The 135805-nt window shown below is 37.1% G+C and overlaps 7 protein-coding genes and 1 long non-coding RNA gene across 10 annotated transcripts in view; 1 reads left to right on the plus strand and 7 right to left on the minus strand.

Annotated features, from left to right (window-relative positions):
- The first annotated feature begins 15011 nt into the window (after window positions 1-15011).
- On the plus strand, window positions 15012-22346 carry bcl6aa (BCL6A transcription repressor a). Its single transcript, XM_084128204.1, has 9 exons — window positions 15012-15146; window positions 18052-18223; window positions 18317-18538; window positions 18662-19633; window positions 19956-20137; window positions 20223-20390; window positions 20480-20610; window positions 20689-20826; window positions 20920-22346. Exons 1-9 carry the CDS (start codon window positions 15116-15118, stop codon window positions 21061-21063), a joined length of 2160 nt encoding a protein of 719 aa, XP_083984330.1. The 5' UTR covers window positions 15012-15115; the 3' UTR covers window positions 21064-22346.
- A 54-nt stretch (window positions 22347-22400) lies between these two features.
- On the minus strand, window positions 22401-24551 carry LOC311092800. The gene is made up of 5 exons (XR_014608306.1): window positions 24484-24551; window positions 24058-24102; window positions 23883-23948; window positions 23413-23801; window positions 22401-23287 (listed from the first exon to the last, which is right to left on the minus strand). It is a non-coding gene; the product is annotated as an uncharacterized lncRNA (long non-coding RNA).
- A 1522-nt stretch (window positions 24552-26073) lies between these two features.
- Window positions 26074-27667, minus strand: smx5. Its single transcript, XM_084129893.1, has 5 exons — window positions 27584-27667; window positions 27029-27096; window positions 26895-26925; window positions 26748-26807; window positions 26074-26513 (listed from the first exon to the last, which is right to left on the minus strand). The coding sequence occupies exons 1-5, from the start codon at window positions 27584-27586 to the stop codon at window positions 26388-26390; spliced, it is 288 nt and encodes a 95-aa protein (XP_083986019.1). The 5' UTR covers window positions 27587-27667; the 3' UTR covers window positions 26074-26387.
- A 2104-nt stretch (window positions 27668-29771) lies between these two features.
- On the minus strand, window positions 29772-47422 carry inpp5d (inositol polyphosphate-5-phosphatase D). Its single transcript, XM_084128760.1, has 27 exons — window positions 46854-47422; window positions 46253-46316; window positions 44010-44151; window positions 42210-42375; window positions 41876-42016; window positions 41659-41749; window positions 41198-41275; window positions 40316-40393; window positions 39570-39693; window positions 39044-39150; window positions 38785-38887; window positions 37766-37962; window positions 37467-37584; window positions 37260-37356; window positions 36992-37130; window positions 35863-35971; window positions 34549-34637; window positions 34351-34432; window positions 34173-34262; window positions 33938-34048; window positions 33742-33821; window positions 33559-33646; window positions 32980-33126; window positions 32789-32852; window positions 32406-32609; window positions 31125-31561; window positions 29772-30144 (listed from the first exon to the last, which is right to left on the minus strand). The coding sequence occupies exons 1-27, from the start codon at window positions 46991-46993 to the stop codon at window positions 30095-30097; spliced, it is 3336 nt and encodes a 1111-aa protein (XP_083984886.1). The 5' UTR covers window positions 46994-47422; the 3' UTR covers window positions 29772-30094.
- Window positions 47423-48949: 1527 nt separating this feature from the next.
- On the minus strand, window positions 48950-55365 carry gpr17 (G protein-coupled receptor 17). Its single transcript, XM_084127643.1, has 2 exons — window positions 55173-55365; window positions 48950-50824 (listed from the first exon to the last, which is right to left on the minus strand). The coding sequence occupies exon 2, from the start codon at window positions 50814-50816 to the stop codon at window positions 49797-49799; it is 1020 nt and encodes a 339-aa protein (XP_083983769.1). The 5' UTR covers window positions 50817-50824; window positions 55173-55365; the 3' UTR covers window positions 48950-49796.
- Window positions 55366-56356: 991 nt separating this feature from the next.
- myo7ba (myosin VIIBa) lies at window positions 56357-84094 on the minus strand. Its single transcript, XM_084128570.1, has 46 exons — window positions 83997-84094; window positions 83757-83903; window positions 83124-83308; window positions 81539-81660; window positions 81305-81447; window positions 81073-81186; window positions 80112-80265; window positions 79963-80039; window positions 79755-79874; window positions 78909-79051; window positions 78045-78255; window positions 77726-77861; window positions 77464-77627; window positions 77080-77220; window positions 76833-76991; window positions 75809-75898; window positions 75640-75734; window positions 75477-75561; window positions 75175-75393; window positions 74883-75092; window positions 73609-73818; window positions 73299-73466; window positions 72757-73053; window positions 71870-72027; window positions 71656-71782; window positions 71396-71515; window positions 70540-70713; window positions 70209-70436; window positions 68235-68402; window positions 68026-68143; window positions 67334-67460; window positions 67031-67185; window positions 66735-66916; window positions 65511-65629; window positions 65266-65420; window positions 62816-62969; window positions 61041-61196; window positions 60230-60335; window positions 58804-58917; window positions 58493-58580; window positions 58259-58368; window positions 57556-57741; window positions 57329-57445; window positions 57159-57242; window positions 56869-56988; window positions 56357-56775 (listed from the first exon to the last, which is right to left on the minus strand). The coding sequence occupies exons 2-46, from the start codon at window positions 83865-83867 to the stop codon at window positions 56686-56688; spliced, it is 6510 nt and encodes a 2169-aa protein (XP_083984696.1). The 5' UTR covers window positions 83868-83903; window positions 83997-84094; the 3' UTR covers window positions 56357-56685.
- Window positions 84095-87838: 3744 nt separating this feature from the next.
- sap130a (Sin3A-associated protein a) lies at window positions 87839-113693 on the minus strand. 2 transcript variants are annotated; one of them, XM_084129852.1, is made up of 21 exons: window positions 113585-113693; window positions 112663-112773; window positions 110339-110610; window positions 106299-106463; window positions 106075-106195; window positions 104989-105113; window positions 103637-103761; window positions 103394-103529; window positions 103121-103211; window positions 102938-103039; window positions 101264-101405; window positions 100872-100990; window positions 100494-100778; window positions 99838-100015; window positions 99512-99610; window positions 94004-94359; window positions 92750-92992; window positions 90521-90646; window positions 90266-90369; window positions 89997-90110; window positions 87839-88876 (listed from the first exon to the last, which is right to left on the minus strand). In XM_084129852.1, exons 2-21 carry the CDS (start codon window positions 112757-112759, stop codon window positions 88718-88720), a joined length of 3159 nt encoding a protein of 1052 aa, XP_083985978.1. In that variant the 5' UTR covers window positions 112760-112773; window positions 113585-113693; the 3' UTR covers window positions 87839-88717. The 2 variants fall into 2 exon arrangements, with proteins under 2 accessions (XP_083985978.1, XP_083985979.1); XM_084129853.1 differs by lacking the exon at window positions 99512-99610.
- Window positions 113694-130928: 17235 nt separating this feature from the next.
- The window catches only part of amotl2a (angiomotin like 2a), a 9150-nt gene continuing 4273 nt past the window's right edge, over window positions 130929-135805 (minus strand). For both annotated transcript variants that reach the window (XM_084128024.1, XM_084128025.1), the window contains exons 6-11: window positions 134575-134870; window positions 134288-134487; window positions 134080-134181; window positions 133797-133963; window positions 133135-133308; window positions 130929-132809 (exon numbers count right to left, since the gene is read on the minus strand). In XM_084128024.1, coding sequence (XP_083984150.1) covers window positions 132739-132809; window positions 133135-133308; window positions 133797-133963; window positions 134080-134181; window positions 134288-134487; window positions 134575-134870 — 1010 coding nt within the window. In that variant the 3' untranslated portion in view covers window positions 130929-132738. The remainder of the gene's footprint in view (window positions 132810-133134; window positions 133309-133796; window positions 133964-134079; window positions 134182-134287; window positions 134488-134574; window positions 134871-135805) is intronic.

Consider the following 135805-nt stretch of genomic DNA (forward strand, 5'->3'; position numbering starts at 1 on the left):
TAATGCAAAAATCACAGTGCATTATGGCCATATATCAGCACGGCTGTGATTCAGCCATAGGCATGACCCAGCTAACATTAAAGTTTTGCTAATTTTCATATTAAGTTATGAAAATGTTATTTCTGAATGTTCTCTGAACGCTCAAAACGTCCACTTTTTTTGTTTGAAAAAAGTTTTTCCTCGATTATGCAAACATTAAGGAAACTTTCCATTTTACCATTTTGCAAACATGAACTTTACTTTTGAATGTTCTTTGAACATTCTGAAACAAGTAGTACATTTTCAAAATTGATAGATGAACAGAAAAAAAATTAGCCCTGTTTTGGGCTAATGAATTCACAAAATCAGCATGAGGAACTTTTTCTCACAGGAAACTCCTGATTACACAGATTCCTATCCAGCTTATTTTATAGTGGAAGTAAGCAATCTTCTGTACGAGACGTCCGATTCATATAATAACTGAATGTAAATAACTAAGTATTACAACATATTTGCACTACAAACCAGTGTTTATGAATACGGTAATAAATTTAAATTATATGATAAAAAAAAAATGTAAGGGTGACTAAAAATAAGATGGACTGAAATGACTGGATTTCGACCATGAAATTTCATGTGACCACTTTGTGACCGCTCTCTCGCTCTTTTTTATTTATTTATTTATTTATTTGCTTTTAAACAACAGTTCAGTAAACAAGAACACTCTAAAAAAATGATATGATCAGCAAGTCAGCAACTTTATTACAGTACTTTAACTCATCAAAATATTTTAAGCAATTTAAAAAATTTTATGTTATACAAAATTCAATTTGATTTTTTAATAGTTTAATATTATTTAAGTTGAAATGACTTTCAACAACAAACCAAGTTGATTATATTAAAAAATTTAAGGCAGCAATTGAACTTACGTTTTTAGGTTTTTACAGTTAAGTATTTTTTTACAGTTAAGTTAATATTGAGCAACTTACATTTTAGACACAATATTGCTAAACGAAATGGTTGAGTTAATGACCAACACCACTCTTCCCATAATGACCATAGATGCTTGCCATAGCAGCAAACATGCCGAAAGAGCACAGCTTTACAGTGTGACATTGACTCTGGCTGATCTGTTTGCTGTAAACATTAGCAGGGCAGTTTAAGGGAGCTGGAGTCATATCCAGCGCAAGTGAGTGTTTATGGGTGGCTGGTTTCATACGCAATCTGAAAGCTGGCAGAACAAAATACATATGTTAATGCCATCTGGACCTCCAGTAGCTGCACTAAAACGGAAGAACAGTATGTTCATTCAACCCTAACTCACTAAGTTCAGATCACTAACATGACTAGAGTTTCATAAAATCACCCTCATATTGATAAGATGACATTTGGGATTTAAGGGCAGTGCACTAATTTTTAATTCACACATACAGAACACTAACCCAAAAACCAAAAGCTTTCTAGATCTTCTCTAACATGATCATACATGATTAGGTGCTTTGAAACTTCTCAGTCAACGACCTGGTTTCACAGACAGGGCTTAGATTAAACCAGGATTAGGCCTTAGTTCAATTTGGTTCATTTAAGCAGCTTTTATAAATATGCCTTAGAAAAAAACATTGCTGTGTGAATCTTGAGACCAAACAATGGCAGTGACATATTTTAAGATATCTTAGTGCAAGTTGCTTTCAGTTAAAACAGCTCAAACATGCTTTTTATTCTGGGACTATTGTCTGTGAAACCAGGGAAACATGTCTAATATTGAAGTTCTTCATGAGGTTGGAAATGAAAGCTACACTACCATATTACCAGAAAGCTGGTATTACAACTTATTCCAGCAGAGATATGTGAGGTTACCTGGCAACATAGAATGCATGCCCTCTGTTTCACATCTAAAATCTGATCATGTGTCTTACGAAAGTGATACCCTTATACAATAATAACAATAATCTAATCGTTTTTACAGTTCAAGCTGTCGTAAAACTTTGACATGCGAAAAATGATCCACCGTAGATTTTCCACTTGAGCACACTTAAAAATAAATGTTAAAATATGTATTTTTGCAGGGATTTTGTAACTCACCCAACAAAATATACTTCTGCAAATCATACCCCAAAATCCCATGTAAATTGATATGTTATTAAAAATTTCTGGAAATACATGTTTATCTACCTCTTGGGTTTTTAGAATTGGTCAAAGTTGGAGACCATCCAAATAAAATCAGGTTTTAGAGGGGCTGATTTCTGGGACTGGGCGGAATTGCTTTCATCCACGCCAAAAGCCCCTGCATCCATGTTATCATGGATTACACTCCATTTGCTCCCTCTGATGGATAGAGGGAGAGAGCCAAAAATAGGCAGCACAGAACCACACCCCTCCACAGGCCTAATGGATATTCCACTGAGGCATTTCGGACAGATTGGATTTCCTGATATCCTGACTTCTGTGATTTAAGAAATGTTTGAGCAAACCGAAGTCTACACTTTAACCACAAGTAAGCTATGAAAAAAAAAAAAAACCGCCAGTGATGTAGAATAAAGAGATTTGGTGCATTAACAGGCAGGCAATGGTCGGAGATTTGAACTGATAGATGAATGAAAACATATATTAAAAGCTTTAAATAACTAACGGTTACTTTATCTTACCTTCCATATAAGACACTGCTCTCTGCATGCTACTAATTTTAGAATTACTGAAATGAATTATGGTAACCATGCATATATATATATATATATATATATATATACATATATATATATATTAGGGCTGTGAAAAGATTAATCGCGATTAATCGCATCCAAATTAAAAGTTTGTGTTTACATAATATATGTGTGTGTACTGTGTATAATTATTTTGTATATATAAATACACACACATGCATGTATATATTTAAGTAATATTTGCATACATATACTGTATATATTTATATATAATTTATATTATATAGAAATATAATTTTTTATATATAAATAACACATTTTTCTTAAATATATACATGCATGTGTGTGTATTTATATATACAAATTTAATTATACACAGTACACACACATATATTATTTAAACACAAACTTTTATTTTGGATGCGATTAATCGCGATTAATCTTTTCACAGCCCTAATATATATATAATAGCAGAGAATTCAGTATTATCATGACCATCTGAATGATTACAAATATATATATATATAAAATCATAAGGCTCTAATTTGAGCATGTACCTTTAGAATAGCTGCAAAAGGAAATATCATGAATAAGATCTCTTTAATATCTCAATAATTCAATCTCATAGAAAGTCAGAGGTTTCAGAATGATTGTGCAGAATGATTCTTATCAGATTCTTCAAGCCAAAATTTTCTTTCCATGTACAGTAAATGTTATAACCACCGGCTGCAGTACGTAAAAGTTATCTTGTTTGCGCTTCTTTTTATTTTAAGAGAAACATCAGACAAAGTTGGTACTTAAATGGCGCATAATTGAGATCTCCATGAACTCCTCTGGATGAGCTCCAACCATGTAGCATTTTTATTCCCAGTAGCAGCAAGTTCCATTTACACCAAATGATAAGAAGCACTCTCTTTGGCATAAAAATGTAGTCCAACATATTTCTCCAAATCCCAATTCTACAAGAGAGCATGATATCGCAAGCGCGATTCTTAAAGGGATTAGGCCGTTTGAGAAATTAGTCTTGCGCCACACTTTAAGGCAAGGTGTGGAAGGAAGGAAATAGCACACATTAAAATGAATGGATTCAAAACATCTTCTCCCTGAGATTAACGCCTAATTAAATCTGGAGGAGTGAGAATACATAACCTTAAACCACACAAAATGTAAGCCTTCAGAAATACATAATATATTTTTAAAGGCAACAAAAACAAGCGCATCTTAAAGGAATAGTTCACTTCAAAATGAAAATTCTGTCATCATTTACTCACCCTCAAGCTGTTTCAAACCTGTATGAATTTCTTTCTTCTGCTGAACACAAAGGAAGATATTTTGAAGAATGTCGGTAACCAGACAGTTGATGTACCCCATTGACTTCCATAGTAGGAAAAAAAATGCTATTTGAAGTCAATGGGGTACATCAGCTGTCTGGTTACAGGCATTCTTCAAAATATCTTCCTTGGTGTTCAGCAGAAGAAAGAAATTCATACCGGTTTGAAACAACTTGAGGGTGAGTAAATGATGACAGAATTTTCATTTTGAAGTGAACTAATCCTTTAAAGCATGTGTTTGTGGCATTCGGATTGCGCATCTGAATGCTAAAGAGTACTGCTCTTTCTCTGATAATGATTAACCAGCTCCCTTGACACTTTAAGACAATGACAACAACAAATGGGCTGTTTCGAAAACTAGTTCATGATAGGTTTAGAGGGTGCTAAAGGGGTGGGATTATGAAAAAGGGAGTCATATTTTCACATTTTGGTGCCCTGCCTTCTAGTCCGCTCTGTGGTCTCTGAAGCACGACTAGAAATTAGAAAAGTATGAGTCATTGTTATTGCTTCAAATGGAGGCTTCAAAGGTTGAAAGTGATGTTTGTAATTGGAGGACAAAGCAGACGCTCTGAAGAATGGCTCAGTCTTAACCTACAAAGTGAACACAAATACAGAACGGGTGCATAACTTGCACCAACTGACATTTCAGAGGTCTGTTTTCACTCTTTTTTGCAATCCACCAGGTGGCGCCGGACTCAGAAAACATCCTGTACTGAGGGGAAAAACAGAAAAATTCCAAAACACTGAATTCTTTCTCTCATTCTTGTGTTCGCCCCCTTTTTTATTTCTGGCTCCTCATCAGCTCCTCCTTCCTTCACCCCATCTAGCTTTTAGGCTGCTATATATCTCTAAATTGCCCAAACTAGATGCACTGACTTTTTTCAGTTGTTTTTTGCCAGTTTATCTTCTAAATAAACGAATAGAGCCAGTGTTGGCAAGGTTAGAAGCACTACTGAATGCAAAAGAGGAAGAGAATACATCGAAACATTTGATGGCATCATGGCAACATTGTTTCAGGATGTAAGGTGATGCAGGTGACTAAACCCTTTTCCTGAAGAAGATTATGTGTAAATGCTGTAAAGACACCATGTTTACAATTTTAGAAACACACACTAACATCCTGTGCTATAACACGTTATATTCATCGCCATTCCGATCACAGAGCTAAAAACTACTCTACACTACTATGAAAAATTTCCACTTGAGTTTTGGCATACTAACCTCATAAACAAACACTCGAAAACTCTATTAGCCCTCCAAGGTGTGATGTAAACAGTTTCCTGCCTCTGTCTCTGAGTCACTAAAGATCTTTCCCCAAGTGACTGTGCTAATTTCCACGAGGACTGCTGCTTTTGTAAATGAATTTGTGGAAATTCATCTACATTTTTTCAAATCTGTGGAAAAAGATGCCAGTGCTTGAGTAAACGAACCTCACCATCACACTGTAACACACCAGCGTTTTTGCTGAAAAAGTCGAATTTCACTTGTGTTTTTTATCTTTAAAAGCATAAATGTTACACTGCTTATTCTGATGCTTTCATTCTATTTTTAACCTCATAGATATTGTAGTGTTAAAGGGTTAGTTCACCCAAAAATGACAATCCTGTCATAACTTACAAACCCTAATGTTGTTCCAAACCCGTAAGACCTTCGTTCATCTTCGGGACAGAAATTAAGATATTTTTGATGAAATCCGAGAGGTTTCTGAACCAGCCACTGGCAGCAACGTCATTGCAACTTTCAAGGCCCAGAAAGGTAAAAGACATTGTTAAAATAGTCCAAGTGACTACATTGCTTCAACCTTAATGTTATGTTAGCGTAACAGCGCAGCACTTCCAGGTTTTACATCAGAACGCCAGCTCATTATTGTCTGACGCTGTTCGCGTGAGCACCATGCGTGTGATGCTGACGCAGGAGCCGGCCAATAATGACCAATATATATAATTGATATGTGAGTGTGTGTATACATATACATACATATAACTTGCAGATTACCTCTTTTTACTGTGTAAATATTAAATCAATTCATTGTCATTGTCATGATGAATCAATAACTAAAAATTTTATAGCATGGCACGTCTTCAGCAAGTTGGTCGAGGATGCGTATGGCGTCAATGTGGCAGCTGTGTGCCATAACCCATCCCCCAACCCCCCCATGCCAGGCCTTACTTACAGACTGCATACCCACACATCTGTAATGTTACTGAGGTAGACAAAGCGGCAGTACCTCCACCACTCAACACCCCCCTCCCCTCCCCACCCCGCCTACTGCTGTTTGGGCTGTGACATCCTGTGCTGATCAGCTCACATGCAAAACCTCGAGACGACATGGCCCACGCCTCAGTCTAAATCTGATCTGCCTCATATATGTCAGCATTTGCATCTGGTGCATGAAACGAACTTACTAAATACGACTAATATAATTATTATTGTCTTTGAATATAACAAAAATATCATTGTGCCAACTTCTCATAAACTATGAGAATGTGAATGGTAAATTTGATGTGGGAAGAAAGTCGAAACATCAGATCCGACCACAGAGAGGCTGGTTTTCTCACCGCAGTTGAAGAGATGAGTATGAAGCACTGTAGGCGTTAAATACATACCAGCTTTGTCTCTTCTGGTCGAGTCTTGCTCAAATGTTAAAGAACGGCAAACGACTCAGTGTTTTCAGTCTGCAACCTCCAGACATACATCATATGAGGAAGCGAGGTTCGTCATAATAACCGGTACAATACTCCCAAGGGCAACTAAATGCTTATAAAGATTGAGGTTTGTCCCAGAGATAAAGTGTACTTGAATTATAGGCCTTGACACTTTAAATACAAATTCTTTGCTTTATTTGATTCTAAACATTTGATAATTCATCTTTCTAGGAGATGTTAATGGACCTGGTGATCAAATGTCATCCTAATACGACAAAGTTCAAATCTCACACTCTTTTTCAATATCTGTTATAAATGTCAGTTAAGTATAAGTTCACCTGAGAAGTATTTGTAATTGTGCATTATGATAGTGGCTTGTGTTGAAATTATTTGGAGAAATGTTATCAAATAACTGTAAATAGGCCATATTTACATCTTATGGAGACCAGTGCGGTTGTCATGGCTTTGTGAGCCAAGCGCGAAGTCAAACAGATACAAGAGTGAATGATAACAGTACCGACACTTCAGAGTTTCTTTCATCACAGCCAGGAATCTGCCAATCTTCTTTCGGTACAGTCAACTAAGAGCTTGGTTTACAGGTTATATACATTTTTACAACTTGGATTATGAAAATGTATTAAAATGTATACTTGTAACATAATTCCAATAATAGTAAAATATACCAAAATAACTACCTGCATCATTGAGCATAGCGCAGAGGGCATTAAATGATTGTACAACAGCACATTCATTCAAAGAGATACTATATTCTAATCACACTTTACATCAGTGTCACAACTCTAAACTCACAATATTACTCATATTTCAGCATATCATGTTGCAACAATAAAGTATATATTACTTTATAAATTACTATATATATACAGTATACAGTATATATATATATAGTAATTTATGAAAAAAAATTCAGTAATTTTTACATGCGTATATACATACATACACATTTATACATATATTTATACATATAGGCTATATATATATATATATATACACATGAATAACCCCCCCGCAGCAGACCTATACAGGTGGAGCTGGGGAAGGTGGAGGGTTTCTGTAGCGCACTGCAGACTGCTAACAGCAACACTACCGCACTACCGTTATTTGTTTGAATGTTGAGCCACAGCTCATTGGCCGCTGATGCAACAACAACCAGTCAGCTGTGCTATGTAGATGGCGATGCGATCGCTACCAAATGAGTTTAAGGACCTATCAGCCTGCGCTAGAGTTTCATGCCAGAACTTGGTATATATGCACACACATATGTGTGTGTGTGTGTGTGTGTTTGTGCATATTAATGTGTAAAGTAATGTGTTATATAAAGTAGAGTGTGATACCAGTAAGAACTAAGCCTTAAATTGCTGATCTTAAAAAGTGGTTGTCCATGTGACATGTCTTCTATTCTCTATGGAAATTTAGAAAAGAAAAGGCTTCCTTTAGAATTTTTATTCACAACCCAAAAGCAGTCTTTTTATATTAAAGAACTAAGAGGACCTCAGTGCACTTGCTAACAGCGGATCCGCACCGTGTTACAGCTCCGTTGCATCATTCCTCTGATGAACACGGTTGGCTCAAGACTTCGCTGACAATGAAGGCTGAAGCTGGCAAAAAAAATGAAAAAAACAAAAAAGTTGCTATCAGATGGGGGTAAAAATTTGCCGCTCATGTAGAAAAGACTGTGGGGCAGTTTCCGGCGCTCAGACTAATGTTAATGGGCAGCACATCGTGCCTATTCAGCATCATACGGTAGTTGTTTTACAACTTGTAAGTAAAAGTTGGAGCAGAACAGACGGGCACTGCTAGTAACACTGATTACTGTTCAAACTGACTGGAATAGTGACACAAGTCTCTCATATTGTAATCTCTTACCATCACTAGCTCATTTCCCTTTCTAACACAAACTGAAATCACTCACATAGTGGCCTGGGAACAACCCAATGATGTCACCCTAACAATGTGTCTTTCGTGCCTGTTGCTCAGTAGGTGCAAACCGTTCATTTACCAAAGAGTATTGATCAAGGCTCCCCTACCTAATCCAGCTTTTTTAAGTGGGTCATTTATTTTTGTGTGGAATTCGTTGGCTAAAAGTTTGCCAAGGTTTTGCAGTAATTATCTCATGCGCATGTGGTTGGGCACTGCAGGGGGCCATGCTAAATTACACATTTCTCTACAAACTCCTGGATGATTTTACGGCCGTGCGTTATGCAAAACCACATCGGAGAGCCTTAAACAACCCTCCAGTGGATTGAAATAAAGTTGACGCTGCTCTTTGTTTTGAAGCTCAACATGCTCTTTGTTTGGCAGTGCTGAATCGGTGGTTGTTGTGAAGGAGGGCCTTAACTATTTAAGAGACTTTCCCCTGTTGGATCACGGACACCTGGGGTGTTTTTAGTGGGGCGCCGGATCCAGATGGGTGGATATCCGTGTGATTCCATTAAGGAAGAGATTTTTTTTTTTTTATGTGAAGGTTGAAAAAAAGTATCCAAGTGATGCTGTAAATAATTACCAACATAAATTGGCAGAAAACCTCAAATCCCCTTCCTCAGTTCAAGGTGAAAGCTATTTTTCATAACTATACACTAAAATAATGGGTCAATGGCATGCTTATTTTTCATTATAACTATTAATTTATTCATGAACACATAAAAATGCATTTTATACATACAATTATTGATGTCTGTATTAAAAAAAAAAAACATTTTGGGGGGCTTATTAAAAATGGTTTATTAAAAATGTAATTCTTGAAAAGAAAATCTTAAGTTGTCACAGTTGTGTTTCTGTCTGAGCCTTGTTTTCATTAGTCACATGTCTTCCTTTGTTCTGTTTTCCCCCCACTCCTTTGTATCCATGGTTACTGTCATCATCAGTTCAGTTTTGTCACCTGTTTAGTCATCATCGTCATTTGTATCACCTGTGTTCTGTTAATCGGTGTTCATCTGTGTTTGTATTTAAGTTCCATCTGTTCAGTCAGTCTTTGTCCGATCTACGTTGTATTATGTGTGTGAGAACCCTCTGCTCGTCTTCTATGTACCAGTTTGATTTATGTTGTGAGTAAAGTTTGCATTGGAACTTTTGACTCTTCTTCTGCCTGCACCACAAGTAGTTTGGCATAATCTTTTAAAAAATAATATTTTAACAAAACTGTTTCAATGCTAAATGACATAATAAAAATAATAAAAAAAACATGTCCGACAAAGCAAAGTCATATGGTCAGACCAAAAGGAAACATATCCATATCATGACCGTGAGTCGATAATTTGACTTTAAGGTAAGTTTAGGTTGTAAAATGTCATGTGGTGTAACTCACAAAAACTTATAATTAATCATGATGTTTGTTAAAAGTAGTATAAGCTTTACTGAAATGAATGATTTGTAAAATAAAAATGTGTAATATTGAAAATAAGATGGTGAATATGCTATGACTTTTGGTAACACCACGTGACATTTTTAGGTCGGTAAATTATGAATGTTTTCATAAACTATATGAAACCAACATGAATACAAAGAGTGAACAAGATTAAAAATGTCATCATGGACAGAACAATATTCTATACCCTTAAGTGCTTGACATCAGCTATAGTCATAGAATGAACCTTTGCTAAATCTGACCCGTTGTGAGAACAGCTTCATGTCAGAAAGAAATCTATCAAGACAAGTTTGTCTCAAGTATTCCTATTCCATCTACAACAATTATATGTTCTCTAAACTAACACACTTGAATCAAAGCTGGTAAAATATATTAGTGGGTCAGAAAAATCAATTTATTACGTTGATTCAATTTTCTCCTCAGGCCAAAATAACAAAGTAGGTCAATCAGTGTTAAACTGAGGAAAGTAAATGACTTCTGCCTCTTCACAACACTAAATGCTTTTTATGTGGGTTGTTGTTGAAATTAAATTTTACATTGTGGGCTGTCACGAGAAGGTCAAATATATTCATGCTTTCGCTTTATGCTTCTATTATGACTGCCTAGGTATGATCTTCACGTATAGAGGCGTACTTCAAGTATAGAGGCGTTCCATCTTGTGTGTTCCACCTCTGTTCTAAAAAAAATCATCCCACACAATCCGGGGTACAACTAGCCAAGGTAGCACAGAGGCAAAACTATTTTTGGAACATGTTTTCCTGTCTTGTAAAATTCAACAATAGTGACACATTTCTTTCAGGGGTAATTACGAGGTAAACATTTCATCTCAGATTCTTTTGAGATGGCTTAAATATTACTGTATATTAATGAGCAAAATTTAGTGAACGTTACATGTTGCAAGAGTAAAAGCACATTGATGATCATTTGCACACATTTCAATATTCTTTGTGTGTGAGTATATATATAAATCCATCTCTCTCTGAGTATTATTGTATAACATATATTACTTGTATATGTATATTAGGTGAAGATTCATAGTGGAATGAAGTCCAAACTTTTTAATAGACCTTGTTTTGAAACAAAACTCCAAGAGTAAGAAAGGAAAACTAAATGTCAGGTTCTGTCACTTTTTCACTTTCTTGATTTGATCTCCATCTCACTACTTTGCGAGATCTTCTTCCTTTGAGTCACGCTATGGTGTCACAAGAGTTCAGCTGTTTTTGAGAAGAAAAAAAAAATCTGTTGACGTTCCACCATTTCACGTAGCCAATGAGTGCAATGCTGACACTCTTGCTATTCAGCTAAATGACAACAACAAAAAAACAACACACTCACAATTACATCAAATGCTTTGCTATGCAAAGCATGAGTCAAGACTAATGAAACCCAAAAAGATAAATAGCAGGAAGAACGATAAGTACAAACCTGAACTTCTTCACTTCGGGTCATTTACAGTTTGATTTGTTTACAAAAAGAGCATACCCTAGTATATATATTTTTAAGTACAGAAATTTTTTATTATTATTAAATATATTTATTATACATGTTCTGCACTGATGCATAAATTTATAAGGAGTGTATATAAACGGCATACATGAATGTGCATAGGCCTAAGAAACAGGTAAACAACAATCACAAAAATTAGGTTTTAAAAAGTCAGATTGTATCAATAAAATCAAATAATAAATAAGTTAATATCCAGAACTTGATGCATAATGTGTGTGTTGGTCTTCATGACAATCATTAAGCCTGTAAAATCAGGGTTTTTTCTTTCTGACTTATAATCAGCAGAATATTACGCAATATTATGGCTGCAAAAAGTACGGAAACACCAACTAAATCCAGACCAAAGCATTTGATCTGTTAGGGGGGAAACATGTGCACTGATATTCTTCCTTTTTCCACCACAGCCCAACAGATGCTCCTTCTGTGTCAGGGTATAAATGGCTCAAGGGAGAACGGACCAGCTCCCCCCAGCTGGAGCCACAAACGGAGTTACCCAGGTGAGCACGTCAGAAAGTCAAATCACTCAGCAGTCAACGCTTCAAACCAAAAAGTAAATTCAAAGTGAATTAAGTAATCAAGATTTAAGAAATCCAGTTAGTAAGTGGCTTAATTTGTTATTCCCATCATCCTTTTTACAACAGTATTTGGTTATGCACTTTGAAACTTCTACTTATTGCATTTCCCTACTATTTCCCTTTAAAATTAACTACTTTATACACACACACAAAAAAAAACAGATGTTCCTGATGACATTTCTCTTGACTGCTCAAGCTTAAAACTACAGGTGAGAGTTGTGTAAAAAGTAGTAGGTCAGATTTGTCCAGTTACATTTAGCTTTACGTAAGTATGAGAACAAATGTGATTATGGCACATTGAACTCCTTCTACATTCACTATTCAGCTCATATTTTCTGATTATGCATTCACATCTCAGTAGATTGATGCCCACACATGTACATGCCACAAAAGAACTAGTAAGCAAATCAAAGTCTTGACATCAATATTTAGAAAGATATATATAAATATATTTTATTATTATTTTCTTCGTCATTATGGATCTACATGAATTCCACAAATTTACAATACACAGAAGCAACAAATATAGACCATATGGTTATTATAAACACTTTGTAGAAAAGAAATCAATGTGGACCAAGAAAGGGGTTTTAAAAGTATATAACTAGTTCTAAGCAGTTAATGCTGATAGTTTTTCCACAGTAACAATTTAGCAAGCAATCTTCATCATGACTCTAATGTAAACTCATGATGATACACCATGAAGCAAGAAAGGACATCATCTCAAAACATACTCCCTGTGCTGTGCAGCAAACAGGCCTGAAATGTAAAAATGTCAAGAGCAAAACAGATTCCAAGACTACGAGCCAGCCAAAATTTACAACCTAGCGGTAAAGTTCCTTGCATTCCAGAGTCTGTTATATATAGCCTATATTAAATACTAATATAATTAATTGCAGTGTCCATAACAAAGTGAGATTATAAACTGCCCCAGGGAATATTCACATATTAAGTTCATGTTGTTGAACAGTATTGCTCAGCACTTTAACTTATGATAATAAATCACCTGAAAACCAGAATATGTCTAATAAATTACAGACGATAGCCTATAGGCTAGGCTATTTGCTCAAATATAGGCTAATGTTAAAAATGAGTGCTAAAAACAGAACATTAAGTATTTATTTCTCACACAAACATCGAAGTTTGTGCTCTCTATGCCAGAGTTAGCTGAACTTAGATCTGACGCTGCTTATCCATTATATCCGATGGGTCAAATTAACTATTTTTTTTTTATCAGGTAGCCTACTCTAAATTTTAAATGATATAGGGATACTGCAGAAACTACCGCTGTACCTGAAAGTGAGAACTCAGGGAACTTCACATAGACACTTTTCGAGTGTTTTCTGCAAGTTGGATGAACAACACGACGCCTGATGTGCGTTTGTACCAGCATTGACTGTACGCGTTTAGTGAAGAAAAAAAAACGGGAGACATGCTTGCAAAATACCAAAACAGACATGCCGTCTCCTTATGCTTAATGACAGACGATTCTTTAAAAAAAACACCTTCTTACCAGATGACAGAATAAACCATGTCCATATAATAGCATTAATAATAATAACTAACTGTAAAAAATATATATATATTGTTTATATATATATATATACTAAATGCATTCTTTAAAATGTGTGGCCTAAAGGCTTTAATGAAAGGAGGCCTGAGGTTAATCGGTGATCAGGAGCTGTCATTTCGGTCTTTGCAGCTTAATTTCAGTGGACGTGTTCAGGTTACCAGTTTATAGAAGTTTCGACACTTTAGAACAGTAGTTCACAATTGTATTCAACTTTTGCTCAGAACATAATTAAGTACAACGGAATACCGTAATAAAAATAAATTGGACAAACCACGATTAGCCTACGTATCGTGAAGCAAAAATAACATCATATTCGTGGGCATAAACAACAAGTGTTTGTACGAACTGTTGTTTTTGTGTGCTTCTGTCTTCTCTCGTGGCGGATATGGATACTTTACCAGTAGAGAATGCGGCATCAAATAGTATAGAAAGCGCGGCTCCAAAAGCATGGCTCAGTAATGCCGAGTTGTGCGAAAGAATGAGATTAATTCATCAGTCAGTTGCCTGGCATCTTCACGAGACAAGCGCTCGCGCAAAGTGCAGTAAGGTTCGCCGCCAACTGACCATTAAATAACTAATACTGCACAATTCCGAAACAAAGTGTCTTTAACAAATATTTATCTATATTCCTCTGAAGCACAACCACTTAAACACATTTATCGACGTCATATGCCAAATAACCGTTACTAAGGGTATACGTTAGTTCGTCAGTAGCATATCGCTTATAAACAGACAAACCACGACGAGAACAAAGCAGTTAGAGTCAAAGTTTACATTTTCTAACAAATTAACGGCATTCCAGTTAAGCCAGCATTCAAGCACAATGTCTCAATGTTCATATAGTATATAATCCCGGTCAAACAAACCCTTGTGCACACTGGCCAGCAGGTCCACAGATTTGAAGAGGTAACATAATAGGAAAACGATATCACTTAGAGAGAGAAAATAACACAATAAATCATAATTAAAAAAAACTGTGTCCGTGTGAATAAGCAATCCAGATATGTTCTGTAAAGACTAGGTTATGGCCGTGGGTTTAATACAGGGAAAGGCAACGAACGGACACTTTGCTTATGTCATGGAATAGTAAATTAGTTCTGAGTATTTTGAGGCTGGGCTAAAGAGACAACGTACGTAAGCCACTTTCTCTGGCCACGTGACCGTCTCTGTCTGGACGCGTCCATCAGAAAGGAAGAATTAAACATTGAATGCAACTATTTTTCTCAATCGTAACGGAAATATGATTCTTTCATTTACATTTTAAACATCGAATTTAGAAACACTGTAGTTTATTACTGAAGTGCAATAGTATGAAATTCAATTATTGACGATAACTAAAGAAATACCAACTTAAAGCAAAATCTTACACACCCCTGTCCTCTAAAAATGGTATGGTCGCCAGCTCAAATTCCGAGAATTGAGCTCTCCTGATTCTTAGAACTGGGGTTCTTAGAAGTGGTGATGCAAGAAGTTTCTAGGAAAGCACTACCAGGTGATTTTTTTACATTCTTTTCCTTCTGGCGCGCTGTTGCCATTACTCACACATGTTCATTAGGCTGTTTTATTGGATTTTATGGTTAAATGTTTATCTCGGCTGATTTGAAGGTGTTTTTGTGGACAGTTTCTAGAGCGGAGTGTTTATGTAGTGGGTCTGTCTGGTGAAAATGCTTTTGACAGTTCAGGTCGTCCTGCATGAACAGAACCACACTGCTCTGTCAGTCCTCACTGCGGAACATTGGGGTCGTAAATAGGACTTGCAGCAGAGGGTTGAACATTTAGACGCGGTACGCGTTTTTTTTTTTTTTTTTTTTTTTGCCCAAGCGACTGCTTACAAAGTTGACTAAATAGCACATGGGGGTTAAGATAATACAGTAGAGATTGTGCACTGCGTGGTTAAACACAAAGATAAAAGCGTTAACGAAGACATCCGACGATTTCACTCCTTTTTCTCGGCGCATGTTTTAAAAGTAGTTTGCACTCACGCTCGCTCTTTCTCTTGACGTCTTGGTTTTGTTGTCCTGTGCCAAAACCTGTAAACATTGTGTTTTCAGTGTGTGTATGCTGGTATAAATCACATCCTAAGCTTAGATATGGTTTCTGATCAGTTGTAATGTGAGGTCTGTGATCAGTTGTTGGGGCTATTTGCTCATTACTGTCATCACTGATATTGCTATTATTTTTTTCTTTTCTTTTTTTTTTCCTAAAGTGCACAAGCGATCAATATAGATTTAAAAAGTAGCAGAGACTTTTGAATTGTTATTTGTTATCGTGTTTTAATAATCCGTCAGTGTTTGGCGGTAGAGATGCAGTAGAAAAGTTTGCATCGTTCGGTTCGCTGTCACTTTGTAGCAGCACGAGCATAACAGACCTGCACAAGTTTCTCTCTTGTCATGTTTTTTTTCTTTGTATACATTTGTGATTTATCACCAGTGTGTTGTGCGTTTCATTTTAAAGTAAGTTGTAATGTTCTCGTCAGAAATGCAACAAAATAGAAAGATGTAGAGATGTATATGGATAATAAGACCGGTTTAAAAAGAAATCGACTATATTTAAAGTGGTCACAAAGTGCTGGTTGACATTGAGCAGTGGCTTATAAATCTTGCCGCTGTTTGTGTGTTTTGGATTGGGCTCTATTCCTGGAGTGAGCACATTTATTGGCGTTACATTGAGTAAAAGTGTTAAATAAGATTTAATACTTAAGAAGATCTAAACAGAGTAAGAATGCGAGATATGCGAGAGCTCAATTAACCACGAGCGCGTGCGCTCTGCCATACGACACTTCTCTGTGTTCGTGAGAAGTTGACGTTCTGTTTATACGTTCTTAGTGATTTAAGACAGTTAAGTGCATGCGAAATTGCCAAATATGACTTGATATGCGAGTCGCAGGTGTTGTCGTTTAGTGCCGCTGAACTTCAAAACGGTCACTGGGTGACATCTCGTGGACGCAAAACTTCGGATTTCTTAAACAACAAAAGTAAAAGTAGTTCACAATCAGAGTGGCTACAAAAGTTCTGGTCTATAGAATCTATTTTCATAAACGTTGTAAAGAGCTTATGTATTGAGGTGTTGTGGTTTCTGTGTGTAATTGTTATTTGTTTTACTAGTGGTTAAAATCCATATCCCTTTCCCGGTCATGGGTGTTTTGCCTCCTCACACAAGAGCATTACAGCTGCTTTGGCATCATGACAGCGCGCGGTCTGGGATATTGATATTATGTAGGCTCAAATGGAAACGTAATCTCTAATACTGAATGTTCAACATGTGAGAAATGTTCGCCTAACTATTTAAAGGCGTCCAGTGAAACTATAATTGTGTCAAGGCGCCAGATGTGACTGGGAGAACCGTCTGAGGTGATGCGTTCAATGTCTGAACGTTGGACAGCAGAATGTGTTGTCTCAAAATGAATCTATTAAAAAAATAAACTCTTCTACAGTATTAACATCATTCTTTGTTTTGTGTTTGTTGTCTATTCCACTTTGTCTGTTATTACACCCATTCCTCAATAGTGAAGTGCATCGGTTCACAGTGTTGTAATAAACAACCTAATTTTCCCATGACTCATTCGAGTTTATTCTCCTCCACATAAAGTCTTTAAAATCGCAGGGAAAGAAGCTATTTTCTTCAGAAGGCAAAAGCTGTGTAAATGCACACTTCAGTGAACTAGGGACATATCAAGATAAATATGCATTTTCCGAGAAAGTGAAAACTTGATTAAGGTTCCTATAAATGTGGTCAGATAAAAGATAATTTTAGGTAGGAAGAAAAACGATTCTCAGACGTGACAAAACCACTGCACGTGGATGGACGTCAGATCTCTAACTAAATATTTTCATCATTTGTCGCCACCTACCGGAGAAAGAGAGAGAACTATAAATGTAATTGATTTTCAGATTAAAGGGATAGTTCACCCAAAAATTATAAGTCTGTCATCATTTACTCATCCTCGTGTTATTCCAAACCCTAATGGCTCACTTTCTTCAATGGAACACAAAAGGAGTTGTCAGGCAGAATGACAGCCTCAGTCACCATTCACTTTCATTGTATGCAAAAAAAGTTGCAATCAAAGTGAATGGCGACTGAGGCTGTCATTCTCCATAACGTCTCCTTTTGTGTTCCTTTGTCAGAGGAAAAGCAGAGGAGGTACACATTGACAATTATTTTTTTTTTTTTTTGATGCATAACATGATTAAAGCTATATTCTTAATAGATGTTTTGACATGCCTCCCTAAAAAAAGCAAAGAACAACAGCAATGCCTTTGTTTCTAAAGTTTCTAACAGCTAATATAAGCTTTAAAAGATTCCTGTGATGTTGGAATAATACCCAACTTTTCTGATTTTAGCACGTCGTTCAGTGAGCACCGATTACATCATTCATGGTTCATTGTGTTTCCCAACAGATCTCGAAAAAATGGCTTGTGCAGCCGACAGCTGCATCCAATTCACGCGTCATGCAAGTGATGTCCTTCTCAACCTGAACCGACTGCGCAGCAGAGATATCCTCACAGATGTCACAATTCTGGTCAACAGACAACAGTTTCGAGCACACAAAACGGTCCTTATGGCATGCAGGTGCATTTGAAGGCTATTTGTATTTCTGTTACATGCTTGCCTATGGTGGCAATATGTTAAAGTGTGACTAAAACTAAAATAATTTCTTCACAGTGGGCTCTTTTACTCAATCTTTACTGATTCACACAAATGTAACCTGAACGCCATCAGTCTGGACCCAAAAGTTGACCCAGAGGGTTTCGCAATCCTTCTGGAGTTTATGTACACTTCACGTCTCGCACTGAAGGAAAGCCTCATCATGGCCATCATGAACACAGCCATCTACTTGCAGATGGACCATGTTGTTGACACCTGCCACAGATTCATCAAGTCCAGGTATGTTTTGCTTTGTTCATAAATGACCCCTTAGTGCTTAAAAGTACAGAATGCTAAATGGAATGTTAAATAGTTTTTTGAGAGAAAACCAAGGTCTTTAATTTGCTCAATATTCCCATGCAGTGACTCCTCCATCAAACTTCCCAGAGAGGACTTTCTGGTCAGCCCCCTGCTTTTACCTCAAGACGTTCACAGTTACAGACCCCACGAGGTGATGGATAACGTTTCTGGGCGGGCAGCGACTTTCAGAGATGGGAGACCCTATGGCGTCTGCATGTTTAACGGGGTCAATGCTCCCAACAACTCATACCTGTACAGCCAGTTTCCCATGCAAGGTTTCCCCTTTCCTCTTTGCAAGCTTACAGACACCAAGAACACTTTCTCAGACTTCTCAAAGGGAGGCATCATCCATCACAAACACTGCTCTCCGGTCGACGGTAACAACACTGTGCTGGCCGACTTCACCCGCAGCGCCACCGTCGGGAGCTCAAGCTCCGCTTGCCACGCAGGCTCATACTCCTCAAGGGAGCTGGGAAGAGATGCGGAAATGAAGCAGGAGACCTTGGAGGGAGTGGTTCATTCGATCGGGATGAGCTCCAGGAAACATGGCTTTACCAGTCTGGCCCAAGAGCAGCAGAGGGAGACTGGGAAAGAGCAGAGTTCCCTGGCAGAGGAACATTTGAGCCACCAACACTACTCCATGGGCATATCCTCCAATGGACGCAAAACCTTGATGAGCAGCCCCCAGAGCCCCCTCAAATCAGACTGCCAGCCCAATTCCCCAACAGAGTCGAGCAGCAGCAAAAACGCCGCCCTCGCACAGGCCTCGCAACCTCCAACCTCTCAAGGTACACAAGACCCTAAAGCTCGCAACTGGAAGAAGTACAAGTTCATTGTGCTCAATCAAAGCTCCAAGGAGGAGGAGACCAATCCTCGTGACCCTGGAATGCACTCCCCACCGAGGCCGGGCTTGTCTGCTTTCCTTCACCACGTTGACTCTGAACATCCCGACTCGAAGACAACGACAAAAATTAGCGAGCAAGGCGAAGACTTCACTGTGCCTCAGGCCAGTCGCCTGAACAACATCATCAACAGGTGAGTTTTTCCGAAGGAAATCTGAAACTCTTTAAGGTTTAAGGTGTCATCCTGTAGTATGTGTACAGAAACAGACTAGAAGATCTCGTTTCCTAATGCAGTAAAGTTTAGAACTGCCGGTTTGTGAGTATTTTGTGAAACTGTTCTCCACCCACCACCTCCACAAAGCCAGATTGAATTTTTCTTCATCCATTCCAATCCTCTTAAAGCACACAGAGGATTTACCTCTTAGCAGGAATGTGTGAAATTCATTCAGTATCCTATAAAAATTTGAGTGAATTCCTCTGCATAAAGACCTAAAATGTGGTTTTCTCCTCATCAGAACTCTGGAGGGATCACAGAGGAACAGCGACAGCCACTCTTCTCTCTATATGAGCCATTTAAAATGCTCGTCTTGCGGCTCCCAGTCTCCACAGCACTCTGACATCTGTCCCAACACGTCGGCCTCACGTCTGGCCGAGGAGATGTCTGAGATGCACTCTGAGTACTCTGATTCCAGCTGTGGTAAGAAACTCTTCAAAATGGTTTCCTAAGAACCTGTTTGTGTCTTCCAAAACCAACCTAAAACCATTACTCCTTTGCCTCACAGAAAATGGAACCTACTTCTGTAATGAATGTGACTCCAAGTTTGCAGAGGAGGAAGCCTTGAAACGCCACACGCTTCAGGTCCACAGCGACAAGCCATACAAATGTGACCGTTGCCAAGCAGCATTCCGCTACAAGGGAAACCTTGCCAGTCATAAAACAGTTCACACCGGTAAAAATAAACAGCTGCTGCTGCTACAAATGTAATTTTGGCTTTGACGTTTGATGTTTTGCTTAACCTCCTTTTCATTTGCGTTGCAGGAGAGAAACCATATAGATGCAATATCTGCGGAGCTCAGTTCAACAGACCAGCAAACCTCAAAACCCACACACGGATTCACTCAGGAGAAAAGCCATACAAGTGTGAGACATGCGGCGCTAGATTTGTGCAGGTGAGTGCTTCGAGTTAATCAATTGTAGAGACAGAGAAAAAGAGATTTGAAAGAATAACGTAACTTTTTTTTGCACAGGTTGCTCACCTTCGGGCTCACGTTCTGATTCATACCGGAGAGAAGCCATATCCATGTGAGATCTGTGGCACTCGTTTCCGCCATTTGCAGACACTGAAAAGCCACCTGCGAATACACACAGGAGAAAAGCCCTATCATGTAAGAATACGTACAGCCATATCACAACTAGATCTATAAAGTGCAAAAGCATTCATTCTCGTCCTAAATTCTGTTCTTGCATTTGTTTTTCAGTGTGAGAAATGCAACTTGCATTTTCGCCACAAGAGTCAGCTGCGGTTACACCTCCGGCAGAAGCATGGCGCGATCACCAACACCAAAATCCAATATCGCATGTCCTCGACAGACCTACCGACTGACTTGACGAAGGCATGCTGAGCAGGCACTTTGGGGCAGACCTGACCATGGCATTATATGACCTGACTTGTACAATCATTCAAAATTTTAGTGCCACACTGTGTTAATCGGACAAGAAGAAAAAAAAAACTGGCATGAAATGCCAGTCTAAACGGGTTTCCTCTACATTTGAACATAGAACAACAATATGATCTCTTGTAGTCACTTTATTGTTTATATTTACATATGAATATATATTAATGTTGGGATTGTTTTTACAATTTGAGTTTTAAAAAGCTTTATTTTGTTGGAAGAAGGATGGAATGTAAAACATTTAAATCTGGTTTTTGAAAATACAGTATTTTCTAATGAAAAAAAACAACAACATACTTTTCTGAAGGTATTGGGGATTTTGATCGAGGTTGGAATATTTTAAGTCTAACACATTTCTCGCAAAGCAAAGAATTGTGTGTCTATAGATTTTTATATATAAATGTACAGGTTACACTATGTTGGAACAACCTCTGACTTGTAAGAGGATCTCCTAACTGTGACTATAGCATTGAATATCTTACTTGGTTTTTGTCGTGTACTTTTGAGAATGATGGCTGCTCTCTCAAATGGAAAACATGCATGAGGTGGGTTGCCACTGATAAACTTTTATTATGTAGGAAACTGCATAAATATTGTGACAAAGTGTAATTACTTTACATCAAGATTGCTCTCTGCTGGCAGAGCCGGTCTGGAATTACATGATAACATATGCATTCAAAAGTAATAATAATGATAATAATAAAAAAAAAGAAAAAAAAAAGGTACCGCTATGTTATGATCAAGGAGATATTTTGCTTCAGATGTATTTGTATAGAAACGTGACTTTTTATTTCTTTTGGCAAGTGAAGGTTTACAGTTTTGTTGTTGTTCTAGAAGCTACATTAAAAGGTTATACTATTGTCTTTATTTTCTTTTTGTCTGTGTATACACTGTGTACTCAAGGTGCCTTTCTCAATGGTGTCTGAATTTCTTTTCATTCAGCCCAGCTCTACTAAGGTACAACTGAAGGGCAACATGTTTTTTTTTTGAGTGTGTAGACATGCAAGAATGTGTGACAGAAGGACGCTGTGACTGCGTGTGTGTGCATGTGTGCTTTATAAATGCTTTTCACACACTTTAAGAAAAAAAAATGCAAATCATTGCGTGAGCTATACATCTTCAGGACTTGTTTTGGGATTGGGCTTTTTTAAATAATAAAAAAAATGCATTAAGCTTATTGTAAAATATAGATGTATGAATGTAAAATAAAAGTATTGGATTTCTATGTCTAACACTTGTGTATAGCCTATTTATTTCATATTCAAGGCAACATGAAAGTGAAAGACAACGAAGACCTTTGTCAGGGTCATTTTTTAACACCAAGTTTCAAGTGCATTCACCATTTTCTTGACAATTTAATCATCTAACATTTCCCTATATATATATATATATATATTCATATATTTTTAAAAGCTTAGCATTATGGGAATGCTTGCATGCTACAACAAAGACCGAATTGTTAGAGAGTCGAGACAATAAGCAGGGAACCAAATCACCACAAGCTTGGGGTAGTGAAAAAGCAACACTGGAAGCTCTACACCTCTGTAGTATCAATTCCTTTTCCAGGACTAGAGTACTATGAAAGAATGAACTAACCCCAGTAGGAGTGAAACACTACAAAACAGTTGGGCTACAGAGTTTGTTTTTACCACAGACATTTGCTTTAGGTTACACCAGTACTGATTCACAGACACAGTCAACAGGTGACAAACAGCTCCATCTAAAACACCACAACCAGATATACACCACTTCAACATGCTGAGATGTATATAAAACATCAACCAAAATGATTTTTTGACTCCACAACTAATGCTCAGACCTATAAAGTACACATCATAGAGCACTACATACTGCATAGCATCATACAGATCATACAATGCAAGTCTACAACATAGTCATTATGAGAAATTGGGGCGAGGGATCAGAAAACTATCCATTACAAACCAAAGGTATTAGATCCTCTTGTGTTACTCTGGAAGAGGTCTGAGATTCTTTTGCTTCCTTCTTAAAAACCAATAAAACAAAAAAGCAACAATATAGCCCAGAATGCAACGCATGCACGTTTTTTCTACCATGGTGGGGAATTTCCATTGACTTCTGTAATTTTTATACTGAGTAAATACCTTTATACTTAACGAAACCTCTGTGCCCCCAAAAAAGAACATCTAATAAACTATCATTGTTTTTAATACCAGGTTAATCATATTCTCTATCAACTAATCCAACTCAACCCCAAAACATAAATCTAGCGAGGTCACTAGTTACCATTCAATAGTTTTCACTACATTTTTAAAGGACATGTTGAATGGTGAGGAGTCGGACACTTTGGCCCTCACAAATAGTCAAGCCTTTACAAACACATTAAACTGAATTTTGTCAAACCTGATTTACAACAAGCGATAGAGGGATCTCTCACTAACAGAATTTGAAGTAGCTTGGCTATTCTGGGTCTGCATTAATAAGCACAAGAACAGAACACAAATATTTACTTTATTTACAACAGTTTCCGATTAGCTGAAGTCATTTTTAAAAACTGAACTTTCACCTGCAACTTTATTCACAGGTGAATGCACAACCATGCACTGATGCAAAGCTCACGCTGCTTCTTCTAGCTCAAAATCATGAACAAGAGTGTCATTGAGGTTCTCGGGGCCAAGTATCCAGTGATTTTTCTTCTGAGTAGAAATCTAAAAAACACAGAATTCAAAAACTGATCACTTACACACACACACAAACGTAACTAAAAACCCTTTTCTATACAATCCTACCTTTTCTTCAAGCAGCTCTTGGAGTATAGAGTTTAGAGCAGAACCTTTACCAATGCGATCGTCCATCTAAATGACAAAACAATATCGTGAAAAAATAAATTGGTCAGTTATCGTTCTTAAAACTTTTTTAATCGTTGCATAATTGATGACTTCCTAGGTCCTTCTCTCAACTTACTTTGCTGTGGTGCCGCTCAGAGCAACACTCCTCCATGTGGTTCTCCTAAAAACACAGATGAACACCACTTGAACTTGTCTGGAATTCTTTCAGTATGAAATCCATACAATTCCCAATTCATGACTTCAGTGATTCATTGTGCTTGTAATATGCCATGTAGTAAAAGTAATAAATCTCTGCGATAAACACAGACAGGAAATTGACAAATTTATCGTAAAAAAAAAATCGACTACTTATTATTCACACTTAAAAGCTGTTTCAAAACGTAGGCCTATGTTGTGGAAATCATGGGAGCGTTCTGAATCAGCTGAGCTCGAAATTAATCGGAAGGCGCCAATTATGAAGTATAGCCTAATACTTAGAGATGACACAAGGTATTGAAATAACCATAAACAATTTTATGGAAAGGATGAAAATCACACCTACCATTCTGTATCTGTGTAATTTAAGAGTAGCCTAACCCGCGAACGTGTCAGCAAGGCCTAAAATGGAAAATTAACAAACGGCTGGTAGCAATTTCTCTTGGTTCACACGGTTCAACCAAATTAACAAATTTCAAGTTCATTCATTGGTGAGCTAATTAACAAATACTTCGGCACTCATGAAACGGATATTGTGACCGTTTATATACTGTCTATGATTGTGACGTACATCTGAGTGAGAAACGGCTACTTGGGCAAGAAAAAAAATGTAGGGCGGGATTTGATGTAAACCATCGGGAATTGTAATAGTTTTTGCTGCTATATCGTGTGAGTGACAGGATGTTCGGCCTTCGCGCCATGGAACACGTCACTCACTGGAAGTGGGAAGGGAAGTTATTTTAATTCAAGATTGTTCCTTTTGTGGTGCTGAAGACGAATATATATTTCATCTTGTCTGGGAATGCACATATACATGTCTGTTTTGGAAGGATTTCTGTATCCTTGTACGCACATTTTCATCACAGAGTTTTTCTTTGTTATATCTAGGCTATGTTTTATTTGGTCAGCACATCTTTGATAAAGATGTAAAGGACCAATATTTTTTTGATAAACTTATTTATTCTTCTAGCGAAATTTGTCTTACACAAATGTAAATTCCAGGGTGCTAAGCCCTACTTTTTAATTTTAAGTAAGGAACTTAAATCGTACCTGGACACTCCATACATCCATCAACTCCTAAAGCCCTTAAAACTGTCTACTGTGTCATTTGTATTATATTTTCCTGATTTCGTAACCTGTAATTGTACTCTCAATTGTATTTACCCCTGGCATTGATTATGTAGGCTATGTTCTTAGCAAAAAAAAAAATTCAAGATTACCAGTACATGCATTTAAATAAATAAATAATGATGTGCACTGGTAAATCATTACAATAAATACTGCAATATTCCATAAAATAATTGATCCAATAGTGACTTTACTTATAACACTTGCAGTGATAGACTGCTAACATAGTCTTAATTTGAAACTGTTTAAATATCAATATTCCCAAAATCTTGAGATTAGTACTTCACCATACAATAAATGTCATACTTGAAAGGTTTAAAATGAAACAACACACTGCTATAGCCAAATGCTGTAATATATTTTTCCTTACTTGTATGTACAGTACATGATGATTAACAGATTTAGGTAGAAACTATTTAATAGTAAGAAATGTCATAATTAAGAGAATTTTTCTGTAGCCTATCTCATCCACTGACCCACCCCGAAGTATTTGCAGGGACTTCATTTGAAAACAATGGGTGTAAAATAAGTTGCACAGTAATACATATGAATAAATAATCATTTGAATAAATTATTCAACAATAAATCTTATGACTTGTGATGATGCCAAAAGACTTAGCTTCTCGACATTTTAAATAGCTAAAGATATTTACACCACAGAGAGGAAAAATAAGTACAAAAACCTATGCAGCCCAAATTATCCATATTCAACAAATCAAATAGAATCGTACCTTAACCAGTATATCAACATTTAATGCTGTGCAAAAGTTTGCCAATGGCTGAACTAAAAAGAAACAACAACACAAGCTTTTTCATCAAAAAGAAAGCGATGAAAGAAAATACTTTATTACTGTATCAGTAGGCCTGAAAAACAAAGAATTTAGATGCAGTACAGAACCTTTTTAACATACATTAAAAGGCATACAACCACTAACTGAAAAAATGTCACACCCTCTCAACAATGGGCCTCATGACTAAAGAGGTAAAAAGGAAAATTACAACAACAAACTTTACATAAAGTTTCAGGTAAAAAAAAAAAAAAAGATAATTTAACCTACAAAACTCCACAGATGATGCGTGTGAACAGTCCAACAAAACAACCTTTTCTCAAATGGAAACGCATTATTGTTTCTGTTGCATAGCTTCTTTGCGTGCAGCATCCTGTAGAAGCTGTGTGTCCACTTCATCCGCAGGAAGCTGTACATACCGCACCACCGATCCACGGATAAAGCAGTTCTTCACCGACAACTAAAACAATACAAAATATTAGAGTCATTTCTATAGATGGAGTTCTCCTAAGAGTGTTCATCAGTTGAGCACCTGCTCAAGATCAGGTTCCTGAGCTTCCAGGCACAGAACAGATTTCTACCATATAATTACTTCTCTTTACAATCTATTGACTGATTATGTGGTTTAAATATTGTGCACACCCACACAACACTTCCTAATCTATAACAAACAACACACTTGACAAGTTCTCACCATGTGCGGATATTTCTCCGGATCAGTGACACTGATATCTGTCAGTTTGATGTTCAAATACTGTGAAGGGAGAACAAGTTTAATTTTAAAATCGAAATTCACACAACATTTGCTTAGATTTCAACAAAGCAGGGTTTGCTGCCATACCTGATCAACTGAGTGTAATGTTCCACATATGCTGCAAAGTTGAAAATCAGAATGTAATGAGTTTCCACACACATTACACTGTGTGCACATATTATACTTTAAAAGTATGACACGCATAAAAAGAAAGTGCCTACCTCAAGTCATTCTTGAGCTCCACCACAACATCTTTGCCGACCAAGGACTTGAAGAACGAGTAGAAGAGCTGAGGAATGAAATGTTTGAATGTTACATTATGTTCTCACATGAAGAACAAGAATTGATTACACGATATTAAAATGTAATTAAACCTGTGAAATATAACGTTACTGTCAGACAATGAGAGAAGTCATTAAATTGCAAACACTGAAAGCAAATTTCACTAGCTACAAATAATCGAACATTATTCGACCACATAAAATATAAAGACATACATTAATGTAAAAATATCAGAGTAAATCATAGTTGCTTCTAATAGGGATTTAATTAAAAGAATAATAATAATTTGATTGAGACAGGACAGGTTTATTAGGCTATCCAGAGAGCTAGCCGTTAGCAGGCTGCGGTGATTATTAATTGGTCGCCAACGCTGGTGAACCGTAAACAATAAAACATGTTACATATTGCAAAAGGATTTATTTGGTCTATGCAAAAATTATATACGTTTTAAAGGTAATAATCAATGTATGTTATTGCTAAATAACAACACTTACCATTTTCACGCGGTTTTGTGCTTCTGGTCACTGACGTCATCAAAAAGCTGCCGTTTTTTTCTCTTCGTGCTTCTATTGGCTAGAAGAATTCAGACGTAATGGTCCCATTGGTGGAGAGATTTTGCGTCTTCTTTACGCATCTTGGTAAATCCCTCACAAACACCGAATAATAAATTGTCTAATTATTAAAGAAGCTTAAAGATGCTTGTTATTTTTAAATAAAATATTTTATAATAAAATTAAATAAATGCCAGAAGATAAACTTTTACTTTACCTACACGGCTTGCTAACATACATCATAAGAGAATCTCTAGCAATTCCCCTCTATCACCAGCAGATGGAGGCACAGACTATAGATAGAATTTATGTCAGGGTCCCATTCTCTTCTATGAGTCATTCCACGAAACCGGTATTTTTGGATTTTTTACTTATATGTATTACTTTTCTGAACACCCCACAACATTAATTACATATTTAACTTCCAGAAAAACATATTTTCCCACCTCAGGCATCAAATCCCTATTATTATTGGTAATTATTTTAAGATATGGGCGCTATTACTTCAAACCTGTTATGGACACTATGGGAGCTCTCTGAATATGATTATAAAATATATTTGTAATGAAATCAACATTCATATAACAATCATATGTCCCTCACACTAATTCAGTAATTGTAAATGTAAAATTTACATATAATTTTACACTTACGCTATACTAAATCCTGAAATGGGCACTTTTTGTGACAGCAACCTCATAATTTTTTTCTCAAAGATGTGGCTTAACTTCAGAATTTGAACTAAAATCAGTATTCTTATGATTGCTCTGAACATTTCTGACTAAGTTCAGCAAACACTAAATTACTTATTCATAAACTTAAAAAAATAATTAATAAAAATGTAGGTGTGACGGGGTTGAGACTAAGGTAACAGCGTTGAAGATGGTAACGGGGTTGAAGAGACAAATACAGCTTAACATATACATAGTTGTTTTTTACTCAAATTCACTGTAAGATTTTCAATGATCACTGTATTTCATTATGTAACCAAGAAAAACAACAGATATAAATTGCAATTGCAACTCAGTTTTATTAACCCGACTGCAGGAAAAACAATAATAACTCAGAATACATTAGAACATTATAAACTGACTAAATAGGTAATCAAAATAAAACATATTACTTGTGTGCTTTTTTGATGTGTTTGTGTGCGTGTGCGAACGTGTTTTTGTGTGTTTTTTTGCATGTGTGCACGCTTCGTGGCAAAAAAGTAACGGGGTTGTGATTTTTTTGCTTGAAAATGGCCACTGCTCTACATGTAGTGAATAACAGGAGAGCACATGGCATTCATGGTATTAAGAAATCATGTATATTGTTGAAATAACAAAGATAATTTTCACATGTAATAGATTTATATCTTTATTTAATGTAACAGGGTTGAGTCATTGAGCTTGACAACCACAATATCACAATTCTAAATAAGTTATAGTTATAAAAGAAGGTGGTAACTTGCCTGTGTCTGCACACAATGTTGTTCAGAAGACTTCTATGATGTTAATTCCTGTTATTGATGTCACATAAGGATCTGTTCATTAGTTTTATGGGGAGAATGGTTTGTGTAACGGGGTTGAGGGATTACTGAGGGACAGAACTAAATAATGTGATTTTAATGAATAATCATGAATTTACTTACAAAAAAGCACAGATAGATAGATATTCATGGGAATGGCAAAATGTATGGACTTTTTTCTAATTATATTATTCATATTCCAAGTACACTTTCATAGAAGGCCATGAGGGACATGACAAAATAGGTTGTGTCAACTGAAACAACAAGATAATTTGTAATATAAAGATAATATGTATGTAATTATTTTTAAACTTTATTAAAGGAGACATTTCAATTGATACAAAAAGCTTTTAAGCATAGATTTTGGTGACCCAATAGGTAAAATACACAGGTCAGAGGGACTCAAATCATACCGGTTTCGTGGAATGACTCCTATATTGAACTGTTCCTCGTTATTGATCAAACTAGGTAAGCGCTGCACTTATGATATGGACTCTGCAATGCCATATAGCCTACTGTAAAACAAGTTACACTGCTTGATTTCCTAAGAACAACTATTGGTGGCCTAAATATTAAAACTCAGTCATTTAAAGTGTGTTTCCAGACCACAAAAAAAGCCAGTAACTGTACAACACTTGGTTTTATTAGAAGATTACAACTTTCTCCTTTTAATAAAATATTTTAAGCAATATGAAATGTTGAAACACAGGTTGATGGAAAGATTGCAATATTTATGACTATATGCAGTAACATTCAAACTGTTAAACATTCATAATCATTTTAAAATCAATATCCAAGTTCCTTTTATTGTTTATGCACTTATTAATTTGAGTACTCAGACATTAATAAGCTTATGGCTTTTGTCCAGTACAGAGTCTAAAGTATGAGATATGAAGATCACACCAGCGCTGAAAGGTCTATTGCCATGGCATACCAATAGAAAATCATTTTAAAGGCCGTCCCATCTTCAGAGGTTGCGACGACTCATGGTGCACTGAGGACAGATGTTGCAAATGAAAAAGAAGGGAAAGTTAATTAAATAAATGTTGAATAATTAAATATATTACAATTACATAAACCATAAATAAATGCTTTGTAGTATCAAATATCTCATTCTTAATCTAAGCTTTGTATTAGTTACACTACCAGCCAAAAGTTTAGAATAATTCAGATTTTTTATGTTTTTGAAATAAGTCTCTACTAAAGCTGGATATATTTGATCAAAAATACAGTAAAAACAGTTATATTAATATTATTACACAAAAATATTATTAATATTATTAAACAAAAAATATCAAGCAGCACAGCTGTTTTCAACACTGATAATAATAATAAATGTTTCCTGAGCATCAAATCTACATATTAGAATGATTTCTGAAGGATCATGTGCCACTGAAGACTGAAGTAATGATGCTGAAAATTCAGCATTCAGGAAAATTCAGGAATAAATTACATTTTAAGATATACTCAAATAGAAAAAAGTTCTTTAAGATTGTAATAATATTTCATAATATTACTGCTCGTACCATGGGCATCGCTAGACCCCATTTCAAGGGGTGGCCTTCTATCGCTTGTCAACAATAAATGCGTGTCAACACTTCTATACTTTAGGTAAAGACAATTCATATCCATTTATATCAAAAATAGTATTTAAAAAAGTATCAAAATATGGACACTTTTTTTTTTTTTTATGGTGTCACGTGCCCCAGTACTGATGAAAGTCTAGAAACGCCTCTGGTTTGCACTGTATTTTTGATCATATAAATGCAGCCTTGGTAGTTCTTTCAAAAAACATTACAAATAGTGTTATCATGATTATTTTTTAGCCTAATGGGTTGGGTTAGATCCCATTATAATCGCTGGAGCTGTCTACATGCACCCCTTAAAATACGCTTGAAGGATGAAGGATGAGATAGAGAGCCCTGATCTACAGTCTTCCGCAAGGAAGGAATGTGGAGCATATAGTTATCATACCATCTTTGGGTTGGCCTGGTCTGGTTTGCGGTCGTATCTTGGATGGGAGCTCTGAGCTGTCTCTGTAGTCTCTAGGCTTTGGTTGAAGCTCTTGTGGCTGACCAGAGCGAGACTTCACAGGAACCGGAGGTCTGTTGGGCCCAGTCATGCCCCCTTCAGAGCGAGAAGGCACCACAGGCTTCTTGGTGACGATCTGGGATTGTAGACCGCTGCTCATGGTGTTTGTGGCTGAGGATAAGTGAGGTTTGGTTTCCGAACAAGTGAAGGAGCGATAGCGAGGGGTCGGAACAGGGGCCTGACGGTCAGCGTCAAGGTCTGTTTTGGGGAAGGAGAAGTGAGGATCTGGAGGAGAGAGATGGTCTTTCCCCACTCGTGATCCACTCATTGAGCCATAAAGGGGATTGTCGAACATCTCTGGAGGTTGTCCATCCTCAGATCTGTAGCCAAAAACAAATACGCAAAATTTGATTTAGTATATTAATCTGGAATCACTTTAAGAGATGCAACCTGTCAGGTTTGCATGTAACAAGAAGTGTTCGTCTGTACACAGTTTTCAAAAATAATATTTTAAATAACAACATTCCAAACAGAAAACATTTATTTAGATGTCACAAAAATATTAGGAATGCACCATAAAAATATAAATATATATGATGGCTGACAAACCAATAATTAAAATGTTAAAGATGTTAAAATTCTACACTAAAACCTAAATGCTAAAAGTGAATTTAGGCATCACACCATAACATAATATACAATATGAAAACCTGATTCATTCTGAGATGTTTTTAAACTAATAGTTATTAACTTTGAGTGTTACATGACAGCAAAAATGGTCTAAATGTAAAGAAGGGGAAATGATCATGCACAAGTATCCAACATCAACTGACTGATAAATTAAAAACTCGAATTTGCCAGATAACCTTTGACTAAATCAAAGACCTTTGTCAGATGACATGACGGATTTATTGATGAGATAAAGGAGATAAAAATGTGAGGTCACACTTTAATTTAGGGTCCAATTCTCAAAATTAACTATGAACTACAACTTTTGCCTCAATAAAGTCCAATTACACCTTATTAATAGTTGTGAGGAGTTATTAAGTTTAGGTATTGGGTGGAATTAAGGGATGTAGAATATGGTCATGTAGAATAAGGCATTAAAATGTGCTTTATAAGTACTAATAAACAGCCAAGTAACATGCATGCTAATAAGCAACTAGTTAATAGTGAGAATTGGACCCTAAACTAAAATGTTACCTAATGTCAAAATATACTTACATAGGGGTTGATGTCTTTGTAGTTGGGCTGGATGTAGCATGGTCATAACTAGACTTTTTTGGGGAGAGATTGCCATGCGTCATGTCCTTTGATGTTCTAGGGGACATAATGTTGCTGGCGCCCCTGTCTGCCTGGTTATTGCTCTTGTAGCCTACACCCATATAACTGGGGTTACTTATATCAGAGGCGAGGACTGAAGAAGATCTGTCAAAGAATGTCAAAGTTATATATTTGTACAAAAATAACCTAATCTAATTTTTGTAAAGAATTGTGAATAAGAAAATATGACGTCATTTTGAAAAAGTAATTCAATAATAACATAACACTTTGGATATAAACATCTGCTAAATAAATAGCAAAGAGGGAAGATGCGAATATTTTACATTTTGGTACTATCTCCTGATTTCCCTTTACCAGCTCCTGGGTCATCTCCGACTTTAATGAAATCTGGAATAAAGAAAAATAATCTTAAGGAAAGGAACATAGCCTCGATACTCAGGAAGGAAAGCATTACATCACGATCGTGGACCGGTTGTGTCAGGCATTGCTGTACAGAAACACATTGTGCACTCACCATACAGCTTCTCTGCCTGTTTTCCTTCAGATTTAGGGAGTTGAATGCCACCTGTTAGATGGCCTGTGTGCTCTCCATGATGAGTGAGTTCGATAGAGAACTCAGTGTAAGAGCTTTCAGCAGAACGCAGAGCAACGCAGCCCTCGCCTACAGACAGAGCGCAGCGTTATTGTGTTTGAATGCATACGACTATTCCAATACTAATCAGAATATGGTCTTATTCTGATTATGTAAGCATCATGTGCACACATGCTATAACCAGATAAAGTCAATATTCAAGTTTTTAGAAATCCAATTCCCATATGCCATCATGTTCATCAGAGTCAATATTCGGAATATTCACCATGACTGAACTATCTTATTAACATACAACATTTATTCAGTTTATTTGGAATATGCTGATTTCATGTTTACAGGAATATCCCAATAGTCGTGGTGCATGTTAAACATAGTTTTCTTAATAAACTATGAACTTTAAAAATGAAATCAGAAAATGATGTGCTTGCAAGTTACCAAGCCAGCTAAAATTCCGAGCATGTGAGTACCAGTAAACTTTCACACATTTTAGGTAACCCTTACCATATGACTCATCACAATCTGTAGATTTAACGCAGATGAGGATGTGCTGATCAAGGAGGTATTCTGGGTCTGCAATGATGGGCGTGAGCTGCAAAGCGATTTCACAAAGATAATGTAAACGTGATGGCTGAGCTTTCAGTGTATAATGTTTTTTTTAAAAACATTTATCAATAGAGTTTTTACCTCAACTTGTCCCCCAAATCGTACTTTTATTGAGCCCTCTGTGTTCTCTTGGTTTTCTCCTTCAGGACTCTTCACAAACTCTAGAAAATGAATAGGAAGTATTTTTAAGTGATCTTACAAAGAAAAAGGTGTGGGATTCAAATGATTTGTGATCATTTAAGACATAAGAGAAAGTAAAAAGGCTATAGCTCCTCACTCTCCAAGCAGCTTGAGTGATACTCAATGAAGAACTTGGTCTTGGATTTAGTCAAAAGTTTAGCCACACAGTTCATGATCTTTATAGCACCCTGAGCATCCGTTGACAGATCTGTAAAGAGCAAATGAGTTCATAAACAGTGCATTAGCACAACGCACAAGACAGCTGGCTGGGATGCAAAGTTTCTCTATTAAAATGGGGTTGTTGCAATAGTGAAATATTTACAACATCATACCATTTTTTGAGACAAACTGAGAAGTCACACCAACATCAAATGTGGCAAATACAGGGGAATGGTCACTTGTCATGATATCATTGGTGCATCCTAAAAAAATCAAAGAGAAATATTGGTTAATGTAGTGATGTCTTTCATCCGCATTATACAACCTCCATTTTAAATACAGTGAACTAACCATATGAGTTGCAAACCACATGCACCATAGGGTAGGACTTGCGAAGCACACGATCACACCATGAAGGCAAGTTGTATTTTGTCTGTTTGTGAGATAAAATATTTATGTAAAGAGGATTTTCATCATTAAATTCAATTTTATAATATATCTGCTGCATGGTGAAGGTTGTTCAGATGTATGGTGGCTTTCACGCTATACCCCAGTGGCTTTGGCTTTAGTGTAGGCATATCTCTCCCGTGTGTCTCTCTCGAAACGATACGTGGGGGCAAATGTAATCTCCTCCTCCACTGTAAAGTAAAACATTCTATTACTCAAGAAATTTGGCATAACATACCTTGCTGACATATATATGTCTACTACGGTGCAAAAGTTTGGGGTCAGCAGGATTTTTTTGGGGGAAAAAATAATACTTAATAGTATAGTAAAAGTATGCATTAAATGGATCAAAAGAGACAGTAAAGACATTTTAAAACTATTCATTAAAGAATCCTGAAAATAATGTATCATGGTTTCCACTAAAACATATTAAGCAGCACAACTATTTTTAACATTGATAATAATAAGAAACATTTCTTAAGCATCAAATCAGCGTATTAGAATGATTTGTGATCATGTGTCACTGAAGACTGGAGTAATGATGCTGAAAATTCAGCTTTTCCATCACAGGGATAAATCATATTTTTTAGAGATAATATAATAGAAAAAAAAATATTCATTGTAAAAATATTTCTATTATTATTATTTTTTAAATAAATGCAGCCGTTTAGAGCATGAGAGACTTTTATCAAAAACATAAAAAAAAAAAAAAAAATCTTATCAACCCCGAACTTTTGAACAGTAGTATGTAGGCTATTGTATGTATTTCTTCTAAATTTAGTGTATAGTACCTTATACAGTAGTTTGATGTTAGGCTAAACCCCACTGGATATGCAAAAATGATAATACAAACTATCAAAAGAAAATCTGTTTTGGATTAAAGTTAGTAAACCTCTAGTGAACAGCCTGAGGTCCTAAAATTTCTAACTGATTCAAAGTTGAGGTGTTTGAGTTTTTGTTTTGTTTTGTTGATAATAAAATACTTAAAATACTCTCATATCCCATTCCATCTGTGTAGAGAAACTACAAGTGAGCCATTCACAAGTGGAAGTGTAAACAGTGTGGCAATTTCAACATTGCTCTATTTGTTTGAGGTCTTTTTGTAGCAATATTGTCTCAACTAAAGGGTGTTTTGGCTACGACTACCTGTTTGGAGCAGGGATGGACACTGAGTGACTTTGTAGTTGAGTAATCAGTTAGTCAAAAAATTACATTGGTGATCAAAATAATAGGTAAATTATGCACAAGGGCAACATCACCAATAATAGTTTCAAAATAACCTAAAAAATGATAACAATATTTTTATCATTCTACATGTTCCTATTCTATGGGCACAAAAGCGTATATGTTGTGGTTAGAACTGATGCTGTGTATCTGCAGTGAGTTTAGGTCAATGAAAGAAAGCTGGCTTCTCACCGTATTCTAAGAAGACCTTTTTCTCTTCCCTCTCTATGCTCAGCTGATCTTTGGCCAGCAGTTCCTGATACTGCTGCTGTTTGATCTTCATCACAATGTTCTCAGCTTCCTGCAAAGAGCAAACAACTATGCAAAGCTTCTGTCTTTTCCTGTCAGTTGATGTCAGGAGCTGCAGTACGTGGCAGCTCTTTTCTTAATAGAGGAACTGCCTGTTCATATACATGAAAGCGCTCTAAACCACAAAGTCACTTCATGCCTCAAAGTATCATAATGTGGGTAACTGATGCATAATTTGTCCGTAGACACCTTTTTCATCAACATGAAGAGTTTAAAATACATAAAAATGTCTTTAATAGATCATTTTAAACGGTTCTGCGGTGTGACAAAAGAATTCTCTCACTTCATTTGAACTCATGAAATATACATGCATAGTAACTATAAAAAAAAAAGTCATTTGTAGACATCTGTTAAATACAATTAAAATGTATTTTGTAATCAAATATGTTATAAAATTACCTCTACAGTGTTTTATTACTATTATCAGATAAAAAATAAAAGTAGTTGCTGATATGAACCATTTATTTTCTTGTGTTTGCATTTGACATGCATTAACAAATACTTAGAAACAATAATTACAAAATCTTTATGGAATTCAAACAGCTTTATTTCACCCCAGTTGCAAAACTGTACAAGTTACCTCTTTGCTATAGACCTTATGTAGCCCCGCCCCTTTTCAGCGCTGCACTCGTTGTCTTTTGACTTCCGGTCTGTATTTTCACAGCGATCTTATGTATTTATGAATGAACGGCTCGTTTTAAAATCTTCCCGGTCGACTGACATTTGTTAAGACATCTGCTTTAAACATTACAATCCTCATGATAACTTTCTTTAACTTCACATTAAATAAATCCACTTCAAAAGCTAATTACTCCTGGACAGCAATGCCATAGAAATATACAGAGCGACCGCAAAAACGGAAGTTCAAAGACAATATTCTAAAGATGGCGGTGCCCTCGTTTCTCTGGCGCATAAGGTCTATAAAGTTTCCAAATGAAAGAATTGTCATCCTTTACCTAGATGCATTTACTGGAAAAAGCATGTTTGCTGATGAACATTCATTTGAACCTACCTGTGATGGTAGGTCAACCCTATAATTCAGATCCCCCAGCCAGAAGAGGTGTGTGAAGCGATGTGTGATGTCAAAAGGATTAAGTTTCTTATCTCCCAGATTCAGAAAACGCAGAATACTGATGTAGTTCTGGTTTCGCCTAGAAAAGGTACAGTAATCAAGTTACTAAATTTGTTATTGTATTACTTATTATTATTATTATTATTCATGTGTATTTTATGTCAATGTTTCATTTGTCACACTGGCAGGTTTTTGGGTTGTGACTTACCTCAGTTTCTTTTCACTTCCTGAGGTCAGGTGACTGTTGACAAACCCAAAGGAGGTTCTATTAAACATAAAAGACACCCCCACTGCTCCTTTATTCCCTTTAAACACACATACACACATAATTAGCTTTTTTACATACAATGAAGTAGAATACAAAGCTTGCTTTGCATTTCCTATTAAATTTTTGGGGGAAAGGCTATTAACAAACCCAGAGCATTAGCTATGCCAGTCTTAACACTATCACAGAAGACGTGAGAGAAGCGGTTCTCGTGTTCCGGCTTGGCTAGAACCACAATCCGTATACTCCACAGTGTCTGAGTGGCTATCTGTTAAAAAACACATAGCTGTCATTATTTAGCTTATATGCTAGGCTATTTAACACATTCATTGTCAGGAGTAGTCATAACATAGATATGAATAAACTATTTAGAATAAACAATGAGCAGATGTTATACGCAAACCACATAAGGCACCCAAAGCCTTCTTGTTGGGTTTTGTGTCACTTACTTGTTTGAAGCTAATGTTGGTTATATCCCTAAGGGCTCCCCTAACGGTTTCTATCCAATCCTTCTCTCCCAGTGGGTCCTCCTGTGTCCCAATTACATAGATATCATGTGGGATTTGATTGGCTGTGTCATCGTGGGTTTTTCCCTGACCCTTTGACTGCAACCAGGAAGTGATGTTTTGAGGTGGATTCGCATTTCCTGAATGGACAGCACAAGTTCACTTCATCTCTAGTTAGTGCACATTTAATCTCTTATACCAAAAAACTGTACTTACAGTTATAATATAATATTAGTGAAATGAATAACCACTTATGTGCATTTAAAGAGAGCACACTTTCAAGACTGTGTAGCTAATGCCAAATTAAAGGTTTTACTTTAAAGTACGTTTTAAGTCATTTTGTTTTAATAATGCTTTGAAGTACTTAATTTGATGTCTTGACATTACTTTTGATATTACATTACAAGTTAATATATTTTAAATGTACTAAATTGCAAGTTCATTATTACAAATGTGTAATTATATACATGATATGACATAAAAAAATGACATTTAAATATATTTTAGTTTACCATAAATGCGTATCGGTACATTTGTCAGTTCACTTTAACCATATTTCAGAGACAATAGCAGTAATTATGAAATTACATATAAAAACACTCTGAAGTCCTTGAAAGTGGGTAAAGAAAACACTTAACTAATTGCAATTCATAAAAATTCTAACCATTATACAATTTCATTTAACTGTAAATGGCATGCCATTAAGTGTTTGAAAACATTACATTCAGTTCTCACTTAAGTATCTTCCTTTATATTATATTAGTATATTATTTATGTAATAAGTTTAAATATGCTAAAGTGAGATTATTAAAAAAAAAAGAAAAAAAAAGTGTACAGCACTTATATCACAATATTTGTGCTTCAGCTCCAAAAATATCTGTATTGAGGAGACCTTGAGAAGCTTTTTTGGACTAAATAAACTGAAATGTATACTATATGTTAATAGGCTAAATGCATCTTACCCATGTTCCAGGTGCCAACAAAGATGGTGATCATATCCGGCTCAGGTTTTCCTGAGTGCTTGTTCTTCATCTGCTGTAGAAGCTGGCAGAAGCCTTCTCTTTTCTGAAAATGTGTTTTGAGATACTCATTTACACACAGGAGCACATTAAAAACACACACAAAACCATGCAAACTGTATATTATTGTTCATTTATGTGACTGCCTAAAAAACGTCCATACAAAAAAATGTCCTCGCTACTGTGACAGTGGGATTTTTACCTTTGTGTCATCAAAGACATAGTCTTTGCGCTGAGTTTTTTCCTTCTCTGTCTCGACCACCAATGCTAGTCTGTTATGCATCTTCTGAGACTTCACCAACTGCAAGACTGAAAATTAAGAATTTGGCATGTTGCCATTATCTCCTAGTTAATAGGTCATTTCACACATTTTGGTAACATGGCTCTCGGGAATACTAGATTCTGATTGGTCCTGGTCCATCACAGAATTCAGAGGTCAAATATATCAAATATAATGACCACCACTGAACTGTATATTTGACTATTGTGACTGGCAACTGATGTCTCTTGAACCCAGTGTTTGATTTACATAAGAAAATAAGTTAAAGTAAACAAGATAATACACATTATCGCAACCCTTCAGGATGAAGACTGCTTTGCGTTTGGGTCCTGATAATCCTATCAAGGTTTATTTTTGCAGTGAAGGCCTGCGGAATTGTCAATATTGGAAAATCGTAATCATATTCAAATGTATATGGTTATGTAAGTGATGAAATGGTTCAGCATACTTTTATTGTGCACAAAATATTTATCCTCAGGACCATCTTTGGACTTCTTGAAGTAAAGCTTCCCGCCTTCCACATCTACTTTGAGGTACATTTTGTTTGAAATACCGAGGGAGTCGCATTTTACCTGTTAACGCAGAAAAGGACAAGTAAAATTAAGTTCAGCATTTCTGATGTGCCAAAAATAGTTATAAAGGTTATCTATGATGGCTGTGTCCACAGGCAAATGTCATCGCCTATTGCCACATAGGCAAACATAACACTAATTTGCATGTGGTTTTGGAGTGCAAAGCAGTCGCAATGAAAACCTCCATACTTTCTTTATGAGATCATTACAAGCAGGAAGAAGGTTACAGGTTATGACTTTCACTTCGGATACAGTAATCAAACAACATGAATTGATATACAGTATTTATATTTATTTATATATTTATGTACTAATCAACTAAGCAATTAAATCCTTTATTTAAAAAAAAAAAAAGGTAACACTTAAGGTCTGATTTGGTATTAAGGTAATTAGTTACTGCATTAACTAACATAACAATAAACAAACTGTTTTTACAGCATTTATTAACCTTTGTTAATGTTAGTTAATAAAACATTTTTTTAATAAATGTTGAGGTTAATATAAACTAAGATTAATAAATGCTGTAGTACTGTTCGTTAACTAATGTAGTGTGACCATTAGTGCTAACTAATGTTAAGTGTTACCAAAAATGGTATATTTATTGTTGAACTGAATTTCTTACTTCGAACATCACAGGAGGAATAAGTGACTTTCTGTGCCCTCCATCATATCCGACAAATTCAAACACAGCATTCTTGGTCTGTAAGTAAGAGGGTATGTTAGTCTACATTATCACACAGCTCTGTGGAATGCTTGATTCTGATTGGCCCGATAACAACCGCTGAAAACAGATAACACGGGCTCATCCAGGTTACTGAAGTCAGCAGCGCTATATGCTTGCTAGGAACGTTTTTTCTTTGTGGAAGTTACTGTATGTGTTTGGTGAGCTAATCAAATATTAAAACTCAGACAAATCAATATTTTTTTGTACAGTTATTTAATTATGTCATACAGTATCGTGGACTCGCTCTCTCTTGTTTCATACAAATGCAGTTGCTGCCATTTTGCAACTATTGTTTTGTACACTGTTTCATTATAAGATAACAAACAGGTACGGTTTTAATCTAAAATCTCAAAAGCTTTTAATCTTTAACAGTTTCATTTCAAATCAATATCTCTTATCCCCATAATTATTTATGTGGTGAAATGCGTGTAATAAGTGGTATGACTGTACCATATCTCTAGTTCGAACTTGCCGTGCTAGCAACTGCTCTCTCCGCGGATGCTTTGCGTTTAAAGACCTAATAAAATATTTCAACTCAGATCAATATTTCATGTCTAATTATTTACTTGTGGCAAGTATTATATTACTATGTGGCAAGTAGCCGTGTAATAAGCGGCTAATAGTAAGGAATTCGCGTCGGGGTCCTGATCACCCTGTTGGGGTTTATTCTGAGATAACAAAAGGCTGGATGTACATTATCCCTGAATTAAAGTTCCCAACTTCGCAATAAGATTTTCATTTCTATGTTTGCTGTCATCCATAAATAAAGAACAGTGTTACCTTGTCTTCTAGTGAATATATAAGCTTAGTCAGTTGCTCCAGTCTGAAAGCCACAGACTGATTTGCATCTCCAGAAAGCTGGAAAAGAGTAAAATCAACAGATATAAGTTTAAAAAAAATTGAGGGGGGAAAAAAACCTCAACATACCACTTTTTTGTACATATTATAGTCGTTTCTCATTTCTTTACTTGTCTGTAGGGGAAACAGCAAGTGTTTCAACACTTTTTTTGGTTCTAACGTCTGTAACAGTGGTTTATTGCGCAATGTGTCCCAATATTGATTGTAATATTCTAATATCTGCTACAAATAAAAACTACTTTGAAATATACTATTTAACCCCTAAATCATGTAAATCAGTAAAAAGTCAGATACAAAGAGTACTGTTGTTTCAAGCGTTTCGAGTCTTTTAACATTTTGTGCATGAAATTGAACACTTCCTGGTTTGATTCATGCTTACTGACCTGACTCCTTAGTCTCCCAGCTCCAGGAGACAGCGGTGGATCCAAAACTTTATGCAGTGCCTCAAGACTCGGAAGTGTCCGAGCAATTTCACTACGAGCAAGTAGGAATGTCAATTAATATCAATTAAATGCGCAATAAATAAAGTGTCAGTACCAAAATAGTCATATAAAGGCAATAAGGTTTCAGACTTCACACATTTTTTCAGAACAATTGTACCTGTTTAGGTTTTTGCAGATACTCTGTGTGAGCTTTTTTAAGTGGGGAAGAGTCGGGTTCCCATTCTGCACCTGTTCTGCATCCAGACACACAGATGTTCGGAAATACTCCTGAATGGACTTCTGGTGGTCCTCTGATAGACTGGATATTAAACATCAGAATCATTAGCACACCAGAACAAGGCTACTCAGAACAATGACTCTGAACTGACACAGTTTTAAGTAATCTTGCATCAGATAGAATTAAATCATAATGTATTTAACAAGAAATTGATCTTATTAAGGTAAGACAGATTAATCTAGCATTGTATTAAATTGTACTAAATAAATTGTACTTTGATATGTCCATTTGCTGCAAACGCTGGAGATAGGTGTCTGAGATGGAGGGACGGGCAAGCTCTGTTCCCCTATCGGTTCCTCTGGACGAATCACTGTGGCAGTCTTTACTTTCATTACCTGAGATATTCCTGGGTGGCAACTGAGGCGGCAAACTGATTTGTTCTGTGGAAATGGAGATTTGACCAAACAGTTTCCTTGACGTTAATGGAACCATTAACTTCAAAGCTTAGCTACATTTTATTGCTGTCACATAGTTCCCAAAATTACACTGGGGTCAAAATGCCTGAGACCACATTAAAATAATGGAGAAAAAAAAGAAAAAGAAAAATTATTTCGTTCTTTAATCTAGTGGTTCCCAAACTTTCCTGCCATGTCGCGTCACAGACAGCATCACTGATTATAATGGGTTCTATAAGCTTTTGTGTAGACATGTTGCTTTTATAGTAGTGACGTTTGAAGTAGATTCCGCTTTATGTTTACCTGGCACTGACAATCCTTTCACAAACTTGTCCATGCTTAGTGAGGAACGATGCAGCCTCATATTTTTACACATCGCCCTGCAAAACTCAATCCTGATTCTTCAATCTCGGCGTGCCATCTAGTGGTCTGTTATTCCCCGACAGCAATCACGACCACTAACATACCGTTCAAGTCCTTAAAGTCCCCCTGTTGTCAATCATTTTATCCCTTAAAACTCATCTTTGATCATCAAAATTAAATATTTAAACGTTTTTTCCTTGACAAAAAATCATCATGCCTTAAAATAGCTTGAATGTAACTCTACACCTTTGCCTCATTTCGTATACGCGGTTATATGAATATGCAAATTAGCCCCGCCCCACTCACTCACTCACACCAGCTCAGAGATATACTCGTTGGCGTGATTGGTTACAAGGTAGTTTGTGATGTCAGAAACACCAGCGATTTCAAACTGTGTTTTTGAGACTGTCTTTGGTTCACAGCAGTTTTAAGGACAAAATACTCAGCAATGGTGTTGACTTATGAATTTGCACATGGTTTGTCTTAAAGGATATTAAAAACACCACATAGACATATAAACAACATTTAAAGCTTGATTTTCATCACAGGGGGACTTTAAGGTAATAAAATATGCCAAAATAATAGGTACTATACGGTTATCCGGACCACACCTGATAGATGACCTACCCCTATCCTTTCCTACCCGTCACTGGGGTTTATGTGATGACCTACCCCAACCCAACCCCGCCCCTAAACCTACCCGTCACTGGGGTTTATGTGATGACCTACCCCAACCCCACCCCTAAACCTACCCGTCACTGGGGTAACGACCAACCAAGAGCGGTTGATAATTATTTATGCATGGTCACATGTGGTCAGGTGTGGTCCGGATAACCGTATAGTTCCAAATAAGGTACTAATAATATTTTCTGTTTAATCGTTTACTCAACCAATGTGGCAAGTAGCTCCATAATAAGCAGGATAACTTTGCAGTGGGGTCTTGCACCCTCCATATAGGTACACTTTCATTTAGCCTGGCCGTGCACCCCTTTTTATCACTCAAACTGAGTTTGGGAACCACTGCTTTAATCAAACTTTTCACTCAAATTGTTATGCTAATAATATTCTCTGTAAGAAAATAAAATACTACAATCTAATTATATAATATAATGATAGAGTTTGTAACAAAAATAAAATGAGAAAACTTCAAAACAGAAGCATTTTTCTAGTGGTTTTGCTCTCTAGGTAGGCTATGTACATTATCATGGTAAATGTGTTTCTGAAACCATGGACAAAGCTTATTGTAACTGACTTACCTGGTTCCTCCTCCGGTTCCTCCTCCTTCTCCTTCTGCACAGCATACTGAAGGTGTGTGACCAGACCCATGTTCTCTTTATAATATGCCTCCACCAGGTCTGGCAGCAGAACGAAGACCCGAATAGGCACACCCTCTGATGCCTACAAAGCAAAGTATCCAGATGAACAAGAAAAATTCTGAAGACTGCGTTCAAATGTTCAAGATGTATGGCATTTTACGATGTACAAAATCATTATTTGCATAAACATGTTCAGCACTCCCAGCAATAATCCCAGTGACTCTCTTAGTTGTTCTTCCTTTGTCCGAAACCAATTGCATTTCTTCATTTTGCATGGTTTCCTTTTAAAAAGTGCTCAGTCGGTGAAAAGTAGGGTTTATAAGCCACTTTTTCCAAAGGACTTTGGAGTATAAGCTCTTAGTCACCTGATCTGACTTACGTCTTGATGCTCAGCAAATGTTTTGACCCAATTATATGCAATTCTATACAAAGTAAGAACAAATTCTAACCAAATATTTATTTAAAAAAACCTGATGTGTATATGATGTGGAAAAGCACACGATATTCAGAAAAATTCAGCACACATACTGTATAGTGAATACAGTACTTAGTCCTCTGTCAACAACCAAAATGCCCCTAATGTTAGATCAAATTCACTATACTTTTTTAATAATTATAATTATAAGTATAATTCTTTATACTTTTGGCTATGGAGAAAATGAAGGAAAATGGCAGCATTTTTAGCATTGCGCACAAAATCATCTCAACACGTCATGCATCTTAGCGTGGCTAATCGCAAGATGTCCGACTGGCGTAATCTGGAAACAAGCGTAATCTTTGCATAAAAAACAAATTCTCGGTGGTTTAAGGTCAGCACAAACTATGAATTTCAATTGAATTTTGCAAATCTAATTAAATTAAATGGCATGAACACATTTATGAAACTTTCCATTCAAGGCGGGTGCAAGAGGAACCCTGTGGCTTGCTTAACACCCACGCTGATGGATAATTTAAAACTGAGGCTGTGCTGCAACGCAGGCTTGAAAGAGGAAGAACTGTGGTAGAGAGACATTGAAGGGCATTGTACAACAGTTTTTGGTTTAGCCCCGTCCCTTGAGTGCAGGTTACTTTGAAATGTAACGCCAAGAGAGAACAATGCAAATTATAATCAAAGGTCACCCGATTTGCTTTCATTATTTTGTTTGTCACGAGAATAATAGTTTTGTACAACTCGAATAAAACCACCAATTGGTTTTTGCAGCTGCACTGTCACGCTGGAAGACCAATGCTTGCTTTAATGCAGAGGACATAATAGATACTAGCTTGACAGACAAGACGCCCACACAACGGTCTCAGAGAGCCTTTGGCAGCTGAAGAACCAACTGTCACAAGGTCACACATTCATTAGTACAAGTACAAGATAGTAAATGGCTTGTAGGAGGCCAGATGTTCTGTGCAACTAGTCATAAAAATGGACAGTGTTTTGTCAAGTGACTAGCAGGACTATGAGCGCAACACGTAATTAGCAGATGATTGAGTATATTTGCCTCTACTTTTTGTCTCATCGTGGTTCTATTGTATTATTTTTTTTCCTTTCACTTGACCACCATTTTAGTGCAACAGGAAAATAAACAGCGTTGTAGACAGATTCAAATTATTAAAATAAATGAATAATGCATTTAGCGTGAACAAAAAATCCATGAATTTCATTACAATGGATACAAATATTGCACAATAAAGAACAAACACTTTTCTCGAGCAAAACAATTTACAGAAAAAGGTTCCGAATTACTAACCAATATATTTAATAATTAAATAAACAATATATAGTTCAAAATGGAGGTCACTGAACATGTTCCTGTTGTATAGATAATGTGACGAACTTGTGGTTCACCTGTGAAATTCAGCGGAACAATATATGAAAAGTTAGTTTCAAGGAAATCTCTAAATGTTTGCAGATGCCAATGTTTGATATTTTGTACCTAATGAATGAGATTTTACTTTTACTAAAGCGAAAAAAAAGAAGAAGAAAAAACCATTCTGGTGACTTTCGAATACTTGAAGTCACAAGCAGAAGTGTCTCGGTGTACATCTCAAAATAGTCCCCCAGCACACACAACACCTGCCTGTGCGAATATGAAAGCAGAGCCATTACAGGAAGCTTCAACCCAAAAAAACCAATGCAAAATATTCTCAACAGAGGTCAGTAACCACTGTCATTTCCAAATTTGGGATTTTCTCACCTGGACTGATAGTTTTTTGTCCTCATTTGGTAATATTCTGTAGGTATACACACAGTTCTGGTACCTGTAAAGATTGAGAAGAATAAAAACATAATGCATATTAAAACAAATTGCATGTAAAATGTCACAATTCACACATAAACAATGAAAAGTGTCATTTTGCTGAAAGCAGTAATGATGGGAAACCCCTCACCGACTTCCTTGAGTCTCAGTCAACTGTTTGTTGATAATTCAAGATACAAGAAATCATATTGGACTTATATTTCATTGCATTCACAAAGCACACTTCAATAGAACCATACATACTGAACAATTAGCAAGGAAACAGGGAAACTGAGAGTTTGCAAACAAATAGGCCTCTGTTTTGTATGATTCCAAGAATGATATACATTTTCAAAGACCATCATGTATATATATAATAAGGTTGCAGGGCCAGTGCCACAAAAACCGAGCATGTTTTATATTTATGACAGACTCAAATGTCACCTCATGCAAATTAATTGACAAACACACTGCAAATGTCACATTTAAAACGGTCATGTTTCATCTAATATTAGGGGCAACATATGTGCCCTTCCACCTGAGAGGTGGCAATACTTACAGAACACAGAGGGCATACGCTCCCTGTATGGATTCGCTGTCCCGCAGGAGGAAGCTCCCATCCTTGCCTGCTTTGGAGAGGAGGTCCTCTGCTGTGGACCGAGTGATATTGCCATGGTACCATGGCTGGTGGGAAAACATCCTTTCCAAAGACTTCTCCCTTCCTCCGTCTGGAGACACCCAGGTTATTTTGGCCCCGGCAGTTTTCAAGAGGAGATCAACATGAGGTCAGCTTTAGAGTCTCACGGTCTGCTTCATTTCGTTGTTACAACTGATAGCCGCTCCTGCTCTGTCAGGCTCTAGGCTCGCTGCTTCTCTCTCTTCCTGTTAGAGGGGCGAAAGCTGCAAAAAGGAAGCAGCCACAAACACAAGGGTGAACTTCCTCATTCTGTGCACACAGAGTCTAAAAACTCAGAGAGAGTGAGCAAGAGAGGAGGCCGAACAGAAGGCTGGTTCACACGTTCACATGGCTCCAACACCTCTTTTTTTTACCATAAAAGAGATGAAAAAGGTGTATGTGGTATTGTAGGAGCTGTCGACAGTGCGTTCTTTCATATAAGATCAATGATTAACCCTGCTAACCAAAACTACGAGGAGAACAACCCATGAAAGTGTTAATGGCCATTATGCAAAGTAGAGGAATGTAGATAAACAGTAGTGTAAAAGGCTCTTATTATGAGTTTATCTTTTTGACTAAACCACTGGTCCTGAAAGGGAAGGGACTTGTGTAGCACACTTGTAACATATTCAGTTACATTAAGGGTACTTCCCCTGTAAAATGCTGTTGTGCCCCTAAAGGCACAATATTTGCAAATCTTTTTCTGACCGTATACAGTAACTCTAGATGTATTTAAAGGGACAGTTCCTCCAAAATGAAAATTCTGACATTTCATCATATTGTTCCAAATCCTTCCTTTGGACAATAAAAGGAGACATTGGGCAAGATGTTCAAGCTGCACTTTTCCATGCAAATGCAAGATACATGAGAATAAAATGACATACGGCATCATTGACTTGCCATGTTTGAATATACATAACCTTGAATGAGGTTTGAGAACTGCATGGGGAAACAGATTATCAGTGATTAACGTCTTAAATTTGCATAGCATAAATTTGCAACGCTTCAGAAGTATAAAAGAGAGATTTTTGTTTTTGTTTTTGTTTTTGTGATCATACTGCCAGGTATTAAACTTTCTACTTCTTCTGAAAGAAAGGTTTAAAGTGAATTGATTACTGTTTTTGTTTTGTTTTGTTTTGTTTTGTTTTGTTTTGTTTTGTTTTGTTTTGTTTTGTTTTGTTTTGTTTTGTTTTGTTTTGTTTTGTTTTGTTTTGTTTTGTTTTGTTTTGTTTTGTTTCTACTTCTTTTGAAAGAAAGTTTTCAAATTAAATGTTTACTGTTTTTGTTTCTTTTTGTTTTTGTTTTGCTTTTTTGTTTTTGTTTTGTTTTGTGTTTGTGTTTTGCTTTGTTTTTGAGGATCATACTGCCAGGTTCTCTTGAGTAATCCTGAGTAATATACACTGCACACACATTACTGTCCTCTAACTCTCTTTCTCTCTCACTCAGTGAAGCTGCCTTGTTACGTTAATGGACAGGAAACCTTGCACAAATATGAGGAAAGAGAAGCAAAGGCAGAGAGACAGAAAGCGAGTCAGACACACAGAGAGAAAATAATCTGCTGACTGCTCACAGTTTGAGTCACATGATGTGAAAAGAGAACCTGAATAGTGCCACAGTCACTTCAGGCTGGTGGTTTCCATCTTGCGTCTTTCTGACATGCACACAGCTATAAAGAATGCGGTTATGTTCTACTGTCAATAAGAGCTCAGCAGTGACGGCCACAGTGTGGTGGGACAGAGCATGTGTGATGCATATACTGTAGATAAAGGACGGTTTCACAAGATTCTGCTTATTGTCATTAGCAGCTGTCACATGAGATGATATACTCACAAGTCAAGTGTTATAAAGACTAATGAGAGCTGTGTGAGATGTGACAAAGTTCTTTGTCTCTTTGGTGATAGTGGGATTTAGAATGGGGGGAGGGGAATTGTAATCACCAGATTGCATCTGATGCCTATAAAAAGAAGAATCAATAACCATTTGAGGTTACATTTATTTATATTTATTAAGTTGACTTAAATGCATTTACAAATTGATTCATGGATAGATCTTACTTGAGGAATACAGACAAATTAATGATATAAGTATAATAACCACAAAAATACAAAAAAATATATATATATACCAATTGGTTACAGTAATTAAAATCATATAAATAAGGATGCATATAACAACTTTTTTTGAACAAGTGAAAACAAAACCAGTATTTCATGCCGTCAAAGAAATCTGTAATTATATACCTTAAACATTAAAAGGTATAAGATATGAATTAACTAGTGTGAAGTGCACATTCATCTAAATAGTCTAAATAACAAATAGCTGTCAAGGAATGTAATAGTAGTATTCATTTTGACTCCTCACTGCTTTGTTACCCTTCGCACATTTTACCACAGCTTGAGAGTGTTATAACCAGAAAACCCCCCTAAGGACCGTTAAAAAAATTATTATAAGTATTGTTTGGTACCAAATATGAAATTAATTAGCGTCACACTGATTTCATTAAGAATGTGCACTAAGGAAGTGCTTACAGTTTACAAAGAACGAGTCAAAGCATATCATTAGCAAACAGGTAATATGCTAATAAAGACAACATTAATTTTTATTGAGCCTTGATGGAATCTTCTGTCAACAGTGATCTGACAACTGACTTAAACATAACAGTCACTAGAACCATCCCGAATAACTTTCACTTTAACATGTCCAAATCACGTGCTTAGTGATGCATAAGGCTGTTTGAAGTTCCTGATCTTTAATTGAGCATACACGATCAGGAAGTGTGGGCCGAATCACTTAAACTGATGAAAAATATTCATTTCAATGGTTCGCTCAGAACTCAGACTTTGCGCTCATAGAGCTCTCATGTGTACCCTTCAGGTCCCCACTTGTAGCGCCAGACCCCCCTGATTTGTCTCTGCAGAAAAGCCTGCGAACGCTTCCCCTGAACTTCTCAGCCGCAAACAGGTACACCAGTGGATCCAAAGCCCCGTTCATGCAGGTTAGAGAGGAAGTGAGACGGTTAGCCAGGGCTAGCCCTCTTTTAATTTGGCAGGATAGGTCTGGGTGTCCGTGACCCAAGATAAAGGTTGCACGGCTTAAGTGATAGGGCAAAAAGCACACTATGTAGATGAGCATGACCAGACTGATGGTGCGTAGAGCTCGGAGTTTCAACACCGGCTCCAGCCTCGAACCTTTTCGCAGACTGTGCACTATCAGCAGGTAGCAAGAAAGGGTGGCAATGAAAGGCGGCATGAAGGCTACGGCGAGGGAGATGAGAGCACGGTGTGAGGCCTTTTCTCTGTACAGCTGCAAGCATACGGTAGAGCCATTGACTTCTGCGGTCTGCTTGGTGACCAGTAGGGGCGCCATTGACACTATCACCAAAGCCCAAAGCACAAAACTGGCTATGTGAGCGTAGCGAGGGCGCCTGACCTTGAGGGAGCGTACGGCGTGCACCACAGCAAGGTATCTATCCCCTGCAACACAGGCCAGGAAGTACAAACTGGCATACATGTTGACATAAAAGAAGAAGCCTGCGAGACGGCAGGGGATTTCACCAAACGGCCAATGCCCCCCCGTTAAATGATAAGTGGCCCTGAGAGGTAAAACAAAAATGTAAAAGAGGTCAGCCACAGCGAGATGGAGCAGGAAGACATTGGCTGGAGAAGAGTTGGTTCTCTGGCGGGCGAAGATCCACAGGGCAAGGCTATTGCCGTTCAGCGCAAGAAGGAAAACTATGATGTAGTAGAATCCAAAGATCATGTTCTCCACTGTATTATCCACAGGGGGACAGCTCTCCATGGATCGATTGGGCAGCAAGGTGGGAGCTTCTGTAAGGGGGAACTCCATCTTTGTAACTGCAAAAACAGGAAAAGAAAATTTTTTGAAAAAATTATAAATTAATTTTAGTTTGAATTCACTTGTATAAAATAATCACATATGGTTTATATTTAAATGAATGAATTTAGATAAATATTAAACTGAATTATATATATTTTTTTCTTGTGTGCAATCCGAGCCAGTGTTGTCTGTTCTGTTTTAACTTGAAAAATCCTTAAAATATTATATATATATATATATATATATATAAACTGAATAAGTAAATATAATAATTTAAAATGTATTATATTAAATGATATATACTCTGCAACAAAAAAAAGAAAAGAAAAAAAAAGAAATGTCCTCCCACTTTCAACTGCTGTAAACTGTTAGTGTCAAGGACTTCTCCACAGGTGCATGTACAATAACTGTTCACAGCTCACTGAACAAGCATAAAACACATTGTTTAAACACTTCCCAATAAAATCTTATTTGTATTTATTTTAAATGATCTTTAAAGTACAGTATTCAAAAAAAGGGACTTTTTTGCTGAGTATATATACACCAGTGGTCCAAACTATTTAATTGTGACAGTAAAGATTTCTGCACTGTTACAAACCATTTTGTTTCCAAATATATTATGTTCTTTTAAACTTTCTATACATCAAAGAATCCTGGAAAACTATGACGGTTTTCACAATAATTAAGCAGTTCAACTGTTTTCAACATTGATAATAATTAGAATCAATACATCAATGCAATCTTAAGCATCAAATCAGCACATTAGAATGATTTCTGAAGAATCATGTGACACTGAAGACTGGAGTAACAACGAAAATTCGTCATTACATGAATACATTACAATTTAAAACATATATTAAAATAGAAAACAGTTATTTACTTTTTTATTAAACTTTACTACATTTTGAATCAAATAAATGCAGCCTTGGTGAAGCTCCTCTCAAAAGCATTTTGAACAATATAGTTCAAATAAGATTATTAGATAGTTCAATATAAAATATAAAATTAAATAAATCTTATTCTTATATTTACTTTAAATACATTTTATAAACTGCACCAGCGTATATAAAATATTTCTCACTATTTCTAAATAAATAAAATAAACTTTATTATTATAATTATTATTAATTTATTTATTTCTTTATCTGAGCAGCTGAGATGGTGCCTCTTATAGAGCTGCTGCCCTTGACTAACTGCCTAATCTCCATATAGAGAGCAGAAGCCATGCAAAGATTTCAACAAAAATCATCAAAAACTGAGAGATCAACAAAAATATACATGTTTGGCAAACACTTCCATCACACATCTAAATAAACCTATGGCTTTAAGCATTTCATTTTTGCTATAAGAAATGATAATGTACTAAAATCTGAGAAAAGAAAAGAGCAAGTTTACATCTGCCTTTGGTAATATGTTTCCAAACTCCCCTGTTGTCAAAACATGTTTACAAAAATGGAGGAAAGGACACAGCAGTGATGCACCAAGTAACACTTTTTATTCCAGCCGCAGTAAATATTTATCCGCCACTAATTCGAGTAGTGAGTGAGGGAGTGTTACAGCTGTCTGGCTGTTTGGCAGCACCTCAGCTATAGATATATGCGTCGTGTCTAGGAGAGGTAGTTGACTGCTCTCTGCACCTCCACACACGTTGCATGAAGGCGTTGTAGTGCATCCGGTGGCCACACTTTGTCACAACACCCCAGAGTCACTCCCAGCTATCTGCTGACCCAGCTGTCCTCATAGCATTCTTGTTTGTCGGGTGCCCAGGACAGCCTGCCTCACATTCACTGAGCAAACTCAAACAGTTGCTCTATTAATAATCAGGCCAAATGAAGCATCTGTAGGGATGAGATGAAGACCTTTTTAAGAAAGGTTCAAAGTATAGGTTACTACTTGAGCTATAGCTGACAATATGGATTTAAAAAAAAAAAAAAAACTCTTAGCGAGTTTATAATATTGCATAAGGTTGATGTTTCAATAAATTTATAGCTGAAGGATGAAGGACGTTTTTTGACAGGAACTACTTAAAAAAATTATTTCATGCATACAATGGCTTAATACACATCTTCAATGATGTTTTTCATTTCTGAATTAAAATTCATTGGGTCACAATTGGTTACACTTTATTTTAAGGTGTCACTGTTACAGTGTAATTATACATTTAAGTACTGAGTAATATTAATTAACTACATATACTTACTATAGGGTTAGGGTAGGATTAGGATTTGGTTGAGGGATAGTTAATTTACTGTTATTACTATGGCAAGTACATGTAACATAATGTAACACTGTAAAATAAAGTGTTACCTCACAATTATATTACATGGAATGATATCACAATGGATCACATTATACTACATTAATTATACTACATTCATAATCGGCCTTACAGTCATTAAGTGTGTCCCCGGCTTTAGTGCACATACATTAGGAGCAGTGAGTGGTATACACACACAAACAAACCGTGGACACACACCCGGAGCAGTGGGCAGCCATTTTTGCTCCGGCGCCCGGGAAGCGATTGGGGGTTCGGGCACCTCAGACATTTCCTGCCGGTATTTAGAATGGAACATGCAACCTTCGGATTACCAGTCTGACTCTCTAACCATTAGGCCACGACTTCCCCCAATCAAGGTCAGTGGTTTGAATTTAAAGATAATATATAAAACACAGAGTGTACATATGGAAGACATAAGGAAATTGATTACTGAAATGAAAAGAAAGATCATATTGTACTTCCACACATATTGTAGTTCCACACCTTTTGGAGTACATCTCTGGAAGATATTAAAATGTGGCTTTTTCCAGTTGTATTAAGAGCAAACAGCCTTGGTGCTAAAATCTGCTGCCAAAACATTTCACAATAACCTCTCACTGGAGTTATAATAATAGGGAAACTCTTTATCAATGTTTTCAGAACAGTACAGACAAACACAAGTGGGTGTGTACAAAGGATTGTCTCAAGATCCTGCTAAAGGAAAATGCTGCAGGATTTGTAATTGAGGGGGAGGAAATTCTCAAGTCCCAGAACATGCCAAACCCTCCAATAATTTAAACAGATAAAAGTAGAGAACTAAAAAACAAAAACAAAAAGCTGTCCTGAACTGCAGCTGGAGTCAAAAAGGTGTGATTGTGATAGAGAAATCCAGATGTTAATAGATGGCTCTGGTGGTTTTCTGGTGTGTGGTATGAAACTATACAGCGTGGACCAGGAAAAATACATTTTCTCAGAATAAAATATGAGAATTTCTAATGGAAAACTCCAAGTGCATGTCCAAGTGCTTTGTGGTTGTCTTGTATAACATGCTGCAAAACCAAAAGCTTTGCAGAACAAGGCACTTCTCCACAGGCTGCCAACAATACAAAATCACTTTTGTGTTAAAGAAATAAGTAGGGGTCAAGCTGGGGTTGCAATGTGACACTAATGCTTCTATACCATATTCACAAAAGAAGCAGAAGTAATAACAGGCATGAGGCGCACTGCAGATTAACTAAAGCTAAACTGCAGCTCAGTGTGGGGACCAACATGCTTACAGAAACTCAAAGTGAAACTCGGCTGTATGAAACCCTTCTCTTTTTTTTACAATAATACACAAATACATGAAATATGACCACGTGAAAGCAAATGCAGTACATGTCCAATTACATTTTTTATATCTGATCCCCTGAAGTGATTTTGATTGATTAATCTTGGCAAAGTAGTTTTGATTTTATCATGCAGTGCTAAAATGACCTTCCAGAGACCAATAAACTCATAAAAAAAGTCTACTATTAACATGCACATTAAGATCCTGGCATACATTTAAACAAGGGAAATGCAATGTAGTAATTCTGTAAATTAAAATTATTAAAAAAATATTTTAAAAAATACATTAAAAATAAATAGTTTAAATGGCATGCAATAGTTTAAATGGTAAACTGGGAAAACGCAATATAGTAATTATATAAAAATAGTAATAAAAAACATTCACAGTACATAAAATAAATAGTTTAAATGGCATGCATAAGCTACACTGAAATTAATTATTGTTGGTTTAACTGAAGTTAACTAAAGTAAAGTAAGTTACCTGGTTGCTTTAAAATTTTGAGTTCATTGAAACAAAAAATGTGAGTTAATGCAACAAAGGAGATTTTTTACAGTGTAGAAAACAATACAGTCATTTTATAAAATTCTTGATTTACAATTAGCTATTCTATGTAAAAAATAAATCAAAAATAAAGTACAGAATAATATAAAGTTTAAATGGCTTAAACTTTAACTAGGAAATGTCATTCTATAAAAAACATTAAGGTTTCTATAAAAAAAATTGCAGACACTGAGAAAGTATGAAGTCTATAAAAGAATGAAATGTATGAGAGACTCACCAGAGATGTTGATCCCTCAACAGCCCGTGCAGTAGTGAAGGATTTGAGGAGTTGAGGAGAGGGAGTTCTACAGCCTTGACTCTCTTACAGCTGCCTGGAAAGCAAAAGCAAACCAGCAGCTTCTGCTCAGAGGCAGTGGAGTTCAATGGAGTTGAGACTCTGCTCTCCTAAGCTGAGCTGTATTTGAGATACGATACTATGGCTCTTTTTGTGTAGCCAACAAATTTGATCACAAAAACGCAGTTTGCGATGGGAAGGCTCTAATGTGACCCTTGACCTCAGCCTTTCTTTGCAATGGTATTTTCTTCTGAGGGCCACTTGTGCGCTCCACAATAACCCGAGTCAGAAGAAGCGGCAAATTTCTACAGGGGGGAGAATAATGGCATGCCTTGGTCGCAATGTGGAGCCGTTGGGGTACCATGGTAACGGGGACTAGCATGCCTTTAGGTTAGAAACCCCCCTCCTTCAACCATATCAATAAACAGAAGATGAACTGAGCGTTTAACGGGACAGTTTATGAATAAAGACTAGAGATTATCCATTGCAGACTGTGGAAAGCCAGACAGGCGAGGCCCCTTGGAACTCGGAGAATGAGAGAGAAGAAATCTGAGCAGAAAACACAAGGGCGAGTGGGACAGAGACTAACAGACTGGGCTCCTTGTTTCTCGGGGCCCTGCTGTGGACTATTGGGGCATCATACACTGGAGCAGCAGAGGCCAGAAACAAGACCATGTGATCCTCAGACAGATGTGCAGCCCAGAGCGAACAGCAAGAGCAATAATCTGTCTTTCATTCTGGGAGATCACAGCTGTGTAGGACACACATCATCTCTTTTTCTTCTGTTTGGGCCAGTCTTCAACGATATGCTAATATAGTTCACTTTACTGAATGCGTCCATTATTTAGTCTACCAGAATAGGCTAAATAATATAGTGCCAAGTCTTAATTGGGACGTCTCCAAGCCTCATTATATGCTGCCCCTCGAGACTTTGTTGCCCTGGGGCAAAACACAGCATAACATGACTGTTAACCAGAGAAGAACTCGTCTTCTGTCAGATTCAAGAGCTGAAACAGTTTGATTTTAAACATGACAAAACAACAGGCGCAAGTAATTTCATTTTTGAACCAACACCCAGAAGACATTGGCCTCTGTGATGATGAGTAATAAACGTACAATGCTGCGAGTTACGCCTCATAGTCATTTATTTAACAATTTCACATGAAAACTTGAAATACATCAAAAACTAAGTATGATTCAAAGACCATGATTATTCATTTATATCATTAAATATTAGTGAACCAGTAAACAAACTGAAATTACACACATGTCTTCTTCACACATTCTGGCATTATATTAAGAAAAAATAGGCATATCCGTTGGCATCACACATTTTGCAAGATATAGCATATCACATTGAAAAATAAAATCAGACAAATGTTCAGTTTGATAAATTAATAACAGAGTATATATCATTGGCTACGTTTTCCATACGCTTTCCTTATGCTTGTTATCTTTAGTCAAAGTGCTGATTTCTTCTTTGTCCTTTCCTCTCATTAAGATGCATGTTGACGTAGGAAGTCAGCAGGTCGTCTATTTTATAGCCCTAAAGAACACAGAATTCTGTTATTTTGAGATCTGAAAAATGTTACTAGGCAGAACATTTCTTTGACTGAAGTAAACAACATCTGTCACTTACCAGGGAAGTTTCACACAGGATTTTGTTCCCTTTGACAAGGTTTCCTATAGTCATGTGGAAGTATGTGCTTCCACTGCACCAGTTTGCAATCTTGTTGTATGGATGCACTGCCAGAATGTCCTTGAACAGAAGAAGAATTCAATTAGTCCAACAAAATCAAAGCTGGAGACAGAGTTATGATAGATGATTCATATTTTAAGCAGACAATGCGACTTCACTTTGAAGCTTACAGTTTTACCACTCATCTGAGGTCTTACTTAAATACTTGTTTAAAAGCGTTTTGATGATACCTTTGTTTTGGGGTGAATGATAGTGACGCCCTGTTTACTGATGGCAATCCTCACAATGTCAGGGAAATTGGGCTCTGATGTTTGCTGTAATATCAAGCATCATATTATGCACAGTTTTTAAAAGCAATATTAGCAAAAAATGTATTGTGATACAGACTCAAATTGCTTACTTTCACATCAAAAAAGGCACAGCCAAATGTAGGCCATTTATAGACGATCTTTAAAAAGCCAACCATTGCCTGATCCACAGACGTGCCCGCTTGCTTATTGTACTCAGCAAAAATGTGCTGTTGAGGAATGTTTGTGTACAAGAAACACTTTAGAAACATAATATTACATATATGCTGCATTCATTCATAAACGTCAATGCTTAGAAGAGCAGTGTACTGGAACTGACCTTCTTCCATTCATCAGCAGACATGGCTTTAAGCTGGTCATTAGGCACCAGGTCTTTCAGCATCCTAGGAATCATGGGAAACTGAGTTTTATCATTGTCCACTTTCACCCTGAAGAGGAGAGCGCCGAGAGCCACCATTTCTTCTTTGGTACAACGATGATAACCTCTCAAGTATTTCGGCAACTCCTAAATAGTGTGAGAAAAAGGAGAAAATATAATATACACTGTTTTTTTCATGTTTTCAAAAGTCTCATATGCTCACCAAGACTGCATTTATTTAATCAAAAATACCATTTAAATAGTAATATTGTGAAATATTAATACAATATAATATTTCCACAGGCATTCCTCCAGTCTTGTGTCACATAATCCTTCAGAAATCATTCTAATATGCTAATTTGGTGCTCAAGAATAATTTATTATCATTATCAATGTTGAAAACAGTTGGAATGGAAACCATTACATTTTTTCACACTTGTTTAACAGCATTTATTTGAAAAACAAATCTTTTGTAACATTATAAATGTATTTACTGTTTCTTTCGATCAATTTAATGCATCCTTGCTGAATAAAAGTGTTTACAAAAATCTTATTGACCCCTAACTTTTGAATGTTATTGTACCTACGGTTACCAATATACAGTTCTTACAGGAGAGCTACATGGGAATCCATACATTATCAAGATGACACAGATTGCCAGTACCTGTGGGAAATGGAAGATCAGATCTGCCTCCACATCTCTCCCAGGGATAATGTTGAACCATAGTTTTCTCATAAAGAAAACGGTGTAAGGTACAGTCACTGGACCCCCTGCTGTTTAAAACAGTGCCAGCAATGTCAATAGTTTAGAATTCAGTGACTGACTTGTGAATAACTTGTTCTACTTAATCAATGATCTAGAAAAAACACATAATAGTTCCCACCTATTGAAACTCACCTTGATTCGCTCTCTTAGCTCTCTTGGACCAATCAGTAATCTGTCTCAGGCTGTCAAAGAAGTAGTCCGTTTCATTCAGACTCAGAACCTGACAGAAAGAGAATGGCAGAATAACATACAGAAAAAAGCATGTGTAAAAATTCTGCAATAAATTAATAAAGGAACATGGGATCATTGACCACCGTAAACAGAGGGGGACACGTGTCTTCCAATAATCAGATAGAGATTTAACAAAATGTGTTTTTAAGATTCTGAATACGAGGTTACAGCCATGGCTGTTAGTTATACATCACGGTAGCCTGGGTACAAACCTTATCAGGAGTCTTCACAAAGAGGCTGAAACCATCAGCTGAGGCCAACATGAGTTTTTTAGAAACGCTCTGGACCAGGTCTTTTATCTTGGTGTTGGTTGACACCTCAAAATTCTGTCCAGAAGGGCAAAAAAAAAAAAAAATTTCAGGGACACTGGATTGATTTAAGGAATAAGATGCATAACTTGCATTTGGCAATCATTGTAGATTTCATGTTTATTCAACTGCTATTTTTATTTTACCATTTTGAACTGTACAATAATTATTGTGGTGCAAACTAGGCTACTAACACAGAAACACACACACAAATAGACAGAGGGGTCTACTATTCATTGTGAGAGTCTTAGGCCAGATGACAGAATGGTCACTTGCCATTTTGAGCCAGTCCTGCATTGCCACTGAAAATGTAAACATTTTTAGCGCAATTTTCCAACGGACAAAATTGCGATTGTTAACTCATGATTTCTGTTCTGTCTATGCGCACCAATCTTGCACTTCTATCTCCTCCTCAACCAGACCACCTAGAGACTTCGGGTTTTCGGCATTATGTTAAGGAAGGTCTAATCTCGGGAACGCACACACACACAAAAAAAAAAAAAAAAAAAAAAAAAAAAGATTTACTATCTCTTAGTGTTGTGATCCCATGACGTCAGAAAATTGCGCTAAAACACTCACTGAGTTTTTATTACTTGTTTAATCTTGTATATCCACTTTTTATGACTTTTTATAAACTTAAACGTTGTTTTGCAACGTTTTGGTGATGTATTCCACATGATTGTCCCCAAAATAATCTTATCTATCTGGCTTACATCCATGAGGCTTTGTTGAAACTGCAAAAATGAATTGATAGTCCTGAAAGCATCAGTCAGAATGTGTTGCAAACAACAAACCAATCAGGAATGTTTTGCATTGTATGCCATTGCATAATTTCGTGCTTGTTGCAATATTTTTATAATTAAAAATAATAAAAAAAATAATACAAATTTTACTAAATAAGTGTAGCTAAATGATATATACAAATATATACAAATTATGTCTGTTCAGCATCTCTCTCTGTCCATTAACAACGAAGCTGTGAGTTTAATTACTTCAGAATAGCGATGTAACCCCCTCGTTGCTGAGAAGAAATATAATATAGCGATTCAGTAGCAAAATTATTTTATTACTAAAAGTCGCGGGGCAGCGTTGACAAGTTTCTGTGCTTCTGAATGTTTCTGTGTGTGCGCAGCGTGATCTCCACTCTATGTGTGCGAGTGACGTATGTGTGTGTGCTTCGATGAAAACAGTGCATTAATATCGAATTGTGCTTCAACTCACTTGGAACTACCTTTGCATTAAACGGTTTTATTACCTTCCAGCCAATCAGAATTGAGTATTCAGACAGACCACGATATAAATATATATATATGTTTATATGTTGTGTTACCTCTTGAGTGGCATTAGGGAACTGAATTTTGTGGAAGATCTGGGTGCTGTTCTGCTGAATTGCATCAACCTCTACCTGGTGAGGTGGAAGTTTTCTGGGCTCCATTCTAGCTCAGAAACAATGACAAATGTCGTCTTATACACAGTAAACATTTATATTATCACACCAAATCAACAATGCAGTTCTCATCATCTGTGACCCAGCTTGTGGACTCATTTCAACTATAGGGCTGCATCAGTGGACCAAATGTCTTTGAACAGTTGCAGTGGCAGATGAAGCCGCTGTAAATTCTGTACTATCCCATTACTTTCCTGGCATTTGCTCCAGTCTTCCAAACATGCTAATGAAAGGAGAGGTGTTGCTGTGCAACAGTGTGCCATTTTCAAACACCAATAATCATCAATTATCATATGTCAATTATCCATTTTGAACAAATAAGTCAGGCTTGTTTTCAAAATGCTAAACTGCCAGCATATGTTTTACAGTATAGCAGTCCAGTAATATAACACACATGCTGTTTGAGATGAGCTCCAATAGGTTATGGCTCCCAGGTAAGCCAGCCAAAGTTCAAAGAGTAAGAACAATACAAGCATTATGCTTATGAACAGTGACTTAAACATTAGCTTTTAGTGATTCTATAACTGAAGTCACATGATATGAAACTTAGGAATGTACAATCAGTTCATTTCAACTTTAAAGTCTGTTTATTCATTGAATTTCTTCTTGTTCTTCTACCCACAAAGCCATTTAATCTCATTTGTAAAGATAAAAGATTGGGTTGAAATGAAACGTGGTTAAGCATATGTCATACCTCCGAGCCCCTTGGAGTCTCTGGAGGCAGTCTGTGGCCAATTGCTCTCGTTTGCGTGTCTCAATGAAACGCTGGGCATGTTTTAGCAGAGAGTTACTGGGAGTGAAGAGACCACAGCACAGCCACAGCAGCTGCCAGCCCTGCTCCACACTGTACCTGATTCACAAACAACACTTGGACATGTTAATTCACCGTTATAATCTACCATTTATTTATTATAAATTAATATAATTATAATAATAGCATCTAAAATTCCATATTTACCTATAAATACATACATAGCATATAAATGGCAAATTACTATCTAATGTCTAGAAGTGCTTTAAAATCGGCATGAAACGAAAGTTGTGACTATCCCTATTTTGACATAATCCGAGTGAAACAGCTTCTCGAAAAATAAAAATATTGGGCGGGACTTGATTTTGTTGATCGAATTGATCAGATCCTTGCTATTGCTGTGATCTCATGTGAGTGACAGGTTGTCCCGCCCTCGCACCGGTAAATAAGTCATAAATGTAAGAGGGATGTCCGCTGCAAGAGGGATTTGAATTAATTTTGATTAAAGATTATGAGGGTACATGATGTGCATGGATAACTTCAATTGGATTTAAAATCAATACTGCAAAATTCCATAAAAAAGCAAGAAATGTCAATTTTGATTTCATAGTGATTTTAGATGTATTTAAATGAAAATGATGGAAACTATGAATCAGTTCAATGAACCTGATGCTTGTTGATTCTCATGCACAACAGACAGAGGAATTCAAATTAATTATTTGCTAATTCTAATTGCTAATAGAATTGTAATTCTAAGACTAATTCTATGCAGGACCATTTTGACTATTTAGGATTTATCTCTTACTTCCAAGGTATTATGGCAGCTAACAGGAAAGTTTACACAATTCTTTCCTGAAATGCACATTGCTTATTTAATTTCATAATGATGCACAACATTTTGGCACTTGAAACAGTGTAAATTATGATTGTTTGGTCCTGTGCTGGAAAGGAAATTGACTGGATCTCTTGGAACTTTAACTGCATCTGAATTAAATATACTGGCAATAGTTAAGCATAACCAGAAATGATGATTAGGTATGAAAAACAAAACAACATACAAAAAAACACTACTATAATTAAACCTAATTCTTGAATAATAAATTATCAAACTTAAAAAAAGAAGCTTATTAAAAAAAAATGGTTCGCTGAAGGATCTAAGTTAAAGTTTGCATACCGTAGTTTCCCCTCGCCGTTATAAAGGGCAAGTTGACTATGGTTCAACAAAAATCCCAAAAGGAAAACTGTACAGAACTATTGTGAAACTGTGTCACATTTTTGTACCAAGTTCAAAAGAGCTTATGACTTTTTTTTAAGGAATTAATATTTCAATACTTTGATTAAGCATGTATGCATTAAATGGATCAAAAGTAACAGTAAAGACTTCTGCAAAAGATTCTATTTCAAATAAATTCTGTTCTTTTGAACGTTCAATTCAGTTATTTTTGTATATCTGAAGTAATGGCTGCTGAAAATTCAGCTTTGCCGTCACAGGAATAAATAACATTGTTCAATATATTAAAACAGAAAACAGTTATTTTAAATTGCATATATATTTAGCAAGATTACTGTTTTTGATGTATTTTTGATTAAATAAATGCAGTGTTGGTGAGCACAAGAGAGTTCTTTTTTTTTTAAATCATACAAACCACAAACTTTTGAATGATAGTGTACAGGCATTCACAAGGAAAGAAATACAGTATCAACTTCTGTTTTTTTACCGGTTGTTATTGCTGGTCATTTGTTTCATGATCTGGCAGTAGATCTCGTCTCTGAGTTCCTCATTTCTTGTAGGTGGACCGAAGATCTGGTCTGTGAGTTCCAGAGGGCTCTGAATCTGTCTGGTAGGGTAGTCACCCATATACTTCAGAATAGGTGCAAACTATATCAGTCAAGGAATCAGCACACACTTAGGGTTGTATCCTTCCTGGATAACCAGGTCAGCTGGTAAGTCTTACTCATGGATCGGTGCTTATACGGTAACAATTTACTTGAAGGGGTGTGCATAAGACTGACATGACAGCTTCATAATCATGACATGACACATGGTTTTATGGATGGTTTTATGCATGTTAATGACAATTGTCATTAAGTGTCATTCACTCAATTATGTCATTTTTAATGCAAAGATGACATTGTTTGAGATGTCTTTGTTATGACAACTTGACATAAACCAATACATCATAACCTGTCATAAATATGTCATAAACATGACATAGCAGATTAATCATCAAACTTAAGAAACTACTTAGCTTTACTGGTTAACATTACATTATACACTCACCTAAAGGATTATTAGGAACACCTGTTCAATTTCTCATTAATGCAATTATCTAATCAACCAATCACATGGCAGTTGCTTCAATGCATTTAGGGGTGTGGTCCTGGTCAAGACAATCTCCTGAACTCCAAACTGAATGTCAGAATGGAAAAGAAAGGTGATTTAAGCAATTTTGAGCGTGGCATGGTTGTTGGTGCCAGACGGGCCGGTCTGAGTATTTCACAATCTGCTCAGTTACTGGGATTTTCACGCACAACCATTTCTAGGGTTTACAAAGAATGGTGTGAAAAGGGAAAAACATCCAGTATGCGGCAGTCCTGTGGGCGAAAATGCCTTGTTGATGCTAGAGGTCAGAGGAGAATGGGCCGACTGATTCAAGCTGATAGAAGAGCAACTTTGACTGAAATAACCACTCGTTACAACCGAGGTATGCAGCAAAGCATTTGTGAAGCCACAACACGCACAACCTTGAGGCGGATGGGCTACAACAGCAGAAGACCCCACCGGGTACCACTCATCTCCACTACAAATAGGAAAAAGAGGCTACAATTTGCACGAGCTCACCAAAATTGGACAGTTGAAGACTGGAAAAATGTTGCCTGGTCTGATGAGTCTCGATTTATGTTGAGACATTCAGATGGTAGAGTCAGAATTTGGCGTAAACAGAATGAGAACATGGATCCATCATGCCTTGTTACCACTGTGCAGGCTGGTGGTGGTGGTGTAATGGTGTGGGGTATGTTTTCTTGGCACACTTTAGGCCCCTTAGTGCCAATTGGGCATCGTTTAAATGCCACGGCCTACCTGAGCATTGTTTCTGACCATGTCCATCCCTTTATGACCACCATGTACCCATCCTCTGATGGCTACTTCCAGCAGGATAATGCACCATGTCACAAAGCTCGAATCATTTCAAATTGGTTTCTTGAACATGACAATGAGTTCACTGTACTAAAATGGCCCCCACAGTCACCAGATCTCAACCCAATAGAGCATCTTTGGGATGTGGTGGAACAGGAGCTTCGTGCCCTGGATGTGCATCCCACAAATCTCCATCAACTGCAAGATGCTATCCTATCAATATGGGCCAACATTTCTAAAGAATGCTTTCAGCACCTTGTTGAATCAATGTCACGTAGAATTAAGGCAGTTCTGAAGGCGAAAGGGGGTCAAACACAGTATTAGTATGGTGTTCCTAATAATCCTTTAGGTGAGTGTATTTCTGACCACTTTTTTTTCCAGTGGTACAAATTGAATTTGTCATTAAAATGTTATTAAGTATTAATACTGTCAAATTATTTTATAACTAATACTGGAATACTGGGGAAAAAAAGTGGTCAGAAATATATTCATGACACAGTTATAATGGCCTCATGAAAGCCAATGTCTAAACATGACAGTTTAATGTAATGTTAACCCATAAAGCTAAGTAGTTTCTTAAGTTTGATAATAAATCTGCTATGTCATGTTTATGACACATTTATGACAGGTTATGATGTATTGGTTTCTGTCAAGTTGTCATGACAAAGACACTGACAGGTTATGATGTATTTGTTTATGTCAAGTTGTCATAACAAAGACATCTCAAACAATGTCATCTTTGCATTAAAAATGACATAATTGAGTGAATGACACTTAATGACAATTGCCATTAACATGCATAAAACCTCCTTCATATTAATGACATGTGTCATGTCATGATTATGAAGGTGTCATGTCAGTCTTATGCACACCCCTTCAAGTAAAGTGTTACCGTTTAGGGTACTCTACATCAAAATACAATAGTTGTCATATCTTTTGGATATGTATTAGGTAAATAGTAATGTGCCAACTACTACTGTGGCAATAATCAAGGTTCATAATAACCAAAATATGTGTGGAAAAGGATATCAGTAAAGGCCTGGCAGGCCTGTGGGCTTAAATCTGGATTGCCCACTAGTCTCTTCAGCAGGGGCTGTCTGATGGGTTCTCTGGAGTTTGCCCACAGCCTCTCAGGTGGCGCATTCTTAGCGATCACTTGTCTATTCACATCCTTGATAGGCTGCCTGCGAAAATGACAGAAACAACACTGTGTTTGCTTCTGAAACACTTCAGAATGTAATGTAATATTGTGGTCAAAGAGTTGCTGCAAGTACCTGAAATATTCAACGGAGAACTCTTTGAGAGTTGAAGGAGCCACTCTTTCAGTGATGGTTCCTTTTGAAGTGTTGTCTATGATGGTCTTTCTCTGATCTGGGGACAAGCTGATCAGGCTCTAAAAAAAAGTCAGAATGCAAGGAGCTTTTAGAAATATTTGATTAGATATTATAAATAATATTAGAAATATAAACCAACATGATCAAGACATATTCCATGACCCAGACCTTCACAGATCTAAAGTACTTTTCAACTCAGTAGGAAAGCATGAAAAAAATATAGCCGCGAGCACCAATTTTCGGGGTTCAATCGCTTTCAAGGCCTTTAAGCACATGCGTAAAAAGATGTTATGTTTTATTTAGCAAGCCTGTTACCATCTCAATCATGGAAATTACCATTTACAGCCAATACAGGAAGTTTACCGTAGGAAATATATGAATTTAAAGTTTTTTAACAGTTAACAGTAATTCATTGGCCGATGGCGGACATGTTTTTTTAGATATGTCAATGTACGCATATACAAACATGTCAGCTCGGACAAAGACATGGCATGCCAATTTTCAAGTCAATCGGACTAGCGGTGAAGTAGTTATAGCCGTTTACATGTTTTGTTTCCTGTTATAGCGCCACCAAGTGGGCAGTCACCGCATCCTTTTAAAAGCGACCACAGAATGAGCTCTCACATAGGTGCGCTGAGTATGGTGAAAATATCTCATTCCGTTCACGAGTTATAGCCATTTTTAGTAAAAGTGGCTCCTCCCACTTTGAACATTTTGGCGCGCCCCTGGGACCGTGAACCGTAATTTCTATTTTTTTTTAAATAACTATTGACAATCAGACTCCAGAGAATCTTGCTGCACTGGTTCAGTTCCGATCGGGCCAAAAACCTAGGACTAGTTCGCAAAAGTTTTTAAAAAATAGTCCAAAAATTTGAGCCAAGGATTCTAACGATATAAGACACTTGAGCCTGACAGTTTAGGAGTTATGAGCCATTCCATACTTTTGACCGCTGTAGCGGCCCCAAGGCCGATCGGGGCGGGCCTTGGTGACGTTGTAGTCGGTGTGAGTACGACCAGCCCTCAAAGTTTCAAGTCTCTAAGACTTACGGTTTGGTCTGCCCGATCACTTTTAGGGGAGAATGCTGCTCCTTGGAAAATGTAACAATTACAATAGGGTTTCAGCGCTATGCGCTTGAACCCCTAAATATATATTCAAGCTCTTACCAATAGTTCATTGGTTGGCTTCGTAAGAGTTGGAAGAATCAAGACAGCATCCGCAGGGACTGCACCGATTTCTCCCGTCCGCTCATTCTTACCCTTCAACCAGCCACGGGCAGCAGAGAACTCATCATCCTGAATGAGGTAGATGAGCTCTGCCTTTTTAAAGCTGAGAAATGTTCGATCATCTTGAAAAAAAAGCCAAAGGATTTTTCATTAGACAACAACAAAGTCAAACGACAGATCATGATTAAAAAAAAAACTATTTACTGAAATGTATGCAACTTATTGTCTCTTCTGACCTTGTCTATTAACCTCCTGTAGGGTCACAGCAAATTGTGAACGTTGTATGAGGCCTGCCAGAAACATGGCTACCAGATCAGAGATGTCGACGGCCTGAATTGAATTCAGAGTGAAGTCTCCTTTCATAGTCAGCAAACACACACACTTCCTTTCTCTGGAGGCGATGAGGCAGGTGGAATTCATGGAAGGAATTACAAAGGAAAGCATCACTCATATTTATTTAATTCAAAAATATTATATTTTAAAATTGTAAATGACAACATTATACAAGCCCATCAATCATTAACTGGTGTCCAGCCCACCTAATAGCATTGACCCCAGTGAGCTCTGGGTAGGTCAGCACCAGAAGATTCTTTTCTCGCTCATCTAGACATGTTATTCCCGTTGAATTTATGGCAAGGATGAACTTGTTCTTTGGTAGAGGAGGACCTGAACATTGAAATGACACGGATCTAATCTCATTTATCAAATTATACAAAAGCTATTCTTGTGCATTAGTTGTGGAAATGGTCTAATTTGCAATGTACACTACCGTTCAAAAGTTTGAGGTTGCAAGGCTGCATAGGATTTTTTATCAAAAATACAGCAAAAACAGTAATATTATGAAATATTACCACAATTTAAAATTACATTTTTACTTGAAAATATTGTAAAATATAATGTATTCCTGTGATGTCAAAGCTGAATTTTCAGCATCATTACTCCAGTCTTCAGTGTCACATAATCATTCAGAAATTATTCTATTGATGATTTGATGCTCAAGAAACATTTCTTTTTACATCATGATCAATGTTGAAAACAGTTGTGCTGCTTAATATTTTTGTGGAAACTGTTATACATGTATAATGCAACCCTAACCCACCCGGTTTGATGAGAAAGTTCAAAAGAACAGTATTTAAGAACTGATTAATTTACTTGAAAAAAAAAAATCTTACTGACCCCAAACTTTTGAAAGCTAGTTTATGTAATACTGATCTTAGCATGCAATACATACCAGATAACTTGGCAACTTCAAAAAACTTGGAAAAGTACATGGGCCACTTTTGACGAGCATAGTCAACCACCTCTGCTTTCACTTTATCAGACTTGGTCCGAGAGTTTATGAATGGGCCCTAGTAGAAAGAGACAAATGCTTGTGACATACTAGTGGAAAGTGTCTTTTTATTATTATTTTAACATAAGCAGCATAAGAAACATCTCTACTTGCGCATGTGCTGTGTTGACCATCTGGATCCACTTGTCTTCTGACTTGGCCTCCAGTATTTTGGAGTAAATGCACTCCCTAACTACAGTCTTAGTGTTCTCCATACTGACGTCTGATCCAAACTGCACATAGAAGTGCTTTGCTGCAAGTGCAACATAGTCTTCCTCCTGATAGAAAGGTGAAATACCATGGAATGAATAACACAACATGGTCACCTCATGGGGGCCACCATGTTGAGATCATATCATCAGCAAAAAACTATTCATTGTATTCCAATAACCCGCTTTGTCAGTCACTTTCAAAAAGTTTAAAAGACACTTGATATTTAGTAATATTATCACTGACACTTGATTGAGCTGGATAATGATAAGAGCCGTAGGGCTGCTTAATAGTAGAATCAAATTTGTCTCAAAATGTTATGAACTGCAATATTATTGAACTAAAGTGAACCACACTGAACTGACTTGAGATGAAAAATTACACAATTATCTTCTGAATAGCTTAGTCGAACTGAGTTCGCTTCATAACCAATGAGCTTTGCAACATTCACACTGTTATTGAACTAAACTGAATCAACATTGAACTAAATTGAGCTGAATAATGACACTATGGTATTTTTAGAGCTGTATTACAGCTGAAATTGTTTTCATTTCATAACTGAAGAACTTTGCAACATTAATACTGTTTATTACTGTAAAGCTGATTTTAAATAATCTGTACTGTATAAAGTTCTATAGAAATAAATGTGACTTGATTTGACTTGCTCCCACTGGAATAAGTAATCATGGCTGACAGCGAATAAAACAATTCAACAATTGCATTGATTACGGAAAAACAATTGCATTTGCTTGATGCTCCATCCACACCACTAAGTGTCAGTAAATCAGCTAAGACGGCTAAGACAGCTGCCATTTTAGTCAGCACAACATAATAAAATCACGAAATGTATCTTTACAAATTGTGAGATAATTGCCAAAAAATTAGTAAATTAGTAAAAAGTATTTTTTTTTAAATTAAAGCTGCAGTCCGTAGTTTTTCCACTTTGTCGCCATCTCTGTTCGTAATCTGCAATTGCAGTTATTCGTGGAATTATCAACTTTACGTGAGATGAATCCAATGTTTTGAGGAGAATGTGCAGCTGTCAGTCACTGTGCGTTGTGGATACTGTCATTCTGAATCACAGATTCTACTTTTTGGAAGTATGACCAACATAAGAATTTTCACCGGAAAATGTCATCTGAACAAGTAAGTAACATCCACTAGTTCTGACCAACTAAGGGAAAAAAGCTTTGCAGTAAATTGCGCTGATTATATCTAACGATCGCTTATCATATCACGTCAAACGTGCAAATTATACTTTGTTCTCAAATTGTTAATGTTAACAACATCAGCATTGCATGACTACATTTAATGCCCTTTCGATATTTATCCTTGTTTTCGCATTGGCCGGTTGCAGTCTCTTTTTTCTGTAGCCACTCTGAAGTCCAAAGTCTTTTGCATTTTACAATGAGTGAATCTCCAGTTGTCACTTGTGATTGTCGTTTGAACCTTTCTGGATCTGCCATCAAATTGATAAGTTTAATTATATCAAATGCTGTGAGAAAAAGCTATAAATCTCCACCTCCAACATCCTCACACGCAATATATCCTACTAGCCGAGACTTCTTCTTTATGTGTACAGATGTGACGTAATGACGCAAAGACATGCTCAAATTTCCCGTGGAAATCCACCAGCACCACTGGAATTAAAAACATTATTACAAGCTTACAGTTTTGAATCGAGCTAAGGCAAGCAGATAGTTTTGAACACTGGCTGGTTATGTACTTGCTCAAACATTTATTTTGGATCATTTTTAACCCAAAAAAGTTACGGACTGCAGCTTTAATTAAAAATAAAGTCCAACATCAATTTGGTATTTAATGAACTAAACCACTAATATCATAACTAATACAATAAATGATCTCAAGCGCACCTTTTCACACTGGTACTCTCCATACTTCATGCCTCTGATGACCTGTCTGTAGACAAGGTCTGTGCTAACGTTATCCTGGCTGCAGTCATGCCAAGGTGTGAAGATCTCTTTACGGAAGTAGAGACGCCAGGGGGCGTGTTGCTCCTGCCCACCCTTCCTCTTCACTTCCTGCTCACACTGAGAGATGGCATCCATCACATGCTCACGACTACTACCTAGAGACCACACCTAGAAAGAGAGAGTACCAAACCATGTCTTAAATTATAATCATACTGGGTAACCATGAACAAAATCTGACTTAAACTCTTAATTCAGTCTGAGGGCTTCATACCTTGTCATATAAAGCCATATATAGTGAGAAGCCAAATGTGTCCTGAAGTTTGACCTTCTGTGAGAGCATTTGGCAGACCTCTTTAGATGTGGATGCAGAATCTACAGGCATACTGATAGTTCTGCCATCCATCAAAGTCACTGAGATGGCCATGGGTTTCTTGGACTTGGTGGCCTGTGATTGAACAGAGAGGGCTTGAATAGTAGTGTCAAAACTATAGTAGATATATATTACATTTTGCATGACTTTCTGGACCACAGGAGAATAAAGACCTAAGAGGTTTTCACACATACATCACCGAAAGCCATTATTTTTGATGAGCCGCCCATCGTCATGATGATATTCAGAAAAGTGTAACTATCTAAATAAGCAATGACTATGAGTATCATTGAAGACATTGAAGCACACATGATCCGTCTCCTGTGAGATACCAGGGTTTTCAAGCATTTTGATGCTAAGGACCTCAAATTATTATAAACTTCCTAAAATTTTCATCTATAAAATCCCATATCCCATATTTTCCCTAAATTAAATATATGGCTGTTATATTGTCACTGTGCTAAAGCAAATATTGTCTGGAAAATATTTACTTGTTATTAAGACTATTTTTTCTGCCATTTTACAAAACTATATGCAGATTATTTTTCCCTTACACTAGGGCTGTCAATACAGCACAATCATCACAATTATTTTATGATTTCTGACCAGTCTTTGGAAAGCAGAATGAAAGTCCTAAAAATAAATTTTGTCTCTCAGTTTTTGTTTTTTGCACCCCGGGTTGAAAATGCCTGCTGTAGTCGAATATTGTGTAGTCCAAAAATCACTTTTTGTGTGAACAAGGCATAAGTGTCTTCACCTGGAGCTCCAGCCAGCTGGGAGGCTCTCCACGCACTCCGTTGGCAACAGTACGCCTCAGTCGCTCAGCGCAGTAAGGTGCGTATCCCACAGGACCAAAACGAAGAAAACTTTGCAGGTACTGTGAGGACGAGAACAGATGAGACAAGTTCAACACAACTGAATACATTTAGAACTACTTATTTTAAATATATTACCCCATGAAGCAAGAGTGACATGATGCATCAAAGAGATTATTAAGGAAGAATATTCTTCATTCACCTTAATGAAGTGCTCAGTAGGAGGGAAGATGCCCAAACAGATGGACAAGAGGATCCAGCCACGGAAGAAGCTACCACGGTTTGAGTTCTCCTGGAGCTGCTTACAGATCTGGCAGTAGATTTCATCCCTAACAATGAGAGATGCTAAGGACTTAGAAGCAGAAACATTTGACCACTAAGCAATAGATTACTTATGGTATTGAATAATTAACAACCTGAGGTCACGTCTGACAATGGCATATCCAACAATGATGTGCAACTTTTCAAGAGATGTCATTGGCCGGTCCAGGGTGAGTCCGTCTCCGTTGATTTCATCTTCTTCACTAATAGTTTGCACAGTGGGTTGTTTGACAACTTCAGACCCATCTTCTGCCTTAAAATGAAGAGTTAGTGAGTTAAGACTATAAATTCAAAGTGTCACATTTATCTTTAGTTGAATAAAAGAATGGTTTGTGCAGGAATACATAAGTTTTAAATATTTGAATTAATGACTAATTAATTCAACGATAGTGTCTACGATAAAGAAAAGAAAAAAATTATTTTGAAAATCTAATTTAAAAAACGTGCTAAGTTCTTAAAAATGTACTCTTTGTATTCATGTTGGTTTCATATGGTTTTGGAAAAACTTTTAGACCATTTATATATATATATATATATAGAATATATTATACAATCACTCTAAAAATGTCATGTGGTGTTACTATCAAGTAACATTTTCCTTAACTCTAAATAAATGTGTGATAATTATTTTCTAAAACCTTTTAATAATCACAATTTTCAAGGTAAAAGCATTTCTTACAATAATCAAGAATTATAAATTCATTACTTGTTATGTACGTGGGGGAGGGATGTCACACCACATGACATTTTACAACCTGAACTAACCTTGTCTTGTCATAAACAGGTCAAGTTATCTGATACTTTACAAGACCTAATGACATTAACAAAAAGTCTAAATTAATTAAATAATTAATAAATCTTTATATATATATATATATATATATATATATATATATATTTGTTGTCCTATCTATTTAATCAATTAAAATAATAGATGAGTGCCACATCATTGACCAATTTATGCAACATTTATGTGTCTTACCTCTTCTGCTATAACAGATGGTTTTCTAGTGGGTCTTCTGTTTGGTGACAGCACCTCAGGAGTTGTCGAGATCTTTCTGTTTCGGGACATTATATCAGTGAAAGTTGAGGCCTTTCTGTTTTTAGGACCCTGCTCTGGCATGGTAGATAGTTTACGGCCTGGAACACCCTCGTCTTGAACAGATTTTCTGTTCCGGGACAGTATGTCTGTGAAAGTTGAAGATTTTCTGTTGCGGGAAGCCTCTTCTGGACCTGTAGTGACATTCCTGTTCTGAGCGTTTCTTGTATTTCTCATTCTCTGAAAATAAAGAGAAATGAACACTTTCATAACATCCTTTGCATATTTAAACAAAAGACTGCTGATTGTTTTTCTTACATTGAGAAAAAGGAAATATGTTGACAGGTGTCCAGGATCCTTGAGTATTCTTATTATTGAATAGGGTTTAAACTGGTCTCTGTCTAAGCTGTTGTTAGCTGTGCAGCCAGCTGGTCAGACTTGCTGTTTTTCTCAGCAGTGAAATATGTAATGCAATGTTTCCTCACCTGGTCCAGGCCCACCATATGGCTGAGGCGTCTATCCTGTCTGGACGCCACATCCTGCTGCACGGAGCGATCAGCAAAGGCTGGTCCACCTCTCGAGACCCCCTGAGCCTTTGGCTCGGGAAGATCACCCATAAATCTCAAGATCATCCACCAAACTGTTAGTGAAGCCTGTGGAGAAGAAGAGAAGGTCAGTAGTAAGCTTTCATTTTTTTATTGTGATTCGTCAACGTAACAAAAACTGTGCCATGTTGCGGATAAATGACACAACATAAACCAACCAAAAGCTGGTCAAAGTCAAAGGTGACTTTACCAGGACGTCATTCTCGTCCTCATGGTAGAGCAGTGGCTGACGTATTCTCTGCCGAATATGTGTGGGTGTGGCGGCACCCTGGAAGGACATGGAAGCAAACTTGGAGAAGGAGTACTCATCCAAATCATCGTAGTCTTCCTCTGGAATCTCCATCATTGGAGCATCATCCAGATCCAACTCTTCAAGCACAGCCCGCTTTCCCTCCAAGTCCTAAACACACACACACATGTTGGTATCATTATGAGGGCATTACATAGGCATAATGGTTTTTGAAAGCTAATGAAATTGTATAGCCCCTAACACTAAACCTACCCCTTAAACTTCCTTTTTTTACATTTTTACATTTTTTATAAAAAATTATTTAGTATGTTTATTTAGTGTTTTGAATTATAAGGACATCAGCATGTCCTCATAATGTAGGGGGCATGGCCTGAAAACTGAATACACACTACAATATAGGGACTTTGGGTCCTGATGATGTAGGTCAAACTAGTACACACACACACACACACACACACATATTTGATACATCAGACTTTTATGGCTAATTATGATATAGGGGAATATAGAGCTCATACTCAAAAAAAAAAAAAGGCCCAAACTGAGCAAAAATTTGGAATTTGATGCAGATGTTGTCCAGATGTTGAATTTGTACTCAGAGATGTCCAGAAAGTAAGATGAAACACTGATAGTTTGCCATGTAAATTAATGAGATCCTTATAACAGTATAGCAGACTACTTACAATGTATAAAAATAAAAATTTTCGCTCTCTCTCCAAATAATATGTCTTAAGATGATATTTAAATGTTCAGATTTATAATCAAAACTCTGTAGTTTTCAATGTGGGTGGCAAAACATATAATGTAATGCGATACAATGATGATCGAGAGATGTACAAATAAACATTCCTCAAAAGCCTGATATATCATATTCGATACTAACCTTTTATAATTTATTTTCTCTAAACAATGATGTAATAATAATCAAATAAACCTAAGTTGCTTCAGTTCAGTAAGAGTACAACTTCAAATATTACTAACAATATAAAAGTTATTCTTATTTTTACTTTATATTTTTAGAATTATAGTAAAAAGTATTTTACTTGCTAAAAAAGTAGTCAAACTATCAATCAGATGACAGAAGGCATTTAGAAGAATTACAACAGGTATTTCAGCAAAGCATTGATCATGTTGATAATTTAGAGGCCTTATAAAAGTTACAGTAGGCTTTACAGTGTTAACATCATGCTTCTTTGAGTAGTTTGATCTCTCACCTCAAAGCCCGCAGGCGCCTGACCCTCCTGTCCGCCAACCATGCTAGGCAAGAAGCCAAAGATATCATCCACCATTTCCTGGTCAGTGATGGATTCAAACTGTTCAGCTGCCTCTCTTTCTCTTTTCTGCTGCAGAACTTCTTCAAGCCTCCTCTGTCTTTCTAGAGCAGCAAGTTCTTCTGCCCTACGTTCCTGAAGTGAGAGGAAAGCCTGCAAACAACAGGGAAAGAGGTAGATGATGACATGTAGCTTGAGATGTTAAGCAAACTGTGATCTAAACATAGTTTCTTACATCTCTCTTCTTCTTCTTGACAGCTTTTCTGGCTAGAGTTCCTCTGGTGTAAGCCTGCAGGAGGATCACCGCCTCTCTCTTTCGTTTCCACTCCTTCCTCGCCAGATATCCACGAGTCTGAGTCTGAAGCAGAAGAGTTGCCTGTCGCTTCTGTTTATACTGCCAGGCCATCTGACGAGAGCGCACTTGAGCCCGCAGACGGGCAAAACCCAACTGGACCTACAGAAAGACAAGTGAAACTCTACAAACATGTACAAGCAATGACTATCATCTTGTCAATCGGCCGTTAAAGGACAACTCACCACTCTGTAAACTTTTCTGACTTTGTGTCCACGCCAGGTTTTCTGTATGGTCAAAGCTGCTCCTCTCTTTCTCAGGAACGCTTTCCTACAAGAAAGTAAAATGGCGAGTGGTAAACCAGCGTAAATTCTTTACAGACATAGGAGATTATCCTCAGTCTTTTACCTGTGTTTGTAACCTCTCAGGACTTTCTGAATAAGAAGTGCCTTGTCATTCAGAGCCTTATCTCGTGCCAGTTCCAAAACAGTATCATGGAAATCCTGATGCAAAATAAGCAGCGTGTTAGAATTGATCAACTTTAGAAATGCTATACTTGTAAAATTCACCTCAGTACCTTCAGAAACACTTTAGTCTTGCCGATCTTCCAGTCATCTTCAGTCAGAACGTTCTCACAGATGCTTTCAGAGCATTTCTTGGCAGTCTCCTTTAATATTACAGTTAATATGATTTAGTTAACATTAATATTCAAGGTGCTATAATGCAAAAAAACTTTTATGCATCTAAAATTCCCATCGAAAAATTCTTGAATAAAGATCTATTTACTTGAGAAGCAACACAGCAATTTATTTTGGCTTATTATTTTAAGAATATTTATTTAATACAAAAGTATTTTGTCTTATGGCAACATACATTGGCACACTTTTAAACATGCTCCAAGAGATTTTAGCCATTTTGCTAACCTCTGCTACAAAATCCTGCCATCCAAAAAACTGTCAGCAATCTGATGTCAGTAAATGCCAGCATGTAAAAGGCATTCTCTGATTGGCTAAACAAGTATGGGCCATGCCCAATATTTATTTATTTTATTTATTTATTTAACTGAAATTAAAGGTATAGTTCACCCAAAAATGAAAATTCTGTTATTAATTACTCTTACAGGTTTGGAACGAAATTAGGGTGAGTAACTGATGACAGAATTTTCATTTTTGGGTGAACTAACCTTTTAAGGCAAAAATACTTGTTTTGAAAAACCACACATAAAATACCCTTAATACTGGAAGGAGATCACAGAAATGAGCCATGAACTCTGCAAACAACAACAACAAAATAGACTGGCCACCCTTTTTAGCCAATCAGAGAGCGCTTTTTGCCTCTCTGCCCTTTATATACTAGTGTTTTGCTGACATCAGGTTGGCTGACATGTCTCTGTGGGGGCAGGGTTTGGTGGATGAATGGTGGCCACTCATGTGGCCGGTCTAATTCAGTGGCAAACTATGTTAAAGTTAGCAAAATGGCTAAAATCGCTTACAAAACCTTCAAAAACTGTACCAATGTATGTTACAGAAACAACTGCAACACTGAATCATGTCATACAACACAAAATCAACATAATCTTCATAGTTTAAAGAATCTCTCACTGTTTTGGGGTCACAAACACTGGACCTTAGCAGCACACGGTAGCGCTCCAGAAACTCATCAAATGTGTGGCGGATGGGAAAGCCGGCCTTCCTGATGCGGATAGTCTCCATCATCCCAGAGTAACGAAGTTGACGGATACACAGTTCCCTGTCAAAGAGCTGAAAAAATAATGGAAATGTGGGTCATTGAGAGAAAAGTCAGTTCATGTACATTGAGGGAGGATGGAGAAATGGATGAACCACCTACCATAGGCCTCTTGAAGTCATTGGGTTTAATACAGCGAATGAAGAACGGCTGGCACTCAGCTAGAGTCTTCATTAAAGAGTCTAGCGACTGCCGAAATTGACCAGTTAATGTAGGCACTCGCTTCTTTGAGTCTGCTGTTTGCTAAAGATGTTGCAAACAAGAGGGAAGGCACATGAAAATCATTTTATCACCTTTTATCATTGTAGAAGAGTGGAAGCTGTTAAGGAGGTCCAGCTCTCTCTCACCCATGACTTTGAAGTAATATGCTCAACGATTACATATAGGTGTGGTGTTGTTCTGTCACAAACTTTTGTCTATATACTGTTCCTGACAGTGTACAGCGGATGTGTATACCCTAATAGCCTTTAGCTGGTGTTAACTTACCCGCAGTGAGTTTTTTGGGGTGACGATAGTGTGGTTGGTGGTAGTTTTCGCCTCTGTGGTGCTGAGCTCACTGTGGAATATCTGTTTTAGGAGCTTATTGGATGATGTTTGCATCAACTGGATGACATCACTACTCAGAGCATCTCTGTTCTTCTCAAGGAAACCTATATTCACAGTAAATTTCATAAAACATTTTCCATTTTTAAAGCCAAAGACACTAATGGGAAAGTACTTTGTGAGGAAGTTTGATAGCCTGTATTACCTTTGGAGTCATAGTAGACAACTCCAGCAAAATGGCGGATTCCAAACTGTGTGTCGTGATTATTTTTTGGGGACATGTAGATATTACCCTTCCCATGAACTTGATTCATCTTGTTGAGCATGGTAGCATCAGTGCCCTGGAAAAAATGTAAACTGTACATAACTGTACATATAACTGTAATATAACTACTCCACTACAGATTGTGATTACAGATATGGTTTTGAGATAACAATACATACACATCGATCACACATAGCATGATAAAAAAATAATCAAAGGATATCCTATGTTGTAAATAAAAGCAAAAATATTTTATAACCTTAGGGAAGTGACTTTCTTCATCAATAAGAGCGAGAATGTTGAGAGGCTTTATGGCGAGCACATCAAGCGTGTACTGGTTGTCGTTAAATTCAATGTTCTTCCAGACTATGTCTTCACGAGCATATTCCTGTTGTTCAAGCTTGAAGATGTGTTTCACAAAGAACTGCTGAAGCTGCTCGTTGGCATAATTGATGCAGAGCTGTTCAAAGCTGTAGGAATCACAGACAGAATTAAGATACTTTACATTAAAATGAAAAAATTAGTTATCATTTACTCACCCTCATGTTGTTCCAAACCCTGTAAGACTTCCTTTCTTTTTTCAATGGAACACAAAAGAGGAATTTCTGAAGAATATCCTGGTCGCTCTTTTCCATATAGTGAAAATGAATATAAAAGCATTACAAAAGTGGACTCATGTGCTACATTATTTACTGAAACTTGCCTTTCGATAGAGCCCTAAAATCAATTATGGTGGCTCTGGTTGAGCATCAATAGCATTAAACGTCATTGCTTCAATTGTCACTGACATTTCAAAACTAATGTGACACAATGAGGTCAAATTTATTAGGAGTTCTCAGTAAACGACAATTTATATTTCAGTCTATTCATCACACAACTATCATATGGCTTCAGAAGACTTGGCCTACAGCACACAAGTTGTGTGGACTGCTTTTAAAAAAACTATTTTTTGATAGATTTATGTGTTTTGGTCTCCATTCATTTTAATTAAAAGGGAAAGAGCAGACAGGAAATTCTTTAAAAAAAAATCTTTTGTGTTCCAGAGAAGACAGAAAGTCATACGGTTTTGTAATAACATGAGAGACCTCAAGTATTTACATTACAACATATTTATATTACAAACCTGTTGCTTTTGAAGTTTTCAAAACCGAAAATGTCCAACAAACCAATAGAAAGTCGGAGATGTTTGGGGTCATCAGGAGGTGGTTTGAAAATGGCACTGTTGATTTTCGACACAATCCACACAAACAATCTTCCATAGATGGCCTGCACACAGATAGAAGATGACAGCTCTATATTGGAGTATATAAGATCCGACAAGCCCAAATTGGCTAAACACTAAGCTTATAATCGTCTTAACCACAAATTACTGGTCAGGAAATTAGCTAAATTTAAGCAAATGCACTACTTGAATAGCCATTGCTGTCTCAGAAAAACAGAATTAAGATTTTGGCAGAATATGGGAAGTTCTGTGTGATGAGTCACAATGAAATATGAGTTGCATGGTGAAGCTCCAGAGCAATGTCTTCAAAAATCTGCTGAGAAATATAATAATAAATGCATCTCTACCACAGTGAAGCATGGAGGAAGAGGTGTCATTGTGTGGGGAGCCTTTTTAGCTGCTGGTTTTGGTGAGCTACTTCACAGTGAAAAGTCATTTAATGCTTTGGAGTACAGGAGAATATTGCAGAACAGTTATAAAGACAATGTTCCTGCCCAAATTGCAAAGACAACCAAGAAGTGGTCCAGATGTGAACCCTATAGTGAACATTAAATGAAAATGAACTGGGAGACATTTTTCAATCATGAACTGTTTGAAGCCATTAACAGTATTTGTGCAATTCTGGCTAATTTCCTGGCCAGTAATTTGTGAATAAAATGACTCATTAAAACACCACTAAATATTTTGCCATTTTTGGCTTGGCCCATTTTTTTTTTTTTTTTTCAGTACATTCAGTACATGCACAACCTTTACAAAGGCGTCTCTGCCATCCATTGCTTGTGTTAAAGTCAGAGGTTTAGTCACACTCTCCCTGTTGGTCATCAAAGAGCGTCGTGTCAAGCTCACATCCAGGGCATCTGGGGCCACCTGCAAAAAAAACAAAAAAAAAACATATCTATGAGCTTGAGTGTGCTACTCAAAGACGAGACTGGTTTCAAAATTGGTCTCCAATTACCTCTAATAACTGTGCAGCCATTTTGAAATGTGCAGAGGAAAGAATATCGCAGCCCTCCATGTTGTTCATAATGGTGTCTTGAAAATTGAAAATGCAAATAAATATCAAATGAGCATTTCCTCTTACATTGGCTCTTAATAACTCCTTACCTTCAAAGTCTACATTCCCCAAGTGTAGGATGGCAGCCAGAAGCTTGTTAATTTCCCATGAGTCATTCTCGGTGAACGTCAGGATCTTCATTGCTGAACGGAAGCTTGCGAACTCTTTAATATCATCCCGTCCTTCACATGTAGTGCACTGACCCTAATCCAACATAATCATGTTTAATGTAATGATACTTAAAGGGATAGTTCATCCAAAAATGAAAATTAATTCATTCTCATGTCGTTCCAAACCTGTATGACTTTATTTCTTCTGAGGAACTCAAAAGAGCATTGAGGGTCCAAACCATAGATATCATATATAAACGCTAGATGTCTTATGGCGCAGTCACTTCCGGCATCACCGTTCGGCCATCTTACCACAGTGAAGCTGTGCATTAGGTGAGTGATCAGCATGCACACAATCCTCATATCTCGCTGAAATATTGACGGATTTACAAACGGTTTGGTTTCTTACAAACGTTATTAACGTGGCTATAATTCCGAATGCTTGAACATGTATGTTATAATTATTCATATGTATGCAGTGTATGTATGTAGTGTCATAACTACATCTCTGACGTTTATAACAAACCAAACCGTTTGAAAATCGATAGAAAATTGAGCAAGTTATGGTTATTTAAAAGTATATGCACCACTAAACGAGTGAGCGAGTCCACTGTGGCAAGATGGCCGCCGTGTGCGTACGTCGATCTCCATTGGCCAGCAGCGCGCACGAGACATCTAGCCTTTATATATGATATCTATGGTCCAAACTACATTAATTTTCATTAAAAAAAAATCATCTATTGTGTTCTACAGAAGAAATTCTGATGACAGAATCTTCATTTTGGGGTGAACTTTAATGTCACATCATTCTTCTCGCTCCAGAATGACTTTGACAAAATATATGTAAATACATATGAAAAGAGAGAAGAATTCAAGATATAGACTTTATTATGAGCAATACCATGGTGAGATAGTTGTATTCCGAAGCGTTTCCCAAAGACAGGATCTTCTTTTGGTCAGGAGGCATTCCCATGAGAATGCAGTAAAAAATGTGGTAGTTTCTCTCTTGTGGGGCCTGTGCCAAAAATACACTATTATTTATTGGGCAAACAAACAATTCTACATTTCATCTGCTTTATCTTGCCCTGAAATATTTCAACAGATTACACAATCTAATAATCAGGGTGGTTTACCTGTCGACAAACACGTGATTTCTCGAGTAGGTACTGTTCAATGCGGGCGCCCTCAATTGCTCCACTTTTAGTGAAGTGGATGTCAACGTATTTTCCAAAGCGACTGGAGTTGTCATTGCGGATGGTCTTTGCATTACCAAAGGCTACAAAATAAGAATTGATGTTAATACTGAAATGCTTACCCGAGGAACTATAAAATTGAGTGATGCAGGAGCATCCTATAAGTAACTTTACCTTCTAAGATAGGGTTTGCTTCTAGAATCTGCTGCTCAATCCAGGAGCGCTGCCCACTCACTGCCGCAAGAAACTGCAGCATGAGTTTGGTACTCTCTGTTTTTCCAGCACCAGACTCCCCACTGACAAACACACCACATACAGATGCTCTCAGAACACATCAAACAACAGAATGCAAGACAGCTGTTGGAGTCAGTCCGACTTTTTGTCAACATACAGGCCCAGTTTGTTCTGGGTGTTTGCACAGCTGGCACATAAAACCTGCCATTTACAGTATTATATTGCAATGAATTTTAATAGCTTACTCTATAATGAATTCTGTGTCATTATTTACTCGTTCTTATTTAGATTCAAACCTTTCAAAAGGTACACTTTTTAAGAATATCCAGGACAGTTTTTTCAATATAATGAAATTATTGGGGACTGGGGCAGTCAAGCTCAAAAATGCAATATAAAGCACCTTATAGTGTCATAAAATTGGATCAAATGTAAAGAGAGAGAAACTTAGGTCATTATTCACTGATAATTCTCACCTCTATAGATGCTTTTAAATGGACTACAAAAGAATATAGCACACAAGTAATATGAACAACTTTTACGGAGAGTCTATTTACATCAAGAGCAATTAGCACACCTTGTTGGCAGAGGATATTTACACTAAAGGCCCAGGTATAGTTAATTTTCAGCATTCCGCTTCGTTGCACGGTTGAGTGCGCAAGCCTATCAAAGTATATTACTTTGGCTGTAAGTGCGGAAAATATGGTGGACTTGCGGACAGTACGTGCAGACATCCACGGACCCTTCTGATGACCATCGCAGAATCTGGATGGCTGAAGTATACTTTGGGCTTAACTCCACCCAGCATTATCTGATTATCTGAGCCAGACAAAACGCCTGGTAACTTGACCCAAGTTCAAATCTGCATTGTTTTTTTCAAACTCATTCTTTTCCCATTGTATATCAGTTCAGAGAGACGTTTATTTTAAATAAAAGTTAGGAAAATACTCAAAAAAGTGTAAATAAAGTGCCAAATGAGTTTTTAATAGTGGGGATAAATTGTTTAACAGATAGGGTTAGGGGTAAGCGAAGGGGACGACTTTAGGGGTAGGGACCAGTAATGTCCTAATAAAAGCAGCCACCATTTATGATTTTAATAAATATAATAATATACGCTGAATATGTTGTTATTATTGCATTCTGTTTTAGAATACACTACAATACACTGAGGTGCAATTAGTATATGCCTCTTTTTAAGTATAAATAGCACTAAGTATAAATAGCATCTAACAAGTGTTTACATTAAGTGCAAATAAAATACTACTATCTATCACTATTTGCACTTAGTGGCACCACTTTTATGATAATTATAATAGTGCTTTTTTTCTGTCATTTTTAGAGACACTATCTTCATATGGAAAAGAGTAGCCAGAATATCCTTAAAAAAACATTTGTACCACAGATGAAAGAAGATCAGATGGGTTTGTAACAACATTCGTAAATAGAGACAGATTTTTCTGTGAAACCATATAGTTTTAAACTGTACTACAAAATGTCAGTTTCACCCAAGTATGAATGCCTGAATGACCTAATGATGCAGCACTGGTCTTTGCGGTTCCGGCGCATGTTGAAGAAGCAGCTGTCTGCGATGGCGAAGACGTGCGGGGGGAGATCACCCAAACGCCGGTCTGCGTACTGCTCCACCTGCTCCGGAGTGTAGATTGGCAGCAGCTGGTAAGGGTTCACTGCCACCAGAATCGACCCTGTGTATGTCTGTCAAATCAAACAAACAAACAAAAAAATTATGTTTTAAAAAAAAAAAGATTATAAAAGGTCCATGTGATGAAAGTCTATGAAAGTTTTTGCAGTTGGATGAATAATACACATGATGTAACTGCTTAGTGCTATGAACTGTAAAGTTGGTAGGTCAGATTTACTATATAATGGGTATGTCAATGTTGTATAACAATATGATCCGCTCATCAAAACTGGAACTATGGAAACAATCTTGTTATTAAACAGGAAGGGCAAAGAGCAGCTGGTGAATGAACTGAACTTGGTGAATTAAGTAAACAATTCAATCTCTATTCTGGCTATTTTGGGTTGATGGATCTTGAAATTGAAAGCAATTTAATAAATATATTTATGTTAACAATTTATTAATAATAATAAAAAAAACATTTAATACATGATTTATCTGATGTGGTGTTTAAGAACTCACATAGATGGATCCTTCTTTGTAGCGCACTAGAAGGTTCCGTAACAGTCCAGCCTCATTTAGGTCACCCAGCCGTATCATATCATCCACACCTTTCACCGATGTGGGATGCATGGGCTTCAGAGAGTTATCCTTCTTAATCTTGTGCTCCTGGAAATCATGCCAAAGAAGACATCAGCTACACTTCTAGAGAGTCAAGAGCAGCTGTTCACCATCAGCGGAAAGACTGGCTGCAGATCTTACCTTTCCCTCATCGTCGATGAGCTGAAGTTGCCCAGTGTCAGAGAGTCTGACTTCAGCTCCGATTTGCACCCCATCACTGCAGTCCACCCACACATAATCTCCCTAAAGCGGTTGATCAACATTTTCAAAATTAAACATTAATTAAACATTAAGAAAATATGTTAAATTAAGTTAAATTAACTGAAGATAATTCACATGGTAATACATTTAAAGCACCTTGGAGTAGCATGTATATATATATGCATATTATGCTACTCCAAGGTGCTATATATAAATACAATACATATTCACACATATATTATATAAACACAAACTTTTATTTTAGAATAGATAAATCGTGATAATCAATTTGACAGCACTTATATATATATTAATTAGAGCTGTCAAATCGATTATCACGATTTATCGCTATATATACAGTACACAGTAAAATATTTTATACAACTATTAAATTAAGGGTAGAATCAAATTACATAAGCCTGTGGCATAATAGTCCAAATAGAGTTTAACAGAGAGACTTTTTTGTTGTTGTTGCTTTTAATGTAAAAACTGACTTTGTAGGCCAAGAAGTATATTTACAGAACAAAATTTTGTTTATTAATTTGTATTAACATAAAATGAACATAGAAAGAAGGCATCATGGAAACGCCACAGTATTCGATTAGGTGAAAGTTTCAGCAAATCCATTAAACAATTTACCTTCCTTAAAACCACCATGACTGAGTCCTTCTGTCCCCCAGCCTGAATATTAAAGCAAAGAGAAAGTTATAATCAATTGTTTCCAGGTTAAATTAATAAGAGAGGCTCATAAAAAAGACAAAATGGCGTCTAAAATACACGTATACATTCCCTGAATCATATAATAGTCTTATCCATCTATATACTAGATAACAAAACAAAACCATCTACACTTTCAAAACATTAACCATAACAAATGCAATGTGAGCTACTTTTACCTGTGGCTATTTTGTGAAGTCTCCTGATCAAGAAGTATTTTCTGTTCCTCTTCTTTGAATTCGGAATTGATCCCCAGTGTCAGTGTTTCGAAAGAAATGTCCTCAGGTGCCTGCTGGGAGACAACAGGTGTTTATGATACTTTGACTTTGCTCCCTGACTAACACATCCATAATGATAGATACAAGGAAGCTCTGCCCTCCATATCAGAAATCTTGAACATTATAAATTCCACAAAACACATGAGATCAATAATAAGAAAACAAAGCTTCAAGTTAAAGGAATAGTTCACTTTAAAATGAAAATTCTGTCATCATATACTCACCCTCATGTTGTTTCAAACCTGTATGAATTTCTTTCTTCTGCTGAACAGAAAGGAAGATAATTAGAAGAATATCAGTAACTAGACAGTTTTTGGGTCCCATTGACTTCCATAGTAGGAAAAAAATATACTATGGAAGTCAATGGGACCCAGAAACTGTCTGGTTACTGACATTCTTCTAAATATCTTCCTTTCTGTTCAGCAGAAGAAAGAAATTCATACAGGTTTGAAACAACATGGGGGTGAGTATATGATGACAGAATTTTCATTTTAAAGTGAACTATTCCTTTAAAGTGTCTTGTACAATGAAAGCATATCAAAACTCAACAGAAAGGCAATGTGAACCTGCACAAATACACCAGTGATGTAAATATCAATCTACAGAATGTAGATGTGTAACAGTGAAGTGCTGGACCTTTGGACCCATGTGACGGCATATGGAGGGCTGAGCTCTGATCATAAGAGGGCAATCAAGTTGTAAATAGCATAGTGTCATAGTAACTTAGGGTGGAGCCATTCTGGAAAGTCATATTTCTGTCGAGCAATACTAAACTCCATTGCAAGAATTGAATGTGATTGTTCATGTGGTGTGTTTTCAGAACAGGTTCTCTGGTCCCACATTATATGTCTTTAACTACTAGTATGAACTAACATTTACATGAATGATTTGAAACAATGCACTTATTGAATATATGTTTTTACATTGTACTTATATTGTTAAATAATACCTGCGTGTAAATAAAGCAGTTACACCTTCCCCCACCCTTAAACCTAACCATACCACTAAACATGTCCATAATCTTACCCGTATCCCATCTCATCTCAATAGCAGCAAAGTGTTTTGCAATACAATATGAACACAATAACTTTTATTTTTATGCAAGTACATAGTAGCTAAAGACACCTAATATAAAGTGTGACCGGTCCGCTCAACAGAGCTGACCCTATGGTGCTCTTCGGTCATTTTTGACTGGAAATTTTACGGAATGGAATGAAACTTGATAAAGGTTTTCGCACTTGCTATGTGAACACACAAAACAAATCATGGTCATGATTCGAAAAGTTTCAATGGTGCTGGAAAAAAAAATAGTCACACTTGTACTCCTCGCGGTCAATTGGAACCGCATTTGAAATGAATGGGAGACGAATTTCATCTAGTGTAAACTTTTGGTACTGCGCCCAAACAAAATCTTACTGAAAGCTAATTTTTTGAGATATCAAGCTCAAATTTGGAACACAACTTGTTCAGATTTATGGCTTTGATTTTCTTGCAGTTTTAGAGTAAAACGTGTTTTTGAAAATATATATTTCATATAAAAAATGAATAGTATTTTTGTAACAATAAACCTAAAATTCTGTAACTTTTTTTATGGTCACTTTTTTTCACTTCGGCAATAATTTGCAACGTGTCGTCTTTGAAAAGAGATTCAAGATTAAAGACTAAAGCATTCAAGATTTATGACAGTTTAATTTGGAAATTTCATTTTCAGGTCTATACTCAAAAAGGGAATAAATGGATTATAACTACAGCATAATAGTACCATAAAATCCCTTAAAAATACAAAATATTAAATAAAAACATTATCGAACTAAAGTACAGTACATTCATTTAATTGAAATAAAAAAAAAAAACGGTTATTTTTGATCGCCGCGTGAAAAACACTAGAGGGTTAAGAGAATAAAGCATGTAAAATCCTTATATAGGTAATAAAATGTCTATCCTTGTATGAAATGTATACACAAATAAAACAAATGGGAAGAATCTAGATCAGATAAAACTGTTGGACTATCAAAATGCAGGAATGCCTACTTTAATAAAAAATAATACTAATAATATATATATATATATATATATATATATATATATATATATATATATATATATATATATATATATATATTAAATAGGCATTCCCACATTGTGAGAGTATATATATAGGTATTTATATTCAGATTTCACATAAAGGTAATTTCCTTTTATTTGCTACACATTAAATGCATCAATCATTTTGTTAAACTCTTGAGCTGTACTTTTAGACGCACGAATCCCATGTGCTTTTTTGGAGAACTAATGTTAATTACCATTCTCTAACAAAAAAATTATTGCATTAAAAGTAGCTAGCTTACAGTTTAACGCAGATATGTCTGTAATATCCCTGTATTTGCTTAATTCAGTGTAATTCATAAATACATGCTAATTCCTGAACGATGAAAATAGTCGACATTTTACGACCTTCTCCGCTATATTAGAAACATGTATTTGAACATTGTGGAAACTGTTCTAGTTTACTGAGTACAGTAGAAACAGCAAGCCAGATTTCCTGCTGTGTATCTGAGCTTTCATTGGTTGCGCTAATAAAAAAAAGAAAAAAAAAGATCCCTAACAATTCACTGACTATTAGCGCATGTGATTATATTCAAAATATAACAGTCTCATGCACATTATCACTTAAAATGTTAGTTCTTGTGAGGTGCATTCAGTACCAAATGTACTTGCTAAACAAGATGCTTTGTAAATGTATCCAGTTTTACTGCAATAGCACATAACAGAGTATACACAGAAAAATTAAAGAATGAAAAAAATAATATTATTCAAACGCAGAACAACATTCACTTACAGTCTGTAAAACATCACAAAAAAAAGACTGTGAAAACCACATCACTTCCACTAACAACAATCTTCTTACACTGAAACATAAAACAATCCACACATTCTTATAATAGAAATTCACATAATTATACCGATTCTTTCAAGTACACATTTCACTGCTTTGTACTATCATCAGTCACTATAGCGCTTGAATGTTTGCAGTGATGAAGAACAAACTAGAAGGGTTGGGGGTATCATCATCTGGTTAGTACAAGTTTATAACATTTTCATTGTGGGCTTAATTTGTTGAATAATCTGGGAGTGTTTAACTTTTGTGTTTTACGCACACACGCACAAAAACAAAAATCCCCCAGTTTCACCCATGTTACAAGGCACCAAACATGGAAAGTTCACACACTATTGTGAGTGCGTGTATATGTGCAGTTTGTACTGGTGTGAATCAAACTAAATACAGGAGTTACATCTAGCAAACATGACCTGATCTTCTGATAACTACCGTAAAAGCTTAGCCTCTACAACAACAACAACAAAAAAATAGTACAACATAATATTTCTTTTAAAATGAAAGGAAATGTCTTTAGGTGAAAAACAAAAAGCATTGGTTAACCAGGCTGCCTTATACCCAATGGACAGTCTGACGGTCCACAGTAAGCAGCAGTTCCTGTAAAAACTGTTCGATGGTTTACAAACGTCTCTCTTTCTCTCTTTGAGACTGTAAAAGAAAGTAGATGATTGTGCACAGCATCCTGATAAACCATGACATATCCAGCTTTCGAAGAGCATTCTTGAGTTCAACTATGCTGAAGGAGGAAGATTAAGACGGCGGAGTGGCTTCTATGCCCGCTCCTTGCGCTTTAACTTGGAGCTCTTCTTGGGAGTTCCGTTCTTGTTGAGCAGCTTGAGGACTCTGTCCTTATGGTCCAATACTTTCATCATGGTGTCGCGAGCTTCAGTCACCTGATCCATCACAAGCTTGCAGCGCTGCATGTTACCCTGGACAGAGTCAGGTCAAAAGGTCATTGATGTATTTACAGTATGGTGTACTGTGGTTTGGGGTCACTTTTTACATGTATTGGTAAAGTTTTCGTCAAATCAATATCTGAATTTTCATCAGTCATGCAATTTTCAATGTCTAGCTTCACAATCAATGGAAACATGCAGTTTAATTTTAATAAATAAAGTATACAGTCCTATCTATAATCAATAGAAAATTAAATTGAATATAGGCTAAATAAATGGATAGTCCTGCAGCACGGATTTTTATTGCAGACAATATAACAAATAAATAATTATTGATAGGCCTACTTGTTAAAAGGGCTTTGTGTTTCATTTATTTGGCTAGTCTAGGTACTGTCATCTGTCAATAATAGGAAAAACAAAAAAGAATGAACGAATTAAAACAAATTGAATTAATAAATAAATAATAATATTCACGCACATGCTTTTCTGTCTCATTATTGCAACATCTCTCTCTAATAACTGCATTAATAACTGCATAAAGCCGGGGACACACTTTAAGGCCGGTTATGAATGTAATTTGATACTTATAACTCCGCTTCGCGTCGTGACCGCATTACCACCTCGGGTGTGCATTATTTTTCTAATAATTCAACGGCCTGTCGTCAATTATTCCTTACATATATACACACACACACATATATATACATATACATATATATATATACATATACATATATATATATATATATATATATATATATATATATATATATATATATATATATATATATACATATACATATACATATACATATATATATATATATATATATATATATATATATATATATATATACTGTACATATATACACACATTCTATGGGTGTTAATTCAAATGCTCAAATTATGACAATGAAAAGACAATCAATAAAGACAGTTAAAAGACATTACATTATTGTGGCAGACAAATATATAGCCCCTTATGTTCTGTTGCATTTTGTTTTCAGGTTAAAAATTAAATGTCAGTATAAGAGGAAGTGTACATTTTAGGTGCTTTATCATTAGTCACCATCTCTTTTAAGGTGGTTTTTGGTTAGTCAAGTTAGTGCTCATTCAATGTAGTTTCCATCGTGAGGAACGTGGAGACACTAACCTGTATGAGCTCATTAATGCGGTGTAATTCATCATCAGCTCCCGCTCTCTTCTTTGGGATGAGCCCTTCCTGCAGAGTGGTCAGCCGGCTGTACACGTCATGCTCCAAGTTAGACTGTCATCAAACAAGAAAGGAATTCATTAAACCGTTACATTAACTGCCTCAACAACAGGTTGTTAGAATAATATATTTCATGTATAACACAATAAAACTCTTTTAAGCCATTGTAGACTAATGGCGGAAGTAAAACCATCAGCTGCAGAACCCACCAGCTGTAGCAGCTGTGCGGCACACAGGTGCACTTTCCAGCCCTGAGCACGACATGCTACTCCTCTCTGATTGGCCATGTCCTGAAGGCTTCCTTTCTTCTCCTCTGTGGAGAGAGCAGCAAGATGACTTCTCACATTACATGACCTGATTCAATACTATAAACATTATCACAAGGAAACAAGAAAACAACTGCACACCAAAATAGATCAAAGACCAAACTTAGAAAGCAGACAGAATGTTTGAAAGGTACCTACCTTTGACTTTGATGTCACTGTACCTCTGGAAGTGGTGATAGGCAGCCTTCCACGGGTTACGGTAATGCCGTAGAAGAGTGAGGGGAGGTCTGGGTCGGACTGGCACATAGCGAACACCGTCCTCATCTACATTAATCAAAGTTACAATTGAACAAGTGTACACTCATTTTGGGGAGCATTTCACATTTACACTACTAAAGAAAAAGGGAAATAAATAAATAAGCAACCAAGAGAGACCAAAAATCAGGTGATCTCGGCAAGAACAATAAAATACTGTTTCTCAGCTTTTCACTCACAGAGTTTTATGCATATTCTCAGTTTCAAATAATCACAGTGTCCTAACCTGACGCAATGTGATAAGATTCCAGCGACACTCAAATTGTCTGTCCACACCAGACACGACACGACTACAAGACATGACAATATCAAATATAAAAAATCACAGCCAATCAGAAGAGCAGAGTCTCTCTGCAAGCACACTGCACTCGCAGCGTAATGGATAAGTACATAATTAAATTCAGAAACATTTCACCTAATACTGACTGACTAAAACAGTCTTTTTCATAGAATAGACTTGTTCGTTCATATTGAGTTTCCTTTCATGTATTTTCAAGATCTGAGGTGAATTATCCATTGTCACTTTCAGTACGGCTATAAAGGTCACGCAAAATGAAGCAGTAACACTTTACAATAAGGTTTCATTAGTTAAAATTAGTCAACTACTTTAGTTAATATTAACAAAGAATGAACAATACTTCTACAGAATTTATTAATCTTAGTCAATGTTAATTTCAACATTTACTAATACATTATGGAAATCAAATGTTGTTTTTGTTAACATTAGTTAATGCACTGTGAACTAACATGAACAAACAATGAACAGCTGGATTTTTATTAACTAATATTAATAAGCATTGTAACAAATGCATTGTAAATTGTTAGTTCAAGTTAGTTATAATACATTAACGAATGTTACCAAATGAGATCTTATTGTAAAGTGTTACCAATAAAGCACATAAACAGTACGACGTCGCAGAAAAAGAAACTGTTGCTAAAATAGAATCATCGTCGCAGATGGTTAGGACAAAAACTCTGATTAACATGGAAAAGATACCTTTTATCACACGTCGCATCGAATCTGGTTAGGACACAGCGTTAAGGTATTCATAACAAAGGTGAATATTTGGTGCAAGGAAATTTTTGGAAGGAAATTTACACCGGGTGCAATCATTTTTACACCAACAATTCGACTATTGTTTTTAAAAGACGGTATAGATCAAATTGTGACATAACATTTATATGACATTTATAATGCTAAAGTAGGTAGATCAGAATTAAATAATCACATGTTCGCATTGCCATATTTATTAAAAACAATTCTTTAAAGTAAAATTCTCATCGCCCCTTCAAAAAATCCACTTTTTTCCCAGACAAGTGTTAATGTTGAGCACTGCTATCTATAGTCTTTTTGGCAGAATACTAGTTTCACACGTTCTGTATAAATATTTATTATGAGTTTATGTAAAAACGGTTTTGTTAACTTAAATTAAAAAGTTTCTATAATCATTCATAATAGCTATAATAATGTTCTGTAATTGTTAAATTATAATTAAAAATATGATAATTTGCAGTTGGCAATAGTAACTCATTTTATCCCCCAAAAATGAAATTAATAAATACAAATAAATCCCTTTAATAGATTCATCAGCATCAGTTTCAGTATACTGACCTTCACTGTATTGTTTAACATGCCATTAAATAAACATTTAAGTATAAAACGTTTAAAATACTGTCTTTATATTGTTTCCACATCAGTTTGGAGATTCTGTGAAAATATATTTCTTTACACCTTATTTAATATTAGGTGCAATTAATCACAATTAATTTCAGAAATGGGTGTGAATAATTAGTTATTTTTTTAATGAATCAGCAGCCCTAGTTTTTTATTTAGCAGAAGGATTAACTGTAGTTTTATCATTTTGATGTTTCTGAATTTATGACAACCAACATTTTATAAATAAATAAATAAATGTATTCCAAGTGACTGTTGCATGGTGCAGACTGAATCTGTCAATTGGTTATTATGAGTTAAAGGTCACATCTTGACCTTTCCAAAAGGGCAAATGCACAGATGCATCACAGTAATCAGCTTCAGTTGCTAATGCAGCACCTAGATATCAAAGGTGTGTGTATGTTTATATATAAATATAAATATAAATATAAGCTCACCAACATATTCTCTAGGTGGAGACTCGTGCCTTTCTGGTCTGTTTCCTGGAGGTCGGCTGCTAGCTCTCTCTTCGTCTGTGCTGTTGGTCTCCATCATCTCCGTCTCCTCAGTGGAAATCACATGCTGCTGTTTGCGGGGTTTCTTCCTCGGGGAGGCCCCAGGCAGGAGGTCTCCAGGTTGAGAAGATAAGGACTGGGAGGAGAGGGATGGAGCCGGACCCATCGAAGAAGGAACTGAGGGCACTGTGATCAAGAAAATGTATAAATACATGGTGTGGCCAAACTCTATCTTTAAAATTTCATTGGACTAGCATTATTATTAGAAGCCATTGCAAAACAGTCGATGTGACCAAACATCACTTGAATTGGATGTAGAATTGTTTGTAGTGATTATAAAATTACTGTATAGGAATAGGCAGGGCTTGACAGTGGAAGCATTTCACTCCCATTTGTGAATGAAAAAAGATCTGTGCCAACTGTAACATGTATTTAGGAGTACATGTGCAAATACAAAGTAGGTCTCCACGGCTCCTTAAAGTCTTAAATTTTGTTTTTAATTTAAGGTCTTAAAAGTGTTACATTGTTTAACAAAAGTTTTATATCACGATTCCGGCTGTGATTTATTTAAATATGCGAGCGCTGCACGTTTCAAAGTCAAACGCAGTGCTGTTGCACGCTCTATAGGCTCACCGTTTCAAAGCAGTTTGCAATCAATGAATACAGTGCATTTATGACAATGGTCTACTGTTGATAAATTATGACTTTATGGTGTTTATATTGTAATATGTTTTAGAACATTGTAAGAGCGCATCTTTTATCTTCCTCGTGTTTGGAAGTAGTAAAGATTTTTCAAAATAAGAGTCCTAGTGTTTTTCAGCCTTGTTTATAATTAAAAGTCCCGCAATATGCAGAACATATTTTTTTCCTGTTATTATTGGTATTTCACTTAAAAAAATATATGTCTCTAAGATTTATTTCAATGTTTAGAACATGCACAATTCCAAAATTATTAAATAAATACAGTTTGAAGCAGAATTTTTAAAAAACAGTGTACTTTTTTATTCAAATAATTTAAATACTTTTTCTTGTAAATGCCACCTTGTATCCCTTGAGGTTAACACAATTATTTTATACTTTTTCACTAAAGTTCTTTATGCGCTCCTAAATTTTTCAAATTAGGAGCATGTGCTCCTTGGGAAAAAAGCAAGTATCAAGCCCTGGTAGATGGACTCTTATTTTGACAAGCACACCTACCTGCTTGTGAAGTGTCCATTGGCTCCATTTCCTGTTTTACTTTAACCTCTGGAAGAGTGGAGCTCAGGGCAGCAGTGCTGCTGGCCGCTGGCTGGGTGGGAGAAGCCACTGCATTGGCCATGGAGGCAGACACTGGTGGAGTGACAGCCATGGCTGCGGGCAGGGCTGAGAGAACGGCAGTGGGCTGAGAAGGTGGCGTCGGAGCTGGTGGAGCCAGAAGGGTGGGAATGGCCTGTGAATGATGTTGAGCAGGAGTGGACAGCTTCTGCTGCTCACCTCCATGACTCGGAAGAGCCTCCACAGTTGCCATGACTGGGGGCGCCATAGCAACATGAACATCAGATTTGTGCTTCACTCTAATTACAGAAAGATTAGAACAACATTAAACATTAAGATCTGCTTGCATAAAACTAGTTTTTGACAATGAGATCACATGCATGCAAAAACTTAACAGGGTTCCCACATTTTCCGACATGATTTTTCCAGCAGGAATTATATATATATATATTTGAATCACACCCAATTTCTTGTAATTTCCAGCAGAAATAGCGACATGTATTTTCCTCTCTCTATGCATTGGATTTTAAGATGTGGCCATTGCACTAAAAATGGAGGCAGATGAATTTAAGAGTTCAGGGGTGAAAAGAGAACTGAAACATATACAAGTGAAAAATATTACTTTCCAAAAAATGTAGTGCAAGTACAGAAAAAAGGAAGAGTAAACGAGTAGCTTACATCACTTATCAGTGATACAATTTCCAAAACAACAGGGAGAGTCTATTACAGAGATGAAAAGATAAAAAGTTATTTTCAGTACACAGTATACCATTTTAAATTATAATGTATGAAAAAAATAGATTCAAAATCAGCTGTAATGTCTTAACACCGAGCGAGCTATTGTTACACATAAAGAAACTCATATGAGAGTTCAGTATCATACCAAAAACGATAGACGATTTCTCTCCAAAATAGCACCAGTTTTAGCATTTTGTGATAAAGAAATGAGAATCCCTAATATTATCAAACAGTTTACCTCACGTAATGCACTGAAATAGGCAAAGATAGTGAGTTAACATTATACAATGCTAACAATGCAAAAATCCCAGCAGCCCAATCAGTGATAACCAGGGGTTAACTGGGATTCTGGAGGAAGGGAAATCTAAAATCCACAAAAGTAATGCTTTATTAAAGGGGTGATGAACTGAGAAATCAAATTTTCCTTGAGCTTTTGACATATAAGAGGTCATCATACAATAAGAATATCCTGTAAGTTTCAGAACTGAAAACTTCCTTATTAGTCGTAGGTTTTTCAAAGTGGGGATCTATGACGTCAAAGGGTATCAAACACCGCTTCCGCAGAAGAAGATCACCGCCTAATTCAACACTGCCTGTTTAGCCCTGCCCACCGATTCGCATCACATGAAACTCATTATAATATGCAAAACTGTTATCCAATCATAGCAGTGGGCGTTTACTTCCAAGTAGGGATGTCCAGATCCGATCACAAGATCGGAAATCGGGCCTGATCACGTGGTTTCAGACTCGATCGGAATCGGACATTACCTCCCGATCAGGACTCGGATATATATGTATATATATTCTAATTATTTTTTTAACACAACTATAGTTATGCGGTGGCACAGAGTTAGACCAAGTGAAAAACAAGTGTAAAAACAAGTGAAAGCGCGAGCGCGCCGCTCTCTCCTTTCCACAAGCACTTGCTCTCCCGTGGCGTCTGTCGTTGCTATGCAACCATGAACTGCGCTCTCCATGATGACAAGGAAGTATCAGCAAAAGATTAATTGATTTCTAGCCCTTGCATTAGCTTTACTACTAGATATATTTATGGAGATGAAAAATAATAAGGCGCCCTGTACAGCTATGATCAGCTGTTCGGCCGAGCATTCAATGTTGTTACGCTGCAAGCTGATGGTTCGTTGCTGCCGCGCTCACTCGCACACCATACAGAGCAAATTGTTTTTTAATGTTTCAATTTCGTGATTAAAATGACATAATTTGGAAGCGGATAATTTCATCACAAACAGCTCATTATGACTCAATGTTAGAATGCTGCACCTACACTCGATAGTGTGAATAAGATCAGCGCAACGCAGACCACTGCATTGACAGCGTGAAACATATGATCTGTCTACGGCCAGGGCTCAGCGGAAGACAGAAAATGCCGGTCCAGCGCTGATTGAGGAATTAAATTCGAAAATAAAAGACAGTTTGACATATTTTTTCTCGCATCTGTGAATTTTTTTTTTTATCATTTGCTCTGAGATGAAGCGAATATATTTGTGCGGGAATTCGCTTCATCTCAGCCCCACATTCCCCACATGTGCCCCACATTCCCGCACCGAAATTCAAGCCCTGCAAAAGTGAAGAATTTATGTTATTTATTACTTGATTGTTCAAGCTACCTCACAGAATTGCTCTGTTTGATAACAGAGTTGTTGAATGTTAAAAGGTGAATTAAATAAAAAATAAGGAACATCCTGGATCTGTTTTTTTGCTCTTCTTTATTCTTTTTAGCGCAATTTTCCAACGGACAAAATTGCGATTGTTAACTCATGATTTCTGTTCTGTCTGTGCACACCAATCTTGCACTTCTATCTCCTCCTCAACCAGACCACCTAGAGACTTCGGGTTTTCGGCATTATGTTAAGGAAGGTCTAATCTCGGGAACGCACACAAAAAAAAAAAAAAAAAAAAAAAAAAAAACAACATAAAAAGATTTACTATCTCTTAGTGTTGTGATCCCATGACGTCAGAAAATTGCGCTAAAACACTCACTGAGTTTTTATTACTTGTTTTATGTATTATAGAAGTATCGGATCGGGACTCGGTATCGGTAGATGCTCAAAATCAAATGACTCGGACTTGAGGGCAAAAAAACCTGATCGGGACATCCCTACTTCCAAGTCTTCTATGCGGCACGCCCATAAAAACCGAGCGTTTCAGGAGCTAGGCTCCTGAAACCGGGGTATAAAACCAGGGTATATAATATAATATTAATTAATCATTTTGATGTTTTTGAATGTAAAAACAAAGCGAATGTCATAAGTTGATAAGTTAAAAATGTTTAAAAAAGCCAGTTCATGACCCCTTTAAAGAATACATATTTTTTTTAATTGTCATTAGAACATCCCTTGAAATAAGATATTGGTATCTAAAAATATTAATTGACCTGTATAATTAATTAAAAAAAAATATTTCAGATGAATCTCTCTAACTGATATGTTATGTCTCTTTAATATTATTTGTCTGTTATTATGCATGCATGTCATTATTCAACTTAAATGCGCAATTACATAATTCCATAGAATATTTGTAGTATTTCATATTAAATAACAAATACACTGTTAGTGATATCAGATGTATTTTATATTGAATAAAAATCAGATAACAGCTGTGCCGAGTTTACGTTCTTGCCCCAGACAGTGGTGTAATCTCACCTTTAAGCATGCTAAATTTATTCATCCGAATATGTTACATATACATAAATGCACATTGTTCGAAAAGGGGGAATTTTACCTCTACCTTTTACACAGCTACATTTACTCCAATTGTTATGCTGATAATATAATTTGTAATGAAAAATTTGCATTAAATATAGAAGTATTTTACCTGGGAAAACTTTTCCAAAATAAAAAAAAAACGACACCACCACAAATGCACATCTCTTTTCAGGGCCACGGTGGTCTCTGCAAATAAGCTCCTCTTATTCTTATTCTTCTCTTAAAAAATGTTGAACTCGATTTGACTTGAAATTTCAGGCCCTGTAGTTGTACAGATCATCTTGTAAGCTGAAATCCCCCAAAAAATTTCTTAACATGTTTCTTCAAATTAAAGGCAGAATTAAACGCTGATATATCACTGAATTGCTGCTTGAAGGATGCGCTTCCAGAGCAACCGTGATGAACAGTAGTTGGCGCCATCTACTGCTGTGGTTAAAGTTTTCTATGCACGATTAGATTTGACAGGAGTCACAAGACCTCCCCAGCCCTACTCTCTACCTAGCCAATCATGTTGATGGAGAAAATTAAAACAAGCATGTAACGACCACAAACGGAGGGAAAATAGCGGAGTAAACATACAGTTACATCACTTAAAATGTAATCAAGTAAAAGTACACAATTTTTAAACTACTTAAAGCAAAAGAAAGAACGAGGCAAAAGCACACACACTCGGGTTGGGTGCTCGACAAAGGAAATAATAAAAAAAACAGCAAAACAAAGTCTGAAGAAGAGTCTGCGTCCTCAAAACGTCACCTGTGTGAGATTTTTGGAGCCTTGGTGCGCCGACTTTTTTTAAAGCACAATTTCTGATTAAAAAAACTACTTAATTACAGTAACATGAGCATTTGTAATTCATTATTTCAATCTCATGGGCAGGTTTAAGCAGACTAAATAACTGGAGCACATCACCAGAGATAAGTTGTTTAACAAAAGATCCAGTTTATGACATTTTGATTAAAATTGACAAGGTCAAAAAGAAAATTTAGATTAAACATTTATCATACCTATATAGGTATGATAAATGTTTAATCTAAATTTTCTTTTTGACCTTGTCAATTTTAATCAAAATGTCATAAACTGGATCTTTTGTTAAACAACTTATCTCTGGTGATGTGCTCCAGAACAGATGAACAGATGTTCACTTTAAGTAAACTTAAATATACTGTATATACAGTATATTTAAGTTTACTTAAAGTGAACATCTGTTCATTAAGCCTCCTGGTTATGTCATCTAGATGTATATTACTTTAAGTTTTTCTACCTTATTTGTACTTTTTTTGCAATTTGTCTAGATGTATATTACGCTATTTAATTCTACTTATTTAATTTTTTCTCTCTATTCTTGTGTGTATATACACTGCCCGCAGTGCCCGGCCAAAAAATAATTGCTGTTTGGATTTAAATTGGCAAACGCTTAAGAGTCTATGATTGTAGTTAAGTCTATGATCATTGTTGTAGTAATTATTATGTTTCTAGCATGTTATATGTTTGGCAACAGTTCTTCTAACACTAATTAATGCAGTGTGTAGCTTATTTCTTAAACAACCATGTAGGAAGACACATCGTGCCCATATTCCAGGATGACAATGTCAAGATTCATCAAGCTCAAATTGTGAAGCATTTGCCTATTTAAATCCAAACAGCGACTTTTTTGGCCGGGCAGTGTAGTATATATGCATGCAAGTACCTAGTGCTTCTGGAAACCATACCAAATTACTTGTGTGTTTGTGCACAGTTGGTGAACAAAGTATATTCTGATTCTGATTTACATGGATTAAATTATTTACAAAAAAAGAAAATCTATAACACATTGACAATGTGGAAAATGTTAAGATCTAATTCTCTTTCTTGAGGTTTTCAGGCCTGGAAACCAAACTTTAACCCTGATATCTTCAGGGTATTCAGGACCGTGGGAACCCTGTGTTAGGAGCATTGTCTTTTGTCCTATCCTTATTAGGATAATAAAAGATCTTCAGGCAGGGCTTACCCCGCTGGGCGAGGGGATCCCGACAGTCTTATCCCACTATCCACTCGGCCAGCATTAGGCTCGCTCGGCTGCGCTGGGATCAGACTTTTACGTACTGCCCTAGAAACACACCCCAAAAGTGGTCTCAAACTATTTTATCAACATCATCTCTGCCTTTAAAAAGAGTGAGCACATTGGATACTGTTACTTCTCAGGATGCCATTAATGAGAAAGTAATGTAATTGATCATAATATGATGGCTAGTTTGGCTCCTTAGTAGTTAGCATACTATAAATACACATGCTATGGAAACAATGATGAAGGCTGTGGAGTGAGAGCTGACTCACCCTTCATTCACAGGTTTCTTGCGAAGGATGCTAGGCCGAGGGGAGGAGACAAGTGTGGGTGCACCTGTGCCCACCCCCTGGGGGTGTGTCTGCACCATCGTAGTGACAGACTGCGTGCCAGTGAAAGTGCTCCCGATCGGATTAGTTACAAAAGCAGGACTTTCAGCCAAAACGACACCTGTATAACAAAACAGATTTCATAAAATATTTATGAGCAGGACAAACATTATCCCCAAAATTTTTTTATTTGTCCGGATTTTATTTGTGCTGACACCATTCTCACTAGCCCCACACACACAAACACACAAAGAATGCATTTAATTTTATGTTTGAAAAACATTTATCATTTTTGTTCACAAAACAGTTCACAGAACTAACCCACTATTGCTAGAAAATGACGAAATACAATGATGTTTTGAGATTTAAACCCATTAAATTATGTTCCACACGTAATTTTCACAATTTTGACAAAACCAGCTACATAACACTACCTTGGTGACATTTAGATCTCCAGAATATTGAAAAAATGTTTTAATGTAGTGAGTACTGGCCTATTAGGGCAAGCTAATTATTTATTTTATTTTTTTTCACTCATGGTTTCTGAATATCTTATAAATTAAAAAATGTAGATCTAAAAAAAGTTCTGCTAAAATTACCTGGTGGTTTTGCTTCTGATTGCTGCTGTTGTGTGGAAACCGGAGCCTGCTGTACGCTCTGTGTGCTGATTGGTGCAGTGGCATGCAGCCCCTGCACTCCTATTGGTGCAGGTTGAATGCCCTGAGCAGTCATAGAGGCTGACTGGATGTTCTGGGTGCTGATCTGGGCAGATGGCAGGCCGATGCGATCCACCGCCATCAGCTGCATGGGGTTCAAGTGCACAGTGGTGGCCACACTCACACCAGCCTGAGCAGGAAGAGCTGGGCTCTGAGCGGGAGCCGTGACTGAGGAAAACAGCACAGAGTCCGTGTTAGAGGTCTAAGAAACATTTGGATATTAGCACAAAGTTTCTGGTTGAGCATGTGTGTTGTGTTTACCTGGGTAGGGGCGGATGGTGGAGACAGAGCTGGTGATGGGGGTGTAGGTGTGGGTCAGAGGATACGGGGATGAGTACTGTGTGGGTAAGAAGTACTGAAACTGCACTGGCACTGACGGCCTGCAGAAGAACACACATAGATAACATGACGCGAGCTTCAATTCAATGATAATTCACTAATTACTTTGGTTTAGTTAATAGTTAAATTAGTTAAATTAATTCAGTGGTGTCCAATCCTGCTCCTGAAGGTCCTAAGGTCTTTTTCAGTAATCCTGAAGACCTTGATTACATTGCTTCAGGTGCATTTAATTGGGGTTGAAGCTCAACTTTACAGGACAGTGGTCCTCCAGGAGGAGGATTGGACACCCCTGGATTAATTCAAGATAGTTGCACCTGTTATCACTGCGGGCTTCCATGTTGACAGGGTTTGGAGAAGAGCGATGACCTGAAATGGAAATCAGGTTGGTCCTTTCTCCTGGATACTCTGGCTGGATACGTGGGGATGTGTGGGCAATGGGCTGAGGAACCACTTTAGCTGGACAGAGCAGAAACATTAAGCAAGAATGAAAATCAATCTATCAATCCATCCATCCATCCATCCATCTGCGCCTGGGCATTCAGGGTATGCATGTGCATATGGGCCTGGGCGGATAGGGGCCTGCATCCATAAAGCTATGACATCATCCGCTTCATTACTGCACTTCATTTTACCATTTTAGTCTCTGCTTCACGTCGGTGATTCTTTGCCTGCACGTAGTGCATTTAAATCGTTTAATAAACACCTAGCCGTGCCACTCAAGGTTGCATTTTATGCAGCGCTCATTGGTTTAGTGCATTTATTAGGTAACTTGCTCAATAGACAATTTTTGACTATTACTAAGACTACTCTTGTGTTGGATCTGGATGGCCTGTTACTTACAGAGGCTTTGTTTACACCTGGTATTAAGATGCGTTTTGGTCGATCGGATCACAAGTAGACAAGGGAGACACATTCCCGTTTACAACTTGTGTTTTAATCAGTCTCTTTTGTACACTTTAAACCACTTCTGTCCTGATTTCTTTGAGGGGAGGGCCTATGGGCAGGTAAATGTTTGTGTTTTTTCAGATCTTTATTTCACGCAATTTACATATGAACGAGACCGGAGACTATGGAAAAACATACAGAGAGCATCAACTTTCGTTTCTGTGAGTGCGTGTTAGAAATTAGGAGTGGTGAGAGAACATTGTACTTGGTACGTTTTCTCTTCAAACCAAACTTGGGTCTCCAGTCGACAGTTTAAATCCCATCTGGCTAGCGCACTTCCCATAATGTTTACGCATTAGGTCAGTAGGTGGAGAGTAGGCAGTCTTTTGTGGCTGTTTGAATGTGTTTGAACGACTACCTCTGGAAGTGGTCAAAAGTGGACAAGCTCAAAATGTTTTAGACCCAGTTTACACCTGTATTGTTACGCTGTTATACGCTACAATGTTATGCGTTGTTCACTTGTGATCCGATCGACCAAAACGCATCTTAATACCAGGTGGAAACAGGGCCAGAAATTATGTATTTATCAGGCTACTCGGATGAAAACAATGATCTATCTACATCCATCCCTCCATCCATCCATCCATCCATCCATCCAAACAATTTATCAATCCATATCCATCCATTCAACCATCAATATATCTATCAATCCATCTATCCATCCATCTATAAAACAATTAATCTATCCCTCTGTAAAGTCAATAAAGGGTCAAACTTTAAGTCTTTAAGCCAACATTCAAAGTTTGTCTTGACAAGTCAGGTTTGTTTGGATTTGTCGTCAAAAATGACAGTTGATGAATTGCCTTAACTATGAATTTCATTGAATATGGCAATGATCTAGTAAGTATTAGCATGACTCGCCAAAAGTTTTAGCATTGCACTCTGTCTCTTCATAAATGCCAATATGTAATTGTGGATAAAAATGGTCTGAATTGTTCTGGATTGATTCAAAATTGTTAAAGACCAAAATTGTAAAGACTCGCAATGCATTGAGAAACAATCTTGAATGTTATAAACACATGTAGAGAATGGGTTGTGCTTACCGACAGGAATAGCAGAGGTGGTCACAGCTGTAGCATGGGAGTGACTGGACATTGTCATAGTGACAATAGTGCTACTGGTCATTTGGGTATGTGCTGCAGAGCCTGTTTTGGGGTACACACAGTTATGAACTGCATGAAAATGTCTCGTCTCTGTGGATGAAATCTTTGGGGGGAAAATTGTACCTGTAGTGGTGGCTGAAGGAGCACTGTTGGTAGCTAAAATAGGAGCTACAGTGGCAGCGGCAACAGGGGTCACAGTGTTGAAGATTGGCTTCTGCAGACAGAAAAAAACCCCTCAAAGTTCATAAGTATTAGAAAGAAAGTTTGTGGCATTATGTTCCAGCAAAAACAAACTTCCTTTGCAGGGGATTGTAATATTTGGGGGTTATTGGCATCAAAAGGTTTAAAAATCCCTGCTTTATTCAAATACCTTTAGATTAATAGGTTCATACTGACTTGTGTGATGGTGTGAGGGGGCTGGGCCTTCTGCGCTCCAATAGCTGGGAGGGTGATGCGAGTGGTAGTTTCCCGGGGGGTTGGTGGACGCTGGATGTTGATGGCGGCTGGTGGAGGGTGAATGGTTACTGGTCGCCTAAAAAACCCCCAGCAAATTCAAGATTATTATTGGAATAGCACCAAACAATCCAATCATGACACATAGTTATAGTGCTCATCGAAGAGACAGATACAATAATTTACCCATGAACCATCTCTGGAGAGTGTGTGACGGGGGTGTTGATGACTGGGGACTGGGTTCTAGCAGCTGTGATGGGAGCCACCATGGTGGGTAGAACAGCCGTTGAGGTGGTCACCAAAGGTCGAGACTGTGAATACAGACAGTGGGTAAATATCAAGAACTAAAGGAAGATGTTGCAGATCTATACATTTTCACAACTGTGTAAACTGACAGCAACATCAAACAAAGTGTATAAACAAAACAGGACTCAACATTAAGGAAGTGAGAGTGGTCTGTCAGAACTGTGAGTGCCACCATCTTACCAGTGCTGGGTATAGGGTTCCTACACATTTTCCGTTTCAAAATTCCATACTTTTCCAGACTCAAATTTCCAAACCTCTTTGTATATTTTTCATACCATATTTAACATAAATGGTTCTTACAGCATTATATTTGCCATATTATATAATACAGTCATCTGTAAATATTTTTATTTTCTTTTTTTGTGATAACATGAGGTTATATGATGAAAAGAAACCTTAAAAAAAATATATTACCTGCATATATTCTGACATACCTGACATCAGTTGTGATCAGTTTGATACTGTAAATATGGTTTGATGTTAGACGATAAACTAACATTGAAGTACAGCCTGAGTGAAGTTCAAAAGAGACTCACTTATGGTGAATACAAACAGTTTTACATAATGAAATTGTGCACATTGAATTCATTGTGTTTGGCAATCACTAAATGATCACTAAACATAAAAACACTCTAATTATATTATAAATATATTTCAGACATTCTTAATTTTATATTTTAGAAAACTGAATAGTCTGGAAACTATTTTTTTCTATACTTATCTAGACCTGGAAATTACTTAAATCAAATTCCATACTTTTCCAAACTGTGTAGGAACCCTGTGGGTAGTATCGTGCGCTGTTGTTATGGCTTGTGAATATATGAATATATTTATCTCTGAAGTTCTGAACAATTTTTGCAAATTCTTATGATTTAAATATGTAATAATCAAGGTGGCAAGGCTAGCTGGCTATCAGAGATGAGGTTCTGAATGATGTTTGTCTTGGAATCGGTTGAATTAGTTGGAACAGTTGAAAGTTATCAATGAATCATCCATGATTTGCACTGTATCAAATTTATAGCCATCATGGAGACAGTAAAGAACCAGACATTAATGCAAAAAAAAACCTATTAACTCTATTTGTTATAGGACAAGAGGGTATAGAAAAGGGATGGAGTTAAAAAGAAGTGAACCACTGCTCTAAACGTGGCATTTACATGAAGTGCTGTTTAGACCAGAGCAGACTGTTTGGTCTAACTGTATGTGATCAGTAAGTTGTAAAGCTTCTGCACCTGAATAGGCTGATGTATAATGTGTTGCACAGCTGTAGGTTGGCTAGGGCCTGCGTTGGCTCCTCCGGCTGGTCTGAGAACAGTAGGGCCTTTAGTGCTGGACATGACAGCTGCAGCAGCTGCGCCTGAAACACCAAACACAGGCACAGATATAACTTTATTACCGTAAGCTACGGTTCATGTCACAAAACAAACAAACAAAAATACCAGAAAATTCACCTTCATCACATAGAGGTGAAGTGTGTAATATCTAGCATAACTCAGCAGTGCAAAACATACAGAAAATTACAGGCATTTAAAACAGGCATCGAACAGATATCAGTTAGATCAAGTCCTTGCAGATTTTTATTTTATTTTTTATAATCATACTTTTTAATTGCTCTTAACTTTAAATATTTGAGTAAGATAATACACAACTTAAAATTATCATGTAATCACAACTTAAAATTTTTTAGTAGTGGTAACTTGGCTAGCTTTAACCAGCTAATTCAAAAAATGCTACCTTGTTATTTGGTGACACAATGCTTTGATAGTATTAGCATAGAATGAGTACAGCAATTTAAAACATTTGACATACACTGTTCTCAAACCAAGCTCATGCTCCACTCATCACCATGATGGTAACCCCCCCAAAAAACCCAACATAACAGAAACTAGCATAACAAAACATTAAACACTTCTAAAACTCCCACTTAACATTAATCTGGCACAAAAAAAACCCCATTATATAACACTTAATTTTATCATTTACTTTCCCTTTTAAGTGTCATGGCAAAGCATGCTGGGAAATAGAAATCCTAGCCCAGTTTCGGGTTAAATTTAAGTTTATCGAAATTAAAAGAAACAAGTTCATAGAACTCAAAACAATGAAACAATTCAACTTACTTAAAATGTGTCAGTTTTGTGAACTCAAAAGAAAAATTAAGTTTTAAATACTCATAAAAGTTATTTTGATGAAACTAATTTGTATAATTTAAGTTGGCCCTACTCAAACTAATTAATTATTTTGAGCGTTACGGTTTACAGTGTAAGTCCCATCATCAATTATTCCTTACGTGTCAGCAGTGTATGCATGAAATCACTGACCTCTGGGAAGATGGGAGGTAAAAGTGTGGGGAGGAGCAGGAGATCCAATCTGTAGCGCAGGTGCACTGCCCCTGAAGATCTGCACGTTAGTGGCCATAAGATGATGCAGGTTACTCTGTCCCTGGAGAAACATTATTCATCTCAAAATCTTTCTTACAATTAGCACAATATGTGTATCTAAAGAAACCTGATTAGAAGAAGTTCCTAGTGGATTGTGCTTATACCTGCTGACCACTGATGGTTGCCACTGGTATCGAGGCTGGAGCAATGCTGCTCTCAAGAGGAACGGTGATATGTCCAGACACTTTGGCTGGAACAGGAATATGCCCTTGGCTAACAGCCGGAGCAGGTGCTATAAGACGACTGGGCATAGGTGACTTCAGGGTAGCCTGGAGAATTAACAAAAAATATAATTTGTGAGTTCAGGTAGGTTCAGGAGGTTATCCTGATGGCAAACTCACAATTAGCATTTAAAGTATCCCAAATACACCCATTTATTTATTTATTTATATACATATATATATATATATACAGTGAGGAAAATAAGTATTTGAACACCCTGCTATTTTGCAAGTTCTCCCACTTGGAAATCATGGAGGGGTCTGAAATTGTCATCGTAGGTGCATGTCCACTGTGAGAGACATAATCTAAAAAAAAAAAATCCAGAAATCACAAGATATGATTTTTTAACTATTTATTTGTATGATACAGCTGCAAATAAGTATTTGAACACCTGTCTATCAGCTAGAATTCTGACCCTCAAAGACCTGTTAGTCTGCCTTTAAAATGTCCACCTCCACTCCATTTATTATCCTAAATTAGATGCACCTGTTTGAGGTCGTTAGCTGCATAAAGACACCTGTCCACCCCATACAATCAGTAAGAATCCAACTACTAACATGGCCAAGACCAAAGAGCTGTCCAAAGACACTAGAGACAAAATTGTACACCTCCACAAGGCTGGAAAGGGCTACGGGGAAATTGCCAAGCAGCTTGGTGAAAAAAGGTCCACTGTTGGAGCAATCATTAGAAAATGGAAGAAGCTAAACATAACTGTCAATCTCCCTCGGACTAGGGCTCCATGCAAGATCTCACCTCGCGGGGTCTCAATGATCCTAAGAAAGGTGAGAAATCAGCCCAGAACTACACGGGAGGAGCTGGTCAATGACCTGAAAAGAGCTGGGACCACCGTTTCCAAGGTTACTGTTGGTAATACACTAAGACGTCATGGTTTGAAATCATGCATGGCACGGAAGGTTCCCCTGCTTAAACCAGCACATGTCAAGGCCCGTCTTAAGTTTGCCAATGACCATTTGGATGATCCAGAGGAGTCATGGGAGAAAGTCATGTGGTCAGATGAGACCAAAATAGAACTTTTTGGTCATAATTCCACTAAACGTGTTTGGAGGAAGAAGAATGATGAGTACCATCCCAAGAACACCATCCCTACTGTGAAGCATGGGGGTGGTAGCATCATGCTTTGGGGGTGTTTTTCTGCACATGGGACAGGGCGACTGCACTGTATTAAGGAGAGGATGACCGGGGCCATGTATTGTGAGATTTTGGGGAACAACCTCCTTCCCTCAGTTAGAGCATTGAATATGGGTCGAGGCTGGGTCTTCCAACATGACAATGACCCGGAGCACACAGCCAGGATAACCAAGGAGTGGCTCTGTAAGAAGCATATCAAGGTTCTGGCGTGGCCTAGCCAGTCTCCAGACCTAAACCCAATAGAGAATCTTTGGAGGGAGCTCAAACTCCGTGTTTCTCAGCGACAGCCCAGAAACCTGACTGATCTAGAGAAGATCTGTGTGGAGGAGTGGGCCAAAATCCCTCCTGCAGTGTGTGCAAACCTGGTGAAAAACTACAGGAAACGTTTGACCTCTGTAATTGCAAACAAAGGCTACTGTACCAAATATTAACATTGATTTTCTCAGGTGTTCAAATACTTATTTGCAGCTGTATCATACAAATAAATAGTTAAAAAATCATACATTGTGATTTCGGGATATTTTTTTTTAGATTATGTCTCTCACAGTGGACATGCACCTACGATGACAATTTCAGACCCCTCCATGATTTCTAAGTGGGAGAACTTGCAAAATAGCAGGGTGTTCAAATACTTATTTTCCTCACTGTGTGTGTATATATATATATATATATATATATATATATATATATATATATATATATATATATATATATATATATATACAGTATACAGTATATATATACACACACACACACACACACACACACACACAGGTGAAACTCGAAAAATTAGAACATCGTGCAAAAGTTATAATTTTGATGATTATGGCTTTGATGAAAAACCCCAAATTCAAAATCTCAGAAAATTAGAATATTACATGAAATAAATAAAAAAAGGATTTTAAATACAGAAATGTCAGCCCTCTGAAAAGTATAATCATGCATATGTATATAGTTATATATACTAAATATATTAGTTTCACCTTTTAAGGGGTCAAAGGACTTAGTGAAAAGGAATGTTTTGAGGTGAATTTTGAACATGGGCAGGGATTGGGCAGAGCGGACGTGGAGTGGTAGACTGTTCCAAAGTGTGGGAGCATTGGCAGAGAAAGCCCTGTCCCCCAAAGTCCGCAACCTGGTGCGGGGGGTATCCAGCAGGTCCTTGTCAGAGGACCGCAGGGAACGTGACTGAGTGTAGGGGTGGAGGAGATTTGTGAGGTATTTTGGTGAGAGTCAAAAGAGAGATTTGTAAGTGAGCAGGAGGATCTTGTAGGTGATGCGTGACTTGACTGGCAACCAGTGGAGCTGTTGGAGGATGGGAGTGATATGCTGCCAGGGCTTTGTGTGGGTTAGAACCCTGGCAGCAGAGTTCTGGACATACTGGAGTCTGCTAAGGGCCTTGATACTGATTTTTAGAAGGCAGCTGTCTGGCTCTGAGATGGTGAACGGGAACATGGTTTGTGTAACATTAGCAACACATCATTAGCTGTTTGATAACGTAGTCAAGCCAAAGGCTAATCATATCAATTATATCAGTATCAATATCAACTGTTATGTGTCCGACGTTGTAAAGAGTGATACATAAATCGCATTACCGTTGCCTTGTAGACGAGCCTGTATAATTCGCTCTCTCTCTTTTTCTGGTTCAAACATATATGGCTGAATTAAACCAATATTTCCACTTGCCACTATGCTGTGTTTACTACAGTAAAGTTGAGCAAGTAGATCAGGTATTCTGATCTCGTGTGAGTGAGTGGAAGCAGGGACTAACAAGCATATTCATGGATCCACATATAATAAATGAAGCAGGGGTTTAGATTTACATTCAAGTGATTTTAAGGAATGAAGAAATTATTTTCTCATGACAAAAATGGTTAAATATGTAATTTTGATGATCAAAGATGAGTTAAAGGAGCATCCAGGAACCCCGATCATCAGCAAATACATTTTAATTATGTACATAGGGTTTATAACTCATAACTCCTAGGAAGCTTCATATGATGAAGGTTATCGATGATCCTACGTGTACTTTATGTTCTTCCAAAGTGATTGGCAGTTACTTTCACATGTTTTGGGAATGTACCCCAGTGGCCGACTTTTGGAAGATGATTGCCTTTAACCTCTCTAGGTTGTTTAAGATTAGATTGCCCTGTACGCCTGCTACACTCATTTTGAATGATCTTTCAAGGTTGGGTTTGACATTGGATAAGAGAAGAGCATTGCTGGCTGGACTTACGGCTGCAAAAAAACTAATTGCCACACGTTGGAAACCTCCACATTCACTCTCTTTTCGAGCTTGGGTTTTAACATATATGGATATTGTTTACTTGGAGTTGTCGACAGCTAGAGTCCACGGTGCAAAAGAGTCAGCAATAGAGGCTTGGCATTCACTGCAAACCACTCTTCGTGGGCTTCAGATTTAATTTGTAACTGAGATTTGGAGATCTGGATCCAGGGGGTGGGTGGGTTTTACCTGGGGTTTTATTTTCTATTTTAATTTTCTAATTTTCTTTATTTTATTTTTTCTTCTTCTTTTTTTTTATATTATGTTAATCATATGCTTCATTATATATGCTTATGTATAGGTATGTATGTGAATATATATATATATTTATACTCTATTTTTGTGGCTTGTATATACCTGTATGTATTGTCTTTCTAAAAGAAAAACTAAATAAAAATTTGATCACAAAAAAAAAAGACGAGTTAAGGGATACAATGATTGACTAAGGGGGACAGAATCACAAGACGAAAAAAAGAGAAAATAAATGACCTTTACAGAGGCCTCATTGACGCTGGACTGCTGGCCCTGCAGTAGATGGACTGATGGGGCGGCCACAGTTACTGAAGGGCTGGGCTGGATAGGCACATGCTGGGGCAGAGCAGGGGGCTGGCCGACGGCTTGGACCTGTGGGTAGGGCCTGACCACCACCGTCTCCTGCTTATCATCACGGAATGATGCAATTCCACAAGCGCTGCCGCTGCTGCTGCCAGGTGGAGGATCCTGAGGGTGATCCACTTCAAGCCTGCTGTCCTCACTGCCAACTGTAACACAATATTCACCACATTACGTCATGCCTATTGGTATGTCAAAAATACTCGTACTACAGTATTAGGTTGTTGCTAATAAAAAGATCCCTACAGACCATGGACACATGTTTTCTGTGGTTCTTTGTGTCAATCATAACTCATTAAAATATCAATAATTGTGACACTGCATCAACTTTAAATTGCTTAACTTTCTCCTTAAAAGGATAGTTCACCCAAAAATTTAAATTCTGTCATCATTTACTCATCCTAATGTTGTTCCAAACCCATACGACTTTTGTTCATCTTCGAAACACAAATTAAGATATTTTTAATGAAACCTGAGTGGTGTCTGTCTGTCTGTCCCTCTACTGAAAGTCTAGGACGGTAACCAAAACTTAGAAGGTCCAACTAGGTCATAAAAATGAATCAAGCATTTTTCTTCTGAAGAGATACAGTCGCTTCATATGATGAACAGATTTAAATTGGTCTTTTCGTTTACATCTGAACAACACATGATACACACACATAAAGCCATTTACATGATGCATAGTGTGTTACACACACAGCCACACACATATGAACGAAATTCTGTGTTTACCATGTAATGCACTATATGTGTGTTTATATGCGAATAAAAGCCTGAATAAAATGGGTTAATATATTTACATGACTACATGCATTGTCGGCTTATTATGCATAATCGGGCTAAGAATATGCATGCAAACGCACTTATTGCCAGATTTTGGATGCAGCCCACAAGACTAGTAATGCACACAAGGAAAATGCGGTTAATTTTGATTTTAGGAAGTCTGTTTCCTGAATTATGTTCAATGCTCAAAAAAATATATTAATGACCCTTTAATGTATACACAGTAGGTTTGTAAATGTAAAGGGACATGACGAAAAGAAATATTGAGTCTTTGCATCAGCCCACAGGGAAAGAAAAAATCTTCACTAAACACTTTTCAAAATGTAATGTATTAGTATTTAAAGTCACACAAAATGAAAGCGGTGGTCATCTTTTGCCAATTGCTAATTGGAGGGATCATTGCCCAGCCTCGTGGGAAGGCCCACATTGCCCACACGTCATCAGAGAAAAGATGTCCTCAAACTAAGTAGAATAATGGAGAATGCATCCAGAGATGCATTAAAATAAAGGTGCTCCGGGGTGTGACCATAGCACTCTTTTCAGTTAAAAAGCTTTTATTATTTCATGGCTGCACACAAAAAACAAAACTCCTATGCATTTCGACGCATGCCTTTCTCAGGGAGAGTAGCAGAGAAAAGATGTCATTGCGAAGGGAATTTTAAATAGAAAAGATAATGTTTTTGATTAAAGTCGGCATTCTTTTCTTTTGTTTTGTACATCTGAGTGAAACGGCTTCTGGAACAAGACAAAATGTAGGATGGTATTTTGTCCACTGGGAATTGGCTGAATTACTATTTGATACTGCTACGATCTCATGTGAGTGACAGGTTGTCCCGCCCTTGTGCCAGTAAGCACATCATCATAGAAGAGAAGAGATGCAAAGGAGGGGAAGTTATTTTGATTAAAGATTACGAGGGCAAATGCATTTTTTTAAATGATGTGCACGGATAATTTATCATTTATAATAAACCATGCAATATTCAATAAAGAAATGTCAATTTTGATTTTATGTAGTGCTGTCAAATTGACTAATCGCGATTAATCATTTCTAACATAAAAGTTTGTTTATATAATATAACTGTGTATAATATATATATATACGTATATGTGCTCACATAAGAATATGTATGCATAATATGTATGCAATATATATATATATATATATATATATATATATATATATATATATGTGTGTGTGTGTGTGTGTGTGTGTGTGTAATACATATATACACATATTATATAAACACAAACTTTTATTTTTGAATCGATTAACCTCGATAAATTAATTTGATGGCACTAATTTCATGGTTATGATGCTCATCAATATATTAGTTTTTCCTGCAGTACCAACTACTGGAATGTTGGTATAGTGACAACCCCATCTCAAATGGTCTGAACTGGTGGTATCACAATCCTACCTGAGTGTGTCCCTAAAACGCTGCTGTCAGTAGAAGTCTGACCCGGTCCGGCCCCAGCAGGAGGCAGCGCAGCCCTAGAAAACTGCTGAGAACTCATCTTCTGTGTGTTAGCTGTGAGGAAAGTTAAACAGGTTTAATATCTTACTGTATTAGGTGCAAAGAAAAATATCACAATTCGAAAAGAACTAGACAGAAAGTGTGCTTCAGAGCAGAGGTGTGAAATCCTGCTTCTGGAGGGCCCCTAGTGTCCAGCAGAGTTTACTTCCAACTATACTCCAACCTGCCTGTACTTTTCAAGCAATCTGAAAGACCTAACTTAGATTAGATGATTATGGTATGTCTATGGCTGGATCGAAAACGCACGAGGGTAACGTTAGCCTCATTCAACAACAGGGTTAGAGAGTACAGTATGAAACATGTTGTGTTGTTGACACAGACCAGGAATTAGCTACTTGCCGAACGAATTAAACAAACTACGATCGATGCACTGCACATACAACACATTACGTTACTCTCCATTCGCTCTTATTAATTAAAAAAAATATCCATCAATACTGAGGGACTTTAAATATTCTTCTTCAATTTATGCCGTGATAAACACTAGCTGATTTCGAAACCTGTCACTTTTGGTGCTTTAATGTTTACTTCACTAAACTGAACCGGTTACGGGTGTAAATCATACAAACAGTCGTCAAGCCATGATAACATAGTAAATGTTATAGATCAAAACAGAGGCGCTATTTTTCTCTGTTCCATTGCTGGTTGACAAAAGCTTATTTGAATCTGTTTATAAAGTGCAGTTGATATACAGAATGTATCAGGGTTATTGCATGATAAAAATATGCACATGTACTGCAAACATAAATAGAACCTAAAAAAATAAATGAAAAAAAATATTAATAAAACACATTGCAAATACTACCGTGTCTCTGAAGCTATTCCCACTCCATAGTGTGAACACTGCATCAACCAAAAAGCACGAAATGGCGGACCGGCGCAAACGATTTCAAAATAAAATCCCAGTGTTCACGTTTATATCTTTTTTGTTTTGTTTTGTTTTGTTTTTATTTTCTTTGATTTTTGTTTCTTTAATTTTTTTTTTCTTATCTTTTTTTCTCTCTGTTTATTATTTGGCTTCGTAAATCCGCAATTTTCTGCAGTTTGTGTGTGCGTGTGGCCTTAAGAAATATCAGGAAAACAGCATCAACTAGTGAGTGCAAGAGGAAACCACCTGCATAAAATAACACATGTAAATAAATATATAAATAATTAAATCTGCGAGGATATAAAATACATAAATTCACTCATCAATGCAAAAATGATAAAACAAAAATGTTTGGAGAAATGCAAAAGGCCTATTAAAAAAGTGCAAAGTTGAAAGTTTATTTTGAATTCTATATTTAAAATTTCCAATCATTAATTTGTTTCATTATTTCTCATTCTCTCTTTAGCATAATGTTACATGAAGGGTAGTAAATACAGAACTAGGCAGACATAAATGAATAAATGATTCAAGAAAAATAGAAATAGATTTAAAATTCATAGTCATGTATTTATTTATTAATATGCACAAATATTCCTATGTGGATTTGTGATTTATTATTTTTCCATCTATTTATTACATTTGTGTGGTATTAGTGTCTAGCTAGCCCATCATTCCACCATCACCTTCACATATTCGAGTGGATGCATCTTTCTTATCTTCCTGCTATTGTGTCTATTTTACCAGCTAGTGCTTTTACAGCATTTAATCTTTGTGTCAACAGATTCCTTTTTTATTTTCATAGTGAGATCACTCCAAGCTAACCTGGGCCATGCTGGGCAATGACTTTTCAAAAAGCACATTAAAATTTTCAAATTTTTCAGTAAATGTTGTGTCTATTTACTCTGTGAATTATGTTGTAAGTGTAAGTTTGAGCTCTTGAATTGGTGGAACCACATTTCGCAGGTGACAGAAGTTCATCTGGTCTGTTGAAGTGAGAATCTGTAAATAAGGGGGTAAAAGGCCCACCAGCATGGGGCAAAAGGCACATATAATTTCTACAAATACTTTAGCTAAAATAATGTTTTTAATGTTTTAGTTAGATTAATACTCGTTGAAAACAATCACTTTAGCAAAGTTTGTACTATTTTTTTGTTTATTTTGATAAATAAATAAATGTATTGTGATTAAAATATGTTAATATAAAAATATATTTTAAAAATACAGAAACAATAAAAAATATAAGTAAAGATTCAGAAAGCACTGAAGTAGATCACATAATAATTTAACAAAACTTTACAGTATAGTAAAAATAAATGATATTTTACTATAAGATATTATTAAAATCATATTTTTAAATATGATGGTTATAGGCCTAAATGTGGTGACATCTTGTGGTTTAGAGGAAAATTAAATCAAATGCGCCTTTTTACCCCGGTGCGCCTTTCGCCCCGCTGTACCCTACATGTCTGACAGTGCCGAGTACAGCTGTTCTTTCTAGAGACACAACTGGCCATCTTCCACATTTCTACAAAGTCTGGCTTATTTCAGAGCTGTCTTGCTCTTGCTCTGTCAGTAAGTCATAATATGTTTCCCAACTCATTTATTTTCCTCTCAGAAGGGCCTTACCCATACTTAACCTTTAAACTGCACAGCATAAAACCTTTGACTCTCAGTGACATTTTGAAATTCACACATCTTAATTCTTGCTTCAGAGATGATAGATCAGGAGGATGACGTTTTCCTATCTGGGGCCTGTGAATTTAGCATCAGCGGTGGTAGATTGTGACCTATAGTAGCAGTTTGTAAGTGTGCTGCAGGCTTGGCAGCTAAGCTTAACATCGCTGTAACGGGACCCGAGAGTTAAATGGGATATTTATGATGCATGGCTATGATGCAGTGTGTAGTAGAGATGCATCTGCCAGTCCCTCCAGCATGCACCAGAAAATATATAATCGGTGCAATAATGCAACTTTGTTGTTGATTGCCTATCAAGCAGAGTTATTGGAGGAGTTGGGCACTCAGCTGGAATCCAAACCCAGCTGTCTGGGAGAAAATCTGTAATACAACAGACCTCAACCTATGCACCTCACGTGGTGCGTGGTACAAAGCAACAGCCATTCTATGGCTCTCGCTGTTGCAGGTGAGAGGTCATTCTGGCTTAATCTCTCAAGGTTTTTGAACACGTGGGCACCGCCAGCAATTTTGGGTCCTTGAAAGAATATGAGGTTTGGCCCCCTACCGTACAAGCACAAATTCACACGTGTATTGTCACAAAGCACTTCAGCCCCTGGGTTCAAAGCAAATAATAAAATATTCTCTGTCGCATCCAGGCTCAACACAGAGGGCGCAGGGAGACAAAAACAAAATAACAATGAACCAAGAGATAAATCATCTCTGAGTCATACAGATCCTGGCCATTTTTCTCTCTGTCCACTAGATGGTACCAGAATCATCTGGCTCTTTATCAGGAGGCTTGGAGAGAGTGTTCTACCCATTATTGGGTCCTTGTGACTCTAACCATGGGTTACAGGCTTCAGTTTGCAGTAAAAACACCCTCATTTCAACTGGGTCAAAGCATAACGAATGGGGATTCAGCTCAGGTGCTGAACGCAGAAATATCCTCTTAGAGAAAAGAGCAGAGTTCCAGTTATTATTCCCGTTATTTTCTAATTCCATAGAAAGATGGGGGTATATGCCTGATCATGGCCCTGCGTGCTCTAAACAAACACATAAAGAAGGACAAATTCAAAATGCTCACACTCTGAGCTCTCACTCGCTCGATCCGTTGGGACGAAGGATGCTTACTTTCATAAGCACTTATCCAGGAAATATTTCAGGTTTGTTTTTTTGGAGAGAAGTGTACGAATTTGTTACTCTACCATTCAGGGTCAGCAGGTGCATAGAGACAGCGTTATCACCTCTGAAACACAAGGGGCTCAGGATATCTGCTTATCTATTATCTATTATCTTATCTGCTTTTCTGATACGCTCATTCATGGGGATATGTTCAAAGGGATTTCGGTGGGAGATATTTGTGTAGCGGCAAGCAAGTCTTCCCCACATACATTTATTAGATTTTACCATCTGGATGTCACTGTGCTTACTATGGCTCATGCAGTTCTTGAAGTTGGCTCTTTTGATAAATGAGAATTTATCTTTCATTCTTGCCAGGTCTGTGGCTTTGGCCATATCATTTCCATAGTGAGATACCGAGCAATTGATTGAAAGAACGTTAGGTTTCCTGCTTAACCCTGGTTCTATAAGAACAGATTGAGGTATCTCACCAAGCTTCCCTACTCGCATGACACGGGGGAAGAGTGTGCTTAGAATGCCGTTTTGGGGATCACAGCGGTATATGGAAGTGGGCTCCTTGTCATGAGCTGTGACTGGTCTGTCCCTCGGACAGACATGGTGTAATTGGTGCTTCCATAGTCTATAACACTATGGTATCCCATAGTGAGATACCTTGATCTGAGAACTGAAGTTGCGCAATAGCCTAATGTTTTGCAGGTTCACTCTTGCAGTCTTTGAATCCTCAAAATCCCACCAAAAATGTTTAACTTGAACCTGGAATAATGATACACTCAGAGGGTGTGCATATTAGGCTCACCAGAAATATGTACTGTCTCATTGCACTCATGTGTAATGTATGCACAATTCTCAAAACAGATGGTGTAATCACAGTATGTGTTTACATCTCCCTACACACATAAACTGGTGAAAACTCTTATGACACGCAAGTCAAGATACATCATATTTTAGTGTTTTGTTAAGGAAAATAAAATTGTTTTGCTTCTGAGAAATGACACCAAAATCAGAAATATGAAAAGGCATCAAGTGTCTTTTCATTTAGATGCTCTTCACCTGTTTGAGTCTTCAATGATGAAGTAACATGCAGAACTTAAAGGGTCATGGGGTACCAGCTTACCACAGGGAGAGTTGCCATGTACATACAGTTTCAACATGAAAACAATAAGTTGGCCTGCTGATTTCTTGACTCAAATTAAGCCATAGAACAGGGGTCTTTAACCTTTTCTCTGGCTAAGAACCCCTTACCATTAGTGGATAAACAGACAGAGCAGGAACAAAGCATTCCTGTAGCTCAGATTACTGACATTGGACAGTCATTAAAATGATCATTATTGATGTACAGAGAAATATGCATTATACATTTTAATTTTACAAAATACTTTGTACTTTGTACTTGATTTGCAATCCAATAATAAATTGATTGCTGAAGACCCCTGCCATGGAATATTAAAATGGATGTCACCTGATTGTTTCTGGTGCCCTTAAAGGTAAGAAAGCTAATATCACCTTAGTGATATTAGAAGAGTTTGAGTCCTTCATAAAGTCCTCTAACACCCACATCAGTGCTACCTCTGAACTGATAGCCACACATTTACTTATCTAAATGGGGACATTCCATAGATTTCCATTGTTTTTATACTTTCTGCATTTTCTGAATTTACAAATAAATTAAATAGGTAAACACACTCAATAAACATTGCTTACTTAATATTGCAAGCCCGATGATAAAGAGGAGAGGCAGAGAAGATCAAATAAGTTATTTTATTAAAATACTGAAAGGAGCACTTAGAGCACTAAAGAGGAACTTAAATACACAGTGATAATGACAACATAACGAACAGGTGTGATGATAGAGCGTCCATGTGTCCATGACAACTGATGACTGGCGTGATACTTTAGGAACAAAGGAATCAGGAAACTGGTAACTGATGAATGCAAACTAAAATCCAAGAAAACAAAACTAAGGGGTCACTCCAGGGGTTTTCAAGGTGTGGGGTATGCCTCCCCAGGGGGGCAAACCATGTCATGGGAGGTGTGCAAAATGGTCAAAAAACTTAATTAATTAAAGTAGTCCCTTAACCCACACTGTCCCGTTGGCGTGCAATTTGTGTCATATATTGTGGCATTTATCAACTTAGACCATTCGAAAGCTGAAAACCCTTAAGATCTCTGACTTCTGAAGTCTGTTTTTCAATAAATACATTACAGCAGTGGAAATAATAGTTTAAAAATTGAAAAGAAGCAGGGAAGAGATGTCATTACTTACTGAAAACTTTCCAGGGGTTTACCGGATTAAATGATCTGATCCCAAACAGAGGAGCGGATCATGCTTGTGTTCAGATCGTTTTCTGTCCAAGAATCCAGTAAGTTTACCCCAGCTTGTGGAAAATCTACTTGCTCAGCTTTGATTCATTATGTGGCTTTGTGTTACATAACGGTGTTATTATGGTGGTTGTCAGTATGTTTAAGGTTCAAAACAGACTTTAGTAGCAACATGGGCCGTGGCCCTGCTAATTCTTTTTTTAAATTACAGTTTCAAATTGTCAAGTTTACAGGTTGTTCTGTAAATATGTTTACAATAATACTGTATTTTAACAGAACTATTCTGGCAACCGCAGCTGCTATTATTTGTTCTTATAAATCGTGAGAGGAGCCTCATCTGCCAAGATAGACTCTCCGAAGACCACCACATCCTGAATGAGGAGAGAAAACTAGCAAGACAGAGATAACTTATAAATCATAAAGACAAATAAAAATTGGTGCAGACCTGGAAAATATTTTTAATACCACAACAGTGCATCGCTTAGTTTACATGCTGTTGCATCACTTCATGCTGCATATAGATATTCCTGCATATATTATAGCTATGCATCATATAAATCAGCTATGAAAAAACAAAGTTAAAAACTAAAACAATAAAATCATATTTCTTTCAGACAAGGATGCAGAAATATCCTGAAAAAGGTGCAAAGATGCAACCACTTGGGTGGGGGTGGTAGTCAGAAGAAGAAATTTATTTAGTAATTCATTTAGAAAGATGTCAAGATTCCACTGCCTTGTTGTGAGAAATACATTCTACACGGGATTTCAAAGAATCATAACATTCTAAAACAAATGGCATAATAAAAGCATGTGTCATTTAAACTTTATAGTTGAGTTGCAGAGTAACCAGATTTAGACCCTTTTTCAGTCCCTATTTTTATGCATATCTGTTTGTGGAAAGTGATTTTATTCTCTCCACTAGATGGCACAACTAAACTGAATTTGGAAGATTAACCAAATATCAGCACTTCATCAGCGCTAAATCTGATATCTACAAACATCAAGTTCCCTTGATCTGTATGCTATAAAAATTCTTTCAGTTCTATGTATCAGAACTATCAACAGTCAAAATCTTGCAAAATGAATCTGTGCAGACAGCATTGTACAATCCTTAAACTTCAGAGTCCTTCCAGTACAATGTACAAGACGTGCAGCTATTTTGTTTGTAATGAAGTCTAATTTTGGCATCAAGTATTCCAACAAAAGGGGCTATGGTGTGTCTAAAACATCAATAGGGTTCTGTTGAACGTTTTCAAGAATACTAAATGGATTAAAATGGATTAAATGTAATTGCTCAGTATTATTGGAACCTTAATTCAATAAAATTCAGGATATTGAAATTGTAAGCAGATATTTTGCAATTACTTGTTTTTGGCTCATGATGTTTGCATACGATATGACTTACTAAAGTGATTTAAACTTTAAGACAAAATGGAAAAGGTACCAGCAATTTTCTGCCAGGACATTAAGAGTTAATTTTATTGACATTTTCTTTAACCCTAAAACATGACACAATGCATAAAACATAATTCAAAATATGGGTGAAACACCTGCATGTGAAAAATCTAGTTCCTTCATATTAACACAGTGCATTGGGACCAATTTTTATGTAATTTTCTCAAAGTTTAGATAACAAATTACATTTATGAGAAGCTGATAGTGAGGAAAATTCAGGCAAATTAATTTCGTATTGCAGTGTAGTAAAAGTTGTTAGTCCCCTCTCAAATGTTCATGCTATAATATCTTATTATATAATATATTTGTCTGAGGCTAAAGCAATGCCTCATGTTATTGGCATGTTATTATATCCTCCTTAGAAAGAGGCGATCAATTCTGCATAAGCAAATGCAGGACGAGGTTAGGAGGTACAACAGACCGTTTTAGACCTGAAAAGTCTCAGTGCATGAACAACAATCCCATGGCTTTAGCTTCATGTTACTAGCACATAAATGGAGCATTACATCACTAGGATACCCAAGATGTTTGGCAACACTGCTGTGCTCTAGTCAAAACTGTTTTTCCTGATGAGAGCGGGGTTATTTCCGTCTGTCAAGTAAGGTGCTTCTTGCATGGGGTCTATATTTGGATTCATGGAATCTCCTTCTCTTAATCTGAACAATTATATCTTCAAAGTCCCTGAGTTGACATTCTATTCAGTGATTTGGTTGACGCTTTTATTCACACTTCAAACTTACTGTGCATTTATTACAGGGTAAGTCCCCCATGAAGAAACATGAAGTTAAAGTCAAGGGCACAATGATGCGATTTGTGATCACACACAACAGGCTTCACCTTGTGTGAAAATCTCTGGATTTTTCCATGAATGGCTTCACTTTCACAATTAAGCTGCAGCAAAATAGCATAAAAAGGGAGGTGATGGATGGCAGACTTCTTTTGCTCTACTTTTCCTGGCTGTATTTAAGCATCTGTGAATGAATTACTATCTAAGCTCCGGCTGGTGGTGTTGCTTAATGATTGTCTTTTGCGCAATAGTTGCATATTAGAAATATACCAAGATCCAGGACAGTTAAAAAGATAAAAACTCTTGTGTCACCACTGAAACATTCATGACTTCTTTACCCTGAAGGTATTGCAGTTAATTCAGTAAATACTTCTAAATTGTGGTAAAGGCCTGGAGAGTGCAAAAAACACAACCTTAAATGTGCACGCATGGGGTCAGGATAGTTGGTTAGGTTATGCATTACACATTAATGCAAATTCCCTTATGCAAGAGTAAAGTAATTTATTTTGTGACAGGTTTAAAACATCCATAACCCTGAGACGAAAACACAATGTGTCTGATTTTGGAAAGTATATAGCTTTTTTGATGAGCGCTTGTCTTCCTCATCTGTTTACAGTGGGAATGGGTTCAAAATCAATGATCAAAAATTAGTCTTTTTTCTCTATGTGATATTCTGCTTGTTTTTTGGTTCTGAGATATAGATAATTATAGAAGTTGCCGAATATAAGATTGCACATTGCTCTCATTTATTTCAGTGAGAAGTATGCACACTTTGGAAGAAAAGTGCGTTGAATGATATGTCAAAAGATGAACTTGAATCATTTAGTTATTTACTCATTTTGCTTTATTTTTAAATACTGAATTAATTAAATAGCATAAGAAGTGTTTATTCTTATATATGTATTCTTTTATTTTTCTATATAGAAACAAATAGCGAATATTGTTTGAAATCATGAAATTCCCTCAAAATACAAAATATTAAATAAAAAAAATAGCACATTCATTTCACAAAAAAAAAAAAACAGTTACGCTTATTGACTTCAGTCAGTTTTGAGATCAAGACGGCAGCACAAGCAGCAGCTTACACTAAGTGTCAAAAATGTAGATGATAATATGAAAATGAAAACAGACATTTCCTAAATTGTTTGGTGTGTGGAGAATAATAACTAGCAATTCACATTTGACAGGCCCCAAAACAGGGTGCTTGGATTCTTCTGTTCATGAACTGGTAACAAGACTCGCTGCCAACATGCACTTTAATGTTGGCTCCCACAATGGTTGAGATGAGAGGGCACCATTTTTATCCACATTCTCTCTATTCCACACTCAAACATGAGGCGAGAGCACGTGGACACTGTCCATCCTCACCTGTCGGTGTGTGACCGGGATTGAGCTCTTGTGAAACAGCATAGTGCATAGTGAACATTCCAGCATGCATTACATTGCAGTGCAAGGACCTTATCTGGGTTAACATGGTATGCTGTTACTGGGAAAACATGGGGGTAAATCAAACTGTATCTGCACATGTTTGAATGAAAGCATGGAATTCAGAAGAGTTTCCTTACAAACATGAAAACATCTGAAAACCGATTGCTATTTTACCAGCCATTTCATAACACACAGCATGAAAAATAATACAGGTGACAGACGCTTTGCAATGACTAATTCATATTTGCAATGCTGCAACTTAGAATCTCTGAGCCTTTTGCCAGGTAATTTGAACACTTCATCAGTCTGGCATCCGTCAGGCATGTCTGACCTTCCTGTGGAACTCTTGATGTAAGTCGATGGATGTTCTCTAGACTAGAGGCACAATAACAGATCATAATTAGGCTATCTTTAGAAAAGCGTCACGGTGAGATTTAGGCTCATCTAGACTTCCAGCTTACATAAGGTCAGTGATCTGGAAAGGAAGCTTTCTGTACACTGAAAATTACATTATGAGTGTTTTATCAACTATACCTGTTCAAAAATACATATAAAATAGTTTATAAATACAGACTGGATGTGCCATTCAAATTAAAACACATGGTGTCTTCAATGTCAAACTATTTTATGCCCCATGGGTTGATTTTTATTTAAAATTATTTTAGTTATAGGCTAGATCACATTAAAACTGGACAAATGTAATGGTGCCTTCATCATTTAGCCTACTTTTATCATCATTTAGCTATGTCTTTTATGTATACATTTGATTATTTTACCCTTGCCCAGAGCCAGATGTTGGTTTTTAACTATAAAAATAACACATAAAATAGTTTAAAACATCAATAACCTAAATAAAAGGTGAAAGAAATGAACCATTCCAGTATTTATTGTGTGATACTGATAATGATTAATCAAATTAATGATTTTCAAAAATTATTACTGACCTTCAGATGTGGAATCATACACACCAAACAACATAGCTTGCTTCAATAAATGATAAATAAACTGATAGATAGATAGATAGATAGATAGATAGATAGATAGATAGATAGATAGATAGATAGATAGATAGATAGATAGATAGATAGATAGATAGATAGATAGATAGATAGATAGATAGATAGATCTAACTAACTAACTAAATAAATACTTGAGTGAAAAAAAACAGACAAAATCAAAGTAAATATCATTTGAGTAATGAGCAAAATATTGTGCACCATCTCCAATTAAGCTGTAATTTTATCAGTTTATGAAAAATGTAAAAATATTCTTATTGATGAGTATTTATGATACATGAAAGACTGTGAAATTAGCCTTCACAAGACAAAGGACTGGAGTCTTCCATTTTATTTCAAAAATGTTAAAAATTTCCACCACATTCACAGAATGCTTTTAAACACAAGAATTGAGGTGTGGTGTACATGACACTGTGATCGGAATATGCATCTCAAAATTAAACTTATTTGACTATCGATGTGACATTGTTAAAAGTTTCATAATTTGACTAATGAGTAATTTCATTTACGTCTGTAAAACCTGATGAACATTTTTTAAGCACAACTGACTACACAGAGACTCACCTCACCTTAATACACCTCACCGTGACTCATAAGATCTGAACTGATCATTGCATAAAACATAATAATCCACCTCAAACAGTTGGGTGTCAGATTCAGATCTCTAGAACAGGAAGATGATACTTTCGGCACTTCCTGTTACTCCACCTTCAGCACTCACTTTTCAGATAGTAGAGGTCCATCTGCCTGAAAAGATTATCCTGACTCACAAGTTCCACACCCTCCATTTGTGGAGCCCATTTGCACTGTCAGGTTAGTCTGAAGAGGCTAATTGGTTTCTCTTGAAATTTCTACAGATGAATTTTACACTCTCTTAGTTTCGATTATATAATTGTAATTGTTTTATGTTTTAGTGCCTGTTGGTCAATACAGATGAGCTTCAAACAGTTGCCAAAGGTATAAGACAAAAAAAAGAATGTATTTTCCACCATAAAGCAAACTTAAAATTAGACAGCCATAACCTTTTTTGGAAAGGAAAAGGGGAAAGAGTCGGTGAGGGAAATTCACTCCATCCACACTCTTGGAGGTTTTGGAATCTTAGTGCATCTCCGTGGAAACTGGTGTAAAACACAACATTTTGACTTATTGAATTATTTGTGTTACTAAGGTCCTTGACAAAGAACATGTTACTAAGATCTTTGGAACATGTGTGTAGGCCAATAATAAAAATGTGCTTTCCATTTGAGTCAGTGTGGGCATCACTGGAAAAACATTTCTGAACACTATAGTGTAAACCATTTGCATGGTGGAAACCTGTATGCATTTATTTCTTCTGCGGGACACAAAAGTAGATATTTTGAAAACAACACAACTTTGGAGCCCTTTGACTGCCATTGTGCGGAACAAAAAACATTGTCACTGCGCCCCAAAATTGCATACTGTATAGTAGGCACTAGCGGCGCCAGGATTTTGATTGTAGGTGGGCCTCCAGAAAACTGGATGGGCCAGTTAAAATAAGGCGAAAAAATATATAATAATAATAATAATAAAAACGGGTTCCCCTTCATCTCCGTTTCAGCGCTTTTCTGCGGCACCGAGGACAGCGACCTGTTTTGTTGCTTTTTTTAATACAATTTCATTTAATTTAATTTATTGTTTAATAAAATTATAGGCCTATTATTTTTAGTTTATTAACAGCAACAACAGCTGTAAAGATGAAGTTCTCCGTAGAGAACGCGCCTATAGAGAGAAATGCACATCATCATGGATTACATAATCAGAGAGTAGCAGTAGCCTATTTCTTTTAGTTTTAAATTGTTAAAAAGACATTTCAAGCTTTCTTAAGATATATTTCATGTCTGTGAGGCATACGCTGAGTTTCTTTAAGTTAGGATGAGATGCGCTCCAGTTCATGAGCAATGCAAGTGACCTCGCCGGCGCCTCCATGATTAGGCTATATAGCGTCTGATATTTGCTTCTTATTTATTAAATCCAGGCAATTGGTTGATAAAAAAAATAAAAATAAAAATTAAGATACAATTTATGCAAAACGAAATTCAAAGAAAGGCTTTCTACAAAACAAAACCTAATTAAGTGGTCAAAATCATGTCTGACCGACTCATGGCTCCCGATATATTGCGCATCCTATCTTACTCGTGCGGTTCACTTTTCATAATCAACATAGATGAAAAAATTACATAATATTTTAACAAATATGAAACTTATCTGAGCTTATTTAATGGCTACAACACATATTGTAGGCCTACAGACTCTCTATTTGTACAAATTGCTGCACATTCATTTTATTCTGAATTTTGCACACATAAGTTGAAAGGCATTTGTTTGTGCATGCATAGTAAAACCTATCTGCAACATTTATCAAGTTCACTGATAATTATGCGTGCATTTATTAATTATTATCTTAATGAATAATGTAAGAAGGACGAAGCATGTAAACTGCGTTGTTTGTTTAGAATGGAATGGATCGCAAATAGATCCAAATGAAGAAACGTACAAAACCATAGTAGAAAATGGATGGGCCCGGACCTAAAATGGGTGGGCCCAGGCCCACCCGGGCCCAATGGTAGCGCCGCGGCTGATAGTAGGTACTATATTTGGTTACAACTTACTTCACGAAAGTATGTTCTGTATAGTATGAATGTAGTATGAATGAAATTCTGTCAAATTACTTCAGCCATGTTGTCATTGTCATGTAACCTACGGCATCAGTTGTGTCGCTTCACTGCCATTCACAAATCCTCCCCGTGGCATAATGGGATAGTAAAGTCCATCGGATGCGCACTTCAGAATCTTGTAGGTTATTCTGGTACTTTTCACCCATACTGTTTTATGAATACTAATAATTCAGACACACTACTCAATTCACATACTGTTTTTCAACCACTATAGACCTTATGTAGCCCCGCCCCTTTTCAGCGCTGTGCTCGTTGTGTTCTGTCTTACGGTTTGTATTCCACAGCATGAAGGTAAGATCTTACGGATTTATGAATGAACTGCTCGTTTTAAAATCTTCCCGGTCTACTGACATTTGTTATGACCTCCGCTTCAAATATTACAATGCTCATGACAACGTTCGTTTATTCTACAATATTAACAAAAATCCACTTCACCAGCTAATTCGACAGCGATGCCATAGAAATATACAAGCTACCGCAAAAATGGAAGGTTAAAGACAAAATTCTAAAGATGTCTGCACACGTGTTTCTCTGGTGCATAATGTATGTAGTATTATAAAGAAGTATTAGGCATATTCGAGAAGTATGCACATTTCTCAAAATATCTGCTTTTATGTTCCACAGAAGAAAAAAAGTCATACAGTTTTAGAAAGACATGAGGGTGAATGAATGACAGAATTTTACTTTTTTGAGTGAACTGTCCCTTTAAGTTTTGACTGATATAATACACCATAACACATCCTGAACACCAGAAACATGTTCTAAAGAACTCTTCAGAACATGTCCTACATCATGTTCATCTAAAGAAACCACTGATGCCTTCAACCAGGCCTGTTCTAAAAAAGAAAGCTTTACAATGTTAAATTGCAGATGTTTCTGGAATGAACTCAGTCCCGGGTGATTTTGCAGATTTTTGGGGAGCCTGGGAAGCCTGCTATTACTAGCAGAGAGCCAAGAATGACATTCCCTATGGAGCAATGTGTGATCCTAGTATGCGCACTAACAGATGTTGAAGCTCTTAGTCCACCAATCTGACCTCTCACCTAGACAGAACACCAGAAATGAAGAAGAATGTACGAGTGAGACAAGAAATGCTTCACATTACATGAAGGCACAGTGGTATCCAAATGATTTATAAGCCCAACAACCCACCATTGCACTTGGACAGTGATGCCTCTGGTGGTGGAAGGAGGTGACTGCTAACAGGCCATTGGTTGACCTTGAAGTGTACTGGAGCCCCCTGATGAGAGGGACATTCCAGTGGGAGCATTCCTTGCGTCTGTACTTCTTCAGCTGAGAAAAGTCACACTGATCCGTCACAAGTAAACCCATCAGCCAGGTATCTCGCAAAGCATTTATGGAATGCCAGCTCACACCTACTAAGGGAGGCATGTGAGGCAAAATATTTATCCTGAAAACAGAAACCCACTGAAGAACACACAGTCCTCTTCTCAGTGGACTTATTTAACACAGTTAGGTGGCTCACAGCTTTTAATGGGTAAAAATAATCATTTTGGTCAGGGTGTGAGCGAAGATCATGATATTAATGAATAATACCAGGTAGTTTATCTTGAAACATGAATGTACTGAGTTGGCAGGCTGGAACACCAAAAGGGCTGCTTTTACACAGTGAATCATTTGTCTGCATTCTTCAGAAAACTATTTAAAAAATGCATCTGATGAACAGAACTTGGGAGTCAAAGTTCTTAAGAGATTAATGTCGCTGACAGAGCAGGGAGGAAAGGTGAAATTCTACCAGGCATTTATATTGGTTTTCACCTTATACAAATTCCCTCTGGTTGTTTCTCCTATACAGCAATAAGATTAAATGTGAATTATTTTTTATTTTTTTTAAAGACCAAAGTAAAATCTTGTCTCTTCTAGAGCAGTGTTCCTCAAATCTGAGATCTCAATAATGCAGAGCTTCACAACTCTGGCCCTCAAGGAGGTCTTGCAGAGTTTAACTCCAACCAAGCTAATCAAGGTCTTCGGGATTACTAGGCTGTGTCCGAAATCGCTCCTAAACAGGGCACTATTTGAGGGGACAGTCATTTGTAGTGGTGTCCGAAACCATAGTGGACATTATCGAGTGCACTTATTCAATCCCATAATGCACCACATTAACGAGTGTACAACTGATGTACACTCAACTGCTAGAGAAAACCCATAATGCACTGTGAGAGTCGCGCGCCGAATGAATTCCCATGTCTAGCCAGATGGTGCCCGCAGGTGAATTATCCATCCATCCATTTTCTGAACCGCTTGACCATTGTGGGTACAGAGTAATATCATACAAGTATAAACTTAATTATTAAATAGTTTAATTAAGGTTTATACATGCTAGTTTCCATGACAGAATTCAAGATAAATCTTTTCATCACTACTGGAGCTGCCAGTTTGTACAGTTTGAACAGCAAGCACAAACTATGCAAAAGCGACAGCCCCTCCGGCGCACTAAGTGTCCGAATTCGCTCACTTGATTTCATTCGCTCCTTCAACTGGACTATAGTGGACTAATGGGGAATAGTGAATGAGGGTATAGGGGTCAATTTCAAACACAGCTCTAGAAAGGTACAGGCAGGTGAGTTTGATCAGGATTGGACCTAAACTGAAATCTGAAGCATTTTAATTCCCCTCCTTACCTAACATGTCAGACATTTCTCTTATTCCCCATTTGGAATGGAATGCTTTAACATGTTTTACTCAGAGGGCAAATTCCTCTCAATGCTGAGCTATAAAGTTTTAAATCAATTTGGCTTGCAAAGCATTCCAAACTGTTGAGACCCTTGTCTGGTTAGGTCTAATTTGCCTAAGGCATTTGAACGTTCTACCCTGCCTCCAAACATGCATATTTCCCTACTACATCATTAGGCGAAAAACAGTACATGAAAAGAGTAGAATGTCTGAATACATAGTATTCATAAAACAGTATGCAAAAATAACCAATATGACCTTCTACTTCCAGATTCTGAAGTGCCTATAACAGACCACAGGAGAGGAGTTGTGAATGGCAGTGAAGCGACGCAGCTGTAAGCCACATGACAATATGGCAGCTGTATACATCCAGATTTAATTCATACCACAAGCGTTTATTCTATAGAGCAGTGCTCCTCAAACCTGTCGTGAGGTCCCCCCACCACTGCACATTTTGTATGTCTCCCTTCTCATACTAATCCAATTCACGTCTTGGGCTGAATTTGAAATCAAACCCTCAATCACTATTCCCTACATTAGTCCATTGATACAGTTCATTTGAAGGAGTGAATGAAAATGAGTGAGCAATTCGGACAGCGGCTGAGAGCGTAAATCGGCTGTACACTCATTTTTGCAGTGCAATGTGGGATAGAATGAGTGCACTCTATAATGTCCACTATGGTTTCGGACACCACTGCACACCAATGGCTGTCCCCTCAAACACTGCTCTATTTGAGGGTATAGGGATTTCGGATTCAGCCCAGTCTCCACTAATGAGCTGGTGAGTTGAATTAGGTGTGTTGGATGAGGGAGACATACAAAATTTGCAGTGGTGGTGGGGTTCTCACACTAGGTTTGAGAAGCACTCCTATAGAGCAGTGTTTTTCAACCCTGTTCCTGTAGGCACACCGGCTGTGTCTCACTCAGCTATATCGATATATCGTGTGCATGAATTTGGGAACTGGTAAGGACAGTAAGGATACTGGCTCACTACACATAGAGACACTAATGACTCGATGACATGACAATGTCCTCATTGTACAACATCACTACTAGTATTTATGAACAACAGCTGAACTGATATCTTTCTGACATTATTTTTGAAAGTTATTTAAATTACATTATGATAAATGCTTTGCTTGTTACATATATGTGCAGCATGAATAAATTAATAATGTTAGCTAGATTATGTTCATTACCTGTCTAGCATTGTATGTTTATGCTGAAATATAATTAAATAATGGTTTGTATTTTAAAAAACATCTATCGTGTGTCATTATGTGTAGTGATTTATGTTTCATGCTTCAGAACTTCCATTAAGGGAACATAGTGAGCATCTGCTCTCTGGTTTTCATGGTGCATTATGGAACTTTTTAGGGAGTGAACATTTCAGTGCACTGGTAGGATTTCGCGATTGGCAGCCCTTAAAATGGCAGACTACAGTGCCCTGACTACTGACCTAGGGAGCTGATTGAGACGCACCCACCAACAGTACAGATTTTCAAACTATTCCTTATCAAACATACCTGATTCAGGTCATCGGCTCATTAGAAGGAAGAAATATATGGGTCAGATAAGGGAGACATCCAAAATATGCACTGTAAATTGGGAAACTGCTATAGAGCATACTTTTTAATGGTCATGAAGTTTGTTCTGAGGATGTCTTGATTTACAAAACCACAAAAAAAATACAAATATTCTCTGCTTTTGGTTAATCATTGATCTGCCATTATGCAGTTATAGTGATTTGGTCTGCAATTGCAAATTATTGGTGCAGTTGATGAGAGTAATAATAATCTTTTTGTGGCTTTGAGTGCAGAGCTGGAATGCGTCCTCTCTTCATGAAGACTGCTTGCCAACAGTGAAGCAGGTGGCAGAATTGTTTTGCTGTTGTGAAGAAGGCTCCCTTCTGCTCTGAGAGAAAGATGCCATTCATGCCAAAGCAGGGACACAGATAAGAGCAGTTTGCACAGACTTGTACTTGTGAAACATCTCAGGAGGAGACACCACACACACCTCCCCCCTAAATGCACTGGCCTTAGCCAAGGCAAAAAACAGCAGACACAGTCTTTGTAAAGATATATATTAAAGTTTTATTCAAATAACTGAAATGTTAATGACATACAAAACAATTCCCCATTCTTGAAGTTCACAGCAACATCCAAATATGGGTCAACCAGTTTGAACTGCGTATCTACATTTCACGTTGCTAATGCTCAGTTTTATTATATAACTTAATTGTAATGCAAATCTTTGGCATGATCACATTACTAAATACCAAAAAGTAAAATAATATACAAAATATATTAAATTCTCTCATTTCAAAACCGCCCTTTCTGTAAACAGTCCAAGTAGTGAACAAAACAAGCATGACTCCCAATACAAAGCATTGGCCAGCAGGTGCTTTGCATCTGAGACAATAGGAAAATAAGCATTTAATAAAAGTGAGGAAAGGTTAAATTAACACATTACCCACATAGATAAGACTGTTCGTTTTCATTAGTTTTAACTGTTTATACCATTATACCACCATAAACCAATGCAAGTGTAGTCTTGGTTGAGAACAAATGTTTCAGACAGGCAGAAATGTCTCCGTCTCAAATCAAGGCTAGTCACAGTCACTATTAGAGAACCTTTGAGTCACAACATCAAAACTAGTATTTAAATGCTTACAGTAGAACCAGCTACTGCAGCACTACGAAAATAAACGGATCCAAAAAGAGGATGGTAGTCTAAATGGCAACCGTTCTGAGCAAGGCCAAGGGTCAGACTGGAGATAGCCTTTTTCCTCTGAGCAGGGGCATTCCACCATGGAGGAATGTGGGAAGATTAGCTCCAGCTTGTCTGCGAGGGAGTGGCAAGTGTGGTGGTTGCAGTTCTGGGTGCAAAATAATAATAATATGGCATCTGAAACATCAGCTCCTGTCCCTCTAAGTAACACTTACCCTAAGTGTCACTAAAAGAGTATGTACCCTTCCACTGTTCCCAAAAGGAGGCTTCCCATTCCGCCACTTAAATCAGGAAGTGAGAAGCGCCCGCTGTCAGTCAGTTATAGTAAGAACGCCAACTGTAAGGATAATTTAGTCAAAGGGAGTGCTAGTGAAGGTATTACCCAACTATTCCTGTAAATTGTCTAATCCTAGGCCTCCCAGTTCAAACTGCATTTGGCCTCCTACAATCCAAACTATTCTTTTCTTGATATTTCAGGACGAAGCAGTTGCGATGGCACATCTACTATACATGGAGTATATAAAGTTAGAGATATATTCGTCTGTGCATTTTATCTAGGAATGTGGGATATAGTCTTACATGGGTTGGTATACTTGGCTGGTAAAAAAAAAAAAAAAAAAAAAAAAAGAAAGAACACTGCCCTTGGTTGTTCCTTTGAGGAAAGTAAAAAACAAACAAAAGTTTCACAACAGTGGGATATTTCTTCCTATTACTCCATTCTGACAACACTCTTCAAACACAGTCAGCAGCAATAATCATAAATACAAAAGAACATCAACATATACAATGCGTTTATAAGTCTTGTGGTAGCTTTTTGGAGCTCTGTAGTGTACTGTCCAAGTACCTCACATTCAGACCATACATCTCACAGTCCAGGTTGAGTAACCAGGTGAGATGAAAAACTTTCGTTTAACGTGTGGAGGAACTGTCAAGAGAGCTCAGCTCTCAATCAAGGATCAGTTTTAGGTTACTCCCACCATCCGTTCCTCTCACTTCCTGATACAAAAACTGACCGGCTTCAATGGCGAGTTCCTTCGCAAAGCAAGCACACCTTCTCTTGACATGACTGGTCCTCAGACGGAGACCCAAGGAGAATATTCAATGTGTAAGAGCAGAAGGCAGCATCAAGCTGAACACTGTTCATCTCAGATTTCAGATGAGGATCTCTACCATGTCGTTTTCAACAGCGCTGCTGATCTGGGTTGTGTTGAGAGAAGTGGAATCTGTAATGAAATACAAGATCTTCAGCTTTGTTGGCTAGTGCCTGGAGAGCAAACAAGCTTTACAAAACTTTGACTGTTTTGTTTGAGTTCATTCCCCAACTGTTGCTTTGACATGGTGCTCAGGTTACTCTTTAACAACTTTGGTTCAAAAGGGCAAGTATGCACCATCATTATAGAAGTTCTACCATTAAGTGTTGTTTTTAGCACCTGATACTACATATTAGATTTGTCATGTCAACCAACAAATCTTATCAAACTGTTCCAGAGACACCAAATAAAGAAGTGAGATGAGTGAAGATGGGTTTATGCACACAAGTTTACACACCAGAAATGTAAGGCTGTGGAGCAGATATAGCTGCAACAGGGTCTGCTTTAGGGTTGGTCTCGTCTGAAGGCCCTTCACACTGGGTGCTGCGGTCTTGACACTGAGTTTTGGAGAGCTGATGAGGCAATGGAGGCATGGACGCGGCTGCTGTCTGGTCATCTGAGAGGCTCTTCCCTGAAATCGCAGACAGAAAAGGAAGCAGTTTAATTACTGGTTCAAACATATGCATCACCACGCAAACATTTGCCATCCTGTAAACACCCTTTACTATTCTGGAGGATCTATTCTAGAAAAGAGGGAGACTGAAATGCATTCCGTTTCACGAGATGTAAACTATTTCAGGAACACCGACTAGTCGCCGCACTCATTTTATTTCGGATGGCACATTCTTCCTTGGCGACATTACATAGCCACTAAGTAAAGAAGCTGCCAGTTGTCTTTTTTGGTTCAGATAGGTCACAGGCACACAGCATTGGACTATGGAAGGAGTCCAATCCTGCTCCTGGAGGCCCAACATCCTGAAAAGTTTAGCTACAACCCAGCTAATCAAGGTCTTTAGATTACTAAAAAGGCCAGACAGTCAGGTTGAAGCTAAATTCTGCAGGAAGACGGTCATCCAGCAACAAGATTTGACACTCCTGGCCTAAGGCAACTATGCTCACCTTTGGTTCGGCTGGTACTAGGTGTGGCAACCGTGTTGATGGAGGGAACAGATCGAGCAGGTCGTAGGCCTTGCGGCTCAAGTCGGCCTTGCTCTCGCCGTGACCGCTGCTGCATGACCTTTATAATAGCATCCTTCTCCAAAAGTTGAGCATAAAGTGCTCGAATCCTGATAAAACAAAGTACTTTAAGCATATAGACACTAAAGGAAACAAAACATTTAATTTTGCTAACAAAGATAGACTGACTTTCCAGTTGCAGATAGGGGCATAATAGAGGACGTACCTGTTTTCCATCTCCTGATGCCTGTGGTTGGGGGATGGCAGGTCCTCATTGAAGCTGCTATTGGGTGAATGACGAGGTGAATGGTTGATGATAGTTGTATCCCTGGAAAGAGCATTACAGTTATACATGAGTAAAAAATGATGTGAAGTTATTTCCTATTTCCAATTCTTTGACGCAAAGCTTATCTATTGTTTTTGTTTTGACTCACCTCTGAGCTGCAGCAGTAGCGGCGGCATCCATGGCAAACTGACGCATCGTGCTCTCCTCAAGATACTTTTGCTCCCAGCGAGTGATGTCAGCTTCCAGGGCCAGAACCTGCTCCTCCCTCTCCCTCAGTTGCTGGTGTAGAGATGACACGTTAAGGTCCGAGTAGGACCCAGGGCTCGTTTGCTGGGCATGAGACTGCCACTGAAAGAGAAAAAGTTTTACTTTTCGATCCCAAGACATTGATTCTCACACACGAGTTTGGTGAACAAAATATTGTCTGTTTTTTACCTGCTGTGCTCTCAGGCTCTTCAGTTCCTGCTCCAGCCTGGTCCTCAGTCGTAACTCCAGCGCCTCCCTCTTCTCGCATGCTGCCTGCAATTGCGCCAGGGCACTCTGCATCCTCTCCACCTTTTCCACGTAAGCTCTTTTCCTGCGTAACTCTTCTTCCAGCTGCCTATTTCGTGTCTGAGCGGAGATAAGCGCTTGCTCCAAGGCTTCTCGCCGCCTCTTCCATTCTTCTCCTGAGCCCCGCAGATGCTGCAGCTCTTTTTCCAGACGTTCCCGCTCTCGAAGGTGATCCTCATCTATGGACAGAAAAGACAGACATTGTGAGAACTATGTACCACTACTACGGTAAGGGTACAAGTAGTGCTACTCAGTCATCATGCTTAGTTGTTACACAGGCCACAAAATGAATGACCATGCTGTAAGACTGGGGTGTGTCGAGAACATTCCCTGGGCTGTAGTCTCATTCTAACCAATTCTCAGGGGATAAGCTTCCCACAAGAGTCTGGAACAAAAGAGGCAGGCTTGATTTACACACGTCTGTCTGGGTTTGCAGGGGAGTGGCCGAGTTTCCCCGTGTCCTTTGACCTACACTGCCGACTTGCTTTAGAATTCCCAGATTACAAAAGCGATTCACTATATTCCCATTTGGGAGGCTGAATTCCTCAAACTCTCTAAGATGACTTTGCATACTGAAAAGGGATATACTAAAGCCCAGCTCACTTGTTTTTGGGTCACTCTGAATGCCTTGTAAGATAGAAAAATTAGACAGCAATTAGTCTTCCATTCCGCTTCTACGCTGATTATACAACCCAAAGCAAATGCCTTTGGATGGAATGCAGATTTTCTCTTATCCACTTACGCACACAGGCACGTCTTTGTACTAACTGGATCTCTGGAATGCCTCTGAGGCAGGCAGTAAACAAGTAAAGCAAATGCCACAAGGTCATAAAGCGTAATAACCTACACCTTTTTAAGCCTTCAGAGATGCCAAAACGTGGCTTTGACATGCCTCCATTGAACTATGTGTTGGCTCAGAAGGAAACATTCAGAATTTTTGTTTGCACAAACATTTTCTCTTTTGGGGTAAACTAATTTTATTATGCAAATATGAAGGATCACTTTATACTTCTACTCTTGGGGATCATTCAAATCAAATGCTGAACAACAATCCCTATTAGGATTAGCAAAACAAATCTAGTTTACCCTAACACAGCTCTGAATTCTTTAGCGC

Source organism: Abramis brama (assembly GCF_963993115.1).
Source record: "Abramis brama genome assembly, chromosome: 11".
NCBI classification, from domain to species: Eukaryota; Metazoa; Chordata; class Actinopteri; order Cypriniformes; family Leuciscidae; genus Abramis; species Abramis brama.

Excerpts from the sequence above, each read along its gene's own strand:
- smx5 (XM_084129893.1), bottom strand. Across the intron at positions 26,926-27,028 it reads GAGCTCAAGAATGACTTGAG|CATATGTGGAACATTACACT; the intron begins GTAGGCACTTTC and ends TCAACTTTGCAG. Across the intron at positions 26,808-26,894 it reads CATTACACTCAGTTGATCAG|TATTTGAACATCAAACTGAC; the intron begins GTATGGCAGCAA and ends CTCCCTTCACAG.
- sap130a (XM_084129852.1), bottom strand. The coding sequence starts at position 112,759 with ATGAGTTCTCAGCAGTTTTCTAGGGCTGCGCTGCCTCCTGCTGGGGCC. Across the intron at positions 100,991-101,263 it reads GAAGCCCGCAGTGATAACAG|GCCGTCAGTGCCAGTGCAGT; the intron begins GTGCAACTATCT and ends GTTCTTCTGCAG. Across the intron at positions 90,370-90,520 it reads CAGTGACATCAAAGTCAAAG|AGGAGAAGAAAGGAAGCCTT; the intron begins GTAGGTACCTTT and ends CTCTCTCCACAG.
- gpr17 (XM_084127643.1), bottom strand. The coding sequence starts at position 50,816 with ATGGAGTTCCCCCTTACAGAAGCTCCCACCTTGCTGCCCAATCGATCC.
- inpp5d (XM_084128760.1), bottom strand. The coding sequence starts at position 46,993 with ATGTTTTCCCACCAGCCATGGTACCATGGCAATATCACTCGGTCCACA. Across the intron at positions 41,750-41,875 it reads ATCTGCAAAAACCTAAACAG|TGAAATTGCTCGGACACTTC; the intron begins GTACAATTGTTC and ends ACTTGCTCGTAG. Across the intron at positions 33,822-33,937 it reads TCACTCAAGCTGCTTGGAGA|AGTTTGTGAAGAGTCCTGAA; the intron begins GTGAGGAGCTAT and ends TTCATTTTCTAG.
- bcl6aa (XM_084128204.1), top strand. The coding sequence starts at position 15,116 with ATGCAAGAAGTTTCTAGGAAAGCACTACCAG. Across the intron at positions 15,147-18,051 it reads TTCTAGGAAAGCACTACCAG|ATCTCGAAAAAATGGCTTGT; the intron begins GTGATTTTTTTA and ends GTTTCCCAACAG. Across the intron at positions 20,827-20,919 it reads CAGGAGAAAAGCCCTATCAT|TGTGAGAAATGCAACTTGCA; the intron begins GTAAGAATACGT and ends TTTGTTTTTCAG.
- myo7ba (XM_084128570.1), bottom strand. The coding sequence starts at position 83,867 with ATGCATCCCACATCGGTGAAAGGTGTGGATGATATGATACGGCTGGGT. Across the intron at positions 80,040-80,111 it reads GGGGAATGTAGACTTTGAAG|ACACCATTATGAACAACATG; the intron begins GTAAGGAGTTAT and ends TCAATTTTCAAG. Across the intron at positions 58,918-60,229 it reads TCCCTAATGCCACTCAAGAG|AATTTTGAGGTGTCAACCAA; the intron begins GTAACACAACAT and ends CCTTCTGGACAG.